The sequence below is a fragment of the Emys orbicularis genome, chromosome 8 (assembly GCF_028017835.1).
Source record: "Emys orbicularis isolate rEmyOrb1 chromosome 8, rEmyOrb1.hap1, whole genome shotgun sequence".
NCBI lineage: Eukaryota > Metazoa > Chordata > Testudines > Emydidae > Emys > Emys orbicularis.
In genome coordinates, this window is record NC_088690.1 from 109,727,001 (window position 1) to 109,843,064 (window position 116,064).

At 50.6% G+C, this 116,064-nt stretch overlaps 2 protein-coding genes and 1 long non-coding RNA gene across 3 annotated transcripts; 2 read left to right on the top strand and 1 right to left on the bottom strand.

Moving 5' to 3' along the window:
* Positions 1-21,247: 21,247 nt before the first annotated feature.
* LARP1 (La ribonucleoprotein 1, translational regulator) lies at positions 21,248-93,713 on the top strand. Its single transcript, XM_065408814.1, has 19 exons — positions 21,248-21,725; positions 67,785-67,846; positions 71,334-71,399; positions 74,618-74,789; positions 76,641-76,772; positions 77,341-77,493; positions 79,421-79,583; positions 80,506-80,650; positions 81,034-81,208; positions 81,780-81,949; positions 82,515-82,868; positions 86,345-86,468; positions 88,216-88,421; positions 88,589-88,695; positions 89,369-89,520; positions 90,297-90,441; positions 90,772-90,881; positions 91,660-91,787; positions 93,492-93,713. Exons 1-19 carry the CDS (start codon positions 21,248-21,250, stop codon positions 93,711-93,713), a joined length of 3,264 nt encoding a protein of 1,087 aa, XP_065264886.1.
* Positions 22,896-24,442, top strand: LOC135882057 (uncharacterized). Its single transcript, XR_010561588.1, has 2 exons — positions 22,896-23,145; positions 23,605-24,442. It is a non-coding gene; the product is annotated as an uncharacterized LOC135882057 (long non-coding RNA).
* Positions 93,714-100,949: 7,236 nt separating the features above from the next.
* FAXDC2 (fatty acid hydroxylase domain containing 2) lies at positions 100,950-112,090 on the bottom strand. Its single transcript, XM_065410026.1, has 9 exons — positions 112,051-112,090; positions 110,610-110,657; positions 108,236-108,327; positions 108,019-108,122; positions 107,262-107,383; positions 104,558-104,763; positions 103,603-103,708; positions 102,646-102,812; positions 100,950-101,106 (listed from the first exon to the last, which is right to left on the bottom strand). The coding sequence occupies exons 2-9, from the start codon at positions 110,655-110,657 to the stop codon at positions 100,950-100,952; spliced, it is 1,002 nt and encodes a 333-aa protein (XP_065266098.1). The 5' UTR covers positions 112,051-112,090.
* Between the last annotated feature and the right edge of the window lie 3,974 nt (positions 112,091-116,064).

Here is a 116,064-nt window from a genome sequence, read left to right on the forward strand (position 1 = left end):
CTGGTTTCGCTGTTCTCTGGTTTTGCTTATGTCACTTTGAAAGCGGTATAATTATTACAGCTGGGAGACAATTTTCAAATGGAACTTTTTGGGGGGGTGAAAATGGGGATTTGGGGCCACGGAAGCATTTTGTGACCACGTGTCAATTTTGTTGAATTGTTTCAGTTGAAGCTAAAATTAAAACAAAAAAGAATTCTGAAAAAATCCGAACGTTTTGTTTTGACACATCCCGAATGAAGCGTGTTTCAATTTTTCAATTTGAAATGAGGTTTTGTTTCAAAATTTCCTTTAGTTTTATTTTTAAGAAATTAAAATCATTAAAAAATGCTCGACATCTAAACAAAAGGTTTCATTTGGGGTTGAAATGAAACATTTTGTCTGACCTGAAGTTAATTTTTTTTTTAACTTTTCAATTTGCCAAAATGTTCAGAAAATTTCTTTCTGGTTCCATCTGAAACAATTTTATTTTTCATTTTTCAGACTTGCCAGAGAACCAAAAATCTCAGCTATTCACTCAGCTCTAATAATTAAAGTGGGAAAAGACACTTTTAATCTGGAATAAGAGCATCCATGTGGCAAGTTATGTCAGTATAACTGTAGTGGTCTAATTATACTGGTATAGTTCTGCCACTAACTTTCCCCATATAGACAAACTCTAAATCAGTGCTTCTCAAAGCCAGTCCGCTGCTTGTTCAGGGAAAGCCCCTGGCGGTCTGGGCCAGTTTGTTTACCTGCCGTGTCCACAGGTTCGGCCGATCGCGGCTCCCACTGGCCGCGGTTCGCTGCTCCGGGCCAATGGGGGCTGCGGGAAGCGGCGCAGGCCGAGGGATGTGCTGGCCACCACTTCCCGCAGTCCCCATTGGCCTGGAGTGGCGAACCGCGGCCAGTGGGAGCCACGATCGGCCGAACCTGCGGACACGGCAGATAAATAGACCAGCCCGGACCGCCAGGGGCTTTCCCTGAACAAGTGGCGGCCTGACTTTGAGAAGCACTGCGAGCTAAATGATTCAGGAGCACAAGATCCCTAGCTGTTCCTGGGACTGGTACTCCTGAGTCACATGAGCAGTTTTGCAAATTCTATCCTTAGGCCCACCAGCACTAAGGGAAAGTTCAATCATTGGGAAGAAGTGAAGACTGCTACCCATTTTTAAACCCTATTGGTGGCTGAAAACTGGTCATGGGAACAGGAATTCAGCCAGCCAGCTCAAAAACTCTGAACCTGCAATCTGGGAACCAAGGGAGAGGGCGAGTATTGACTATCCAGCCTTGAACAATCACTGAGCTAAACACTGGAACAATAGAGGCAAACAGTAAAGTGGGGAAGGATGAGTAATGAGGCTGGGTTCTGGTGGAGGAGGGGCGCCCGTGGAGTTACACCAGGGATGAATTTGGCCGGATGGGTTGTGTAGTGGGTGAGCCAGAGGAGTAACACCACGGGGCCTCTGAGCGGTGGAGGGAATCTCTGGCTAAAGCTTTTTGGGAAGCTGAATCCATGTTCTTTTGAAGACTAACCCAAAGAAGCTACCAGACACCACTTTGTCAGCCTGTGCGCCATTAGTGCGCTGGGAACCTCTGATATTATTGATGACAAGAATGTTTGTCGCCACATGCACAAAGGCGTCCGGGTGCCTCAACAAGGCCTAATAAACTAAATTATGAAATTAAAAGCGAAGGCAATAAAGCCCAGTGGATGACCAGGGCCGGAACACCAATCACACCACAGAGGACGATTTATGTATCCTCGGGGGAACTTGCCTAACAAAAGCCTTCAAACCCACTGCAATAAGAATCATAGACTCAGGGACTTTAAGGGGAGAAGGGACCATCCTGATCATCTAGTCTGACCTGCATGTCGCAGGCCCCAGAATGAGTTACTGAAGTCGTCAAATCATGAGTTAAAGACTTCAAGTTACAGAGAATCCACCAGAGACTTTAGGATCTACTGGGCTTGTGATGGTTATATATATATATATAGAGAGAGAGAGAGAGAGAGAGAGAGAGAGAGAGAGAGAGTGTGTGTGTGTGTGTGTGTGTGTGTGTGTGTGTGTGTGTGTGTGTGTGTGTGTGTGTGTGTGTGTGTGTGTGTGTGTGTGTGTGTGAGAGAGAGAGAGAGAGAGAGAGAGAGAGAGGGAGAGAGAGAAATTCTTCCCAGGAGAAAGGCTGTGCAGACGGTTAGCCATGCCAGGTGCAATATATGCTCTGGAGTGGACAGTGACCATAAGAGAAGCAGAAAAAAGCACAAGAAGAACTTTGCCATGTGATGCACATGCCTGGATGTGTTTGAAGTGAAGCAAGTGCTAGCACCGATGTATGATTCTTAGAGCATCTGTCTTCCATGCTTCCCAGCTATTGCAGCTGTTCAGAACAGCCCAATGAACGTAGCATGGTTTGACCGTGTAGGAGCCCTGGAGTGGTGTCGTGTATGCTGGGGGACTGGTAAGGGGGACTCCTGCTTTTACTATAATCAAAGAAAGGAGAAGGCGGTTTACCCTTCCCAGCTTTGGTGCACTGGTTGCGAGAGGACAGGATGATGCTGCTGCGAAGGAAGCACGGTGGTCTGGGGTCGGAGGCCAGTTTGATGACCCAGTGCAGACCAACAAGCTCCCTGGCCACAGCCAAGAAGGAATAGCCGCAGCGGGGCAAGCCAGCTGTGCTAGCCACTGTGTAAAAGTCACTACTCCAGGTTAATTTCACTTGGGGGGAAGTGTGAGGAGGCCCTGGAGAGTTCAGCCGTGTTACAGGTGACCCAGTGTTCCAATAACCACTTGCCTACCACACAAATAGCACTAGCCTTTAGCAGCTTTAATGATAACATGGCCCTTCTGTCGCCCCCTTCCCTCCAAGAGCCTCAATCCTATTACAAACCTTTGGCCTGTAGAGGTAGGAAAATCCTGGAATGACCTCTGTGCGTGCAGGACTGGATTAGGGCAACGCTGGGCCCTCGCCACACCACAACACTCCCCACCCCTGCTCCTTCACTTGGGTGGTTCCTCCCCTCCCCGGACTGACTCATGCATGGGATTGGCAATACTGCATCTCCCAGGGAGCCCATGGCTAAGGTGCTGAACGAGCCCAGAAGTCCCAGCCCAGCAGGCCAATTTTCCTCCATTTGTGCTCTGAGCCCAGGCTAATCTACAGATGCCCCCCTCCCCCATAAGTATAAAACACACACAGCACCTGTAGCAACCTGGCCAGCTGGGCTTTTAAATTAGAAGCCAGCTCACATGACTGGCACCTCACAGAGTCTTCTACTTCCTTAAGTTCAGACCAGTGGTTCTCAACCAGGGGTACGTGCAGGGCCGGTGCAAGGAAGATTCGCGCCCTAGGCGAAACTTCCACCTTGCACCACCCCCCCACCCAGCTAACGCTGCCCCCCTGCGGCAGCTAACCATGCCCGCTGCCCCCCCCCGCAGCAGCTACCCCCCCTGCAGCTAACCCTGCCCGGGGAGCCCCCCCTCCACGGCAGCTAATGCCCTCCCCCCACCCCCCCGCGGAAGCCACTCTAATTCTTCTCCCCTCCCAGGCTTGCGGCGCCGATTGGAGGAGAATTACAGTGGGGGCTGTGTGCTCAGCGGAGGAGGCAGAGTGGAGGTGATCTGGGGCGGGGAGCGGTTCCCCTGTGCGCCCCTCCCCCCCGTTACTGTGGGCGGCCCTCCCCGCCCCCCCCCCCCCGCCCCAGCTCACCTCCACTCCACCTCCTTGCCTGAGCGGGTTTTTAGGCGCCCTCAACCTCTAGGCGCCCTAGGCAGCCGCCTAGTTCGCCTAGTGGTTGCACTGGCCCTGGGTACGCGTACCCCTACCCCTGGCCCTGGGGTTCACAGACCTCTTCCAGGGGATACACCACCTCATCTAGATATCTGCCTAGTTTTACAACAGGCTACATAAAAAGCACTAGCGAAGTCAGTACAGACTAACATTCCATACAGACACTCACAGAGTTTATACACTTGTTTATACTGCTCTATAGACTATACACTGAAATGTAAGTACAGTATTTATATTCCAATTGATTTATTGTATAAGTGTATGGTAAAGATGAGAAAGGAAGCCATATTTCAGTAACGATGTGCTGCGACACTTTTGTATTTGTATGTCTGATTTTGTAAAGCAAGTAGTTTTTAAGTGAGGTGAAACTTGAGGGTGCACAGGACAAAACAGGCTCCTGAAGGGGGAATGGTCATCTGGAAAGGTTGAGAGCCACTGCTTCAGACGCTGTGTATTACAAAGGTGCGTAGCACTATGAACATTCACTGTCTACAGCACAGATTTCTGTCCGCCAGCTTTAAGTTAACGCCAGCTGTGCTCGGGTCTTCCCTCAAAAAGACTTTCCTTTCCCCTCCAGCTCTTTGGACTGGTTCATTTCAGTTCTCTGGGGCTTCCTTGCAGGGGGCATGGCTCTTCTGAGCTCCAAAGACACAGGGATGTTCTAGTGAGGTCAAGGCTTTGGTGCATGTGCAGGAGAGGGAAGAAAAAAGACAATAAACCCACACTTGGAAAACAGTGGCGCTTCCCACCTGTTCTTCTTTAAGAGCAAATATCTCAGGGGCTGTCACAAGACCTGCAGGCTTTGAGGAAAGTGGCCCCTTCCCCTCAGTCCATGGGAGTACACTTCATTTTTTGGTTTAATGTGTCATCGCTTTAGGACAGGGACTGTGTTTGGAAAGCCCCTACCATAGTCTGGTTGTTACTGTAATCTAAACAATCAATACTAATTGGCTGGCAGTACTGATACCCAGAGAAAGGGGCTCTTAGTGACAGCAGGAATTTAAAGGTAACCTACAAAGCCTGCGGGGAAATAGGTTTGTGCCTTTTTCTCCTTTTCTCTGATGCATAAGGAAGGATTGAAAGCTGCTGGGCTGTTCTGCTGGGTTTTATTTTGTGGCTTTGTCTGCCTTGGAACACTCTGGGGTCTGGTGCACTAGGGGGCTTATGACATCACAAGAAATGGGAAACTGAGGAACAGAGATTTTCATCGGACTGTATAGAACTTTGTGTTCGTTTCATTTTGATTTAACTTAAAAGTCTAAGCCAATTTGGAGGAAGGAGATCTTTATTAAAGAGACAGTCCCCGCTAGCGCTTCAATTAAAAGGTGAGATGTCCCAGTACATATCAGACCCCAAGAAGTCCTGCAGCAAAACCAGGGAAGAGCAGCCTTCAAATCATGAAATTTCTAAGGTTCAAAAGAAAGTAGAAAAACAAAGAAGCAAACAACCCCCAGCAGCTGGGGATGCGCAACCTACAGCCCATGGGCCGCGCACGGCCCACAAGAGCATTTCAAAACACCAATGACCTGTTTCAACACAATATACTAACAGCCAATTCATTAGTGTATTGTCATCATGTTTACATCGTTTTTGTTTACACAAGCATGTAAATAGTCAATACTGTACATAGAAACAACCTATCTAAATACATACGAAACAAGCTGAACTTAAAATATAAATCAATATAGGTGACTTTATTAAAATAGGTAGACTCTGTTTGGCCACCCAAGGTTGTGCTTAGGTTTACGTGGCCCTCCTCTGTAATAAGGCTGGGCTCCACTGACGTAAGCAATGCTGCTTCAGGCATCAAAATTGCACAAAATGTCCTTCACAAGTCCTCTTTAAGCTGCTTCTTTATATTGTGACATACAGTAAGTGTATATGATGCTCTACAGGAAAGTTGAAACACAAGATCTCTGCCCAAAGGGCCCCTGTTTTTTACAGCATCTATAGTCCTGTAGCAGGAGAGAGAGTGTCCCCAAGTAGAGAGGTGATGAAACATGGCCAGCGGAGAAGAGAATAAAAAGTCAGAGTCACATCTATCTAGCTCACAGGTAGGTCCCCACGTTTTCATTTTTCTTAATTTGATTCCTACCCTAATATAAAACCGATACTAGCAAAAGAAACAGCCAAAAATACCTTCCAGGGAAATATGTCTGCTGGAAAATAGTACATCTGCAGGGGCGGGGGTTGTGTATGTGTGGGAGGTGCTACCTCAACCTGAGTGGGAGAAGTGACTGCTTTCTAGTGGGCCTCTCTGTGGCTTTAAAGAGACAAGTAGAGATGGCTACAGGAGATGCTTAACTGCTCAATTTGCATTTGTCTATATCTCAGACAGGGAGATAAGGCTCAAGATTACACAAGATGGGTGTAGTCTGTTACCTAGGCACTGCTTTTTCAGATCTGACTGCACTGCATTATGGAAATCCTTGCGGTGGGGTTTTAGAGCTAGAGATGGGACAAGCCAGAACCTTCTGCCCTGGCTTTGATTATTCCAGCACCAAAATGCAGCTTTTCTGCCCAAGACTCTGGCAATAGCAGCGAAATGATTAAGTGAGCGATACCCTGGCAAGCAACCCATGTCCACATGCTGCAGCGGAAGAGGAAAACCCCTGAGATCACTGCCCATCCGAGCTGGGGGGAAATTCCTTCCTGACCACACATATGGCGACCAGTTAGACCCTGAGCATGTGAGCAAGAACCAGCAAGCCAAGCCCCTGAGAGAGAGAGACCATGCTCAGTGACCTGGCCCACCCTATCCATCGCTCATCTCTAGCCAGGCCCATCCCTGATCACACTGTGCGGCTTTATTCCAGGCGTCTTCAAGTTCCGAAGGATTATTACTGATCTGGTGCAGCCAAGTTAATCACAGGCAACCGCGTGACCGCCACCAGTCTGTGGCTGGGCAGCGAGTGATCCCTTCTGACCTCAAAGCCCAATCTGCAGGGCTTGATGTGTGGGGACTTTGACTCCAAGGCGGGCAACATGAGCGAAAAGGCCCAGCCGGCGGCGGTCGGTGAGGACTGCAATCCTCTCAAGGCCAGTTCTAAATGATATATCCCTGCTACTGATAAAGTCAAACCATCTTATACTTAGTAGTCAGAGCTGGCAACGCATCTGAAATGCCTCCAGCCACCTGATGTCTTGTCTAAGCAAAGTCCATGTTTCAGAGCCATATAAGAGGATCAGAAGTACACAGGTCTGATAAATTTGTATTCGCGTATATAGCTTCACCTTCTTTTGGCTCCTGACCCTATGAAGGTCCTTCATGGCTGAGGCTGCTAAACTGATTCTCCTTAGGATGTCTGGCAGGGTGCGTCCATTTGATGACCATTTACTTCCTAGGCAGATAAAGTCATCCACTACTTCCATGGTTTGTCCAGCAGCACAGATGTCTTGTATCACAACTTTTGCACTGACACTCTGGATGTTTGTTTTTGCCCAAGAAATCCATAGCCCCAGAGCCACAGCCTCCTGCTGGAAGCTCTCTAGTGCGCCTTTGAGATTGTTTGCATCCTGACTGCAGAGGATGACATCATCTGCATGATCCAGGTTGGTGACAGGAGTGGAACTGACCGTTATACCGATATTTGCGGAGATATTCAAGGAGCCAGTCCACTGCACAATGGAGCAGGGCTGAGGCCAGGACACATCCTGCTTCACCCTGGAACTAGCGTGAAACTTGACAGGCCTATAGGTGCCCCACTGAACCCATATCCCTGAGCCATTTTGTAGGTTTTGAATTGGCCTCAGGAGGATGTTGGAAACACTGGTGCCTCGTAGGGCCTTCCACAAGACAGCCCTGTTGACCGAATGGAAGGTTACCTTTACGTCTACGTGTGCTGGTGTCAAAGGCCAGTTGACTTCACGATGGATCTCAGATAACAGACAGAGAGCAAGTGTAGCCTCTATTGTAGATCATCCAGCAGTGAAGCCTGCTTGCTCTGGGCGAGGACATTTCACAAGGAAAGGGTGGAGTGGAGTGAGGACAAGAGTGAGGATTTTTCCAGGAACAGAGAGCAAGAGTTGTTGGCCTACAGCTATTGCACTCATTGTGTGAGCCTTTTCCCACACAGTGTGGGATAATGATCCTGTTCTCTTGCTCTACTAGAACCTTCCTAGTAGACGAAGCCCAAACAAACAAATGCTGCACTAATGGACTCCCTGGCCCACCTGGGCGTCATGCCTTCGGGTCCGGCAGCACAGTTTCAGAAGAAGGAGATTTAAAAAAAAAAAAGTGTGGGGAGGGGAGTATTGTGCTTTTGAAAGAAGACACCCATCTTGGGGGTGCGGTGATGGGTAACAGCACCTACCCCTTGCTTCATCTGTGGATCTCACAGCGCTTTACAAAGGAAGTCAGCATCATTGTTCCTATTTTACAAGGAAACAGAGGCTCAGAGAGGTGAAATGACTTGTCCAAGGAGAACAGGGGCTGAACCAGGAATAGAACCCAGGGCTTCAGAGTCCCCATCCAGCATTCTAGCCACTAGACCATCCTGCAGCGGGGTGGAGAGAGCCCCTTATTGTTTTATTTCATTTTACAATAGTGCCTGGGCGCTACAACCATGGAGCAGGATCCCATTGTGCTGAGCGTTGCACAAACACAACAGAAATAGTCCCTGCCCAAGGAGCTTGCAATGTGCCAGTAAGACAAGAGACAACAGGTGGCTACAGACAAACCGCCGGGGGAGTACAAGGAAACAGTGAGATCACACTGATCAGCATGGTAGGCAATGGGCTCAAGTTTGTCATTATTAGTTACCCCTACAGTGAACAAGCATCTGTAGCATTTTATCCCCGACCCCTTGTTTTCATCTCCCCCGGAATCTTTTCTAGTACTTCTCCATTACCATATGTATCAGCACCATCCCTAACTCCTTTAGCATCATACATGTGGCTCACCTCGTATTGTGCAGAAACTTTTTCTCAAACTACGGTTAGCCCGTGAGAAACTGAGAGTTAACGTTGGGTCCAAAACTGTGCTTTGTCGGGATGAAGTGTTCTCTGATGGGCTGGAGCACCCAAGCCCCAATCAGAATGCAGCTACTGAATAGTGGTACAGTGAGTAACTCACCGCTGCGGAGCTGACTGTGTCCATTATTTAACATGCATTACTAAAAATAAAGTGCTTGCACTAGGATACAGTCCCAGCATCGCTGTTTCCAGCATTGAAAATAACCTTCTCGGCCTTGCCTGGGTATTTAGTCAGCTGCTGGGGAATGCCATCCTGTGACCATGTTAATTTCCACTGACACAACTCTGAAACCGGAGGCAGTCCCCGCACTGGTTTATTCTCAAAGATGTGACCATTCCTCAGTTTGCTGTCAGTTCCCAGGGGTTGGGGAAGTGTGGAGGCAGAGGGGTGACAAAGTCGTCTTCAGTTGCATTAACCCTTGGTACATCTCCGATAATAATAACAACATAAATAAGGCCTCTGAATGCACAGAAAAGCCTTTTCCTTCACCATCCTGATGCCAGTTCTGGATGAAAGCTGAGTCAGAGTTGTATCCAGTGGGTTTGCCGCTGTATGCTGTTAGTGTGCTCTAAACTTGTTTGCCTCTTGAAGCTCTAGAAGTTTGCACACTACATTGAGTTGTTAATTACAAATACCCTGCTTTGTGCTTTTGTGGCTACTGTACTTGGTGTTTCTCTAATGCAGTGACAATTTCCTGATGGCTACAGCAGTGCTTAAAAGCCTTCACTAAATATTTGCTTCCCTCTGCCGAGACAGGCTGGATTCTGGAGCTCTCTAAGTATCCGTGTACAGCCAGGGCATTGCTTACGTTTTTTTCAGGTTCTGTGTCATTGTTCTAAACCCAGAGTCCATGGCTGGAATCTTCTTCTACTAAATGTTCATGCTGTGATAGACATGAACAATGGGACCCTGAAATTATGGAATGAATTTATATCACATTAGCTAACATGGCCTAAAATGGGATGAGCTAAACATTTCATAGGGGACACACACTGTTCAGTTGCATTCCTAGGAAGGGAGGCAGGTCCGGGTGTTAGGGTCTCTTTCCCCTTCTCCATTCCAGTTGTGTTATAGCTTTCAGCTGCCCAGCAGAGGTTGACTGGGCAGGGCTTGTCGTTGGAGCTATTCAGGCTCGTCACTCCTCAGCTGAAACAGAATCTGGTTCTTTTGCATGGCGATCCAGAGTGCTGCATTAGGCCGCCAAGCCAAGTCAGCAAAGCAAAACCTGCTACCTCTGTGCAGTTTATTAAAGGGGGCTGCCAGAGTGCAACTGAAGGTGGCAGAATTTGGTTTTGTACCTTTCTGAGACCAAGACCCCAGTTAAGCACATGGGGCCAAATTCTGCTCTGGTTGATCCCATGCAGCACCCCTGACTCCTTCAGAGGGGTTGCATGGGTGTTGGGCTGGGCAAAATCTGGCCTACTGGGGCTTATTCTTTGGAGAGGGAAGTTTTTGGTGCAGGGTGCACAAGTTGGCTTACACAGTACCTGTCTGCTGGCTTCCCCCTGGACGGATGCACCCCCTAATGATCCCCTGGGTTCTTTCCATCCCGCGGGGCAGTGGGTGGGGCTAAGATGGAGTTACTCGCTGTGTGCCAACCCACTCCGAGCTCGACTTTTATCACAGATGACTTCATTGGGGATAGTGCATCAACGCAAACCCTTTCCACTGCAATGTTTATGTATACAGGCACGCTGTTGACACAGATCTCTTAATCCCCGCTCTGTGTACCATAGCCTGTGCTTATACAATAGTGGCCCATGGCCTGTTGCTGGCACTGCACTTTACTTCATTACTGAAACCCTTTTACCTCTGATTCACTGACCAGTTGCTGACAGGGTGTTATTGCAAGGCTGGTGTTGTTTAGTTGGGCATGCCACAGTGTCATAAGGGTCAGAGGGGGGGACACCCCAGCTGGATTAAGTGACTCAGGGTGGAGGGTGTCCAGGAGAGGGAGTGGGGAAAGACCTGTGTGTTTTGCATCATGTCCTCTGCATTAGTTGGCTTTTAGCTTAGTGGATCTTCAACTTCAGGGCGGGCGGGGGGGGAGGGGCGCGTGGATCAGCTCATGCTTCAATGATCTGATGGCTTCGATGATGCAGGAGCTTAATGTTTGGGGAAGCAAATTAATTGCCTGTGAGGCTGAGGTAGCTCTTCTCCCACCCAAACCTCCCTGATCCCTCCAACCGAACCCACTGCAGGACCCTTCCATTTAGAGCCCAAAAAGCCATAGTGGCTTGGTGTGTTTGTAGAGCTGCGTCTGATCTCCTTTCCCCTGGTTTCTTACTGAAATATCCCTAACAGCTAAACAGGCAGCACAGAGATGCTGCATGTTCAGGCCGGAGAGAGTGACTGAGAGCGTGCAGCGATGACTCAGTGATATTTCAGTGAGGGGAAAGCTAGCTGAAGTGGGAGTGTCCCTTTCCCTTCTCCTCACGCGTCCTCCTCAGCTCAGCTCCTGGGTGTGTGGCCCCGGCCATCTGTGATAAGAAAAGCTGGAAAACTGAGCTCAGTGCAGCACCTCTGGAGCAGGGACGGGAGAATATCGGTGAATAAAAACCCCACCCACACATCAGCGCTCCAGGAGCTTTCTGAACTGCAACTTCCATCCCTATGACACTGAAAAGCCTACACTAAAAGAATGTTACGGTTGTAAAGCCAGCACTTCAGGCTGCCTGTGCCAGCTTAATTCAGCCCCCTTGGCATACACCTGATACCGTCTTTGATGACATGATCACGTGCTACTTTTCCCCCAAGTCCCCAGGCTCATCCAGTGCATCCTTCAGCTCCCCAGGTTTGGGGTAACCAGTTTGCACCCACCACCCCTAATCATTCAGGGCTCAGAGAGGGATATAGCATCATCTGGTGCCAAACTGATAAACTACACCTTTATTAAGGGTTTGCCCTGGCACAGCTACACTGGTGGCCAACATCCTAGTGTAAACCGATGTCACACTCTCCCCTCCCCCCGCTATATTGCCACCAGGCTGCCCCTGCAGTAACGACTACATTTACAAACTTCAAATTAGCCAGCCCAGTCCATATTGAGGCACACAGATACGTGGCCTGTTTTGCAAAGAGGCTGAGTCCCCACAGCCCCCACGGTGTCAGTTTCTGCAGCTGATGTTGGTAACTGGGAGTGGGGAAAACTTTCAAAGATTTCCCCTGGGTAGACAAGACGATATACTGGCTCTGTGTCGTTCCCACTCAAATAATGACTTGTGGGAGGGGGGGAAAGTCATATTGCCAATGGCATATTTTTAAATACAACAGGGTAGTTATTTATAATGGACTAACGAGAAGCATTTCTGCTCTAAGCTCAGGGCTCATGAGCTGGAAATGAGATGAGGAGGAGAAAGACCTGGGTATATCATTGATTATAGGATGACTGAGAACATGTCAGTTAAAAAAAGCAAATGCAATCCTTGGATGTATCAGGTGAAGTATTTTCAGTAGAGATCAGCAAGTATTATTGCCATTATACCAGGCATGGCTAAGACTCATCTGAAATATTGTGCACTATTCTGGCCACCCATGTTCAAGAAAGAGGAACTTAAACTGGAACAGGTGCAGAGAATAGCTGCTAAGAACTGAGCCTGTTTTATGAGAGGAAACTGAGGCTGTGTCTACACTGCGAGCTAGCAGTGTGATTCCCAGCCTGCACTAGCTTTCATCAAACGAGCATGCTAAAAATTCTAGTGTAGCCACGGTAGCAAGGGCAGTGGGAGCATGGGCTGGCCGCCCCAAGTACAAACCCACCTGAACCTTGTGGGTACATATTCAGGGTGGCTAGCCCATGTCACTGCTGCCCTTGCTACTGCGGTTACAATAGCTCAGATGAGAACTAGTGTGAGTAGGTGGACGGGAGCTGGAAATCACACCCCTAGCTCATAGTGCAGACATAGCCTGTGAGACCTGGCCTTGTTTTGCCTAGCAAAATGAACGCTGAGAGGGGAGATGATTGCTCTCAGTAAATATATCGGGGATAAACTCCAGGGAGGGGAAAGAAGCTTAAGGAGAAAGTTGGCGTGAGAACAAATGGGTATAAACTGGGCAGGAATACATTTAGACTGGAAATTGGAAGGTTTCTAACCAGTAGAGGAGGGAGGTTCTGGAACAGTATTTCCAATGGGAGTACTGGTGTGGGGGGTGGGGGAGGGGGCAACCAAACTAGTTTTAAGATGGAACTTGATAAATTTATTAACAGGATGATATTAGGGGGTTGCCTGCCATAGCAGGGGACTGGACTGGATGATCCAGGAGGGCCCTTCCAGTCCCTTGTTCTTCTAATCTGACAGATTTCCCCAATCCAGTTACAGCAAAATAATGGCAAAAATTGAATAGCAGCTTTCCAATACAGAATGCCTGGGATGCTCTCTGCCTGCTGTCCTGGTGACTCACTTTTAGTGGCAGGGAAAACATCTGCAAGCTGCAGTGAATCGTCCCAACTTGCTCTCCCTAGGATACGAGGTTGTTTACAACACTTGTTTCTAGCTGGGTGTAAATGGCCTGTTGAACTGTGGCCATGTGTGCACTTGTTGAGCGAGGGGAAGTGTGAGCGGGTCTGTTGAATAGTGAACATGCCACACATTTACATATTGGACTGGAAGATTCAGACTGTGAAGTTGAGACACTGGCCCATGGTGTCCCCCTCAGCAAAAGCCCTTCTATGGGAATACAGTAGGATTCATTTGCAGTGATCCTCTTATTCCATGGATCAAAAATTACTTTCCCAAAGCCATTTATTGGTCTGGATATGGTTGCCTTTCAAGCTGATCAGTGGGGTTTTGGGTTATAAGGATCTGCATGGAAGCAATGTTATTCATCTCATAGGGAAGAATTTTGCACCTTTCTGAGAATCACATGGCTGCAGGTAAAGAATTTTATGGGAGTGCCAGTTATAATCTGCCTGTCGTGCCTTGGTGTTAAAATGCAGACTAGAACTTGTGTGCATGCTTGGCTGCTGATTTTGCTTTTGTGCCTGGCTGCGTCTGGACTAGAGACATGAACTTTTGGGAAACTAACTGATGGGACTGCACAAATGAAAGTACAGTGCAGCAGTGGGGACATTAGCCATCCTGATTTCAGTGGCCACAGTGCGTTGCAGCCACACATGGCGCTTCCTGATAGCATTATGGGGCGTAGGGATCGTCGCACCTATTCCACAATGCCTGGCACAGCTCCCTGCAGCGTGGCACAGTGTCTGAGCTTGACCTCTACTTGCACTTGTATGTTTTAGAGCTGATAAAAAATTGGAATTTCTGTCCTACAGGAAATTCTGGTATTTTGGCATTGTGTCTTCATCCTGATTTGGGACACAAATTTGAAATATCGAAATGTTTTCTGGAACAAAATGCTGTGAAATTTTTCTATTTGGAGTTGGCAAAACCTTTCATTTTGGGCCAGTTCAATATTAATCTGCAGCTGAGCTGTGGCCTCACGTACCTATTCTCTCCTGCTAGACTACATCGCCCTGCGTCATTCCAGCCAGAGAAGAGACTGCAGTGCATCATAGGAGATGTAGTCCAGCCAGAGAGCCCGGCTCATAGGGAAGAATGAGGCATATGAGACAACTGAAATACATCTTCCATCATGCACCGTTGCAGCTTGGCAGATGAACATCAAACTAACTCAAAATGAAAGGTTCCGTGTGGTTCAACACTCAAAACGTTTTGATTTGGGTCTTCCTGAGCCAAAGGGAAATATTTTTTTTTAGATTTTCCTGAGAGAAAATTGAAAAATTTTGGCAAAATTTGGAGGGGGAAAAGACAAAATCACCAAACACATTGTTACTTTGTTCCCTAGTCTAGTCAAGGCCCTAAGGTTGACCATGACCAGCTGACAAGTGTTAAACACTGTCCACACAAGATGAGAACACTTTTAAAAACAACACTTGTGTTAATTAAAACTTGGTAGCCAAGTGGTGTTTTAAAAAGATGTTAGCCACTAATGTAGACAAGACAACATTTAACAGATGTCATGGTCAACCCTAGAATCTAGGTGTTGTCTAGACTCTGGACTAGGAAAAAACAGGGTTTGGGGGTTTTTTAAATGCAATTATCTAACAATTTAGAACACCAGATAGCACCTAGTGGAGACATCATTTAATTCCTTTAAAAAATCTGTGTTAATGGTCGACTCGGAGAGGAGAGGAGAGGGACTAGGCTAGGCTAGGCTACACCACCACCAACTAACATGATTGTAAAGGTGTTTAAATTGTCTCTACACTGGGCATCCAGGCGTGTTTCAAGTCATCTTAGCTAACTTGATTTAAAAAAAAATACCTTTTTTTTTTTACTCTAAACAAGGCCCAAGTGATAACATATTTTTAAATACTGTTTAATTAAAACATGTTAGCTGGGGCTTTAAGAAAAACACTGCATCTCATGAGACTCCCAATGAAATTGTGAGATGGCAACACAGCTCCCCCTAATGTAGCTGCAGCTTCATTTAGTAACTTACCAAAGTAAACTCCTATATGGACTAAGATATCTGGAGACAATGGAAACCACCATCCAAGGCAGTAGGCCACATGCAAGGCTGGCAGCTGATTGCAAATACAGTGGCTCAGCATTGGTCTCTGTGTGTCAGAGGCAGAAAGAGAGGCAAAAAGCCAGCAGACAGTGGGAGAAGCAGTTGTGAACGTGGCCCTGAGAGGGAGCACAGACAGGAGCTCCTTGGGGCATAGGAGTGGCTTGAAAATCGTGAGCAAGGAAACTGTCTCTCCTGTGCTCAGGGAAACAGGGCTTTGTGTGCATTCTTTGTAATGAAACAGGATTGTACCAAAGAAGTACCTGACTCATCGGAACATCACTTTCTCCTCTTATGGGAAACAACCTGACAAAGCCCCAAATATTGGCTGGCCGCTCAGGCCAAAGGAGTAGTAGTATTGTAGACATTCCATACACCTTGCCACAGTGCTGCTGAGGGGAGGCGGGCTCCTGGCATATGCCCCAGCCCTACTGGGTTTGCTAACGAACTGAGCCTAGTTAGGTTCCATTGTAGCACAGTCAGTGCGATACCTAGTAGTTCAACAAGTCTTCCCTGCTGGGTAGTGGGGGATGGAGGAGAGGAACTCAACTAGCATCTGAGAGCTGAGGAAGTAGAGATAGGGCTGGAGTATGGGCAGGTTGCTAGGAGTCTGTTTACACTAAACTTAGTCTTTGCCTGCTCTGAACACAGCTCACCTGCAGAGAGGTAGAAGGAACTCTCCTCAACCAATGGGCTCAGAACATTCCCCCCTTAAAGAACAATGATGCTTGAGAGAAGACCAGCAAAGCACAGTAATTGTACCAAGGCCATTTATCAACTTCGTAGGTATGTAAAAGTGGCTCCCAAGGAAGAATGTTGTTTCTCTCTCTCTCTGTCTCTCTCTCACTCTCTCTCTCTCACACACACACACATACCTGCTGAACTATATTGAGGTACATTTTCAAAGCATCACATGGAAGTTTAGCCAATTAAAATCAATAGGAATTGCATAGCATGCCAGACTAGGCTCTCAAGAATTCAGATGACCTGCACAGTAAAAATGAGAATTGTTTTCTTTTTAGCCAGAAGTGGGGCAAACCAAATCCCATATATGAACATCCTTGAACCTTGGGAGAAGCTCAGATTGGATACTCTAACATTTGCCTGGGCCTGTCTATCTAGTTGTAACTAACTTATATAAAATTCCTTTTTCCCTTTTGTGACTTACTTCCTGGTTTCTTAAAGCTATCCCAGAATGTGACACATACTACCAGAAGTCTCATGGCAATCCATGAGGCTGCATCATACTGTGACCTCGCAGATCTGGGAAACCCTCAGGGACTCAAGAAGGACCAAGAAAATCTCAGAGAGGGAAAAAGTGATTTAAAAAAATTAGATAAAACATGCCTGTGTGCTGAATGGCCCCCACAGCCTGGTTAATGGAGTCATTTAGTACTTAAATCTAGCCTTCATTTTTCATTGCTTTACAGTTCATCCTTAAGGCCAAATTCTGAAATATTGGTACCAAAATTGCATTAACTCACACATGATAACAGGTAACTGAGAGCACTATCACGGGTTCTGAATGTGCCACTTGAGCACCACTGTTTGCAAATTTGGCCCTAAGAATCTCAATGAAATTGGCAGATAAACTCTCTAAAGCAGTCAAGTATCAGAGGGGTAGCCGTGTTAGTCTGGATCTGTAAAAAGCAACAGAGGGTCCTGTGGCACCTTTAAGACTAACAGATGTATTGGAGCATAAGCTTTCGTGGGTGAATGCAGAGGCATCCGACGAAGTGGGCATTCACCCACGAAAGCTTATGCTCCAATACATCTGTTAGTCTTAAAGGTGCCACAGGACTCTCTGTTGCTTTTCTCTAAAGCAGGGCACTTCAGCGGGAAGGCTGCCATTCCGTGTGCATTCAGTGCTGAAATACAGCAAAGAAAGCCCAGCAGCTAGTTCTTCAAGCTTCACATTTCCACTCCACGTGGTGAGTCCAGTGCATTTCAGTGGTATTGATGGTACGTTCCCCATCTCAGTGATGGCTGTTGAGCATTACAATGTTAGCCCCTCTCTCTCCCGCCGCCATTCCATCCTGTTTGTTCTTACAAAGCCTCACCAACATTTACTTTAAATGTAAACAAACCTTATTTAAGTTTTTCTTGGAGCAGTCTCATAAAGCTGCTTTGCAGGGACTCAGAGGTGATCACTCGCAGAACCATGAAGACGAGAGCAGCTGTTTGGCTGGTCCATATGGGTTATAGCAATACAATTTATCATAGACCATCTCCTCCTATTAATGTAAGCACTAGAACAGGCAGGTAAAAGACCTAAATGCCAATAACTTAGACACAGACGGTGCTCTGCAAATAATATACTCTCTGTAAATAGACACAGGTTGTACAGGGCAAAACTTAGGCTAAATGTTTTCAGATTTTTATACTCTTACCATAGAAACTCCCAGACATTTCAGTCCAAATTAAAAAAAACTGCTGAATAACTAACCCGCTGAAAACCAAAGTTTGCAATGGAAATGACAGCTTAAAATATAGAGGTGCTGCTGGGGTGGTAACCTCCCATCTTCTGAACATCACACTAAAGGAGGAAGAGACTGAAATAAAATGTGTGCAAGTATCATGCATACTTGTGTGTGTGTGTGTGCATGACAATGTTGTGTGTTTCTGTATACTGTTTTTGTGCATAATGTATGTTTGAGTGTGTCTGTCCTATATTTATTATTTGTTATTACTGTAGTGCCTACAGCCCTAGTTATGGGCAAGGACCCCAGTATGTGTGTCTCCACGCTCCTTCTTTTCTGTGCCTGAAAGCATAATCATAAACACATCATCTTTTGGTATCCAGGCATTAGTTTTGCAGACTATATATAGAAACAGCTGTGCCCAAAAAACACTGACAGGTAAGTATTACATAAGCAGAAATGAGGCGGTGATAGCGGCAGCAGTATTCTCGTTCCTTTTAGCACACACAGAACAAGCTCCTGAGATACCTATCTATCACTTGCACCACGCCCTGGAAATAGTCACATCCGAATGGCACCCTTTCCCCTGAGGGTGGGTTTCTATGACTGTCCAGTGCAGAGCAGACAGATTGTTACAGTGACAAGCTTAGGTGTGGCATAGACATGACAAATGACTACGATGGGGCTGGAATTAAGGGAGGGTAAATAGGATCAGTTGCAGTGGCTATAGGTATTCCTTGCAATTTTGTAGCTATAATTTGACTGCCGCTTCTACCTGGACAGTCAAGTTTTTACATGTGAGCTATCTGTATGTGGGGTCAGCAGGAAGACGTCACTTGTCAGGTTCTTGAGGATGGTGGTGGGTAAGGATTCATTTCCCCTCTCCCCCAGCCCCAGTGGCTTTCTCATGTGGGACCCCATATGGTTGCATTTTGTCACCCCCTCCCGTTTATTGTTTGTTTGAAGCAGCTAGAGCAGACTGAGAAATTTTCAGTGCTGGTGACACTCACATCTGTGTCCTTTTCATCAGATCCAGACTTTGCAGTTTCCTTGCTTTTCCAGTGCCTGGCCAAGGACTTCAGTAAGAATGAACTGGCTGAGACTTCATCCACATAAGAGAGAGGTGATGATGATCGGGGTGGGGAGCACAAGTAGAGAAATTGACAGGGCCTTGTAATGACTCCATCTCTTGCTGGAGTTTGCCCGCTCTGTGCCAAAGATGCTCACAATCTTGGGGCACTTCTGTGCCTCTTGCTTGTCCAACCACCCGAGTGCTCTTGGATTCCTAGATGGCGACAGTGGTTGGTCCCACATTCTTTTCCTAGCTGGGAGGTTGCCACCTTTTCTTACTGATGTGGACCTCACCACAGTCATGCACAACTTTGGCACCGCTAGGTTGTACTGCTACAGTGAACTTTACTTAGGGCTGACCCTTAAGATAACTGGGAACCTTTAGCTAGCGGGGAAAATGCAGCAGATCCACATGAGCATGTTATCCCCGTTCCCCACACGCTGCATGGCTTCCGGTTTGGTTTTAGACACTATTGAAGTTGTTGGTTTTAATCTATAATGCCCTATTTGTCTTCGAGACCACAAACCAGACTCCCCTCTGGGTTCTGATTCTTTTGTGCCTCTTTGGCAGCACAGAGGGGTCAGAAATCATCTAGATTTGGCCAGCTGCGAATTCTCCCAGTGTGTGGGGGGGATTTATCAGCTGGCACAGAGCCAGCATAGCTGGGTCCCGCCCTATTTCCACATCAAGCCCTAGCATGGTGGAAGCACAGTGCACTCGGGCAATTGCACCCCTAGGACCCTTCTCTTGCCCTGTGGGCCACCATGCTATCTGAACGGCTCCTGACAACAGTACCTAGGTGTCTCTCTGTGCAGACACCACATGGAGAATTGAATTGGAGACCTCCAGAGCTGAAAGCACATGTTTCTACAGCTTGAGCTAAGAGCCAGGTTCTGAGCTGGAGGCTGTAATAGACTTGCATGCTCTGTGGATTGGGTGCAGAAGGGGACATAATGACCAATGGGTTACAAGTACTCTTGAGAGCCGGAGGCAAGACATTCTCAGTGGAGGGTTCTTGGCTATTTGAAAGTCCCACTGGGGGTCTGTTAGAACTTTAACCTCTATTGCCCTTCAAAATAAGGTGCAAAGTTCATCTCTTTGTCCAAGACTTTGTCTAATGTCTTTTCTTTCCTATTTTTGTTTCATTACTTTTCTTTCATTTTCCCCTTTCTTCCTAACAGCTAACTTTAAAATTCCTCTCTTCCCTTCTTTCCATGCACCACTACCTCTAAGCTAAATTGTTGCTGCAACTTGTCGTGCTTTCAATATTCCTAGGGGTGCCTTGACTCTCTGAGCGCAGCTCCTATGATACATTAAATACCAGTTCTTCTAGATGAAAGGTAGTGCTGTAGAGAAGTAAAGCATTGCCTTATCTATTAAATATAGAATATGGGATCACATGAGGCTTGTCGTGATTATAGGATGCCTTTACTGAGAATTACTGCGGTATTAGACAGGTCTTGTTGGCTGTGGCAGCCCCCCACACCATCCCATTTCTTATGGTTTTTTTTGTTTTAAGTCCTACTTCCCCTCCCCGTGAACTGCATTAAATCTGATGGAAACCATGTTAGTTTGGAAGGATCATGGTGACAACCACCAATAACAGTTAAATTATACAGTGGTTTGAAATGTCTGGTATGGAAAATACTGAAGATTAGTTGATAATTAGCATAACCTCTTAAAATGTATGTACCTGTATACAAGGGAGAATACTAAAGCAGGAGGACAAGCTATTCAAATCCTGAGCTGTCTTTCCCATTCCTGACCTTCTTCCTGCCCCTAAAAGTGTCCCCCGGTGCGATGCCAAGGGGCGTGCTGGGGAGAGGGAGACAGCTAGGGGTTGGGGAGTGCAGGGACCAGGAGCTTTGGGTGGCTGGGAGGGTGACCAGCAAAAATCGGGACAGGGACGGGGGGTAATAGGAGCCTATATAAGAAAAAGACCCCAAAATTGGGATTGTCCCTATAAAATTGGGACCTCTGGTCACCCAAGGGGGAGATCCCGGGAAGCAGCCAGGGGCTGCCCAGAGGGGAGCTGGGGTGCAGGAGGAGAGCAAGCACCCAGGCTGGAGCAGCCCAGGCCAGCAGCCAGGGTGTCCGGGCTCCTCCCCCTCCCGCAGGCGCTGCCCCTTTAAGGCGCTCCTCCAGCCGCCGCGAATTGCATCAGGCGCGTGCGCGCCGCCGGCCCGGGCCCTCCCCCTTTCGGCGTGCGCGCCCCCACCCGCCGAGGCGGAGCTGGCGCTGGAACGTGCGCGCGCGGCGGCAGGCAGGCAGCGAGGAAGGGGGGGGCGCGCGCTCCCGTACCAGTCGCGTGGTCTCCGTGCTTCTCCATATTGCTGCAGCTGGAGGGGTGCCGCGGGAGGGGGAGCTGGTGCAGGGAGCCCCCCCACTTGCTCCGGGCTGCGTGCGGCTGAGCAGGGCCCCGCCCGGCGGGGGGAGCGCCTGGAGCAGGAGCGGGGGGGACGCGGAGGCCGGCCGGGGGCGCAGATGGCGACCCAGGTGGAGGCTCTCCTGCCCGGCAACCCCCTACTGCCCGCCGAGGAGCACGGGCTGCTCATCAAGAAGCCCCAGGAAGGGGCCCGGGAGAAGGGCGAGCCCCTCATGCCCCACGGGGAGAAGGCCACCGCCGAGGAGGGCCGCGGGGGCGCCCCGGACAGCTGCCCCAAGGGGGGCGGCGGCGTGGCGGGGGAGCAGCCCCGGCGGAGCGCGGCGCCCAAGCCCCCCAGCATCAAGCAGCAGAAGGAGGAGAGCAACAACCAGGAGAAGGAGAACCTGCTGCAGCAGCGCGGAGGGGGCGAGAACCGGCTGCTGGGCGAGGCGGGGGGCAGCAGCGGCGGCGAGGAAGGCGGCGAGCAGGGAGGAGGCGGGCGCAAGGAATTCATCGAGGCCCCCCCGCCCAAGGTGAACCCTTGGACTAAAAACGCCCCGGTGGCCGTGGTCACCGTCAACGGACAGTCCCCCCCAGGTGGGTCCGGGGGTGAGGGTGGGGGTGACCCTGAGCTGGGGCGGGGTGCGGGATCTCTGGTCTGCAGTACGGTGACTCTGGGGTTTTTGTTCTCTTCCCCCCCCCCAACCCCACCCCACTCCAGTTGGCTCCGTCGCTGTTGGATCTACCCCCTGCCTCGGGGTCCTGTCCCCGCTCAGCCCCGGTGCACGAGCTGGGGGAGTAAGCCAGGGTGGGGTGCGTGGGGCTGGGGGCAGCCGGAGGGAAGCGTGATCGCAAGGCCTCGGTCTCACACGCGCTCGCCCAGGGCACACAGGAGTTGACTTTTTTTTATGAAAGGCCTTTCCCCCCCCCACCCAGGGACATAATAAAAATGCTGAGAAGGGGGCCCTCGTCTGTGTGTGTGTGTGTGTGTGTGTGTATGGAAGGGGGGAGAAGGTTTGTTCGGAATAGATCACTCCCCCCCCCCCCCCGATCAGCGTTGCCATATTTCCCATATTGTAAATGCTGAATGAGTCTATTTGGCCTGGACCAGAAAAAGAAAGAGCGCCCCCCCCCCATGCCCTCGCCAGCTGTCTGGATTCGAGTGCCAAAGTTTGCCAGGGTGCCAAGAATATGGGGACTCTTGCTGGCTGTAACCCGGCGTGGGGAGAACTAAACGTGTCATGTGGCCGCCACTCTCCGCCTTAATCCTAGCCGGACGCACGTTTAGAGGGGAAGCGGCGGGGGGGGGGGGTCATCTGGGGAACGTGGATTTAGGATTTCTGTAGCAGCCCTGGCTCTCTGGGAAAGGGGAGGCTTCTTGCAGCTTGTGGGAGCCATGAGGGCGGAGAGCATGTGTGCGCGGGGGAGGGGGAGCGGAGCCCAGCCCCGGCGGAGCGGCTCGGCCCGGCCATGCGGCTTTGGGGCGGGGGGGCTGCTTTCAGGCCGAAGGTTCCACGGCGCTGTTGCAACGTTCCAGGCCGCGGTGCGAACGTTCCACGGCGGAGGACTGAGCGTTCTATCTGGGCAGCGTGTGTGGGGCTGGGTGGCTGCGCTCGGCGCTTCCTCCCCTTCCCGGCATTCCACTGCAGCAGTAAAGACAACGTGGTTTCTTCTGCTGCGAGCATGTGATTCTCTCTCCCCCCCCCTTCCCCCGGCTCACCGCGGGGCCTTCTCCTTCTCCCCCTTTCCCGGTACGAATCGCCCCCTCTCCCGCCGATTTGTGCCCCAGCAAGAATCTGCAAAGCCTTAGAGGTTGACAGACAAGCTGTGCTGGAGAGGGCGCGAGGGGGGAAGGGATCTGCCAGCCCTGGCCCATCCCCCATTCCCTACCCTGCGTCTCATATGTCTGATCCAGTGCACCATTGATCGGAGCACGCTACACCTTTTTTTGGGGGGGGGATTCCCCTTAACCCCCACGTGTTCTCCGTGCTCACAGCGGCCTGCGTGTGTGCGAAAGGTAGTTCTCTCCCTCCTCCCCACGTGTGCGTATTCCTCTGTAGCTTAATGCGGCTGGGCCCTTGACTCCTGTCTCCCTTGCTTTGCTGGCACAGTGACATGTAGGCCTCAGTCCTTCATTTCTGTGCAGGTCCAGAGCTGGAAATAAACTGGAGTGTGTAACCCTCTCTTCCCAGCATTGAGTCTGTGTGGAGAATGGGAAAGGGAGGGTGAATATGCTGGACAAACAACTCCCCCCCCCCCCCCCCCCCGCCCCTTTTGGAATAAATCCTTGGCCCAAAGGAAATTCCGAGTAGCTTTCTGGTAATTGTGCATGTTGCAATGCTGATTCTGTGGTGTAACTTCAGCCCCTCTTTCCCCCAAAAGTTACTGGGGTGTGTGTGTGTGTGTGTGGTTCAGTTGTAGTTTAGTAACAACTGCCTTTTAAATTGTGCATTCTTCCTCCCACCATTCTTTTTAGGCCAAGATTGGAAATGCTGAACGCTTTGCATTTTCTTGCACGTTGTAATAGATATTACTTCCATCAGGAGAAATAAACTGTTTTAGCATGAAGGGAACCCATACCAGGAGAAAATACTGAGAATTTTAAATGGATATCTCATTTATGAGGGCTTTTTAATTTTTCAGCCTTCCCTTGCAAACTTTAAATTACATTCCCAGCTATGACATCTGGTTTCTCATCAGTGTGTGTGCCATCATTTTGCAAAAGTTGGTACCGTCTAACATGATGAATCATCATAGTTATTTATCTTTGGAAGATGGACAGCTCTGCAGTATCTGCTTGGAATACTTTTTTTTAGTGGGGAAAAGCATATAGGACATAACTTGATAGTGCACAACAGAAATCTCCATGGAGTCAAACTGCTTTAGTCTATGAAACCATGGGATGGTATAAGAATGACTTGTCTTAACAAAGTTCTGACTGTTTTGCTGCCTCAGTTTACTTCTTGTTGTATGACCTAAAGCTGATCTCCTTACACCTTCATGCGGAGGTGAGGATTCATAATGCTGCCTTGTTGGGCCATATTCGGTAATAGCCATCCTCTAGAGTTTAGCACTTGTCGCGTTTTCAATTTGCAGTACAAACATTTTGTGATTCAGAAGGCTGATCCAGTTGGTTGTGATGTAAGCAGAACATAAGACTTCATATATTAATTTCTGTGCATATCATGTATGTAGAGCTTTGTGAATTACACTATTTATCCTAAACTTTAAAGCTATATGACTGCATACAGTACTTCTGGTGAGAATGGCTTGAAAGTATACCCAAGATCTGCAATAAATGTCTTTTGACTTGCCTTCATCTCTTCTGCATTAATATTTCAGGTTTTAAAGGACAAAAGACAGCATGTTTTGGTATTGGTCCTGTTATCAGGCTGGGAAAACTATTTTTTCTTGGGGGGGAGGGGGGAGAACATGTGCTTCAAGAAAGGTACAACCAGTGTTAAGCACTTGAATTGCCACACTACCGGGTTTTTCTGGAGGGGGGGAAGAGAAACTCCACAACTTATTCTTGTGGGGAAAATTAGTTGTTGAAAGGAAATAATATTGTAACAACCTGAATTCTGTTCCACTCAGAATCAGAGTATTCCTTAAGGTGTTAAATGGTGAAATTGACTAGTGGGGCATTTTCTGGAGCTTGGCAGCCTTGCCTATAGTTCACACAATACAGGCCTTGTCAATATTATTCCGCTCTTTTGCTCTTGGGGTATTGTTTCTTTTGCTGCCTATTAACTAACTGTAAAATAAACACCTTTTTTCTCCTAACATGGTTGTCCTAAACTACCCAAATGGACAAATTCATGGCAGAGAGCTCCCTGATGGGCTTCATCTTGAATCTATTTCCTAGCATTTGTAGGTTTCAGTCACAGCTAGAAAAGTTCTTTAACAACTTGTGGTAGAGGGTTTCTTACACTCACCAAAAGCTCCTGGAACGTTACAAAGCTTGTATGCCCATTTCACAGATACATGTGGGTTAGGTAAAGTTTTTAGGTTGCATGTTAAAACAGCCTTTAAAGGTCTTCCAAGAAAATTGATTTTTTGCACATGTTTAATGGTGGCATTCTGAAGCTCAAATATTTGAAGCAGCTTTAAGTTATTTTTCAAAATACCCAGAATGACTAAGAACTTACTGTAAAACTGCTTTCAAAGCTGCATTTAAGTTCTAGGAGCATAAAGTATCCTAGACCCAATCCCTGCAAGCTAGTCTGCTTGGGTGAGCCCTTGTTAGGGTGACCAGATGTCCCGATTTTATAGGGATAGTCCTGATTTTTGGGTCTTTTTTTTATATAGGCTCCTATTACCACCCCCACCCCCTGTCCCAATTTTTCACATTTGCTGTCTGGTCACCATACCCCTTGTGGAGGCCTGTGGACATGGGCAGAGCTCTGCAGAGATACAAGGCTCCCTCCACATGAATTGCCTTTGCAGACTTTGGGGCCTTAAATAGTAAGAAAAATCATTTTAACTCCTTCATGCACATGCTATAAGACAGTATAACAGAATTAGGTGACTAAAGACGCTCTTTAGGCAAAGGCCTGTGCTCAGGATCCAAGCTTCTAGATACAGTTCTCTGCTGATGGTATTTTAATCCAGACTTGCAACACCCCTACAGTTCCAGTTCTGGGCATTTCCCACACACAGTTGCTTAATTGTCCCATGTTGTACAGTGGCTTTGAGGGGTACGTGTACTCGGGCTCTGGCGGGATACTGTAAAGCAGGATTTACAGCAGGATCTCCAAAGGTGAAGGGTTACTGCACCTGCTGAGATGGCTTTTTAGGGCATGTGCCATGCAGGAGTGAGTGCTGTGGCTGAATGATTAAATCTTTTTGGACTTCTAGGAAAGAGGTTAGATCAGAAAAACGTTGGTGTAAAAATGTTAGGGCATAGAAGAAGTGAATTTGCTCAGATTCTGTTAGTATTGTATGCTCAGAAAATCTCCTTGCCTACAATTTTGAGTAATTATTCATTTGGGGAGTGACTTAGAGGTATAAGGAAGCCAGGGGAAATATTTAGTTGGGCTCTTAAAGATTAGCACAATGGTAATGTTTGTCAAATGCAGTAAGACTTGTATCTGAATGGTCTCATAACTTACAGGGATTCTGGCAAGACTGGTGATGGTTTCTTTTCTTTTTCTCCTTATTGCGGTCTTGTAACAAGATCCAGGTAATTGTAGCCCCTTGGTACAGGACTTACTATGTATGCACTTTTATAGTCTAAATAAACAAAGTCAGTAGCTTTTATCTCGCATAGACAACCCTATAATAATAGCGTGTATACAGAAGAAAGGAAAAATACCTTGCTAAGGAAAAGGGTAGTGCTTTTGTGTTTCCAGAGGTGGCTATACACCAAACTTTATATATAAACTTCAAATATATCAAGATTTTCTTTATCTCTAGATAATTTTTTGGAGAAAAGGAGTATGACTGATGAGAAGCCTTTAACAAATCTCTTCCTAAAATATTTTGTGTAAATCTTCCCCCAATTGTGCAGCTGCATACAGTGTTAGCAATGACGTAAGCACTACTGTGGACAGGGTTCAAGTGTTTGTAGCACCCAGTTGTGAAAAACTGCTGCACTTGCTTAAAGAAACATTGTATCAAGGCACTTATTGCTCTTTAAGAACTACTGTACTTTATATTTTACAGCCTCTGTTGAAGCCAAGACCTGCAGGGTTTTCATGACAGTGCCAAAAATGTCTGAGTTCTGTCTACACTAGCTCTTACGCTATTACTTGCCCTGGTGCAAGCGCACTGTTGCTGGAAAACCTGTACAGCATTTTCTAGTGTAGATGTAGCCTGTAGTGGGGTTTTTTTGTTTGTTTCTTTTTTTAATGCTGTTACTAGCTCACTGCCTGGTGTATGCTCTCTTTCTAGCTGCTCTTGAAGGCCAAGTCAAGCTTTCCAAAAGACACCTCTTAGTTCCTTGTCACATGCATCAATGTCAACTGACTCTTGGAAAGGGCATAAAATAATGTGTGGGTAAGCACAGCTGAGGCTAACTTGCCGCATGAGAGGTGCGGGAAGAGGTAGCATAAACCTACACTGCAATTACACTCCCTTTCATCCCTCCCCGACTGTCCATGGGGATGCGTCCCACAAAGGTTTGGGGAGAAGCACTTGGAACCAGCCCCCGCCAGGGAGACGAGACACAAGTGAGAAAATTGCTTTGCCGTTGGCACGTTTTCATCTAGATAACTTTTCATTAGACACAAGAAAGTTAGTCACTGCTATTGTGCCGAGTAGCCAACGCTTGGTAATCCAGCACGTGCTGATCTCCAAAGTGTTGGGCAACTCTTATTCTGTCACGGCATGTAGCTGCGTAGCACTGTTGGCTTTGTTGAAACAAAGCCCTAACGTCACAGCAAGAGCTCTGTTCCCCTTGATTTCATTTCTTCTGAACTATCCTTTAGTCCTGATCCCACAACTCAGGTTTGAGCAACTTTTTGCGTAAGGGGACTGGAACTTCCTGCCCTGAAAGGTTAAAGGGCTTTTTCTCCTCCCCCGCACACCGATGCCCTTCAGCTTTATTCTGGACCTTTGCTCTGTTCTGCACTGTTTGTTTCAGGGAAGGTTGGGGAATGCAGTGTATTCAGTGAGAGCTGATTCGTAACCCCTTGTTGCTGGGAGTCGTGATCTCCCTGATATGACGCTAAGCTCTAGATTTCCAGTACGAAGGAATTAATTCAGGTGATTCTTATCAATCTTTGCTTTAAACCTTTCCAACTCTTTTTTTGGCATCACATCTGTGGTACATGCAGATTGTGAAACTGGTGATCATTAAGGCTGTGATTTGCATTGGACACCTAACTCACTTAGGCCCGTTTGAAAATCCTACCCATTAATATTTCTGATAGCCACACACACAAATGAATTGAGCACAGACATGTCCACAACACTAAATGGGCAACAAGGGTATTGGGTTGCAGGGTTCTGTCCCCCTTTCCCTACATAATCCTTTAGCATTCCAGTAAGTAATGTGACATTGTATTTGGGGCACACCAAATAACATCCTAGACAGGGGGCAGTTTCAGTGCTGAGTAGCTGAAATACAGGGCTGCCTTTATTCATAATTTTGGTTAAATGTTCCAAGTCTACCTCCCTTCTCCAGGTCCACTGGAACTTGTTATAAGGGCAGATCAGGTGTTTGCAGTTTACTGTAAAAAAATTTTAAAAGGCACAGCCACCATATTTCCAGGTGCAGATAATGCCCACATCTGTAAATAGGGTGACTTTAGAAAAATGTAAACCTTAGTGAAAAATTAAACCTAGTATTTGCCTAACTCCAGACACTAGAGGATTTTGGTATGCTTTACAAACACAAACTTAAGCCTCACAGTATTCCTGTGGGATAAGTATTACCCCTATTTTACTGTCAGGTAAACGGAGGCACGGATGTTTTCTTGCTGAGGCTCATGCATTTAACCTTTGGGAGAACTAGGAAGAGAACAAGGTCTCCCAATTCTGTGCCTCTTTTTTTTTTTTTTTTTTTTTAACCTCAAGACCTCAATGAATCAGGATACTTGGGTTCTAATCCATTCCCAGCTCTGGCATACACTTCCGTTGTGGCCATGGGGAACTCTCATTCTCCCCCCCTTCGTTTTAATATTGCAGGCTCTCATGCCCAAGTCTGTATGACCAGTTGCTGAGTGCTTAATAGTTGCCATGTTTGCTCATATATATATATATTGGTTTCACTGTCTGCAGATCTAATTCCTAGTTTGGTATGCAACTGAGGCTCTCTTGGGTATGGAAGGTGTGCTATAAAACCATATTCAGTGAATCCACTGGGCAGGCTGAGCAGTTACTATAGAGCTGAGATCTTCTGTAGTTGATGTGCTAGGACATCTCGTTGTTATGCTGGTAGCTTCAAGACTCCAACATCCCCAGACATCTCCTGTGCTGTTACCTGGCCTAAAGTAGAGGTGTGGCTGCCTCGTACAAATGTGTGCTCTTCCACTTCTTCATGTTTGCATCTGCTTTTGCTGTGTGCTTCACTTCAGATCAGTGTTTTGGTCCCAACTTTGTGTTCTCTAAATCCAAGGGTTTGTTAAAATTCTACTGAAAACCTATGCAGAGCTTTGTACCTGGTGAGCGTATTCGCAACAGTAAATCTGGGGAAGCTATTGAAGTAAAATCCGGTAGCCAATGATAGTCTCATGACCGCTTAGCAGGTAAGCGAGGAGGAGAGTGCAGATGAGAACAGTCTGTAACAAGTTAATGTGCCACAGCAAGAGCTTATTTAAAACAGCTGTTTGCGTGTTTGAACGTCTCCGGTCAGAACAAATGGGAGCTGAATGTGGCTGTTGAATAAGTCAGTTAGCAGGGTTCTTTGCAGAGGGAGTCTTGGCTCACGAAAGGTCGGTGTGTGTGTGTGTGTGTGTGTGTGTGTGTGTGTGTGTCAGAATGGCTGCTAGGCTGAAAAGCCATCCCAACCTAGAGTGAAAATTGGGATTAGCCTTTTGGAGAACTGGGTCTACTGGTGGCCGTACGGAAACTGTGCAGGGTGTATGGCTTCCTATGCCTGGCTTGGTAGGTATGGTTGTGGAGGCTGGTTTGTGGCCACATTCAGTATCAACATGTTTCTAAATACATGGCTCATCCTATAATGGCAAGTTTTCAGAAAATGTCACTGCCATGTTTTTCTGAACTCCTAGCTGGGCTGCAAAGAGCACATGGTTTGCACTGTGATGGGATGGCTTGTGGAGGACTAGTGTGGACAGATGCCTGCACGGGCCCCTTCCCAAGCTGGCGAATGTCTGCTCTGGGGGCTGGAAGGCTGCAGCATGCCAGTTCCAAGACAGCTCTGAGCTGTTGAGGGTTATAAGGTATCAAAACGAAAAGGGTCTGTGCTTCCCTACCCAGCACTTCATTGTGTTTTGATTAGTGTCTGTCACATGGGGTAAGAAGTCCTGCATGCTGTGCTAAAGCAATGCTTGCTGGGTTAGGGACCAAGTTCCCTATAAACTGTGCGGCCATGCTGCAGCCTATTAAGTGCTGCTCAGGCTGTGGCAGGGAGATGCCTCTCCTCGCCAGCCCCAGCCCAGCCCCGGACCCGCTGCGGCTGGGGGAGAGGCGACCCGGCTCGGACCTGCTGCGGCCAGGGGAGAGATGTCTAGCCTTCGGCCCCAGCCCCAGAGCGGCTGTGGTGGGGAGAGGGAGCGGGGGGGATCCTCTCTCTCCTTGCCATAGCCCCAGGGCAGCCTGCACCCCAAACCCCTCATCCCCAGCCAGAGCCTGCATCCAACCCTCTGTCCGAGCCCCTCATCCCCGGCCTCACCCCCCTGCACTCCAACCCTCTGCCCCAGCCCTGAGCTCCCTCCCACAGTCTGCACCCCTCAGCCCCACCCCCGCCACATGAATTTTATGTGCACCCATATGGAGGTGATGATACCACCTCCATATGGGTGTACATAACGAAATTCATTCCATACATGTGGGGGGGAAAAACTAGAGGGAACACTGTCTTGGGGTATTATGTTATGCAAGGGGAGAGAGGGTAGCTGAGAATTAATGACCTTGGTCTCAGATCTGTACCTTACCTTTACCAGATTAGTAGCTGATTAATACAGCTTTGTTCCAGAAGTTCATTGCAGCGGGAATTTCCCCAAAGCTTTCTTGCATTGGGGCGCTGGGCAACATGGTCGGCAGCTGAGTGTACTTAAAACTTAAAATGCAGATGATTTTCTGTCCTCTCTTTTCTGATCCTTTTTGATCTCCACTTGATGCGACTCAGCATTGGACACAATGAAGAGCAGCTATCACTGCAAGACCTCCCTATGGCTTTGGGCACTTTTGGACTGGGTGATCTAATCGGATCAAATCAGTTAGAAATGGAAAAGACCCTTTTAATGTAGTAGTTCTTGTGCACTGGGATTTACCATGGGGGGAGCATAAGCTGATGCTGGCAATGTCAGCAGTTGCGGTAGTTTGACTAATTCCATTGATTTAGAAACATAGGGTCTGTTTTTCTTTTTTCAGCCTTTGAGTAGGTACGCTTTATGTGTGTTGAATGCCAGTATTGCTAACTTTGCATGTGCTTTTGGGTCTGCACGGTCAAGTCCCTGATTTGCACATCTCTATAGTATCTGAATGAGGTGGATGGTGCAGTGTTTTAAAAAGATGTGGCTGGTGTGATTGCTCTCTCTAGCCATGTGTGCCTACTTACATTCCTAGCTTCCGGTCTTCCTGCTGTGGTGGAGTGCTGGTAATGCAGTAGAGGCGGGAGAAACTTGTGTGGGGAAACTTGGGTGACAGTCAGTTTCCTGCTCCCCTGAGGTGGAGGTCATGGAGGGGGAACGTTTGTTCTGTTGCTCAACAGTTACCCTTCCAGTCAAATACAGAAATTTGAACTCTAATGGCATCTGTAGAAAGTGCTGGGAAGAGGTTGACCCTCATGCCAATTGTAGACTGTCTTATCTGCTGCACTTTGGTTTGCCAGCCGGGTATCGTGGGGTTAAAGCGTCAGACTTAACTTTTGGGGGTTGGGGAAAGAGGCTTTGGAAGACGAGGTCTGGGTCAAGGGTACGTTTGGAGCACACTTTTTCCAGCTGAGCAGTGATGTGTGCAGCTCTCTTACAGAGTCACTTCACAGTCCTCGGTGCACTGGCAGAGGACCTGTGCAACGGAATAGTTTATTTGCTAATAAACAGTCACGGAACCCCTTCTCCTTCCCAAGTGGGTGAAAAGACCCAGCAGATTCTCTTCTGTCCTCCCCGCCCACCCCCTTCCCAGTAGTAGTAGAGTGTTTTGTGGACTCACTGTCTAGTACCTGTATGAACTTAACATGTTTTTAAATACTAGATGCATTAGGCTGTAATTTAATTCTGTTAATTAAAACTTGGAGCTATTCTAAAAGGTTAAAAGGCGAGTGTTGAGAACATCAGGGTTCTTACTGTGTCCATTAAGCATGTTAGGAGACAAGAAGGTTACAGAATTATCAAAAACCTACAGGAGAAGAGGAATGAGTCGGGTTGTTGGTGATAGGAGATGGCTACTAGGTGGAGTTGGCTGTGATAGGATGTTGGAGAAGGGGACTGGGGGAGTTGCATGCTGTAAGAGGGGCAAAGTTTGCTAGAACTAGAAGCTATGGGAAAATGGGTAGGACATACAACGATGTGATTCTATATAAAACTGGCTAGTTCACTATTGGTCCCCCCCGAAGTCTTCACAATGTTTGAATTCACCACATAGGGGTTTCTCATTCTAACTGTAGTAAACGTGAAACCTGCTGGTCAATATTGCAAAAGGGTGATTAGTGAGTACCAAACATAAATGACTACACTAATCTGACTCACTATGCCTAAAGGTGAAGAAGTGGAAACAAGCAAGTGATTCAGTGGAGTGAAGTAACGAAAATTGATTTATAGTTTTAAGTAAAATTCAAGGTGTTAAGTAATGAGGTGAAGGGATTCGTGCTCATCTCAAAGTGCAGAAAACTCAGCAGTTTCAGATTCTTCATGGTCAAATGGAACATTTGCTGTGTAATTGGAAGAACAGGAACATCAAATTTGTTCCTGCAAGCCAGACACTTTTTATACCACCATGCTAGAAAGGAAGCCATGATTGTATCTTCAAGTCCCTGTTCCAGGCCTTCCTTCTATGATAACATTGCCACTAGTGTAGCACAAGATGAAGTTTTAAGAAGTGGCTGAAGTACTTTGAACCTGTCTGGAGCAGTACATCCAGGGAAAATTCAAGTTGTGCACAAGTTACTGCAAGTGAAGAAATGGCAGAAAAATTAAAGCAAAGAACCGAAAGCATAAAGGATGACATTAATGGAAGATGGTTAGCTGAACATGAGAAATGTCCTAGTAGTGGCCACCATCGATACGGGGGAGAAACACATTCCTTCTTAAAGCTGTTCCTTTTATCTGACAAGGAAATAGCAGAATATTGTGCACAAGTTGCCTTCTCTGCTAGAAAGGCAGAGAAAAGTTAGATCAGGGATTTTTTTTGTCATTTGCTCAGACAACGAAAATAGAAAAATTTAACTTTTCACAGGTGCAGTCATTCTGAGCTGCTTAGGTGTGGATGCTCCGCATGCTGTCTAAACCTTGAGAGAGAAATAATACATAAAAGTTCTTAAACCACGTTCTGAAAGTTCAAAAATTCCACCATTGGCATCACGGATGGTTGTGTGAAAAGAGGATTGATGTGCCGGCTTCCCAACAGCCATTGCAGTCATGCTTGGGAAAATTGTGTGTCTTCATTTGCATCAAAATGCAATAGTTGTGTTTACATTTGCACTGATGGCGAGAAGGAACTTGATGCAAACGTGGCCCATATTTTAAGCAAGGGACTAAATTTACAAAAGCAATTTGAAGGAGGTTTCAGAGGGACTTGACAGATTATAGGCTGATAACGCTGCAGTTGAAGTCTCTGTGGAAATCTGACTTGATCTAATTAACAACAACAGAACTGGAACCATACAAGGACAAAATGGAGAAATAATTCAGAGAAACTATAGAACCAGAAATCACACGCAAGAGGGAAGATTATCTGAGGCCTTGTCTTGACCTGAAACTTAGGTCGACCTAGCTACATTGCTAGACACCGCTGAGCTGATCCAAGCCCTGTTATAGATACTTGCTAGGCCAACGGAAGATTTCGTGCCTCTCGGGGTGGTGGTGGGTGAAATTTACTATAGCAATGGAAAAGCGCCTTCTGTTGCTGTAGCAAGTGTCTATGATGCTACAGTGGCGCAACTGCAGTGATGTCGCACTTGGGGTATCAGTAAAAACTAGTAGTGGTTGAAGATCACAGATCAGCAACCTTTGGCAAGCGGCCCGCCAGGGCAAGCCCCCCGGTGGGCCGGGCCGGTTTACCTGCCGCGTCCGCAGGTTCGGCCGATCGCGGCTCCCACTGGCTGCGATTCGCCACTCCAGGCCAATGGGGGCTGCGGGAAGCAGCGTGGGCCAAGGGATGTGTTGGCCACTGCTTCCCGCAGCCCCCATTGGCCTGGAGCGGCGAATCGCGGCCAGTGGGAGCCGCGATCGGCCGAACCTGCGGACGCGGCAGGTAAACAAACTGGCCCGGCCCACCCGGGGTCTTACCCTGGCGGGCCGCGTGCCAAAGGTTGCCGATCCCTGTTGTAGATGAAGGTTACTTGAGTGCCTTGCCTGCTTGAAAGCCTCCTTCACCCATGGCTTTCCCGCCCTCACCCCTCTCACCCCCCCAGTTACGTTTTGAGAAGGTGGTCTTTTCACGGTAGTGAAATGAGCTCTGCCGGTTTCGGCTCCTGGGCAGGTCACTGGCAGAGTGCTAACGCTCTACTAGTGATGTTTGGAACCATGGTCCTAATGCAAGCAGTGCCAGTGCGTCACCAGACCGTCCTAGGCCATGAGATGAACATGGTACTTCGGTTTTGGGTAATTGGTTGTGCCTATGAACACATTTTAACTCTATTTGAATGCTGGAAATCTAGCCACAGGGGTTTGAGATTGGAATATTCCCTTCCACTGAGCCCCATTTTTTTTTCTCCCTCTAGCTTTCTAGCTATCTCCTTCTTGGCAAGCCTTCTTTTGGCATCAGAGGGTGGGATAAATCTCCAGAGTTTACCAGCCACTGATGCCCTGAAAACTGCTGGATTGATCCTAAATAGTCCCTTTTTATTGGGACTATCTGTGGAGGCATCTTAATTTTGTTTCCTTTTTAATATGCAGTAGTACAACCAAAGCAGCACTTTTTTTTTTTTTTTGGCAGTGTTTTTCCCCTTAGCCCCCCTCTCCCCAACTTCCATATAGGGACTACCTCCTGCTGACCACCTGGATGGCTGCATGTTTCCAACGGTATCGCTTCAGGCTTATGGGTGATTAAAGGACTGAGGCAGGGAGCCGTCCCACCAGCTGCTTCATGGAAATGATAATCAGACGTTGCTTTTCTCTTGCTCTTTCCTCTAAGCTGCCTTATACTTTCCCTGCAGCTTTTCAGCTCCTGTCTCGATAGAGGGGCACTCTGTCTTCGTGGCCGGGGCAGCAGGGTTTTACTGCTTATCCAATTTGCCAGGTCTTATCGGCCCTGGAGTGGGGGAGGGGTTAAGTCTGGGAACATCCAGTGTCGGTACTCTCCAGTACAAGAACTGATAAATGGCTGGGAGAAAAAACAGCCGTGACCATACCGTTACTTTCTCTTGGGCATGTGCTGGAATTACAGGGTTATCTGTTTGGAGACGCCTTTATTTTATCGGTCAGATGGAATCAACGCAGCCCCTAGACGGCCGTGGAAAAACCTTTTGTCTTTGCTTTGCCTTTTCCTCGTCAAGGCTTTTATAATTCACTTCTCCAAAGCTTGAGGTGCATAGTGCACTGTGGGTAAACACCATTTATACTGCTTGCCAGATACTGCTTGCCAGAATTGCAACTAGCCTCATTAACAAATGGTCCTAAGTAAACATCCACCCCTGCACAGTGGTTTCCCTCCTGGAGTGGCTTTGAAAAGATCACCAGCCGGGGCAGTAAGGGCTAGGGTGGCCAGACAGCAAGTGGGAAAAATCGGGACGGGGGTGGGAGGTAATAGAAGCCGATATAAGAAAAAGACCCAAAAACTGGGACTGTCCCTATAAAATCGGGACATCTGGTCACCCTAGTAAGGGCTTGTCTCCACTTAAAAGTTGACTCGGATTAAGGTGGAAGGTGAGTTTTTAAAGCACAATAGCTATTCTTGAGTCATTCCATATGTGGACTCTCATTCTGGAATCCCAATGGGTTAAGCTAAACAGGATTCTGGAAAAAAAGTATCCACAGGTAGAGTTGTTCCAGAATAGCTGTTCCTGAATAACTCCATGTGTAGATAACCCATCCGTTTCAGAAGTGAGACCTCCCCTGCCTAGGCATATACTCCTATTTAAATGTCTGACATTAGTTTGAGTGCCTCAACTGTTCTTGGCTCTCGGGAGGTGGACTCAAGGAAAGAGGTAGTTGCTGAGGAATGCAGGACTGACACCACAAAGTCCTTTCTAGATTAAAAACGTGTCCAATGGCTTTGATCCGTTTCTCTCCTACTCCTGCGTTGTCCATAGGAAATCGGTAACGGTCCCTGTGCGCTGGCATAGACTCTTCTAATGGCATGAATGACCACATTGGCTTTGAACGTGGGGCTGACAGCTTGAGAATTGGCATGTGTGAGAGTTAATCCTCCTTTCGAGGAGGTCAGGAAATAAGTGGGGGATCCAGCAGTTCCCTGCAAGTTCTGACAGACTGTGAGGAAGGAAAGGGGAGGGATTTGGGAGCAGCTGGGCGGTTTGTGTGGACTCTAGTGCGGACGCTGCCTTCACTGTTGCAGTCTTGGTGTCCAATCCAAGATGGCGGCCCTACCATGACTGAGCAGAGGGCTGAGGCTCTTTATTCAGGCTGCTTTTCACCTCAGGGCCATAATCTGAATTTCAACTGCCAGCTAAGGGTCAAATGTACTCTGTTTAACATCAGCTGAAAATTTTAAAATACTTTGTGAAGGTCCTTTCCCTCCCCCACGCCCGCATCCTGACTCCTCAAAATTAGGGATGAATTGGATGGAACCTTGCATTTCTGTACTTTAAATCAACCCTGCCCAAAGACTGCATGGCAGGCGAGTCACCGACATGAGGGAGGGAAGTGGGAAACTGACAGGGAATCCAAAGGGAAATGAGTTGGTCACGCTAACCTTTAGGGTCTGGGTTTCCTGCTTCGCCCCCTGTCAATTGGGCACTGTTCTGAAGATGTTTGTAACATGCAGGCACGGACTGCTGAAGTAATTAGGGATGTAAATGTAGTTTAAACAGGTACTTTTAAAAACAATTACAATTATATCCGTTAACTGTTTAATCGTTAACACGATGGGGGTCGGGGCTGCTGCCAATCTGTTTTAAACATTAACTGCAATATATTAAGTCAGATTAATACTTATCGGGTAACCATTTCATATTTTACATCCCTATCAGCAATGATCTTATCTGTTCCTGGCTCTCTAGGAGAAGTAAAGTGGTATGTATCCAAGCTGAGGTGGTACCCTGAAAAATACTCTGATGCTCCCTACCTGTTTGTAGAGGGGGGGTTTATTTGTAACTTGGAGCATCTCCGTAACAGCATTTTGAAGGTTGTCTTCACAGCCATAAGGAGTAGGAATGAATCAAATTTAAATGCAATCAATTCTGCAGAAAATAGTGGTGTGGGTCCCCACCTTTGCCAGGTGCTTACCACCACTCCATAGGATTTTACTTCCAAGTCCCTGTCCCAGTAAGGCAGTGCAGTCCAAGAGAGGTGCTTTTCTGTGTCTTCCTCTTTGCAAAATGTGGGTGGTGATTTAGTTACCAACTCCACAGGCATATAGCGAGGACAAATTAGCTGGTGTTTGTGTGGTGGTGTGAAGATGTAAAGTGTGTAAATGCGAAGTACTTAGCTGCCATAAGGATGAGAGTTTGACACTTGGAATGTGTGTGGGTCTCTGTCGCACTCTTGTGTGCTGCAGGGCCCTTATTGCTGTGCCACCTGCATGAGGTGTTGCTGTGCTGATGTTATGGCAGGCGCTTGTGCCTTCTAGCGGGGACACCCAGGTGAGATAAGGTGTGTTCAGATTTTCCGTCCTATGAGATGGAAAGGGGCCTATGTAGTGTACAGAACTAGTCTGTCTTTTCCCGTAGCTTAGTTTGTGGCAATGCTGACCAGGTTGACGGTTACAATCGTGGATTGCAGTAATAACGAGTCGGTGTGTTCCTCTTGCGTCAGGCCTAATGAGCTTCTCTTCAGCCACTCCCATCCCCCAGTTTCTTCTTCGGAGAAGTGGCATCTGTTTGAGAGAGTACATGCATTCCAGGCAGAAGGAAAGGAGGAGGACAGACACCAGGTGTTTCAGGCCCATTGTGCCTATTTTTTGCTATAGCTCTTACCTTTCTGCTAATGTGGATAGAAAGCAGACACGAAACAAGGGTGTCTGAATTTGGCACCAAGGTGCTGATGGAGGATAGTGACTGTTCTGAACAAGCCTGATGGGCAGCTTGCTTCTGCAGTAAGGAGGGGAGTAGCACATAGAATATGCCCTCCTTTTGTAACGCAGGTTTGCAAGTTGTGTCCTTCTGGACTTGTCAGCTTCTTCTGGAGGCCAGAGAGCAGCACTGGCAAAGGGCCTTTTTGACTCCATTTATTTTGTTTTTAAGGCCCTATTGCCCTAGGCTCTCCTACAAGCTCTTTCTATTTCCAAAACCTGCAGACAACAATTGGGAATCAGGGCCCTCCTCTCCCCCCACCACACACTAAAAAATGAAGATCTTCCTAGATTGCTTAAGTTTTATAGCACTCCCATCAGCCCCAGCCCTGGGTCTCTGGTGCCGGCCACTGGAGGTGTGGCCAGGTTTGGTGCTGTGTACAAACATTAACTGTTACAAGATGCATGTGTACATGCACGCCCACACATTTATACATCAGTCTTGCGAGTGATGTGTAGTGCCCTCCCTAAGCTCTTGGTAGTTACAGTGCTGGCTTCCCATCATTGATAACAAATCCCTAGTTTATGAACTATCCTACACTCCTGTCGTAGGGCCAAGCACATAGATAACTGCATTGATTGGTGCAGTATAAGACCCTGAATAGGGTGGGATATTCGTTTGTTTGGCATCTTTGAATGCCCACTTTGGCAAGGCTGTTGCTACTAAAAAGGCATCCTCGATGCCTGCAATGATGGAATTCTTCTTTTTGAAAGCCAGCACTTGGGCTCTTGTTTAGAGCTTCTGGTTTTGGACCCTAGCTGAAAAATCCAGTGCAGATGCAGAGGAAGGGGAAGGAAACGTGAGGCCGAAATTTCCTGGTGCTTCCTCACTTTGCAGGCGTTAGGATGTTGTCTACCCACTGCTTGCTGATTATTTGTCCTTGAATGATGTGGTGTGGCACAAGTGTGGGGATCGGGATTGCGGACATCTGATTGTATCCAGGAAAAAAAATGGTGGGCAGGGAGCCTGTCTGGGTCAAATATCTTGGTAAGGCCCTTGCAGTATCAGATTGATGTGAAAACCTGGAGTTGCCTCTGTATTTTTGTGCTTCGTGTTTTTAATCTGCCTTGCCTATGTTTGCAGGTGGGCTGGCAAGGGAAAGTCTGACTCTCCTGGAAACCTCCGTTTTTGGAAATCTGTTAAGCACGCTCCTCGGAGAGCAGCCCCTGTCTCTCTCTTTGACCTAGCAGCCATCTGCGTTTGTGCTTGCCTTCCCTTGTGGCAGGTGTGGAAAAGGAAAGTGTTGCCTGATTTAGACGACTCCTGGGTGCATGAGGTGCTGTTCCTAATTGGCAAGCTAATTTCTAATCTTGTCAGTTGTGCTTGAAGGGAGGAGCTGGGGAAGGTGCATCCCAGAGGGATATCCTGCCAGGCAGCCTTTGGCTTCCCATGCCTCAGGATTGCAGATGTCCTCGAAGCAGGTTGCTATTCAGCTTTGCAAATAAACAAGTGCAGTTTACTAATAGTTCTGTGGCTGTTCTCTGTGGACAGGAGGGAGATGCTGCCTATGTATTCAAAGTCTGGCTCTTATCTCTGGGAAGCTGAGTTTGAGTCTGCCTTTTAGTCACAGGTGAAATGAGTGTGGTGTTCTCAGCCTTCCTACACGTGAATGGCTGCAAATCAAGGGGTATTGAGAACTGGAAAAGGAGGAGGTGCTGCTGCACAGATGCCATTGCTTTGGCAAAGTTGTGCCAGGGCAAATGTGAGCGACATCTGCCTTTGGCCATTGCAAAGAGCCCTTATTTTGAAGGGGCATAAATTGTTGGGCGGTTCCTGCCACCCATCTGCTCAGCCAGCCATACAGCCGATAGGATTTAAAATCCAATGTCCTAAAGAGTGACCGATACGGCAGATTTCTAACAGAACCTTCTAACTTCCTTTCCAAGTGCAGAGGGAGGGCTATGGGGGGACATCGCTGCAAAATAAGCACAACTTTTCACATCCTCTGAACAGTGGTGACTCAGGCTGTGGATGGCAGTGGTGGCTTACCTAGTTTCTTGCTGGTTCCAGTCTGTTCAGTCCTCCAACATCTAGTTCAGGAATCAGATTTACAGGTAACTTAGGCGCTCAACTGTGCACCTCATAGGATTGCAAGTGTGAGTTGGGTAATTGGGCATATGCACCGTTCTGGTCCCTTTATACTCACAATTATCAGATTTGCATGAGCTTCCTCCACCTGGTCCCTGCACAGAGGAAGAGAAATTGCAAGTGTATTTTTCTCTTCCTGCTGTCTGCTGGTACAAAAAGCACTTGTCCCCACTATCTGTGCTTATAGAAGCCAGTTTAAAAAGTAAGAAATGACGAGGGTGTCCAGCCAGTACAGCTTGTGTGTTGTAAATGCCTTTGCTTAATCTCTCCCCCCCCCCCCCCCCAAAAAAAACCCTGAAACCCAACAACCCTGCTTTCATATGAAAAGTGATTGAACTGATGGAGGGTTCCAGCCAGTGACACACTGACATCAATTTCCACTTGGCAGTGCTAAGAAAGGACTTCCTCTGTTTTAGTTTTAAGAAAACCTAAATAAATCCCAAACCTTCTAAATATAATTCAAACCCCAGCTGTATCCTATATTCCTTTTCACAGGTACCTCTCCCAGCTGTAGCTCATTCTGGTGTGTATACACTAGACCAGCTGCACTGTTTTGGGGGGGAGGGGAACCAAAACACCCCAAAACTACACTTCTGAATGTTGATTACAGTTGTAGGCTGACTCAGCAAAAACATATAAACTTCCACTGCATCCGCATTTGTGGGTGGCTTATTAAAAAAGAGAAAAAGAAAAGCTCTAATTTCTGACACTCCCCTTTAATACACAATCTGTATATATTACTGACCCATTCAAACACCTCTGTATAATCATAATAAAGGCCAGGCTGCCCCCCTTGAAACCACCACAGCAGACATATTTTAGGATCCAGATTGAAAGAAGCTTTCCAATTTAAAAGTTTTGGGTGGTTTAAATTTTTGATTGAATATAATTCAACACATTACATTAAAGTTTAAACATAAAAATGGAGCTCAGAGAATGTTATACTATGCAATTATTTTCACTTGTCCTACACAAACTTTATTAGATATCTAGGTACATGAATCTGTATATTTGATCCCATAGCTCCTTAAAAAAAAGTGAAATTCCTTGTTGATTCAATTATTAAAGTTTTTAACTGATTGGAGATAGCAAGCTTACAAATCAATGTACATATATTAATAATGCCATGGGTATTTGCGTTGCTATGCACATGAAAGTCGAGCTCCCCTGGCCCCCAAAGAACATACACAGTATAACTAGGACAAACGTGACTGAGAGTGGCTCAGGTTAGAGAGTAAGGAGAGCAGTGTAGGCAGTCTTTGACAAGAAAGCAAGTTTGAGGGAGAGTGAGGGCACTTTCCACTTTTGGAAGTGAGAGGCTGTAATCATAAGGGCAAGCGAGAGTACCCCCCCCCCCCCTTTTTTTTTTTTTTTTAAGATCCGTTTTAATTCTTGCATCTTCACAATTGCTGGAGGCTTTTGCTCCATCGTGGTGTCTCTGGTGAGCAAAGATTGGTCTTCTGCTAGAAATACCGAATACAGCCACTGAAATCTGGATGTTGGCGAGAGGCTGACCTTAGGGTGGCCTTGTGGTTAGGACACAGGAGACCTGCGGTTAATTTCCACTTTTAGCCACCAAGTCCCTGTGTGACTTTGAGCTAGTCACTTAATCGGCTTAATCTATCCTATGCCTTTATTCTTCATCTGTAAAATGGGGATAATACTTCCCTATCTCACAGGGTGTGTGTGGATAAAATCCATTAATGATTGTGAGGTTCTCTGTTACAGTGATGAGGGCTATATAAGTACTGGGTAGACCCCAGTGTATTCTAAAAAAATGTGATTTTTAGTGAAATAACCCACTTTTTTTTTTCCCCCAAGGTCTGTATAACTAACATTTGGGGCAAATTTATTGTTGGCTTCATCAAAAGAAGAAAATGAGACGCTGTTTTTCTCTTGTGCAGTGTTCCAGCTAGGATAAGTTGCTGCAGGGTATAACAGATCCTGCTTATGTTTTACAAAAATTGGTCTCGGCACTGGGATGTAAACCTCGCCTTTGCAGGTTTTTTCCCAACCCATTTGTCTTTGCTTTCAGAATGTGCCGGAGAATGAGAATTTTGTAGACTGCACTGCTGGGGGTGGTATCCTGTTGTCTTGTGTGTTTGGCCCATTGGATCACAGGTCCAGATTTGGGATGTTGGGTGCTACAACTACGTAAGTAATAATGCATCTGACAACATTAGAAGGAAATGATTTCCATGGGATTCTCCTCTAGGGCATGATCAAGACTTTGGTTGATTTATTGGACTGGTGCTAGTGCAAATCATTGAGAGTGCACAGATTGGCAGAGCTGCTCTGCTAGACATTAAATTCTTTCTGTTCTAGGAGCCTGTAACATGCGGTATCAGAGACCCTATAGAGTATCTCTGGGGTGGGGCAAGCGTACATATTTGCGGTAAATGATAGTAATATGTGTTCTCAATACATGCAACTCATCCGACAAAGTAACGTTGCCTAAAATGCAACCTACGGTTAAGTTTTTTTTACAAGCACAGTATCACTTTTTAAAAACAGTAAATAGGGAAAAGGTTGATCTAAAACATTGCTACTTCTATGTATGGCCATGTCTGGGACCTACTACGCAAAGCCATCGTTCAGAGAGAGTCCTTGAAGGCAGCAGCTATACTTTCTCTGTGTGTTAAGCTTATCTTGAAACCCTGCTATCTTCAAACTCCCAGAACTGTAAATGCAGCAAGTTCAAAAGGAGAACCTCTGGCTGGGGGGAAAGGGTCTCCTTGGAACTTGCTTACTATGTACCAGCCTAATATTGGTGGAGTTCTTACTTTGTGTCGGGGGGGTGGTTGTTTCTGACTGTCCTGGTTAGTCTAACTTGCATTGCTGGGGTTGGTTCAGGGGATTAACTCCATAAAGGCCACTAGCCATGATACCATGGCACTAAATGTCTCTTTAAAATATATTGGTGCCCATCTTCAAGGATAATTCCCTGTCCAGGAGTTCCTCGCTATATGGGATTTGCAATCTGGTTTAGGCTGAGGAACCTGTCTGTTTTGGGTAGCAAGAATTCTGAACTCTTATAATCAAGACCCATAATCCACATGGGTTTGGAACTTGAGCCAAAATATTAAAATAGCCATTTTATAGGCACAGCAACCTACTATGTTCCAGGATGTGTGCTTGATAATATATGGGTTCTGGAGACGTTCTGCCCTGTACCTAGTGTCACAAGCACAATAGAGGTGGGTGGGTGGTGGTGCCCATATCCTGGTTGTTTAATAATAGTGCTTGGAAATAAAGCTGCTCTAAACTTCCAGAGAAAATGCTTCATGTGCTGGTGGAGTATTTTTTCTCCCACTTTATTCCATGTGGTGCCATATCTCTAGCTGCTTCTTCTGTGGATAGAGCCTCTCCCATAGCCCCTGGTGTCCGTGTCTGAGGTGGGTGGAATCCTTGAGTTGAAATGGCCCCTCCTGAAATGTAAACCTGGTAGGTTTGGGTTCAGTTTTTGGTACTCTACATTGCAATTTAAAAACGCTGTGGCACCAAGTCTGGGACCTCAGATCAGCTGACTCCGGGCTTGTGTGGCCACAAATAGCAATGTAGACATTCGGGCCCGAGCCCATGCTTTGAAACCCACCCCCCTTACAGGGTGTCAGAGCCCAGGCTCTGAGTCCAAACATCTACACTGCAACTTTACAGCCTCATGAGTCAGAGCCAGTTGACCTGGGCCAGCTGCGGCCGTGCCGCAGGTCTTTTGTAGCAATGTAGACCTACCCTAAGTGTGCTGTGTGGTACTTGAGCATTAGGTCTGTGGGCCCCAGACTGTGGGGCGCATCCCCATAGGTGAGTGCAGAGGAATGTTCAGGAGGGGCCCTTGCCAGCCCCCATGGGGGGTGGGGTGGGAGTACCCACTTCAGCCCCACTATGCCCTCATTCCGTCTCTGCCCCAGCCCAGTTCCAGCCCCAGCTCTGCCTTTAGCCCAAGCTCCGTTCTGAGGATGCCTTGGCTGTGCAGTGTGGGGGTGGGGGGGCACTGACAGATTTGGTTAATGGTGAGGCAGGGCATGACTGGGAAAGTTTGCGCACCACTGCATTACTCCACCAGAACAGGAGGGGTGAGATTTTCCCTTTACTAACACATTGATAATATCATTGCAATGAGTAACCCCTGTTAGCTTTGTGCTCTGGAGTTTGTGGAAGACGTTTCTGTGAGTGGACATGTGGGTGGTGGCCTTCTTGCAAGAAAGGATTAGTGTGTTCTTCTTCATGCTTTGTAAAGATCTGACTTTATTTAAACGAAGTCTGTTCTCCCCCTCTTTAAATGCCTGTAATTCTGGTAATGGCTTGTAGTGTGTGTTTGCAAGAGAGAGATAGGAAATGCACCTATATTCTTAGGGTTTGTTCTTATGAGGGGTTTGAGAGCATGCTTGATTACAGTAAGTCATGGCAGTGGAACCCAGGGGAGCACCTGCTGTGAGGGGATGTTGCTGTATTAGAATATTCTTTTCTTTTAAAAAATCCTTACATTTTACTGTCGCTGGCTTAGACTGCAAAAGGGTGCAACAACTCCCAGGTGCCACACTGGGTCTCTCACAAGATGTGTTGCTGTATTCACTAGCAGGAGACAGTCCCAGCGCTACCGGCCTAAAGTTGTGTTTTTAATCCCGTTTTGGGAAGAGCACTTGTTTACCCAGGTGGCCTAGTTCAGGGAGATGCACTAAACTTCCAGCAGGTTCTTTGTAGGTGAGTCAGACGTTAAGGCTTCCCCGTCCTTCCCTCTCTCGTGCTCACCCCAAATGCACTGAAACGCATGAGGTGTTGCTGACCCTGGGGCCAGTGGCTGGTGTTACTGTCGACCCCTCTGTGTCTCGAGGCAAATTCAGTAGCTTAACCTGCTACGGATAGGAGGAAACTTGTTCAGAGGCTGCATGCATAGAATAGCTGGCATTTCCTTTGCAGGAACAAAGAGAATTTGGGTAAGAGGAAGAAGAAGCCAGAGGATCTTAGCTGTCTTGTCTGGGAGGACTTGCATTTTAGGCAGGAAATGCAAAAGGGAATGAAGGTGGGATTTGGGTGCAGGACTACATACAGTGAAGTAAATTTTAACATGGTTTGGGTGACCTGAAGTGCAGTATAGATCCCTCCTACCTGCTGCATTGCTGGTCTATATCCTTTGTCCTGCTCACTATAACCATCTTGATCTTGCTAGTTCCACAAATCCTGAACCATCTTTTCCCGAGTGCAAGCTGCATTGGAAAACAAGCACTTCCTTTGCCACTAAGGTCACTAGCATGGCTGTAACTTAGCTACAGGTGTCAGTGGCCTCTGAATTCTTGCTGCAAGGTAAATAGGGTTGAAAAAGGTTAGATTTTTAGGGATAAGTGTCAGTAAAAATCAATTCCACCGTACACACAGAGAGCAACAGAAAAACATTTCATCGATGCTAATCAAAGTAAGAAAAAGCTCCTTAATGTGTATAAAACAAGTTGTAATGCAGGGGTAGGCATCCTATGACACGCGTGCCAAAGGCGGTGCATGAGCTGATTTTCAGTGGCACTCACACGGCCCGGGTCCTGGCCACCGGTCCGGGGGGCTCTGCATTTTAATTTAATTTTAAATGAAGCTTCTTAAACATTTTAAAAACCTTATTTACTTTACATACAACAATAGTTTAGTTCTATATTATAGACTTACAGAAAGAGACCTTCTAAAAACATTAAAATGTATTACTGGCACGCGAAACCTTAAATGAGAGTGAATAAATGAAGACTCGGCACAGCACTTCTGAAAGGTTGCCGAGCCCTGTTGTAATGAGTGCAGCATAACGCCCATATTTACAGCTCTGCTAAAACAGCTGGCTCCAGCATTCACGAACCTGGAGCTGCAGATGATGATGCAGCTTTCAGAAAGCTTTAACTTTTTGAATCTCAGTGTCTTCTGTCGTTGTTAATAACTGTCTGACCCCCTATAATTTCCCACAGCAGTGAAAGTTTAAATTGACGATGCTAATGTTTATTCTGAAACTCTTTCTATCAGTGGAAGTTATTTAAAAAAGAAAAAAATCGAGTTCTGCCAAGTCTATGAGCTGCCTCCGCAGCATGCAGTGATTAAGGAATCCAGACCAATTTTGGGGTTGGGGGTGGTTCTTAGCAGTGATAATAAAAACCTGGGACAGTTTTTGAAAGCTTTTTCTTTTAAAAAGACTCGTAAAGTAGCTTCTCCATTTCAGCTGCCAACAGGCAATAGGCTATTGCTACGTTCTCTCTAAAGCAACCTGAGAGATGAGTAGTGGGCACCTTCAAACCATGGACGTTTAAAAGGCCTGTTAGATTACATAATCTCTCTCCCTGTCATTGCAGGATTGTGCCTTATGGCACATTGATTAATAATCCATTTGTTCCCTTCCCTCCCACCAGCTCTTTAATAAGAATATTTATTTGTATCTTTACAATATCTTACAAATCCTCCTCCCCCCCGCCCCATCATCTCTGTGGTCCTTGTCTGCATGCCTGTCGGTGCCCCAGCTCGGAGCTGTACTTATTCCACTTCCTTGCTGGAAAGCGACTGATGACTTTCTGCAGGAAGGGCTAAGTGGCAAATAGCTGTTGGTTGTACAGCACATCCTTTCCTGCATGCGAGTTAACACATTGTGTAGTAACTTGGGATTTCCCATGCTCCTCCCTCTCTTCCCCCTCAAGCCGCTTCTGTCCCCAAACAGGATTTTCAAGAAGCTGGAAAACCAAAGCTGCCAGTCGGTTGGAGAGACTGCAGAGAAAATGTTCCAGATATATTTTTAGGGTGTCTGGTAATGCCTGTGTCAGAAAATTCTGCTCCCCAGAGCCAGGAAGTTGCACAACAATGTCCCAATAGATTAACGGCTGAAGAACAAATAACTGAAGATCCTGCCCCTATGGGGGATCTAGACTCGCTTCAGCAGCGATACACACCGCCTTGAATGATAGTGTGTTGTTGCATGTTGATGCCATTGTGCTCCATGAAACTGATTTGATGCGTCCCATCGTCCAGTGACCTATCATGAGGCAGCCAGGACTTCAGTTCATGTCACAGCCTGTACAGAAATTTCATTAGGACTCTTCCATAATCTTAAAGAGGATTTTTAATTGCACTGGAGTGCCAAGGAAGCGAGTAGAACAGATATAGAATATTAATGACGTATGACTATAGTTACACAAGTTAGTTCATGAGCTTACATAGGCCTGTCTTCACTCAGGAGTTAGCACCAGTTTAACTAAATGGGTGTAGCGTAGCTATGCAGCTTTCGTGAAAGTGGTGAAAAGGGCCTGTGTGAACGCTGTTAAACCAGGTTTATATCTGTTTGAGAGTTTGTGCAGGAGTCTCCACTGGTTTAATTAAACCTATTTTTAAATGATTTTTGGTGCATGTTTTTTGTGTGACAAGCTCATAAGTCACTCTTGGAGTAAACCCCCCCCCCCCAAAAAAAAATAACAGAGGGGACAAAAGACATGGCAGGTTCTCCAGCAATTATTCTGTCTAGATGGGGGGAGGTGGGTAGATAGTTCTTTCCCACTTCAATTTAAACATTACTTTTCATGAGTAACATGAATTACTTCATGCACCCTAGTTAGAAATCAGTGCTTTGGGATCCACCTTAAAAAGGGCAGGAGTTAAGGGGGGGGGCAATCACATGTTCATAGCTTGGCTGGTTAATGGTCTTGGACCTTTTTTAAATGATCACTGGCCGGCCCCTTGGTCTAGCTATATTTATTTCTGGACAAGAGTCAAGGCCTGGGTCTTGGATGGGTGTAAAATTATTCAGTCCCAGATATGAGAGCATGCGCTATTTTTGTGTAAGTATATGCTTACCGCACAATCCAGTTTTGTCTTAAATTAGTGAAACAAATATATCTACTAGTAACCTGTGATTGTGCAGCTGAGTCCTGAATGTAGAAGATCTAGGGCATGACTTTCAGAAAGTGGCCTCCTTTTTGTGATTGCATAGGTATTGGGGCTGGAAAGGTAGGGGCACATATTGAAGGAGGCAGAGTTGAAGCCCTTCCTTAGAAATGCCTTTTCTGGGGAGAATCCCACTTCTTTATACCTTTTGCTTTTTCTTCTTCTTCTGACTGGTGACGGAATAAATGTCAAAATCGCACCGTCTAATTCAGCAAAGTCTAGCGCTGCAGAATTGAAGGTTCCAAGAGCAACTTGAATTGGCGGTGCTGCTCGCATGGGGCGCGTTCTATTTCTGTCCGAAATGCGTTGGTTGTTAAATACCTAACAGTAAAAGGTAGGATGCTTCAGAACAAGGTTTTGGCGGATTGCAAGTCCCCTGTTGCAGCGGCAGAGGAGGTCTGACGGCCATTAAAGGGATTGAATTTGTGTAGCGCTCCGGGCTTGGCTGTGATATGTTGACACGTAGCTTCTGGGCACCGATGGCTGTGGTGTGTCCCATCAGCTGCAGTGGAATGCGGGCTGAGAATACCCATCTTGTGGCGTCAAGAGATTAATAATATCCGGGTGTGAGTCTTTATTTCTTTGAAGCATGCTCCTAGGGGGGAAAATTATGATAGTCCCTTTGGTAGCAGCAGAACTAGCTTTTATTGTTACGCACCTTGGGCATCTTTTAGGTAATTCTATAGTGCACAAATACCTCTGCACAGCTCCCTGGACTTGCCCTCCTTTCTCAGAGCTGCCACCTCTCTAGACTAGGGTCTGCTCTGAGTGGGTGCAAGATTGGCAAATGCCCACCCAAAGCGAGGAATCTGAGCCAGGTGGTGGGAACAGCCTGGCCTCTGGCAGGAAGGAATTCCCCAGTACGGAGTGCTTTGTCACTGCAAGCCCCCTGCATGCTGGGGTCCAGGAACCAAAGCATCTGTGAACACAGCTGCTGCACCAGATCACAGAGGGGAGAGTAGGTCACGGTAGCCGAGGCCCAGGACCTTGGCTCAGAATTTAAGTGCCACCTGTTGTGCCCATTAGTCTCTCCTGCTTAGAAGGTGACCTGGTGCATGATTCCTCGCCACAACCCACTTTCAGTCTCACTTTCTATTCCAAAGTGCTGGGCAATGGAATGGCTTAGCCTTTTGTAGCAGAAACCCCACCCGGGCTCTTGTCAGTCAAGTGACAAGTCTGCCATTCTCAGCACCTAACTCAGCTCGGCTCGGACTGATGAACTTTGCACATGGAGTGGCAGGATCTTGATGAGGCGGTAGCTTGGCTCCCTTCGCTCGGGGGTGGTCCTGTCAGGTCATCGTTTTTTAGAACTAAATATAGTTGACATAAGGCAAGGATTTTCGAGTCACGTGACTGTTTATCCTCTCCTGGGCGTCAGTCAGCGCTGGGATCGGGTATCTGAATGGGTAATAATTAACTGTTAACTAGCTTTGCATTAGAGTTTGGCAGACGCCAGCGGTGTGGACTTCTGCAGAGGTAGGCAAGAGTGAAGGAGACTGTCTCCCCTCGCCCCCCGCCCCCGCCCCCCCCCCGAATGTGGAGGCTGAGGCTGTTGGGTCATATCCTCCTCCACCCCTCGGTTTTAATTAAAAAAACGAAACCAAAAAAACGTTGTAAATTGGGTGTTCTCCATGTGGCAGGGAGGCCTGGAGTAGCGTGGTCTTGTGCGCATGTCCTGCCCTGGCTCGTGCGGCTCACTTGGGTTGTGAACTGTCAGCTAGAAGGAAGATTTGACCCTTAGACTTTCCAGTGACTTTGCCCTCTGTACAGCCTCTCTCTCTGAGCTCCCTCCCATGAGCCGTGCTGAGGGGAGAACACCTCCAGGGTGGGGGCTGACCCTTTTCTGGGTAGGATCATCTCCTGGAATTCCCCCCCTCCTCCCCCACGCAATCCCTGTCTTGAGCTGTGCTGTGACTGCGTCCTCACGGTTCCTCACCTCCCTGAGTGACAGCTGAAAAAACACTTGGCTTTTCCCAGGAGCTGTCCTGCAGCCCCAGCACACCTCCTGATAGATGGCCACAGGTGGGAGGGCTAATGTGGCATTCAGCTGGGAGCACGGTTCTCTTCCAGGGGCAACAAGAACCATCCAGCTTCTGCCCCCCCATCACCTTCATTAACTCTACATTCGGCAGGAGAGCTTTTCCAGGTACTTTCCGAGGCATTAGGCTGCGGGCGTTGGCGTGTCTCGATCCCTTGCCTGTCATGGCAGCAGAGGAACCTGCTGGCTGTACAACTTGCTGACCAGAGACTCGTCTGCGTTTGTGACGTCCAGGTCGCCATTGACTGCGGCTGGACAATCTGTCCTTTGCATGCTCGAATTGCCCACTCACTCGTCCCACAAGAGCCACCCCGTCCCCTTCCAAAAGCAGTTACTGTGGTGTGGCAGTTCAGAGTACTGGGGTGCAACGTGGCTTCCCAGTTCTGATATAGCCTGTGCTGAACCATCGACTTCCTGGGTAACTGTGGGAAAGTTAGCGACAGCGTTGTCTTTTCAGTCAAACCCAGCGGGAAGCTTGCTGAGGACCAGACACTGCAGCTGATGTGAACTTTCCTGGAAAAACATTTATTTATTTATTTATTTATTTATTTATTTATTTATTTATTTATTTAAATGGGGGAGGGGGGAACCAAATTTCTTCCAGGAGCCTGGAGTTTCTCTGACGCATCTCACCCCGGGTGACAGCAGAGATTGGTGCAGGAGGGACATGAGTGGGCACGTGCTGTGTGCACCTTTATGAATAAAGATTCATAGAAATCCTCGTTGGTGAAGAGCTTAGTTGTAGAATGGGGTGGTAGAGGAAGGGGGAATTTAAGTTTTTTCCAGATTGCTGCATTGAAAAAATAATTGTAGTCCCCTTCCCCCTCCTACATGTGCACAGACTAATTCTTAGCAGCACTTTTGGTAGCACTGCAGCTACGGGAGCCTGTCAGCATGTCTTATTCTTAGCCCACATATTTAGGGTTTATAATGTGCCTGTAACGTCATAGGATTCTGTCCTGAGTTGGAGATAACTTTTATTTTTTTAAATGCATCTTCAGTACAATTGAGGTCGTCTTCCCTGCTCCTCCGCTCCCCACCAGAAAGCAGAAAAAATAGAAATTACGCACTGCCTCGCAAGGCATTTGTTTCTTAATGGCATTTGGACTGTTTTTTGGTTCGTAATGTGAGATCAGGCCTGTGCGTGTGTGTAAAGTTGTGCTTCAGTAGTTGTTACTTGCATTTTAAAAACTCTGCACGTAGCTCTTTGAGGCAGGCACGATGTTAATGCAGGTGTTGTACAATGCCAGTGCCTAGCACAATGGGCCCCCAGTCCTGACTGCGGTGTGGGGGTACTACTAGGTAACACATGAGCATATTGTGTGTGCTTGTGACTCTTCTTTGTGCCCTCCTTTTCCCCTGTCATTTCCCACTACCACCAAAATGCATTTTGAAATCTTGTCCATATGATCCTTGTGAATTATCCATAGGATAAATAGGTAGGGGGTTCTCTTTACTAGTGTGTTTAACCGTGTATATCCCCTGCTCTGAGAGAGGCACCAGGTATGTGTGCAGAGGTGGGAATGAACAAGGAGTCTTAATCAAGGAGAAATCTGCAGTCAGAGGAGCTAAGGACAGTGAGGAGGTGTTTTTAAAATATATTTAGAACAAAAAGAATCCTAATGTTGGTATTGGTCCATTACTGGATGGAAATGGTAGAATTATCAATAATGCAGAAAAGGCAGAAGTGTTCAATAAATATTTCTGTTCTGTGTTTTGGGGGATTATGTAGTTTTTAAATCAGCAAGTCCTGATAACTCGCATCCAAGAGTTTTAAAAGACCTGGCCTAGGAACTTGCTAGACCATCAATGTTAATTTTCAATAAGTCTTGTAATACTGGGGAAGTTCCAGAAGACTGGAAGACATCTAATGTTGTTGTGCCAATATTTAAAAAGGGTAGCTGGGATGACCTGGGTAATTATAGGCCTGTCAGTCTGACTTCGATCCTGGGCAAGATAATGGAGCAGCTGATAGGGGACTCAACAAAGAATTAAAGGAGGGTAATGTAATTAATGCCAATCAACATGGGTTTATGGAAAATAGATTCTGTCAAATTAATTTGACAGGATCTTTTTTTGTTGCTATTACAAGATTGGTTGATGAAGGTAATAGTGTTGATGTAATATACTTAGATTTCTGTAAGGCATTTGACTTGGTACTGCATGACATTTTGATTAAAAAAAAAATGTAGAAAGATATAAAATTAACATGACACATGTTAAATGGATTAAAAATTGGCTTACTGTTAGGTCTCAAAATGTAATTTATAAACAGAGAATCACCCATTCAACGGGTATGTTTTGAGTGAGGTCCTGCAAGGATTGATTCTTGGCCCTATGCCTATTTAACTTTTTTTTTTTTTTTTTTTAATTTAATGGTTTGGAAGAAAATGTAAAATCATAGTTTGCAGATGAGACACAAATCGGGGGAATCATAAATAATGAAGTGGACAGATCATGGACACGGCAATCTGGATCACTTAGTAACCTGGACTGAAGCAAACAATATGCATTTTAATATGGCTAAATGTAAATGTATCCATCTAGGAACAAGGAATGTAGGCCATGCTTTCAGGATGAGGGACTCAGTCATGGGAAGCAGTGACTCTGAAAAAGATTTGGGGCTTGTGGTGGATAATCAGCTGACTACAAGCTCCCAGTGTGATGCTGTGGCCGAAAGGGCTAATACAATCCTTGGATGCATAAACGGGAATCTCAGGTAGGAGTAGAGCGGTGATTTTATCTGTGTATTTGACACTGGTGTGGATGCTGCTAACATACAGTGTCCAGTAGTCCTGGTGTCCACAACTCAAGAAGAATGTTGATAAATTTGGAGAGGGTTCAGAGCAGAACCATGTGAAGGATTAGAAAACCTTCCTTATACAGACGCTCCCCGACTTACGCAAGCGTTCCATTCTGGAACGCCTTGCGTAACTTAAATTTTGCGTAAGTCGGAAATGTATACCCGACCATTACGTGCAAAAAACCAACCTCCTATTTCTAGCTTAGGGAACTTTTTCTGTAAGTGCGGATTTGCGGAAGATAGGCTTGCGTAACCCGGGGGGCATCTGTAATGATGGACTCAAGAAGCTCAATCTATTTAGCTAAACAAAGAGATAGTTAAGGGGCCACTTGATTACAGGAAAAACAAATGTTTAATAATTGGACTCTTCAGTCTAGCAGAGAGACATAACTTGATCCAATGGCTGGAAGTTGAAGCTAGACAAATTCAGACTGGAAGTAAGGCATACATTTTCAACAGCAAGGGTAATTAACCATTGAACAATTTATGGGGGGTCGTGGTGGATTCTCGGTCACTGACCATTTTTACATCAAGATTGGATATTTATCGAAAATATCTGCTCTAGGATTTATTGTGGGGAAGTTCTCTGGCTTTTGCTATACAGGAGGTTACATTAGCTGGTCTGGGCCTGGGAATCTATGGATCTGAACAGACTCTCCCCGTGGGGTCATAAAGAGGGGAAGGCAGCTGGCTGGAGTGAGAGCGTATCCATCGGGACAGGGCGCACAGTAGCTGGGTCTCTGAGCTCTGCCCAGTCAGCCATTTTGCTTTTAGAAGTGGCATTGATCCCGTTTCTGGGGAAGGGCGTTGGTTCCTGGTGGTGGCTGGAGAGATACAGGAGCGCCTTCCAGGTCTCCTTGCCCTCTCCCATCATTAGGGGGCAGAGCAGAGCTGTCCCTTGGGTACGGTGAATCGGAGCGAGTGCCCCGGGCCCTGCGCTTCTGGAGGTGAGGTGGGCGGGCGAGCGGGGTGAGGAAGCGAACAGGGAGGCGGGCGGTGGGGAGGGGCAAGGAGGAAGCCCCAGTACCAGAACCTCACCCCCCCCCCCCCCCAGCGCCTCCTGCCCGCCAGCGGGCCCTGCCGATCAACGCTTCCCCCTCCCTTTCAGCGCCTGCCACGGATCAGATGTTTCACGCCATCAGGAGGTGCTGCGGGAGAGGGTGCAGCGCGCTCGGGGGAGTGGGTGGGGAAGGGGTAGGGAAGAGGTGGGGTGGGGCCTTGGGGGAAGGGGTGGAGTGGGGGCGGGGCCTGGGCAAAGTTAGGGGGAGCCCCCGCCCCCATTAGATTAGAAACTCTGTACCTATGTCCCAGGCCCTGCTCCCCCCTAGGGCTGGCCCTGTTGGGGGTATGGAGTTGCCAGTGCTGTCCTGGGTTCTCCTTGCTTTAGGGTGCAGGGGTGTGGCTACTTCTTCCTTAGAGCCGCTGTGCAAGCGGGCCTGAGCAGGTTTGGGGGTGAGGCCTTTCTTTGCAGAAGACAGCTGCTGGAGGGGCTCCTAAATCTCCAGGCTCAACTCACCCATGTTTATATTTAGGGGGTGGTGATTGACCACTGAGGCCCACCTTCACGTAAAATTTAGGTGGAAGTTGCTACGTCACTCAGGGGTGTGAAAAAAAGTGACACCCTGGAGCGCTGTAGCCATGCCAACCAACCCCCTGGTGTAGGCACGGCGAGGTCGATGGAAGGATGCTTCTGTCGACTTAGCCGCTGAGGGAGATGGGTTACCTACATTGTGGGAAGCATTTACGCCAGGGGGTGGTCAAACTTTTACTGACCCTCCAAGCCGCATATGATAATCTTCAGAAGTTGGAAAGCTGTGCCCCCGGCAGGCATACCCCTCGGGGCTGGAGCCCTGAGACCTCCCCTCCCTGCTGGGCAGAACCCGAGGTGATGGGCCGGGGAGGGGGGTGCATGTAGGGTCACCTGGGAGCTGCTGAGGGCAAGCGAGAGGCATGCCTAGGGGGGCATGACTCAAGCTGTTGGGAGGGCTGAACTTTTAAATTGTGCCCTCCACTCTCAGCAGGCACCAGTCATGTCTGGCAGAAGCCCCTAGCCCCACCACCCTGCCGTAGGGCAGAAGCCCCAAGCTCCCTCCCAGTCTGGTAGGCGGAGAATGAGGGCCTGGGGGGCTCTGTGAGCTGCATTTTAACTGCAAGCCACGGTTTGGCCCCCCTTGCTCTACGCGATGGCGCTACAGTGGTAGTGTAGGCAAACCCTCACTGAGCCTGCCCAGCAAGAAAGGGGTGCAGTCATGCATTAAAGTGCCTTCCCCAAGACCATGCAGAGAATCTGTTGCGGAGCTGAGGATAGAACTGTGATGGCCTGCTCCCAGCCCCCGGCTCTGATCATTGCACTGAATTCGTGACTTTAATTCCACTGTGTTGTCATGGAGCTTGAGATCTCTGAGCTCCAGGGCACTGAGATAGGAGACCTCCCATATGCTCCCTGCCTGTCTGTCAGATACCCTTTCTGAAGTTATTTTTAGAAGGTGATCCTTGCAGCAGTTGCATAATTTAAATTGTACATTGTAGAGAGCTGCAGGCAGCTTCTGGCTTATTTTGCTGTTACAGTAGGACTTGCAAGAGGGATCTGTCTACCCTCGGAGTTGCGGCAAATTGGTTTTAATGCTTTGAGTTTCCAGTGCCTGCAGCATGTCTTGCTGCTGCTGAACAGGTGTTTACAATCCTTGGTTGTGCTGTTCAGCTCTGATGCTTAGGACAAGGCATTTTACTTGGATCTGACTTAAGCAGCGCTACCCACAGCGGTTTGTGTGTAGCATGTACAGGAAGCCACAAGCATTGCAGATGCCGCCGGATTGCATCCCACAATGTGGCGCTTAACCTTTGGAAATTGGCCCAAGTGATCGGCTTCCCACAGGAGCATTGAGCACTGAGAGACAGGTGCTTTTGGGGTTCAAAAAGCTCTTGTATAATCGGGGGGGGGGCAATCCGTGCTCGCAGCAGCTCTCCTGCTAATGTCCCTGCGACGTTACATAGCAGTTGCCAGACTGGCTCAGACCAGGTGTGCATCGCGTCCAGTATCCTGTCCCTGACAAGGGCCGCCTCCTGATGCTTCAGAGGGTGGTGCAAGAAATTCTGTAAGGGATTGTTCTGGAAAAACCTGCCCGTAGGGAAGGGAGCCTGTGTCCACTGTTGATGTATGCTCTGAACTGGAGGGCTGTATACGCCATGCATGCACCCTCCACACTCGCAAAGGTGTTAACTTGCAAACCTTGGCTGAGGCCCTGAGCGCTATTGAGAGCAGGCAGCCGGGAAGCAAAGCCTGGTGGGAGCTGGCACTTGTCTTTCTGCCTCTCTCCCTCCTCCTCCTCCCCCCCCCCCCGCCTCCCCCATCCACTTCCTCAGCACAGAGCCAGACTTCCAGCCAAGTCACAGGCTGGTGAGAATGAGGTTCTCTCCAGCCCATTAGGCTTACCAGACTTTCTACAGCCAGGTGTGAGCATTAGCCACCTCTGTGTCTGGCGCTAATGAGCCACCAAGCTGGCTGGTGGTCACAAAAGAGGCCAAACCCTGACTGGGGAGGGTGACAGGTCCCTCCCCTCTGGAGGTGGGTGGTAGGGCAGCCTGCAGCACCATTGCATGTGCATAAGAACAGCCATAGTGGGTCATCTAGCTCAGTAGCCTGTCTTCTGACTTCGGCCGGTGCCAGGTGCTTCAGGGGGAACAAACAGAACAGGGCAACTGCAAGTGATCCATCCCCTGTCCAGTCCCAGCGTCTGGCAGTCAGGTTTAGGGACACCCAGAGCATGGGGTTGTGTCTGACTGTTTTGGCTAATAGCCATTGATGGGCCTATCCTCCTCCATGAACTTATCTAGTTCTTTTTCAAACCCCCAGTTATACTTTTGGCCTTCACAACATCCCCCGGCCATGAGTTCCACAGGTTGACTGTGTGTTGTGTGAAGATATGCTTCTTTTTGTTTGTTTTAAACCTGCTGACTATTAATGTCATTGAGTGACCCCAGGTTCTTGTGTTATGTGAAGGGGTAAATAATACTGCCTTATGCGCTTTCTCCACACCAGTCATGATTTTCTAGACCTCCATCATATCCTCCTTTAGTCACTTCTTTAAAAAGTCTTGGGATTGTTCAGCTTAGAAATCTCTTCTCATGTTCCATACCTCTAATCATTTTTGTTGCCCTTCTCTGTATTACTTCCAATTCCCATATCTTTTTTGAGATGGGGTGACCAGAACTGCGTGCAGTATTCAAGGTATGGGTGTACCATGGATTTATATAGAGGCAATATGATATTTTCTGTTTTGTCTATCTGTTTCCTCATGATTCCTAACAGTGTTATCTTTTTTTGACTGCTGCTGCACATTGAGCAGATGTTTTCAGAGAACTATCCTGTAACACCAAGATCTTTTTCTTGAGTGGTAACAGCTAATTTATTTCCCATCATTTTGTAGGTATAGTTGGGATTATGTTTTCCAGTGTGCATTACTTTGTGTACATCAGCATTGAATTCCATTTGCCGTCTTGTTGCCCAGTCACCCAGTTTTGTGAGATCCCTTTGTAATTTTTCCACAGTCATCTTTGGTCTTAATTACCTTGAGGTTTTTTGTATCATCTGCAAACTTTGCCACCTCACTGTTTACCCCTTTTCCAGATCATTTCTGAGTATGTTGAAAAGCACTGGTCCCAGTGCTGATCCTTGGGAGACCCCACTATTTACCCCTCTCCCCATTCTGAAAACTGACCATTGATTCCAACTCTTTGGTTCCCATCTTTTAACCGGTTACTAATCCATGAGAGGACCTTCCCTCTTACTCCATGGCTGTCCACTTTGCTTAAGAGCCGTTGGTGAATGACCTTGTCAAAGGCTTTCTGAAACTCCAAGTACACTGTATCTGCTGGCTCACCCTTGTCCACATGTTTTTGACCCCCCTGAAAGAATTCTAATAGCTTGGTGAGGCATGATTTCCCTTTACAAAAACCATGTTGGCTTTCCCCCCGACAAATCGTGTTTGTCTGTGTGTCTGATAATTCTGTTCTTTACTATAGTTTCAACCAATTTGCCTGATACTGAAGTCAGGCTTACCGCCCTGTAATTGCCAGGATCACCTCTGGAGCCTTTTTAAAAAATTGGCATTACGTTGCCTATCCTCCAGTCATCTGACACAGAGGCTGATTTAGACGATCGTTAGCTAGTTCTGTAGCTGTGCAATATCTGTTGTGTGAATGACTAGGCCGCTTCATTCTCTGGGACAGTCGCACCTCATTTACTGGGGATTTCTGACAGAGCAGCTGCACTGGTGCAGTCTGCTAGTGTAGATGGGCCAAGCCACAGTTTGTGTCAGGGCAGTTTGCCGTTCCCATGAAATTAAGCTACGTTGCACTGGGGCAAATAACTGCAGCTTTGCCTATCTGTACTAAGGGTTTGCACTGATGGCTGTAACTGGGGCAAATTGGCAGTTTAAAGTAGGTTTCAATTCTGCCTTTATGTGCTTTAAAGAATTTTTAAACCTTGGGGCTCTGACTACATTTTGTCTGTTTTAGAATGTATAAAGCTGACATAAAAAGACTCTGAAAAAAATATTTGTTACTTATCTTTTAGAAATATCCCACGTGTGGAATCGGTTCTTCCTTGCAAGTGCAGGAGTCTTGCTGGCATCACCTTCATTGCAGAGATGGAGGGTGGGAGGGAAGTGTCTCTTAACTTTTAACAAAGACATCCTTTCTCCAAAGTGTTCCTTGGTTATTGAAGTAAAGTAGATAGTGCCACAAACAAAACCACCAGTATTAAACAGGCTGATTCTTAATACACCTTAAAAAGCGCCCCCTCCCCCAAAAGGTGCAAGCTCTACGCCCCGCACACTCCATCAAGCGTTGGTGCTTGCATCTGCTGTATGAATTGCCTGGCAAGGGTGGGTGTTGAGTCAGTGCAAAGCCCAGTACTTGTCTAACTGGAATATCCAGTGTTGCCTCTAGTCCGCTGTCCTGAATCTGGTAGCTGCTTTCAGGGATTCTTGCATCTTCCTCTGAATAGACAGTTAAGGAATAAGCTATCTATAGAGAGAGTCTCCTCTCTTCTTCTCTCCGCCCCCCCCCCCCCCCCATTGGTGGCTTTTTAACGCCCTGACACATGAGGATTTATGTATTGTATTGTATTATAGGGGAGGGCTGATCTGACCTAGGTTTAGGTTGTCTAACACTTTCCATTATCAAGGATTCTTCAAGAAGCGCTTTCATTTCCACTGTTTGCAGCAGGCCTGCGGTATTCACTGGGGGAGGGGGGAGTCTCCTTGGGCTAGAGAAGTGCCTCCTCTTTCTCCAATTAAATTCCGCTCAGATTTGGCTGAGATGGACTGTTGAAAATCACCATTTCCTTCCTTAGGACAGCCTTGGCAGACAGCCAGAATCCCTGACCTCCTCTGGCTGGGCTAACCTTGCTGCTGCAGCGGCACGTTACTGTGCTGGGAACGCCAGGGAGAGTTGCCAGGGCAGCCGGGCTTTTTGGGGGAGGGAGCTGAGCCCCGTAGCCCCCCAGACTCCGCACCAGTGGCTCATGTACACATGAGTGCACCCGCCCTGGGGGTACTCTGTGGAGTAAGCGCTCTGGGCAGTCGTGGTGATGGGATGGTCTCTCTGTCCATTTAAATGTCTGGATTTTAGAAATCTTGTTAAGCATCTGGAAGTCTAAAGTGCTGGTCTTTTCAAAGGAGCCTAAGGGAGTTAGGTGCGCAAGGCGCCCAACTGCTGTTGGAATTCAGTGGGCTAAGAGCACCTAGGCTCCTTTTGAAATGCCCAGTCCCGGCAGATACCTTGGTGGTGGTAGCCCTTTTCCTCACTGTAGGAATAGTTTGCAAGGACCTGCGTGGCAATGTGCTGTTACCTAGTTGCATGGCCTGCGCTGCGGTACCAGGGGTGCCTCGTGGATTGCTTCGATCCCTTAGAAAGCCATTGTGAGCTGCTTGTAGAAGGAGAAGGCAGGCTGGCTAAAGCTCTGGTTTTGATTTCCCCAAGCAGGTAATAAGTAAACATGTCTCCTAGCCTGAGCGTAACACTTCACCATTCCATAGCGCGATTCATCTTCAAAGCGTGTTGCAAACGCTAATGAGCTGGAGTTGAGCTGTGTTGCTGCGTTGTCCTTGGTACCTGTTTCAGTGGCTGTCTTAGTGCATACGGTTGACAGGCGTTCATTAACCTGAAAGCCTGGCTGGACTTCCCCACTTGTGGTGTCTGCCTGTGACAATGCTACTTTCTCCTCAAACCATTCAGGGAAGCCAAACCAGTTTTGTGTCATTCTCACCCACCCAGCCCACTGAAATGACCAGCTAGCAAAATAGCAAGACCCAGAAATGGTGGGGCTGTACTGTGATCTGAAATTCCCCAGGAGCGAGACAGCGTGGGGGAGTAGATAACTCAGGCCTCAAGCCGCAGCCCACAGTGCTCTGTTCCTCGCTCTGCCACTGACTTGTTTTGTGGCCTTGGGCAAAATCTCTGGCTCTTAGCTTCCCTTCCCATCCTTTGTCTTGTCTATTTAAACTGTAAACTCTTCCGGGTGGGGACTCTCTCAAGTAAGTGTTTCGTACAGCGCCTCGCACTATGGGGCCCTAGGTCACTCTGGCCTCTAGTTCTGGGAACACCAGTAATAAATACTAAGCAGGCACATGGTAATCCAAGCAGGCATTGCCCACGTACACTTGGAAGGGAATTGTGGCTTTGAGGTCACATGCAATAATTGAGTCTAGTGTGGCTTGAGCCAAATCCATTTGGTGCATATGATAGCGCTCATGGAAAGCTGCATGTCTGCTCCACCCTCGCCAGGGAGCTGTTGTCTTTCTGCCAGAAGTCTCCTGACTTCTTAAATCAGGTTTGCCGTCGCATTACTTTGGTTCCTCACCGTCCCCCAGTACCTGTCCCCAGTCCAGCTGCGAGGCAGTTGGTGCGGGCTTCTATCTGAGGTGTCCTCCTCCATAAAGATCTCATGCTCCACCCTCTCCTCAGTGTGCGAGCTGCTCTATCAATGCCTGCAGTGTACCAGGTTTGGGCTGGGTAGGTTTCTGCAGGGCCGGCTTGGGTGGGGTCTGCTGTCCTCTGGCATTTTTGCTGTGCTGGTTTTCTCTTTCTCCCTGTGCACGCTGTAGCGTAATGGAGCTGGACAAAGTACAGTGCCGCGAATGTTCCTGGGGGGTTCTAGCGTCCCCTGGGCGTACGATAAATGCGCAGAAAGGGCCATGTGAAAGGGAGTGATTCAGACCTGGGTTTAATTTGGAATTCACGAGTGGCTTTGTTAGCAGGCCCTTTATACCATTTGCAAAATAAGGAGCTGCTTACCGGTGGTGCAGGGACTGCATAGACAAGTGTAGCAGCCTTTGTGCCCAGGTATAAGCTGGGGATGTTCACTGAGTCAGTGCCGAGAGAGGGACGCTGGAGCGTGGACTACACTAGGCTTAGGTGACCTGGTGCTAAAACGCTGGTGCTCCCTGGAGCCCTATGTACACCAGCACCCCCACCCAGAACAACCGGGTGGGCAAAGTACCAAAAAAAGCTTAGCTTAGTGCAGACGCATCCAGGCTGGTGGTATCTGTCAGGCATGTGCCGTGGGCTCTTTACCATGCGTGGGTGTGGGCAGGAAGGGCCTCACTGGAATGTCTCCTTCACAAAGCTTTATGGTATATAATTCTCCATGAGCACTGGTTTAAAAAAAAAAAAAAAAGAGGATTCATTTCGGCTGAAGCCTTTGCGATAAGCTGAGCAACCCGGGCACGACAAGCGACTGAGTGAAATATCCCGCACCAACGCCCTTTGCTGGTGGCACATAGGATCCGCCAGGCTGCACACATCCACCACCGAGCAGAGGATGGTGGTGTGTGCAGCTGCTTGTACTCCAGCAGTCGCTTATCCCTTTAGTGGCACTGCAGGCTTCCCGGCTGCTCTGTGTGTGTGTGTGTGTGGATAATCATGATATGCAACAGTTGGCTGGGTCACGCTCCCTCTGTGTTCTCGTTTGTCGGAAGGGGCTCTGTGCGATCCAGTCAGCTCGAGCCCTTTGTCCGTAGGTAGCAATTTACCCCCGTCTCTCTCTCGCTGTCCTGTGTAGTCTCTCCACATCTTGGTGGAACAGAGTGCTCAAAATGCTCCTGGCAAGACCATGCTTGGCACATTCCGTTTTTAAAGCGCCCCACAAACCTTGTTCCTCCCAGCTCCTCCGTACGATAAGGGAGTAGTATTCCCATCTTGCAGATGAGGACAGGTTTAAATGATGGCTCTTAGGGCAGCCAGAATAGCCGAGTTCCTGGCTCACGGTGCTGTGTTCGTTCCTTTCGACCATGTCTCCCTCTCCTGTTAGTTGGGGAAGAGGGCCTCTCCTAGCGGTGCTGCTGGGCATCCCGGAGGACATTCCTATGAAACAGATTTGTCTTGGGGTGTCTCACTGAGTTCTAGGCGCAGGATTGCAGCCTGGGGGAGAGCTGAAGCCCAGCGGAAGGCTGGAGGGATTATATCTGGTACAGTGGCAGCAGGGAGGGGATGGGGGGGAGGGGGTCCCCCTCTTCCCCCAGACACGCCCGCTAATGGTGTAAATTGAAGACGCTGTGCTGTATAGTTAATTCGATGTATTAGCGGCTTGATTTTTCAGAGGGGCTGAACGTTCGCCGCTACTGTTGAAGTCCGCGAGAGCTCCAGATGCTGTTGGAAAGCAGGCCCGGGGTTTCTGTTGTATCTCTAGGAGCTTTTTGCAGCTATATTTAGCTGGTGACCTCTGTGGGCGTGGAGTGGAGAATTCAGGGGCTGTTTGGAAAGAGTTCTGCTGCCTGCACTAAGGAAAGTAAAAGCCTAATGGTGAGCATGGCTCCACCGAGCGGGCGCTTGTGCTGCAGGCTCGGCTTCCTTGCATCGCCGTCTGTGGGAGGACAAGGACGGTGGATGAGTGCCAGCTAGCAAGGAGGATTCCAGAACCAGGGAGCTGGTGTCTGTGAAATCCCACTCGGGACCCCTTTGAAGGGGGAATTGACAAGGGAAACTCTGCTTTGCCACTTCTTATTCTGGCTCATTGGCGCTTCAGTGTGCACAGCTCGGCGCCCTGGCCCCACTCCTGGGCGCTAAGGCCTGAAAAGGGACTGTTTTGACCGCCTAGTCTGAGCACCTGTGTAACGCAGGCTGGCTCCGAGAAGCAGTGAGCTTCCAGGGGTAACCAGCCGTGGCGTTCTGTGGCGCAGCGCGGCTCCCAGCCACTTCTAATCTGCCGTCGCCCGGGGCTGCTAATGGGATGTTCATGCTCCTCCTCCAGCCCCCTTTCTTCCTGCCCTTCCCCCTGGTGGAATAAAGCCACCGAGCCAGTGTTGCAGGGGTACCAGTGCCCGTCGTTCCATCCCTGCAGAACCCTGGGCTTGTCTCCGGAATGGGGGGTGCTGAGTGCATGGTACCTTTCCCTTTCCCCTCACTCAGCAGAGGATGGGTCCTGGGGATTGGGGTGGGGGGGGGGTCTGCTGGCTGTCTCATGGATGTGCAGGGTTGCTATTTGCAGAGCTGGCTCTTTCGTGTGTGTGTGTGTGTGTGTGTGTGCTTGCTTGCGAGGCTGCTATGTAGCATGCAGGGTGGTAAAATGGAATTAAGGTGTTACCTTCATTTTCATCCCTGGCTGGCTGCAGTGCCTTGTTCTGCCTGTGGTAGCAGGAGCGTGCGGCGGAGGGCTGGGGAGAAGTATTGGCAGGGAGAGGGGTGCCTAGCGTTGAAGTGCGTCTGTAGTCAAGCGCACACACGTGCTGCGTATGAGCCATCCCACAGCACGTGTTTAGCAACCTGTTAAAACAGCATCAGTTGGGAGCAGGCTATGGGGAAAAAATAATCCCCCTAAGGGAAACCAGCTTCAGAATTTCAGGAGTTAAGCTATCCTTTTAAAAAAAAAAAAAAAAAAAAAAAAAAAAAAAAAGAATTGGGTTTAGAGACACTATCAATGTACGGTATAACATGGTTGTGAGCATGTGTGAAGTCCCGTATGTGACCCGCCCTGCTTTTAAAGCCACCTTCTCTGAACCAGCTGCATCAAACCTTGTAAAACAATTTCACAACTGAAATTCCAGCCAGATGTTACAACGGCGGCGTTGTGCTCCCTTTGGCCCAGGCTTTACGCAGAGATGTTTTCAAACCATTTAAAAAACATTCTTCGAGTACTGGGTCACTAGCCTTCCTCTGGGCAGGACAGCTAGTGCCCGGGAGGGAGCGCAGATACAGTTCTGTGGACTTAGCGGATGAAAATCATCTAGGGGTGAAATATTGGGCCCAGCACCCCTTAAAGGTGAGGTGCAGAACTGAAGTGGAGCTGGAGTTAAGCCCAGGTATATTTTCGGGGTGGCTGCAGTAAACCTGCCTCGGGGTCAGTGGCACAGAGAAGCTGGAGCTGAAAAACCTCACCCCAGTGCTGTTCTCCGACCATCTAGCAGGCATAAAAATGCAGGGCATTCCAGGGCATCTTCTGGATGTTGGAGGGGGACAGGGTTTTCTCTCTGCGGGGTGTGGGGGGGTGGGAGAGGGATGCCAAGTGTAGGTGAGAGGAAAAGCATTTAATTCCCCCCTACAGTCTCGTCCACCTCCCACGCTCCTGTGCAGCTATTTGTCATCATTATGCTAGTGCCCGGAGGTGCCAGGCTCGCATAGTGCTGCGCGACAGTCCCTGCCCCAAAGAGTTTGCTGTCAAAATAGACAAAGGGTGGGAGAAAGGAAGTTGTTTTGGAGGCCCCACTTGCTACGCCAAAATAAACAATCCGGGACCCCCATTGTGCTAGGCGCTGTACGTACGTGCGCGCACACACACGTTGTATTATCACCGTTTTCCAGCTGGTGATTGATGTCCGATGGGGAACTGAGGCACAGAGAAATTGCGACTTGCCCAAGGTCGGACAGGCAGGCTGTGGCAGCCCCAGGCAAGTGCCCTATCCACAAGCCCGTCCTTCCTCCCCTGTGCAGCGGGTCATGGATGCTGCTCTGTCCTTCTGTGGCCTTTTACTGACTGGAGACCATAGTTATTATACTGGCACCCTGCAATTAATGGTGGCAGCCGTGACACATGGCAGTGCTCACCCGGCCTGCCTTGAGAGGGGCCACGGCTGAACCTCTCCCTTTCCAGGCCAGCCCCGAAAGAGTCCCGTGATTGTAAAACTGAGGCTTCTGTGTGCAGCGGATGCATCTGCGCCCTCGCATGCTGGTCTTTGCATGGATGCTCCTGTGCAGGGCATGCGCCGGGGGCCCATGCATGCAGTGTGGAAGGGGGTATTACCAGCGTCCATGGAGCCACTCAAACAGGAATACCCCACCGAGCCGTGCTGCAATCCTGCCCAGTTTGAAACAGTGCAATCCCGATCCAAACTGTCATGGCCAGTTCAGGGCAGCTGATTCCCTCTGCCCACCTGCTAGGGGAGGGGACGGAAGCAAAGAGGAGGGCCGGTGGAGACAGCAGTTTGTTTGGCAGGTGGAGGAGCAGCTTCAGCTGCTGCCTTCCCGTGGAGCTGTGTGTCTCCAGTTGCTGCCTGGCAGAGGGCGCTCGCACAGCTGCTGCCTTTTGCTGGGACCGTGCCGAGATCAGAGCAGTTGCGAGGAGCCGGGTGCACATACGACACGCCGGGCAGCAAGGGCCACGTGTCCCTCATTAAAATCGCTCCACCACCCTCTCGGGAAAAGCCAAGCTCATCAAGGCATTTTGGTGCCCAGCTGCTCGAGGGCTCGCTTGTTCTGCTGCTTATGCAGCAGATTTAAGTTTGCGTGGTGCTTTACAGAACAAGCAGAACTTCACTGCCCCTCCTCCCAAGAGCCGCGTTCGAGTTGAGCAAGCTGGCAGTCATGCTGAGTGTGGGAGGGGCTGTGTGTGGAGGACAAGTCTCCGGGCTGGTCTCCATCCCAGAAACAGTCCTGCTGCAGAAGCTAGTTGCAGCAGGAGAATTCCCCCTGCCTGCAACACGGCCAGTGGTGTGCCGTCCTGCAGCGTAGATCAGATCAAACCACCATGTGGTCATGTCCGCTAACCATGCGAACAAGCCTAGGCTGTGATGGGGTTTGCAGACGGATGACAGAACCTGGCTGAATCCTGTTTGTACTGTAAAATAAACCATATGCAGGGATGTGCTAGAGTCTTAACAGGGTCGCCTAGCTTCATTGTTCAGGTGGGCTTTTGTGTGGATGCTTCAAACTCTGCAGATTGGAAGCTAAGGCCAGGTCTACACCACAGACTTCTGCTGGCATAGCTGTGTGGTCAGGGGTGCGATCTGTGACCAGCAGAGACGAGACAGGCAAACCTCTCTAGCGTGGATACAGCTATACTGACAAACGGTGCACCCGTACCGGTATCATTTGTTTCATCTGGGAGGTGAGGCAGGTTTATTGCACCGGTACAAAGGCAGTGTCGCTGCGTCCACACTAGGAGCGCTTTGGTGGTACTATAAAGCCCTCCTAATTGAGTCGCCATTGTTCCTTCGCTCCCTGGTCGTCGTCCCTGTCAGCCCTGCCATGCTGGGTGTTGTCGGCCCTGGCATTTACTCCCTCAGTAATAGCCATTGCAGGCCTGTCCGTATTTACTAGCCGTGGTGGGGGTTGGGCATTTGTCCCTCCATGTTAACGTGAAGGGCCCTGACTGACCCCCGTGCAGTAATGTCGCTGTCTGTGTGCTCACACTTCCTAGATGTCTGTGTTAAATTCCCAGCTGTCCCGTTCTGCTTGTGAATTCAGGGGAGACACCAGGCTGCAGGCGGCCAAGGGCTAGTGTCCCTGGTTCCTTGCCCACCTCTCGCTTGGGCTGAGCAGGCTGGGGCGGGACTGGCCAGCCCCTTAGTGAGCAAAGCACCACCCGTGAGACTGACCCCGACTCGTGCATTGCAGGGAGAGATCCCTTGATGTAAATGGGGTGTGCAGCGTAGAGGTGGAGAACAGGAAACGCTGGCTGTCAGTCGGAGTGTAACTCTCCCTGCCTGGGGGACTGGGTGATGAGTTGATTGGGGAAGGGTGGTGCTGGGAATTGGACCAAGGTCTGCAGCCTCCGTGATCATGGTTGTGGCAGGTGACCTTTCAAGTCTTTGTGGCCCAGCATCTGTAGAGGTTTGGGACTGTTTCTGCCGTGCGCCCAGAGGTGAAATGGGGACTCTCCGTTGGAGTGATTTGGGTTGTTGATTTTGGGTCGTAGCGGAGAAGGTTGGACTCCGGCGCGAATAGTTGAGAGACGTTGCACGCCGCCAATCCAGCAGAGATCAGGCGAGCTCCTTTCAGAATCACAAGGTCTAGCCTGTCCCATTCATTACACTTCCTCCTGGGATCTCCGCCTCCTCCCCCCATGAGAGGGGTTGGGTGCTTCCAGATGTGGCCACGTAGGGGATATCTGTGCTGCGTGCGAAGCCCAGGACACTGGGATCTGGGCGTGTTTCCAAGGCTGTGATTGAGTGTCTGTCTGCACTGCATTGGTAACCTGGGTTTACAGTGGCTGGATCTGGTCTCACAGCTGCGCTAACGTGTCCAGGCTGCACTGTGTAGACTCCAACTCGGGTCTGCAGCTGGCCCTGCTTCCACATTGCAAAATGCCAGGGCTTCGACCTGAATCGCAACAGCTCTGACCCACCCTTAAGACCCAGTGCTTGCTGACCTGAGTCGGGTTGATTGGTGTGTGCATGGAATTGGGGCTTGGGCCCAGTGTGGACATACCCTTCCCCTCCTCCTTTCTAAGGGCTGGATGCGTGACTCACCTTGGTGCACTGTGGGGAAGAGAAGGGTCATTGGGAAGATCTAAGAGGGACTTTGGCCCAGGTAGGGAGAGGACTCAGCCAGTGCCAGCACGTGGCCTTCTCTCTCCACTGTCCATTGAGGTTAACGCTCTAGCAACGCTTGGTGTTGTGTATTAACGCCTCTGTTTTACTTTCACAGAACATACAACTCCAGCCAAAGTGGTGAGGGCTGCAAACCCCAGGCAGCGGAAAGGAAGCAAGGTACGTCTGCCTCTGCCTTTTCCCGTTTCTGGTGGTGTATTACCTGGCGCTCGCTGCTTGTCTTCTGCATTGCAGCAGCACCTAGAGGCCCAGCCGCGATTGGACCCAGTGTGCTGGGTGCTGTACGTACACGTAGGGAGACGGAGTCCCTGCCCCCAAGAGCGCTTAGCCTCACAGACAAGACAGGCAAAGCATTGGAGTGGAAGTGACTTGCCCCAGGTCAGTGACAGAGCTGGGACTAGACCCCAGGTCTCCTGGACTCCCAGGTCACTGCTCTGGCCACTAGACCACGCTGCCTCCCATGCCACTTAGGGCAGTATTTTTGTTACGTCGCCGGGGAGCAAGCTCTCTGAATAGTGCATGCATTTCCACTCCCTAGCAGCCAGGGGTGGCTCTTCACCCACACACCCTGCAGCTCTGCACAGCCGCCGGAAACCTTGGCATGACTCCAGCAGCGTGTGGTGCTTCCATGGCAGTGCCCAGCTCTGGGCCATGGCAGTGCTGCAGAGGGCACCTTTCTCCCAGCTGCTGCGTTTACAAGAGCTTGCCACTCCGGGTTGTCAGTCCTGCCAGGCTCTTGCCTAGCATCTGTCATCAAAGCATCTGCTAGGGCTCTACCACAGCGGAGCTTCTCAGCACCCTCAGAGGCAGGGGTTGTGCCTAGATGCCACGGTGACGGGCACAACTTAAGTTGGTGCCCTCTGCCCACCTGTATGTTGGGTGCAATGCCTGCCCGCCTCCCGGGGGCGGGTGTGCGCCCATGTGCCTGCGCGGATGGATCGATGTCGGTGAAGCGGATGGACGATGCACAGCGCCATGTGGGTGCCTAGAACGACGATCATTCCCCACCCGCTTGGACCTGCTCCATGCTGTCCCTCGGAGGCTGTTGTTTCTTCTTCGAGTGCTTGCTCATGTCCATTCCATATTAGGTGTGTGCTCACCGCATGCACCAGTGCCGGAAGTTTTTCCCTTAGCAGTATCCGTAGGGGACAGGCTCTGGCGCCCCCTGGAGTGGCACCCATATGGCACAATATAAGGGGTGCCGCTGACTCCCCCCACCCTCAGTTCCTTCTTGCTGCCAGTGATGGTGCGGGAACTTCGGCTAGCTTTCGCCTAGTTCAGTGTGTCTCTTTGTTGTGTATAGTTCAGTATTTACCCTTAGTATTCATTCTATTTAGCTGGTCCCGGATGGGACTCAGCCTAGGGATGGGGCATGCCCTGGGGATCCTCAGGCTTTAAACCATGTGATCGTTGTAAGTGCCCCATGCCCACAGCGACCCACACGTTAGCCATTTAAGGTGTCTAGAAGAAGGACACATAAGCGACAAGTGTCGCATCTGTAAGTCGTTCAAACCCAGAATGAAAAAGGAGAGAGACGTCCGTCTCAGGACACTCCTGATGGAGTCGGCACTGACCCCAGCACCAGAGCAGAGGTCCGACTCGACCCGGAGCGCCCTGAGCTGGCACCGATCCCCCTCCCTGGCCAAGAAGCCCAAGAGGTCTGCAATGGGAAGATCTCCTACTTCCCATAAGGGAAAGGAGAGGGCCGGAGGAGAGCCAAGACCTGTGCTGGGCGGCTCAACCCCTCCGTCAGGAAGTCGGGCCCCAGCTCACGTTGAGCAGTCGAGCCCCTCCCATACTGTGCCTGCCACACCGGACAGTCACGAGGGCCTCCGTCAACTCGAAGTCCTATCGACACCCGAGACCCTGTAGGAGAGCCTGATGCTGACGCCCACCTGTGAGCTAAGGTTTTTCTCCTTCCGCTCCTCTGTGGCACAGCCCTTGGGTAGCATGTTTGAAATCCCCACCTGCCTGGGAGCGGGCTGTGATCTGCTGAATGCAGGAATGGGCTGTTGTTGAAGTGAATGGTGTGGTGGCAGAGGAGCTGGATCATGCCTCTCCTTTTAGACTCTCATTTTAAACCGACCAACCAATACAAATCTTCTGCTGGGGGAGAATTGCCCTGCAAGCAAAATAGCGTAACGTCTTGTGTGACTCTCCCCCTGAGAACTCCGGGGGTCCTGCACTCGTCACTGGCTGCCCTTCTTCAAAGGGCTGCTGGGCTTTCCCCAGAACACGATCTTCTGGGCCTCTTTCTTGAGAGTTAACGTTCCTCCCCTGCTTGGTTGGGAAGCGACAGCCACGCCCTGCCTCTTTCCCCCTGCAAACACCTCTCGTTCTCAAAGAATCAGGTTTGAAAACTAGATCGAGTGGAGACCCCAGTAAACGGTATAACTGCCCTGCAAACCAAACCGCTTCGCTGGCAAGCTCCAGCCCCACAGGGGAAGGCGCATGAATGGTGTGTTGTGAGTGGCCTTGGAGGCTGCTCGGGGTGGATTGAATTGAAACCAGATGCCTGTTCTTGCCGTCAATTGAGCACAGAGCTCTGCTGCTCTGTGCTGCTGCTGGCTCGTGTAATTGGCAGCACTTGATTGCAATTGTGCTGTTTAATGTGCGTGAGCCCTGCAGTCATCTGCCGCCAGGTGGCACGAGCTTTTAGAATGAACTTTAAAGTGAATTCAGTATCCCAGCTGGATTACTCCTCTTTAAGGGAAACAGGGCTGGGCTGAAACCCCGCCGAGCCTTGCAGTTGTGGTCTGACCCCACCAGGCGGCACCAGGATGATGTTAGAGTTCAGCTCCAGACATCTGAGTGCAGAAATAGAGGGGATTTAGAGACTGACAACAAAATTGCCTAGGGGGCTAGAGAGAGCAGGTTGGCCTAGGGAAGAGATGATCCTTCCACGCAGTAGTGAGGCGTATAAAGAGGGTGTCAGCAGCTGCTATTTCTGATTTTATTACACCGCTCATCTGGGTGAGCTGTTGGCCACGGGGCTTGAACCTGACCCTTGTGGCTCTGAACATGTGACCGTCTTCTGTCTGAGCTAAAAGCAGGGTCATCCAGCTCTGTGGCCAGCTAGCAGTAGGAAGGTACAGCGAAGCGCCCAGAGTGGGTCTGCGGTGCACTCATCCATCATTCAAGAATAGGGGGATGTTCAACCAACTCCAAGGCAGCACATTTAAAACCACCGGACAATAATATTTTATGCCATCTATAACTAGCCGGTGAAACTTGTTGCCCATGAGGTCACTGAGATCAAGTGCTTAACAGGATTTTAAAGAGGGTGACACTTTATGTGGATAATAATTATTCACGCTTCTTAGACAGGATTTTAAGGGTTATACACCCTGAGGCTTCAGGGCATAAACCAACCTCAGATCCCCCTGGGGTAGGCAGCAACGTCCCCTTTGGGCATGTTATTCCATGGCTGTCCATGAGGATGTTTCTTGTCTCTTTCTCTGAAGCATCTGGTACTGGACGCTGCTGGATGGGGTCAGGGGCTGTTGGTCCGATCCTCTAGCCCAGGCCCTGTGCTCTGGAAGGGGGAGGAGGGATATTGGCCTATTGAATGCGAGGAAGCAGCCCGTCAGAACCAGCGCTTGAGATTACTGTACTAACGAGATCTCTCTCTGTTTTTTGAATAAAGGTCGGTGACTTTGGTGATGCCACGAACTGGCCGACCCCTGGAGAAATAGCCCACAAGAGCATCCAGGTAAGAAGCACGACCCTGCGAACAAAACTCTCTACTGTACGGCAACATCCGAGCTTTCCCTGGCGAATGAGTGATGTCCCCTCTTCTCTCTGAAGGCAGAGAGCTCTAGAAAAGTTGACTGCTCAAGACCAAGATGTCCTGTGGGCTTTTCCTCTGGAAGCAAGGTCTCCTGAGGGCTTCTCTGTCCCTAAAACAGCTGAAATAGACACAGTCAGCTGAAATCTTCCTTTATCACATTTCAATGCCTATTTTACCAATAACACCACAGATTATTGTAGCAGGGTTCGGAAAAGTTACCCGAGACCTGCTAGTTGATGGACTAGTCCTGCTAGCCACAGTGGAAAGCGCTAGGCTGCTGCTCCCTGGAATGCAAGGAATAAACAGCTGTGTATTGTTTGTGTATTTCTCTGGGCAGATTCTAATGCCTTTACAATGTAAGTTTGTGTGAGTTGCTTTCTTTGTTCCCTTCGCTTTTCTTTTTCTCATAACAGGCCAGCGTATATTTCCCTGTGCTGTTTTCAGTGTCTGTTTTCCTCTTTGCTTTCTAGCTCTCTGGCTCTTCTTCATACTAGTCTCACCTTTAATGGGTCCCCTCTGTCTCCCTTATACACCCTCTGGTTCTTGACACATTCAGCAGCCTCCCACTAACCAGAGAACTAAACGTACTAAAAGGCCCAGCTGCCCTCAGGCAGCACTCGAGCCCAGCCAGCTTTCCTTAGCTTCCTACCCAGGTGATGCCTCTGGCCCCTGCTCGGGGCATGGTTTATCATTTGTAGTCTCCTGCTAGTGGGTTCCTGAGCTTGAAGCCCCCTTTTGTTACTAGAAAGGAGCAGCGGTTGTGTCTGCTAAATGTAGCCACCTTTCTTATAAAGACTTACCCAGTGAAGAGCACCAGTGCATGTCTCAGCTGCTCACTGCTTTTCCCAGCAGCAACATGAAACTGGCCCTGTTATTGTCAGTTTCCTTGTAACCCACAGGGTTCTGAATTGTTGTCATGAAATTGACCCAAGCACTTATTAATTTCAGGCTGCTGCTGTTGAGCAAAGCTCTGAGCAGCAGCGGAGGTGCCGAGGCTGCGGGCAGCCTCGGCAAGATGGCATTCCATCAGCTTTATGCTAGAGTGATGTTTAAAGGTGATCCCTGCAACCATAAGAGCTAGAATCTCCTCTATCTATTTTTAAAATCGTAGATCCTGCAGGTCTTGTTTCACTTCCATTCCTAGGTGGTTTTGCGTTCCAGTTCTGGAGGCTACGATGTTTGGGTTGGAAGGGCAGGGGAATGGATATTTTAAACATCTGTTTGTCAGAATTGCAAACAAAACACAAGCCTGGGTGTGTTGCTTAGGTTGGGTAAAAGATTGCTTTTACACGGTTCAGATTGGAGACTGGACTTGGATTGTCCCTTTAATAATAATAAAAAAAGCGAAAGGAGCAGTTTGAGCCGTCAGTGAGGAACATTCTGTGCCAAGCTTCCACTTGCTTGTGTGAGTTGGAAGCACTTTCATCTACCCACTGAGAAGACACTTGGCTGTTCACAATACCCAAAATCCGCACAATGACAGTGCCCTGTGTGCCTGGGGGGATGAATGCCGCTTTCTAAACACGACCTCCCTGTGGCTCAGAACGTACCAGGCTCCTGCAGCCTTCTCAAGCCGAGGGAGAAATGAAGCCAGATGCCCTCAGCTTGTGCGGCTGTTCTGAAGTTGGTATCACAACATGCTGCTTCCTGAAGTGGAGGTGAGATGGCATCTCTCCTCCAGCCCAGCGCCCAGCTCCTCTTTCAGCCTGGAGTTCCTCCCCTTCCCTGACCCCCCAATTCTGCACTGTTGTCCTCTAGAATTAACCCTTGAGGTGAAACTGTTTTTTCTTCCTATGTTCCCCTGCCCACTAATCTCAGAAACAGATAGAGTTTGGGACCTTTGCAGGCCAGAAGGAAGTGGTCCGGTTGTGAAGCCGGTGACCCCATGCTGGTTAAAACTGCACTTTCATGACTGCCTTAGCCAGCCCCGTCTGCGGTGTGTCAGCACAGATGACCCTCCTGCTGGGAGAAGGGCCTGTGTGCCAGGAAGGCTCGCGCCCTCCAGGCTGCTCCCTTGTCACTTCCATACATGAGCAGCCCCCAGCTGGCTGTAATCCACGTATGTTCTCCGTGTGTTAGCACATGTTGGATGGTAGGTTACATGGGAGAGCCCCTCTGTGCACTGCTCATCTCGGAGGCAGGAGGCCCCAGGGGAATCTCAGCCAAGAGCGTTCATTGGTGTTGTTTTCTAGGGGGGGGGGGGGGGTCAGAGCTGGAGTTCAGGGCATGGCCCTGTGGGCACTGCCTCTCTCCTGCTGTAGCGCTGGTCACTCCAGCTGAGCGACTCTTCGGGGTGCTGGGCATCGGCTCAGGAGGTAGCCAGGAATAGCTTGCTGTGGTCCCGGGTACAGAGGATTTCCTTTTAGGGATTCCCTGCACGTTGGGCTCCCTCGCTCAGCGGTGCTATTCTGGGCCAGGGATCCTGGATCCTGTTCTGAACCCCGGGCACAGCGAGTTGGGCAGGGAAGTGCAGTAAGCCGGCTCTCTGGTGACAGGGGTCGAGTTACCCAGGTGAAAGCAGAGCAGCAGAACAGCCCGTGGCTTGGTGCCCGCTAACACTGGCACTCATGAGGGGCATGGCCCCGCGCTGCTGCAGCCAAGATGCTAGAGCTGTCAAAGTCCTTCTATTTTTGGGCACCTTTCTTTCAGCATTCGTTTCCTGGCCATGCAATAGCTGCTGTCTCTCCGTGCCCCGTTGCTACCCAGCCTCTCCCCCCCTGTGGTGAGAATCTTCATCAGATCCAGCATCTCAATGCAACAGGCAGCTCTGAGCATCCCTTATGTCCCCTCCCTGTATTTAGGAATCCTCTCCCCACTGTTGTTCCCCCTCGTGGGGGTGGGGGGGCAACTCTTGTCGGTACCGGCCCGAGTGTGCACTGGGGGTGAGGATGGCGCATGCAAAGCTCGCTCCAACTTGTCTTCAAGCCCTTGCTAGCTAAGCTGCTCTTTACCAGGACCTGATGTCTCCCCAAGGTGAGATGCTGGGATCCCGTCCCCAGACTAGTGACTGTCCTTCCCGCTTCCCCTCTGCGGGGCTAGATGGGCGTGACCCTGGCAGGTGGATCTGACCAGCTCTGCGGAGTCTGTCCTGAGCCAGCTCCCACCACCCTTTGCCTCACCTGCCTGGCTCTTGTCTCCAGCAGCCACCCAAACCCCAGCCCCTCCGGAAGCTGCCCATCAAGAAAGACATGAAAGAACAGGAGAAAGGGGACGGGAGCGATGGCAAAGAGAACCTGAAAACCAAATCGGACGAGTCCGGGGAGGAGAAGAACGGGGACGACGACAACCAGAAGTTGGCCCAGAAGAAGAAAGGTGAGGATGGGGGCAGGGTGGGCGAGATTCCAGGGGGCTGCCGGAAGATTGGGGATTTGGTTCTGGCCGAGCCAGCTTCCATGACATGGTGACCTTTGATGTCCTGCTGCCCTGGCTATCGTAGTTCTCTGGCCACATCCAGATGGGCGATTGTAACCTGCGTCCCTCGGGGCTGCATCTGAAATCCATTCACAAGCTGGTGCAGAAGCAAGGCATGGCGCCTGCTAAGCAGAGAGTCCTGCTGTTTCGCCATCCGCCCTGGCTGCCTTTTGGGTTGCTGGATAGAATTACTGGTGATTTTGCTTTTGGCCTATGAAGCCCTGAATGGCCTGGCACCTACCAACCTGAGACTCCCCAACCCTCCCTTTCCTTCTCTCTCTCTCTTTCCCTCCCCCCCCTCCCCCCCCACCCCAGTGCAGCCACAGCTATTGAGTGGGGTGCTAGACCTGTATCAGTTGTTTGCAGGGTGTTTCCCATGAGTGTCCCTCTGCTCTGGGATTCGCTCCCCTACTCTGCTTGATCCAAACTAGTCCAGCTCTGTTCAGCTCCAGGGGAAGTTTCTCTTTTCTACAGCCTCTGGGGAGAGGGCATTAGCTAATCTCTGCTGGTTGGGGTCAGCTGGCGAGAGGGGGTCTATTGCTGGACGATGTTAGAGGCACGTGGAACCTGGGCTTAGGCTCCATTGTAGCTGCTTGTAAACAAGAGATAATGGATAGGCGTGGAAGGGAGTGAGGCTTTGTCCCTGGATCTGAGGGGGCAGCCGGTGCCGGGCCTGGAATCTGTGCATCGGCCACCTCTGCCCTCCAGGAGTCTTGGCGTCGCTCCTGTTCCCTCTCAGAGTAGCTGGGGTAGCAAAGAGTCAGGGGACGTCTACACTTACACTGCTACAGCGGCCCAGCTGCAGCACTCCGTGTAGACACGCCCAGTGCCAACAGGCGGGGTTCTCCCATTGACGTAGTTAACGCACCTCCCCGAGAGAATTCGTCCGTCAACCTAGCACTGTCTGCATGGGGATTTTTCACAGCCCTGCGAGATGTAACTATGCCCATGTCAGTTCCCAGTGTAGACCAGCCCTCAGCCGGCTGCTGCTGCAGGGACAGTCCCCACGAGACTGCAGAGAGAGAGGCAAACGCGTCGGAAAGAAGCAGCTTGCAAAAATCAGCAGAACTAGAAAATCAGGAGCGTGACAGTGCCGCCCCTCATCTCATGGGTACAGGGACCTTTCTGTAGACCTTGATCAGTTCTGGGAAGACCATAGCCTGCCTCGGATGGATGGGCCCCATTCATCATCTTTCCTGGGGCAGTGGCTGGCTGTGCATTGGGAGATGTCAGTTGCACTTGACCCGAAGAGGTGGCTTTCCAGGGGGAAGCCTGGTTCGATCCCAGGGCACAACGGGCAGTCCAGCACTGAGCGAGGTGCACGCAGTGGCAAGAACAGTCTTGGTCTCCTCTTGGTGCTTTGAAGTTCACCAGGTCAGGTCCGAGGTCCCTGTGTGACTCTGGGGCCATGTGCAAGTGCCAAATACATGAGGCAGAAAGCTTTGAAGTCCAGTGGTTCTACCAGCAGCACCATGGCCCTGAGCTCCCCAGAGCGGCAGAGACTGGGGGTAAGGGAGCAGCACCCAGCCCTCCTGTGCTGTGGTTCGCAGTCTCTCTGAGTCTGTTTTCAGGGCACTGGTCCAGCAGGAGCCTCACAGAGGGATCTGTGTGAGAGGCCCAAGCGCCTTCTGGCCTGGAATTGGCTGCATCCTAGATTCTGTCCCTGCTTGAACATGCAGGGAGCCAGGGGAGGGTGGGGGTGGAAGCAAATATTTGTTCTTCCTTTTAAAGCTGTGTCACGCCCTCATTCAGGCAACAAGCACAAGTGGGTCCCTCTGCAAATAGACATGAAGGCGGAGGCGCCCAGGGACAAAACGGCCTCTCGGAACAACCGGCAGAACGAGCAGCACAGGCACCTCTCCAACAACCGCAGTGAATTGAAAGGTGGGTGGGCTGGGCTGGGGCGGGGTCAGACGGTAGCTCCCCCGTCTCGGCACCTGGGGGCGCTGCTGCTGCAGCATTCCCAGCCTGCCTGTGGCATTTCCACAGCCATCACCGGAGCTGGAGACTTGCAAGGGCAGGGAGCAGCTCCTGGATGCTGCGGTCAGGGGCACGCTACGAACGATATCCAAAGGGAAGCTCTGGGAGTGGTGTCGGTCGTGGTACGCGAATGCCAGGTGGGCCCTTTCCCAGCCACGCTTCTCCAACGCAGGAGAGGGTCGGGGAAAGCCCGGGCTCTGCAGCATTTGCCCCCGAGGTAGAGAGCTCATCTGGGCACAGAGCAGAGAAGGGCTTTAGCCTTGTCACGTGTTCAGGGAGCATTGCACAGGGGATGGAATTGTTTTAGATGCTAGACTCCTTCCAGAGCACTCTGGTCCCTGCCAAAGGACAAGGGGGAAGCGTCCCTCGGCCGGGGTACAATCCCCAGGCCTAATTGCACATCAGAGCTAGCAGAGGGCGCTTTGACCTCACCTCTCGCGTCCCTCCTGTGCCCGCCCTTGCTCCTCCGCAGGCTGGCACCCGGATAACAAGCATGAGCGGAACTGGCCTGATCACGACGAAACCTCCAGCGTCAAGAGCGAGGGAGGAGCGGTGCGAGGAGCCTTCCGGGGCAGGGGCCGCGGCCGAGGCCGGGGCAGGAGTCGAGGAAGAGGAGGCACTCGCTGTACGTATAGCCTCGTTCTGGGTGTCTGTAACTGGGCATGATGCAGTCAGCAATGGGCTGCACCCCGTCCTCGGAGTCCCTTTTGTAAGGGGACAGTGACTGACTGCTGCTGCTGGAGTGATGGGGGCTTGGAGCTGGTTTGTTCTTCAGGAAGGTGGGAAAGGATTTGGGGGTGATGGTGTTTGAGTGCACATGGGAACAGTCAGGCCTGTCTCATTCCTCACAGCCCTGTGTCTTCAGGTCACCTGGGGTGCGAGCATTCACCGCAGGCCAAAACCCACCAAGCTAGAAAATACCGTAACTCACCACGTGGAACGGTAGCCGTGGAGCTGATAAACAGCCCTAGTTTGGTACAGGTCAGCTGCAGAAATGGATCCTGCACAGACGGAGAAAAGTATCGTCCGTGCTCTGGGTACCTCGGCGTTTCGCCAGACAGACTTCGGTCCTGGCAATTCAGGGACTGTCGGTTAGCGCAGCATGGGGGCGGGATCACGAGTAACTCTCCCCCTCGGACGCGGCCTTGGATGTGGAGGGCACGTTGGCCAGGATACCCGGGCTGCCTGGTGGTTTGAGAAGTGTCGTGGGATCCATAAGTCATGTGTGGATGAGCATCCCGAGTGAGGGTTAAGGACCGGCTTTTCTGAAGTGTTTATATGGTCCCCATTGCGGTCCTCCTCTGTAAATGGGGAGCTGAGGCCCAGGGAGACTGTGACCTACCCAAAGTCACCCAGGAAGCCTGGCAGATAGGGACTTGAACCCGGTACCGGCAAAACCCGGGTCAGCACTGGATCACCTGTCTCCTCTCAGTAGGCGGCTAGCTCCTCCCATCAGCGCATGGCTGGATCTGCTTTGAGTATGAGCCTAAGCACTAGTTGGGTTAAATTTTCCCCCCATCGTCCTCAGGTCCTGAGATAGAATGTACCCGCGGTGGCGCCGGGCCCTCCCAGTGCAGCGCTGTGAACTTGCGTTTCTGGCTGCCGGAGCCCTGCCCCACTCAGAGAAATGCAAGTTCCCCACCAGCCCCTGGCTGGGTGCCGGTCTGTGCCGTGAGCATGACAGAATAGCTGCTCCCAGTGAGGGGTCTCTGGGGGGGAGACAGCTGCTCCGGGGAAGCCGGCCATGCCCATTCCAGCAAGGGGCTCCAAAGCCCCGGCTGGGCCAGGGAGTGCAGAAGACAGAGCGTGAAAGGAAAACGTGGCGAGGTGCCCCTAATTACAGAGCTACCGTGAGTTGCAGTGTGCTGTTGAGAGCTTCAGCCCAGAGCTGCAGCTTCTCTTCTCAGTCCTCTTCCTCGTGTTCGTCTTGGGGGGAGAGAACGAATGAGGAGAGAGGACTCCTGGATGATGGACAGCTCCCAGGGGATGGGGCTGCGTGAGCCCGCTAGTTCATGTGGTGGTGATTTGTCATTTGCTGGGGCCATGAAAATCCAGCTGACTTTGCTGTGACAATGGCCAGGGCTTTGTTCACCCAAAAGGCTCCGCCTTCCAGCTCTCCTGATGGCTAAAGCAGGGCGGGCGGCGGGGTTTTCAAGCTCCTGCCGCTGTCTGGGTCCCTGTCCTTGCTCTTTAAGGAGACGGCTGGTAGCAGCAGGGGCTTTGCAAAGCTGGAGGGGTCTCTGCTGGAATTGCTGCAGTGTCTGGACACCTACCCCCAGCCCTTGTTCTGTTTGCCCGTGGTATTTACAGATTTCGGGAATTGCCTTGGGGCAGGACTCTGTATTGGAATGGCTCCCTTCGGCGTTCCTGTGCAGTTCTCCCTTGTGACTGGCCAGAGTGCTGCTGGGTTCTGGGCCCTTACTGGGATTGTTGGTGCTGGTGGTAATGCCTGGGTTGTATCACAATGCCACACCCTCAGGAAGATCATGAAGCCCCGGGGACAATAGATGTCACGTGCCCCTCTGAAAATCCTGCCTTTGTTCCTCTCTCAGCGCACTTTGACTACCAGTACGGCTACCGGAAATTCGACAGCTCGGACGGCTCGCGCACCCAGAAGTACGCCAGTAACATCACCTACTACTTCGATAACGTCAGCAGCACAGAGCTGTACAGCGTGGATCAGGAGCTGCTCAAGGACTACATCAAGCGGCAGATGTAAGTGCTTCCCCTGGGGGCTGGGGGCGTCCCTAGCCAGCAGAGCCAGGGACTGGGATTTGTCCTCTCTTGCCGTGGTGTAACGTGGGGCAGAGAAGCTCTGTGAGCCCACACGGGGGCTGAAATCGGCTCAAAACGTGGTACCCGACTTACCTGAGATACTCAATAGACGCTGCCTCAGGAGGGAACGCAGCCACGTTCTTGCCACAGGCTGGCAGTCGATGCTTCTGTCTGCCATGGAGTTACCGAAACCAGAAGGGTGTGGCTTGTGGCTAGGGCATGGGACTGACTCCAGACCTGGGCTCAGTTCCCTGCTCTGCCAGAGACTCCCTTGAACAAGGCTCTTGACTCTCAGTCCCTCAATTCCCCACCTGTAAACTGGGTCTCTTGCCCACCCATGATCTTCGTTTAGACAATAAACTCTGTGGGGCAGGGACTCTGTGCACAGAACCTAGTCTGACGGGACCCCTGGCTGAGTTGGGGCCTTCAGGTACCCTGGGATACAAGCAAGAGCGAACAGTCTGGCTGTGAGCAGGCCGGGTTGCAGGTGCAGGACTCGGGCTGTCGAGGCGAGGGGGCAGCGAAGTACAGGGGTGATGCCTTTCCTCGGGTCCAGCCCTCTTTTGGGGAGATGCATGAACGGATACGCCCCTCGGAGCTGAGCCACTACTGGAGAGTCACGTAACTTCCCTGGCAGGGATTGCGCTTGAGCTCTGCTTTGCCCAGCGCCGCTAACGAGCCGCTCCTCATGCGGCTGGCGGTCACACAGGGCAGCTTCCAGCATCTCACTGCGGTCCCAGGGCGCCTGCTGTCACAGGAAAGGCTGGAGCTCCCAGTGGGAGGGGGCTCGTGGGGTCTGCGGTGCCTGAACAAGGCGGTGATAGTCTGCATCTCCCTCCTTTGCTGCTGGTGCTCCGTGCAGAGAGTACTACTTCAGCGTGGACAACCTGGAGCGGGACTTCTTCCTGCGGCGCAAGATGGACACGGAAGGCTTCCTCCCCATCACCTTGATCGCCAGCTTCCACCGGGTGCAGGCCCTGACCACGGACGTCGGCCTCATCGTCAAGGTGAGAGCTCCTGACGGGGTCGCCTCTGGGAACGGGCTGGTCCGAGCGGCTCCCGGGCAAAGCTCAGCTCCGCCCACTCCCCTCCTGTCCGGTCCCCAATTCTCTCAAACCCAGCTTTCCCGCTGACCTCCGGGAAGATGCTGAGGCAGTTGGGGGACTTGCCCAAGGTGAGGCCAAGCAAGTCGGACTTCCTGCCTTGCCCCACTGGGTGGAACCTCAGGGTACATGAGCCAGTGGGAGCACGTTGCTCCCTCCCCGGCGCAGACGCCGGGGTTCTGTCTCCATCTCCCTGCAAAGGCAGCCTTAGCCTCCAGGCTGGGGTACATGGGTGCCCCTCGAGGGGCGTCTCTGAATTAACACCGCTCGGGGGGCTTGGTCTCCAGGCTCTGAAGGACAGCAAGGTGGTGGAGATTGTGGACCAGAAGATCAGGAGAAAGGAGCAGCCAGAAAAATGGCCTCTCCCTGGCCCCCCCATGGCAGACTACACGCAGACTGACTTCTCTCAGCTCATCAACTGCCCCGAGTTCGTCCCCCGGCAGAGCTTCCAAAAGGAAACAGGTTAGAGGGGCGTGTCGGGGTGCGTGTGTAACTGGGGGGGGGGAAGCTATCTAGTGCCATCACCAATTCATGGCATTAATAGCGGGTGGACGGGTTTTTTTTGGTAATTTGTCCCGTTGAGACCCTGACTCTCCCGGGAAGGGTCCTACTGAAGATGGAGGAGGGGCCAAGCACCTGATACCCTTTGGGCTGAGACTTCTCAGGGCTGTCTAAACTCAATGGAGAATGAATGTCCAGATTCCCTGAGTGGCTTTTCAAATCTCCGGCCTTTCCATCTAGACATGACAAACTATGGAGAATACGACATACGGAGCAATCCTGCATTGGCAAGAGGGTTCCCTTTAGCAGGCCTTTCCTTGCTACAAGGCCTTTCCCTTCTCTGGACTTGGTGTTTGCTGCTGCGGCAGCTTTCTCTGGGACTTTCCTTCCAGGTTTTTTAAGAATAAGACCCTTGAAGGCGCGCAAGCTCATGCTACTTGCCTTGGGGCCGTCCTTTCCTGCGTGGATGGGTGGACGCACAAACACTTACATACCATGTATAAAACCCTTGTCTGTCCCGAAACTTATCTAGAATCTGCGCCCGGCTCTCCCCGCTCTGCCAGCCCTGTGGCGACTAAGACGGAGGAGGTCAGCAACCTGAAGACGATGCCCAAAGGCCTGTCTGCCAGCTTACCGGACTTGGATTCAGAGACGTGGATTGAAGTGAAGAAGAGGCCTCGGCCTTCCCCAGCCAGACCCAAGGTACTTTGTGGCCTGTGTGGCTCTCCCCCCGTAGCAGGCTGAACTGCGAAACGCCACCGGGTGGGAACGGAGCTGGGCAGTGTCTGGGAACTGGCTGGGTTTTGCTGGCAGTTGTCTGGCCAGCTCTCGCAATGAGTCAGGTGCAGGTTTAGTACTGGACTGGCTTCTGGGGCATGACTCCCATGGGTGGCTTCCCTGTTCTCTCTTGCCCCCATCCCGTTCAGCCTTGAGGGCATGGAGTCACTGCCTGATGTGAGCCGTTCCTGGCTGAACGTGGGCCGTCAGCTTCGTGTGGCCTAGAGGAAAAAGCAGTGAGCTGAAGGTGGGCCTGTTCTTTCAGCGGCACAGAGCCTGCTGCCTTTAGGACAGCCAGGTCACTCCATGTGCTGTGCTGAGTCAGCACCAGGGTCTTGCTGGACCAGTGTTCACTATCAAGGGCAGAAATGTGCAGTTCTCCCTGGCTCCTGACCTGAAAACCCAGCGGGTCTCGCGGGGTCTGTTCTCCCAGAGTCCTAGCTGCATCCCCCAGGGCCTCCAGCTCCTCCTCTCCTCCGTTTGCCTTTAGAAAGTGGAGGAATCGAAGGCACCACAGAAACAGAAGGACCAAGACGAGCCTGAGGAGCTGGACTTCCTGTTTGACGAGGAAATGGAGCAGATAGACGGCCGTAAGAACACCTTCACCGACTGGTCGGACGAGGACTCCGACTACGAGATCGACGACAGGGACGTGAACAAGATCCTGATTGTGACGCAGACGCCCCCTTACCTGCGCCGGCACCCCGGGGGGGATCGCACAGGCAATCACACCTCCAGGGCGAAAATGAGCTCTGAGCTAGCCAAGGTCATCAATGATGGGCTGTATTACTACGAGCAGGACCTGTGGACGGAGCAGTTTGAGCCTGAATACTCGCAGATCAAGGTGAGAGCTAGAACCTGTGTCCCAGTGTGCGTCTGGGTGACCCTACTCCTGGCTTAGTTAATCCAGTGCGAACCGAACGTGGGACACGCTCTCACTTCAGTTTGGGTAGCTGGCTTCTTTCACTTGGACTTAAACCTCTTCCTAACCAGCTTATGCTAAACGAAATAAACCTGGTTCAGACGGAAACAGGCTCGACCGTGCTGTCTCTTGCACTGGTTGAAAATCAGTGCGGCTCTGCACAGATGAGCCCTGAGACAGGAGCGGGCGAGGGCATCGCATGGTGCTCATGAAAGGCGTCCAGCCGACAGTGCTGGATCTGGGACTCCTACCCGCCAAACAGGGTCACAGGGAGCGGCATGGCTAGCTTCGGCCCCGAGCATGCTCCGGAGAGCCCGCTCCGGCTCCTTTTCATCCCGCAGTAGCATGACACCTGGGAGGGAAAATGGCTTTAGTTAGAGTGATGGGTGCAGTTGGCCAGGAGCCAGCCAGCCACACCAGTTCCTCGTCCCTTCCTGCCACTTGGACCATATCTCCCCCTTCCTTTCTCGACCTGCAGCAGATCTGTGCTCCTCGCCATCTCCCCCAAAACTGCCTCATTTCCTCCCCGCTTCACCTCTGTTCTCATCGTGTCCCATCCTCGCTCCTTTGGGCTGCTCCCACTGTCTGCTCATGCAGCCTCCTGTACTTGAAAGTCCCTGACCTTATCGGCCAATCGCTCCATAAAACAATCTTTCCCATCCCCTGTTCTGTCTTCCTCCTCGTGCGCCAGTGGCCTGCACCTTGGAGTCTGTTTCAGGCTTTGTAGAGCATCATATAATCTCTGGCAGTGTGTAAGCCTTTCTAGGGCTTGCCCTCCAGGCGTGCTAGGGGCCTGGCAGCCAGGAACTCTGGGCCGTGGAAACGAGATTGGAAGCCGCCGTGACAGTACCACCTGCAAGCTGCAGCTGGTAAAGTCAGGGTGACATTGCTGAAGGAGAGGCAGCTAGACGCTGGGAAGGGAGGGACTGAGGAGAGCAAGCTGCAAAGTGCTTCTGCGTCTCTGTGAAGTTTGAGGAGATGACGCCTCCCTGCAGGGGAGCAGGGGCAGTACTGTTAGCTGTCCGAGACGCCCCACACTCGTCTCTCCATGCACGCGGGAGCCAGGTTAGGATCATTCCACCCCAAAAAATTCCTGCGTGGAGGCTGCGCTGCTCAGAAGTCAGGAGGTGCCAGTTTAAAGCGGCCCCTTATGCCTATGCGTTGTGGTCGCATTTTTAATTTCAGGATCATACCGCGTCTCTGGTAATACAATACTGGTTACAGTGCTTTTCAATGACCTCCCCCCCCCACACACACACACACACACGTAGCCCCTGCTCTGTTGCTGGGTCCTTGCACTGTTTCCATTGCCACGACGACCTGTCGCATCTCCAGAGACTCAGGCTTTTTATAGGTGGTCTCTGTTCTCTCTGAAGTGCCACGTCCTGGGCAGCCGATTCCAAGACTTTCTCTTGAGCACAACCGTTCAGGGAGCGAAAGCTAGCTGGGCTGCGAAGGCGGGTAGCCACTACACGAAGGGGGTCTGTTTCTCACTCGGGTTAGCTAACTGGGATTAAAATAGCAGGGAAGACCCTGGAACTTGGCTTTTGACTCAAGTCAGGCCTGGTCTATGCTACAAAATTAAGTTGCCTTAAGTTAGGTCGCCGTACGGCCGCCTCAGTAATGACTGCGGTGGTTCATGTCCACATTACACCCCCTCTGGTGGTGCTGCGCATTCTCCCCATTAGCACTTCCACCAACTTAACTGTGTGGGGCACTGACCGCTGGAGCCTCCTTGCCCCGGGGCTCCAGCTGTGATCCCCACGCGGGCTGACAGCCAACAGGCGATGTAAGCAACGCAGTGTCTACACGGACGCTGCCTCGCCCAAACGACATCACCCTTAGCAGGACCCCTCTCGCGGAGGTGGAGTTACCAGGTCAGTGTAGTGAGCGACTTACATCGGCGGGAGCAACACCGTAGTGTAGTCACTGATAGAGGTGGGTTGGTGTAAGCTGCTTTATGTCGACCTGACTGTAGTGTAGACCAGGCCGTAGCAATTCAAGTTCAACCCAGGCTCCCCTGTGGGCTTGACTTGGAGTTAAAAGCCAAGGTATCGTGTCTTCGCTGCTGTTTTGACCCAAGTTACCTCACTCGGGATAAGAACACGCTCTCCCCAACCCCCGAGAAGGCCTTAGACTGCAGTGTGTTGTAGAAGAACAGTTTTACTGAGTGCCGTGGACGTCTGTGATGGTTCCCCAGGCATACGCGGAGCCGTGCTTGGTACTACACCGTGACGGGGAAATACAGCTGTCCCGTGGGGGGCAAATTGAAGCTGAGAATGAGGAGGCGGAAGTGGGCGGGGGTGAGGAGGAGAGGGCCTGAGGGAGGTGCTGTTTGGGAAGCCATAGGCAGATTCACATAGTAAGTGGGCAGCGAGTGGTGCGTGGAGGGGGACACCTGGGTGTCTGCTTGGGAGCACTCGGAGCCTGTGTAAGTACCTCAAGAGAGGAGAGGGGCTGGGGGGGTGAAGAAGGCGCTGGAGGCCTGGGGGAGGCTGGTCCCTGAACGACCTTGGAGCCCAAGGGAGCTGTAAGACATTCTAGAGGTGACAGAAGTAGGTGAGTGTGAAAGGAGCAGGAAGGGGGTGGTGATGCCGGTGTCTTCTAGCACTTTCATGTATTTATCCTCACATCACCCCCAAGAGGGTAGGGAAGCGTTGGTATGGTCCCCATTGCACTGAGGCACAGAGAGACTTAAGTGCCTTGCTCAAGGTCACCAGGAAGTGTCCGGAGCTGGGAATCAAATCTTGGGTCTCCCACGGCCTAGGCTTGTGCCCTGGCACCAGGCCGTTGTTCCTAGAGATGAGCATGGTGCTGTTCTGGAAGAGCTCCAGGTTGGATTGAGAGTTGGGCTGGCTAAGAGCAATGAGACAGTGACGGCCCCATCCCTGCAGGACATTGTCACGGGAGGGTTTCCCTTTCCCGTCTCCAGAAAAACATAACTGGGACAGCAGACGTGCCGGAGATGCCAGGGAGCTGCGCTAGCCGAGGGTGAGGGGTGCACGGGGCAGCACAAATCGCTCGTGTAGGGAGAGAATGGAAGGGTTCACTCGTCCTGTCCATGGCGCAGAGGGGTGAGCCGTGCCCCTCGGTGCTGGGAGCTGCCACTAGCACGAAGGGGTGGGGCCCCCTTTAAAAGCAGGTCATGGACTGAGTCTGATTCCCTTTCCCGGTCTAAATGGGCAGGTGCTGCAGTAGTTACCCACAGGGAGAGGGCATGTCCAGGCTGTGCTGGCAGTGGGAGGGAACAGCTTGATTTGAGGTGAGCCACAGATGAAGTGTCTGCTCAGGGCCAGCGTGGAACCCCAGAGGAGGCTCTCGGCTGAAGCGGGATGAACCGTCCTGTCGCGGGCAGGGCAGTTGGGCTGGCTACTCATCCTCTTTATCTCTAAATGCAGCAAGAAGTTGAGAACTTCAAGAAGGTGAATATGATCAGCCGGGAGCAGTTCGATACTCTGACCCCGGAGCCCCCTGTCGATCCAAACCAGGAAGTCCCCCCTGGACCCCCCAGATTCCAGCAAGGTAAGAGACGCGGTATTAAGGACGTATTTGTGTCGCTTACTTCTGGCCCTGGAGAATAAAGCTGGCTGTTCCTGCTCCAGGGCCTGAAATCTGGAGAGATGGGGCCGGCAGGGCCGGTTTTAGGAACTGCGGGGCCCGATTCGAATACCCGGCGGCGGTCTGGGTCTTCGGCGCGGGGTCCTTCACTCGCTCCGGGTCTTCCGCGGCACTGAAGGACCCCCCGCCGCCGAAATGCTGCCGAAGACCCAGACCGCCGCCGGGCGAGTAAAAAAAATGAAAAAGGCGCTCAAGGCGTGGGGCCCGATTCCAGGGAATTGGGGGAATTGGCCTAAAGCCGGCCCTGGGTGCCGGTGGCATTGTGCTGCCGTTAGCACGTTTGCCGAATGTGCCTTATCTGATGTCCCTAAGTGATGGGAAGTGTTCCCATAGCTCGAGCCTGATCTGCCTGGGGAGAGCCGGGTGTCTTTGACCTGGCAGCTGTCCCTGGGGGGAGCTCCTGGAGTGACTCTGCTGAGCAGGGAAGGGAGGCAGGGTGTCTTGGTGCTGTGGGTAATGAGCTGGGACCCATCCCCTGCCGGCCGAGCAGCTGGAGCACCTGGAACGGTGGCCTCGGTCATGCTGTGGCTGGCATGCTGCCAAGCCGGGGATCGGGATAAGGGTGTAGCGTAGTGCTCTAGTGACCCCACCAGGGGGAGGTGTGTGTGTGGGGGGGGTGCTCGCCAACCGTCCTGCTCGGGGCCCTCTGAACCAGAGGGGCCACTGCCCCATCATCCCGCCCATCACGTCTGCAGCACAAGGCGCTGAAATCGGGAGTGTGCTAGATCACCTCCCAGCAAGCTGCTGCGACCCGGCGTGGAGCTCCGTGCCCCGGGTCCCTCCATGGTTTCCAGCCGCCCAACTCTTCAGGCTGGAGCAGCTCGGGCACTGCTGCTCCCTCAACCAGGAGCAATGTGTCCCCTCCCCTCCGGCTCCCCCTCCCGGCTCCATTGGGACAGAGGCGGCGCATGCTGCCGAGAATCCCTGCAGGAGTCTACCCGTAGAGGCGTGGTCTAGTGCGCCTCCTCCCATCTAGCCCCGCAGCTCGCCCAGAGCGGAGCAGCTCGGGGTCCCGGGAGATGGGGGAGCTCAAACTCAGGGGTCTCCCAGGCGATGTAGGAGACTCTAACAGGTCTCGCCTGTGGGTCATGCTGCCAGGTGACATCTCTTGCTCCAAGGGAGGTGATTTGCGCAGTCAGACCTACTGGCTGTATCTTATGAATGAAATGAAGGAATCTGCGTGTGGGACCAGGTTGGTGGTGCAGCTGGTCCAGTGTCCTGGCCGGGGAAGTGGTACATGGGGTCTCCTCTTTTTCCGTGTGTATGTATGTGTGGGGACAGGGTGCTCCCTGGTCCCAGCTGGCAGACTGGCAGAACCATAGAGCCCTAGTCCCATAACTGCGGGTGCTCTTCTTAGCCCCACGTGGTGCTTTCCACCCGAGGCAGCTGCAGCTTGGTCGTAGCAGCCTCGTCCCTGGCGCTTGGTGTTGTCTTTCTGGAGGCGTTCGGTGAAAGGTCAGAACTGCAGGTTGCTCCTCCAGGCGCAGGGGACAGCAGCTTGCGTGTCTGGTCCATCTCCTGAACAGGCTTCGGAGGGAGAGATCTCTGCTACGCGGTTCCAAGTACAACCCGTGGGGCCCCTTCCCCTCAGCCAGAGCTCGGTGTGAGCTGGTTTCTGGGGGTTGTTCCCATCCCCCTCTCCTTCCTGCAGTTCCTACCGACGCTTTGGCCAATAAGCTATTCGGAGTCCCGGAGCCTTCAACCATCGCCCGATCTCTGCCAACCACTGTGCCAGAATCGCCCAACTATCGCAACGCCAGGACGCCCCGGACCCCTCGCACGCCTCAGCTGAAAGACCCAACGCAGACGCCCCGGTTCTACCCAGTGGTGAAGGAGGGCAGGACGATAGATGCCAAGGTGAGATGTCCTGGGGGGCTCAGGCTGCGTGTGTGGGTGACGGTGCTTTCAGCTACCCAGGAGGGGTTTGGGACTCCTGCTTCCTGTCTGGGGTGGCCGCAGGAGTGGGGGGGAGGGAGAAGGGGTCAACCCAGGAGAAAAGACACTTACGCCGCTGTCTCTTGCAGACCCCCCGGAAGAGGAAGACACGGCACAGTTCGAACCCCCCAATGGAATGCCACGTGGGCTGGGTGATGGATTCCCGGGAGCATAGGCCTCGCACTGCCTCCATCAGGTATTCAGAAGGGCAGAGGAGGATGGGAAGGGGGCAGAGGAGGATGGGAAGGGGCCAGAGACAGACCCGTAGAGCTGACGACCAAGGAGCCGTCTGCCCCTCGTGCAGCCCCCCAGCGCCCTCTGGCCCGAGAAGCACGGCGGTCAGCCGGGTTAGAGGGCTCTTCCCTCTGTAGCCCGCTCGTCCAGCGGAGCTGCCTGTGCAGGAGGGTTGGTGACGGGGTTGGGGCTCCATTTAAAGGGAAGGAAGAGAACTGTCCCCTGTCTGTGTGACACAGACAGCAGAGCAGCTAAACGCACGTGGGAAGCTAAACCAACGTGCGCTCGTGTCAGAGGGGCCCGTTCATGTGGCCCATGACTCTGCAGCTCTGAATCGTGTCTGATTTCTGTAGTGTTCTGGGTGTGCACGAAGACCGGGAGGGCCCTGGCCTGAGGAGTTCGTGCACCAGCCCCTCCCCAGGCCATCCCCTGTATGATCAGGTAGCAGGATGCTGCAGGCCTGTGCAAACCACACGAATCTTGCTTTCCTCTTGCCGTGCTGTCCTGCCCTGGGGGTGCGTTCCCTCTCGCTCGGCTGCAGCCCCTCATCCCACGAGTGATGCTGTGGCTCGGGCTTGCACCTGGTGGTGCCCAAAGGAAGGAAAGGGGGTTTGATTGGTGTGTCTTGTGCTCAGCTCCAGCCCCTCGGAAGGAACCCCTGCTGTCGGGAGCTACGGCTGCACCCCTCAGTCGCTGCCCAAGTTCCAGCATCCTTCCCACGAGCTGCTCAAGGAGAACGGCTTCACGCAACATGTGTATCACAAGTACCGTCGGCGCTGCCTTAATGGTGGGTTGGGGGAAGCCCCGCGGAGCTCGCACCAGGGCTGCCGGAGCTCTCGCTCTGTCTAGCAGAGGGTGGAGGCACCCCCTCTGCAGCCACACACCTTAGCTACGTGGGTCACGGGTGAGCATATCGTCCTGCTGCTGTGCTCTCTGCACTGGTACAATAGACTCCGCTGCTGCCTAAGCCAGGGCAGGGACATGGAATGGACAAGCCAAACATAACCCTCCTTGACCCTGCATTGTAAACTAAGGGGGGCTCTGGGTTACCGGTAGCTAGCATCCCGTCTCCATGCACGCAGAGAGAACTGACTTTGTGGAACTTACCCAACTGGCAGCACAGTCAACCTGTGGAACTCCTTGCCAGGGGATATTGTGAAGGCCAAAACTATAACCGGGTTCAAAAAAGAACTAGATAAATTCATGGAGGATAGGTCCATCAATGGCTATTAGCCAGGATGGGCAGGGATGGTTTGCCAGAAGCTGGGAATGGGTGACGGGATGGATCACTTGATTACTTGTTCTGTTCATTCCCTCTGGGGCACCTGTCATTGGCCACTGTCGGAAGACAGGATACTGGGCTAAATGGTCCGTTGGTCTGACCCAGTATGTCCATTCTTAAGTGGGGGATTACATTTAGGGCTGGATGCCCTTGTAAGCTTATCCAGGGCATCTTACCACCTCATCCATATGCCCCTGCTCCTGAACACGCTCTCCAAGGCAGGGGTATTCTACCCGTTAGTCTGGAACCCAAAGTAATTGCCTTCCTTCTCCCCCAAACAGAGCGGAAACGACTGGGCATCGGTCAGTCCCAGGAGATGAACACGCTCTTCCGGTTCTGGTCGTTTTTCCTCCGAGATCACTTTAACAAGAAAATGTACGAGGAATTCAAGCAGCTGGCACTGGAAGATGGGAAGGAGGGATACAGGTAGGGCAGTGGCTGATGTGGGTATGGGCACCTGTGCTGTGAGTTGGGATGGGTGGCTGCATTCACTTTAAGGGGTGAGAGAGCATGAGTGGGGTGGGCCCATCCTGGGGCTGGGCTGGTCTTAGAGCAGAGAGAGCGGGTGTGACCTTGGGGAAGGAACGGGGGAGACGCTCACGCGCCGCCTCACACAGAAGCAGGGTATTAGCTGTGGTGTGTCCCTCGGGAGTGTTCCCAGCCCTGAGAGATGGCGTCATTCCCTGTTGACACGGGGCTGGGTCCAGGAGCCCTGCTCTGACTTAGGCTTCTCACACGAGCTGCTGTGTTCTGCAGGTATGGCCTGGAGTGCCTTTTCAGATACTACAGCTACGGGCTGGAGAAGAAATTCCGGCCGGACATATTTAAGGATTTCCAAGAAGAAACCATCAAGGATTATGAAGCTGGTAGGTGGTTCCCTCAGCAGCTCCTTGAATCTCATCATCCAGCCCTGCTCTCTGTGACTGGCTGTCCAGGGGCTTCCTCTGGGAAGTCCGGCCATGCGGTTTACTGTGGTAATGGCGACGGCTATGACCGTCCAAGAGCTGTGTGGAGTAGAGCACATTGGGCCCGGAGTCACTGAGGGTTCTGGCTGTTCAGGACACAGAGGTGGCTGAGGGGCCTGGCGCTGGGAAGGTTGATGGAAATAGGCCATAGTAGATGTTCTCCAGATTCACTCTTCTTGTGGGACCAGGTCCTCCAGGGTTTCTCTTGAGGGCTTGCAGTGGCCCAACCCACCGACTGAACAGGACACCCTGCACCCAGAGCTAGTCACCCAGTAGTGAGAGGGATCCTCTCCTCTCCCATGGTTCAGCCGTGCCGGCTTTGCTGTGCTCACAGCCCCTGCTGGCCTAGGGAGTGACAGGCCAAGGTGGCCTCCGTGTGTGGGAAGCAGGCAGCCCCTCCTCTGCGACTTCATGTCAAGATACACTCTTGGTGCCACGCGGTTGCCGTGCCAGGCCCAAAGGGTCTATTGAGGAGTCTCCGCACCCGATGGGGTGGTGCCACGTGGTTACAGGCAATCCCCTGCGTGTCCTTGGCGGAAGTCCAGGGTATCCGTGAGCCTCTGAGAGGCCCGTTCGCATGGTGTCCGTGTTCGACCGGGGCGGGTGGAGAGTGCTCGTTAGGCTCTGGGGGGCCCTTCGTGGACAGCTCTGACGTCTGTAGCTTTGTGTCTCGTAACAGGGCAGCTCTATGGGCTGGAAAAGTTTTGGGCCTACTTAAAATATTCCAAAGCCAAAAATCTGGACATCGAACGCAAGCTGCAAGAATACCTCAGCAAGTTCAGGCGCCTCGAGGACTTCCGAGTGGACGTGAGTAGGCGCTGCGGCTGATCACTCTTCCCTCCTGCCCCCCCCAGCTCTCTGCTCTTCATCGCTCTTCCCTCCCCCCTCCTCCCCCAGTCCCAATCCGTGACCACTTCTCCCAGAGCAGGGGCGGTGGGTGGAAATTCAGTCAGAAGCGGGGCCAGGTGTAGCTCAGCAGTGACCCCTACTGTCGTGTTCAGGCCATTGCAGCTGGGTGGGGGAATACATTCCCCTTGGTTTCTGTGTCGAAGGGCCCCCTGAATACAGGGCTGTTCCTTGGCTACTCGGTCTCCATGGGAATAATATTCAACTTTGTTTTGCTTCCCCGGCTCTGAACAGCTGTGAAGTGCTTCCCTGCTGGAGAGAAGCATGGGCCTTGCTTTGATCCCATGTGCTCTTTTGTAGCTGGGCTGCGTGGGGGAGGCCGGGGGACGCTCCCCCACACACTGTGAATGGGTTAAGGTGAGGTGGCATTTTCACCCTAGATCTCTGACAATGAGTCAGTGACTTTAGGAGCAGCTGAGCTTGAGCACAGTCTGATACAGCTCGACAGTCTAGGGCTGGCAGCACAGGCGTGTGAAGCGTCCCGGGCAGGAGATAGGAGAGAGAATTTCAGATGAACTTTGAAATAAAGGGGGGGCTGGGCAGGAGGCTGCCGCACAGATAGTGTGTGGGTGTTAGAGGCGGGGCAGGACAGAAGAACAGCCAGCCTTAGATAAGGAGAGAGAGGGGCCTGCCTGGTATGGTGGAGCCAGGAAAGCCAACCCTGCCCCGCTGGCACGTTACTCGGCTCTCGGGGGTTAGCACAGGCCTCTCCGATAGGAGATCAGTTATCCTTCTGTACCTGCCAGCCCGTTCCCCCTGCCCAGTGCTCCTGAGGGTTCCAGCTCCGAGAAACAAGGTACCACTAGGTTTGCATATTGGGAGCCAGGTTAAGCCCGTTTGTACAAACATTTACTCTATTAACCCCCCTGTCCCCAGGGAGACAGGTAAGTATTTTTCCTCCCCATTGTGTCCATGATTAAAACACAGCACCAAGTTAGCTGGCTTGCTTGGTGGAGCCAGGTTTGGTAGTCAGAGCTGGTTCCCTGGCCTGCACCGGACCGCTGAACTGTACTCTGCTGAGAGAGGCTGGGCAGAGAGGGGGAACCTTCGCTGGAGGCCCCTATGCCTTCCCTGCATGCGCTTAGGGGATGAATCTGGGCGGTGGTGGGTTGGAACCGTCAGCGTATGTAGAGCAGGCCGCATCCCAGTGGGACCCCGTGTCGGGAAGCGCGAATGATTTGCTCGCTGTCATGACTCAGCGGGAAGCAAAAGCAGCTTGAGCGGCTGCCTCCTGGGGAGAGGAATCAGGATTATAACAAGAAGGGGAGACCGAAAACTTCCCCCCGGCCAAGGATCCGCCTGGGCCTGAAGCCAGTTTGCCCCACAAGAATTCTTCCCTCTGGCTCCCTAATGCAGCCGGAGTGCAGCCCTCCCCCTGAGCACCTGCATGAGTGGATGGGGAGGCTGGGCTAAGGTTAGCCTCTCCACCCCCCTTGTTCCCTGGGATCCAGGGAGGGCTCTTGCAACCATCGATGGGGCTTCCCAGGTGACGACAGGTGCAGAACACGGATGCGAGGGGGCGGTGGAGGCAAGACCGTGGCCGTGTGCATGGGGGTGACTTGCTTTGAGATGGCTGCTCTGATGCCAGGGACGTTTCTCTTTCAGCCACCCATGGGAGAGGAAGGTGGTCACAAGCGATTCCCGTCAACGTCAGGAGGAGATGGAAGGAAGCGCTACCCCTCCCAGTCTTCCAGCAAGCCGGTCAGCCAGTCCCCATCCAGCCAAGCCCATGCCTCGTCCAGCCAGCCTGCGAGAGAGGATGCCAAAAACCTGAGCCACCATGCCCTTGCCACAGCGGCTGTGGAATCTCAAACACTGGGGAAGTAGAGAAGCTGGAGCTTCTGCTTCCTATTGGGGAAGGGGTGGGTTGGTGGGGAATTTGACTGGGGGAGGGGAGAAGTGCGGTGGGGAGGGACAGAAGGGGAGTCGGATCGTGGGTGTCCAAGAATAGGCTGCTGGGGGAAACTTCAACGCACACGACCTCTCTTGTGGCGGGAAAACAAGACGATCGTAATCCAAAAAGGATCCTTTGCTTGCTGACTGGAGCTGGACCCCCTCCGCCCCCACTTTCATGTCTTAGCTTCTTTCTGGGTGGGTTGGGAAGGGGGAGATATTTTTTTTATTATATATATATCAAGTTTTAAATTATTGATAGAAGTTCGTCTGGATTTACCAAAATCACTCTGCGCTACGCAGCCCCCCCCCCCCCCCCCCCCTCGGACACGCACCCCTTCAGATCAGCTATGCAGCCAGCTCGGAAAGCTACGAGGTTCCGTGTCGAGTCGGCCTGTGGCACCCCAACGTCCCTGACCCGGCTGACTTCACCCATTCCGAATACAAGGATGCGTTTTAAAAACACAAACCCAACCGATACAGAAAGACTTGATTGTATTTGCCCCTCCTCCTGCCAGCTCCATTTCCCTCCACCCAACTCACCCTTCCATCATGGACAATTGGAAGTCAACCAAAGGACCTTGACCAGGCATCGTGATGGGCTCATTCAACCTTTCTGTGCGAGGACAGCGAGGATGGGATCTGCAGGCTTGTGCAGGAACGCTGACCGCTCTAGAAGGAGCTTTCTCTTCCTCTCCCTTTTGAAAAACCACAAAAAAAAAAACAACCACCCTCTACACAGACTGCTCTCCCTTGGCTTTCTTCCTTGAAAATAATTGTTTAAAAAAAAAAAAAAAAAATGTTGCCTTATTGTGGAGTGGGAGTTCTGTGACCCGCCTGACTTCCTCACGTGGCCTCGGGGCGTGGCGTCTGCGTGGGACGAGAGCCCTCGGCCAAGCAGCGGGAGCCCCTCCGTAACCGCCTTCCTTTGGGAGACTCCTGCGGGGAACGGCTGGCGATCTCCCAGGCGACCCGGTTGCATTGACACAGACACCGGAGCTGCTTTCTGCAGCCGAGAGGGACGTTGTACAAACTACGCCGGACGATCCCCCCCCCCCCTTCCCTTGGAGGTGGGCTGTAGGGCCCACTCCGGAGAGGAAGCGGTGCTGACGCAGCTTAATCTAAGACTTAATAGCCGAAGTAGTTGAAGCCGATGTAATGTATATACTGTTGTAGTGTCCTTCCTGCTACAGCAACTGTCCGTGCTATTGCCTCACTCAGACTTACAGGTGCACTGTCATTTTCTCTCCTCTTCCACCAGTCCAACAAGCAGGGGCAGCACTGGTGGGGTTATCGGTCTGCTGGGAGGGTAGGAGCCTAGCAGGGAAGGGGACAGCCCCAGTGGCCGGATTTCTCACTGCTAAGGGGGTGTGTGGAGCCGAGAGAAACGTGAATGTCCTGGAGCACGTTAATGCTACGGCCCAGCAGCTGAGGAAAGTGGATACCAAGAAACCCATCTTGGACCAGCGCTGACCCAGAGGGCTGGCTGGGTGGGGATGGTCTCAATTCAGACGGCTGCCTGTGAAATGTGGTCACAGTGCGGGTTTCCCTGTTACAGATGGGTGCATTCAGTCCTCCTCTTTCCCCCCGGTAGGGTGCATGGCAGGCACCACACTGCAGCGGTCGCGGAGCCCTGGGTTTTGCTTGCCCGACCACAGCACCACTCGGCGGTGCAGCATGAGACGGCTTTGGGGAGGATGTGCGTTCGGACTCTCCAGAACACAAGCCGCGCCTGGTGGGATTTGGCCGGGGTGGGGAGCAGACGGGGCAGAGATGGCGCGGAAGGAAGTTGTAGCTCACAAGGCAACCTGTGTCCCGGCAACGAGGCAGTGCGGAATTCAGGCTGGAAGACGGAGGTGAATTCCCTGGGAGGGGAAGGGGTACTTCCCTTGCTGGTAATATGCTCTGCCTCCATGTGCTCACGCATGTGCTTTGCTGGGTTCTGGGCTGTATTTCCTGTGTGTGTTGGCCTTGCAAGCCAGGGAAGGCCTTGCTTGACGGGTATCGAAAAGAATGTCTGCAGATGCTGCTACCTTGGCCCGCTGCTGTCTGGGCAGCGTAGGACACCCCCCCCCCCCGGCTCATTGCTGCCTCATCAGCTTTTAGTGCAATGGCATGTCACCTCTGAGCATCCCACTGATTTAGGGCTGCCTCATGTACTAGGCACCGCTCCTGGCAAGGGGGGTGTCTCTAGGGCTTGCATGCTGCTTAGTAGCTGGGAACCCTGCCCTGTACCGACAGGAGGCCCAGCAGTGCTGCGGGGTTGGAGCGCAGCAGTTCAGAGCAAAGCTGGGTGGGTCAGCCAGAGTTTGTCGCCGTTGGGTATCGGCATTGCCAGAGGTGGGTAGCGAGAGGTCCATGTGCTGCTAATGTGCCCTGTCCAGTGAAAGCAATCAGCTTCTCAGAGGTACAGTGCATAAAACAGGCTGCTGGGGCGGGGCAGAGATGCTGGTTGTTCCAGAGCAGCTTTGGGTGACCCTACAGCCGAGCTGCTGCCAGTAGCTTAGAGCCCAGACAAGGGAACTGAGTGGCTGGTACTTGGTGTTCCCTCAGATCAAGATCCTGATATATTCTGCAGCTAAAGCCCGCTAATGATTTAAGCACACAGGCCTGCCCCGAGTCCTTGCCTTATTCTGCTGTGTCTGGGATCGCACAGAGTGCCCGGTTGGCCACGAGAGCCCCAACACGCAGGTGCAGCGCGATCACGTGTCAGCCCTGATTTTCAGCCTTGACTTTGAATTTCCCTAGTCTTGTGAGCTGGAGCCAGACCCTCCCTCTGGCAGGCGTGTTGGGATTTAGATGGGGGTGGTAGGGAAGAGCCGGGAGGGTATTGAGCAGTGACTGCGGAGACACCGCTGTCTGTTATTGGGGGGCATGGTCTCTTTGTTACCCATTGTTTGCATCTGAACAACTCAAACCAGAAATTAGGAAAAGTGGGCTCGCCTTGAGTAGTAGTTGCTTGTGAAATCAACAGGCTAAAGGAGCCTTTGGATGGCAGAAGTGCCCAGGAACGTTCCAGAGAGCTTCAGAGATCCAAACTGATTTGCTGTTCCGTCTTTTTGTTTGTGCGACACCCTCTCCAATTTCAGCCCAGAGCAGTTTGTTTCCCATTTTAGTCAGTGGTTTGTCATTTGTCGTCCGTGTGACCAGGGCCTGTCTAGAAAGTCTTCTCTGCAGGAGAAGCTTGCCCAGAAGAGAGATCCCAGCAGTTGTGCCACAGCCCAGGATTGACATGCCGTTGAATTGTAGCAGATTACAATAGGGTCAAGTGGGAGCTGTGTTGGCATGTTGCTGTGTGAGGCAGGCCCAGATACCTGGGGGAGGGAGAGGAGACGTGGAAATGAACCCGAGAGAGGCAGCTGCGTTGCATCCTGCATATGGTCCTGCAACAAGGTTCTGTTTCACCCTCTGCTCTAGAGGGAGAGGAGACTTTTGCTGTTTGCTGCCTGCAGTGTACGATGTAGGCCACGTTCCAAAGAGGGGAGGACAATCTAGCGTTGGGTGGCACCAGGAGTACGAGTCTCCAGCACCATTGCTCAGACGAGGGCTGACCCCATAGGGTTCTAGCCTGTCTTCACAGGCACAGAGCCCCACAGCCTGCTTAGTGGGTACCAGGGCTGAGGGGTGACTGAATGCTAGGATTGACCTCAGAGAGGTCTGCCATGCCTCATGGTGCACACGGGACGAGTCTCCGGACGCACCTTCCCAAAGCTAAGTGAGACCCACCTCTGCTACATAGAATATATAGCAAGAGGATTGCATGTGGCCGAACACGCCTCCAAGGCGGGGAGGTGGCTGTTGAAATACTTTTCCCTTCTAGAGAAGAGCAGATGGTCTGACATTTGCATTGGCCTGATTTCCTTCCCTCACCACCACTTTCCCGGGAGGAACTTGATCTCCGTTCTAGTCAGGGATGGTCCATCTTGGCCATCCCACCTCCTTTTTAAAAAAAAAAAAAAAAAAAAAAAGTTTTCCCATGTGCTGATCGGTTCTGCTGCGGAGGGAGTCAGAGGCAGCTGTTAATGCAGAGCCAAGTCTGCCCCACGACCCCCAAGTGGGGGTGCAGTTGGCCTTGCCATTTCAGGTGGAAGAAGTGTCTGTTAAATCATGTGCATCTCCTCTCTCGGGCCCTGCACGTCGGATGTCCATCTTGCATACAGGTAGCTGTGGCAGGATCCAAAACACTGTGGTTCAGGGTTTGCACAGAGGTGGGGTTGGTTTGGGGGTTTTTAAAGGAAAACATGTCTAGGTGCTGCTGCTTTGTCTGCTCCTCGTGGCTTGTTTCCCCCTCCCGGTGGTTATCTGTAATTGTTGGATTCTGTCCAGGTTCTGTATTCACTCACTCTGCTTCTGATTGGTTGACTGTACTGTAACAAATGACATATTAACCTCAATACTCTGCCATACTTCTGTACACGTACAATACGACAATGCGGAGGGGAGCCTTTTAGCTGGTAATGCCTTTCTGATCTCTCTTGTTTTATCAAGCAAAAACACACACACAAATCTGTCAATGTAGCAAATTGTTTGCAATGCTCTGTATCCTGTGTGTGTCTCTTCTCCGAGACTTTGGGTCGTCCGCTCACTTTCTTTTGGAATCAACGTTAGGCTCTTACTAAGGAGAGGGTTGCTACACTTGATGTTAAATGCCTCACTGACTTTTTAGTTTTAATTTCCAATTCCTATAATAATTGAGGAGAGTGTTTGTTTTTTTGGAAAACAGTTTCATCTCTGATGTGGATTGGGTGGAGTGACTTTAAAAAAAAAATTCTAGGGGTAACGTTTCAAAGAATCGTTTACATCTTCACTTTCTGAAGACACTTGAACATAGGACCGATGTATCTGTGACGAGCACACCCTATTGTTGGAAGCTCTCTGAGCGGGAAAGGGCATGGGCTTAAACCTATCCAGTTTGGTTTTTATAGACACTTTCATGTCAAAAGTCAGATGTATTTCAACTAACACCCCAACCCCTCCTCTTTATTCCTCAGTGGTACATTCCCGCTTCTCATCACCTCCAGAATATCAGTCGTGTACAATAGGTTGGCTTGTACCAATGATATCCCTGGGAGAGGTGGGCTTGGTATCATTTCATCCATTGGAGTCTTCCTGGCATAGTGTTGTGTGCCTGTGGGAAAGGATGGCCGAACTCTCCTCCCTTTCCAGCCCCAGCCTGGGTTGGTCCCTGCAGCACATACTTTCACTGACTCGGAAATTGACACTGAGCTTTAACTGGAAGTGGTTGGAGCAGGGAGGGTTTTCCAGTGTCTGGTCTCACTCTGAACTGCTCAAAGCTGTGTGGATAACCTGCTTTTCAATAAAGAGCCAGTGTTTTTGTCTAGATGCCCAATTACTCAGCCAGAACAAAGGGGGATATTAGTTTGATCTGGCTGCCTGTCCCAACCTCATCCCCTCTACTCCCAAAAACAAAAGAGAAAAAGTGTTTTGCAACCTTCTTCAGCTACGTTTTATTGTAGAGACAAATTTAAAATGACTTATCAGACCACTCATCACGGGGGAGGAAAATCTTGTTAATACGACCCACTCTGTGATCCATCTTCTGTTGATAGTACATAATGACTTGTGTGCTAGGATCATCATCCCATTTAAAAGGAAAAGAAAAACAACCACAACAACAAAAAATGTAAAATACTTGAACGAGAGCTTGTATTATAACATTAATATTATTCAGAGTATCTGCTTTCTAGGCTGATGTGATTCATTATTCTAGTAATGCTTTAGTCCTTTGTAATTTGTGGTAATTATGCTTTTTCCTTTTTAATACAAAAAAATGTATAAAAATAAAAACCTCAAAAGACAGTGTGGTATGGACTCTCCTGTCCCTGCAACCTTCCTTACTCTCTTCTCAGTCGTGCTCTGGGGTCTAAGGGTCTGAGCGACAGATGAGACACGTCTCATGTGGAATCAATACTCGTGAAGGTGAGAGACTGATGGCACCTGATCAGTACACTGCAGCTAGGCACTATACAAGCTCTCAGCAGAAGAGCTCTTGTAGGACTGCTTAGTCTCAATCCAGTGCACTCTTCCCTTGCTCGTTCCAGCCCCAGGCCCCCATACTGCTCTGCTAACACACCTCAGTCCTGACTTTCAGCACTCGCAGCTCTCGGTGCGCCATGTGATACTTTCAGTTGTGTCTAATTGTGTAGTGGTTTTCTGACTGGGAGACCATTTTCTTTAAGGGTTTTGCAGCACTCCCTACTAAACAGCTCAGGAGAACAGTGGTGGTGGGGAGCTCTTCCATTGCGTATAACTTTATGCAATCCTAGGGGTTTCCCTCTGTCTGCTTTGCTGTGTTGGAAGTGAGGTGAGTCTCGGTGGGATGGAGCGGTCTGCTCATACTGGCTGTGCTAATGAGACTTCAGCTCCAGAGCCTCCCTCCTGGAAAGATCCCTTAGTGACTTGCATTTTGGTTTCACCTGCCGTATTAATTGTTAAAACAATAAAACCTACTCAGTGCTCCCAGTAATGTAGCACAGTACCGTGTGGGGGTAGCTTCTGCCTGACCCTCACTGGTGATCAGTGATGGTTTACAGCTTGAAGCCCTTATGTCATAGGTATGGGGAATAATTGTACTGTGGGAAGTTGAGCTCTCAGGGCTGATGGTGCTGGCAAAGTGGTTACGAAGGGCCACGTTGCCTCAACAAGCATGTTTCCATGGGGTGTTCAGGTTGATTCTCCCAGGCCCAGAGTGCTGGGATGAGATTGGGCCAGGCTGAATGGAGCGCAGTGCTCTTGAATTCCCCTGCGACTCCCCATGCAGTGCAGGTGAGATGTCCTGGGCCCCAATGCCTCCAGCAGGAAATGGAGATCTAAACAGCAGCCAATTCTGTGGGGCTGGAAGGGAACCTGTGTGGGGCAGTCTGTGGGCAGCTTGATCCAGGGGCCCAAGAAAACCCTACGCTCACTTCAGGAGGCCCCCCAGCTGTAGGGCTGCTGCCAGGAGTTCAGCTTTGCACTCCGGGCTGGTGGGGGCCAAAGGGAAGCGAGTGCAAATCTCCCCGGCAACGGGTTACAGTTCCACTTTGTCTTTGATACTTAGGATGAACAATAACCTGCTTCTCATTAGAAAATTATTTGGCATAATCATTGTTCCAAGCTCTCGTGAGTCCCCCTGTTGTGAGCGTGCCGCAAGCCGCGGAGGAGGCGGGTTCACTTGGCTTTCTTGGGCGAGTCGGGAATGGTCTCCGTGAGAGGGGTGAGGCTCAGCAGGATGACGTGCCTCTCGTAGGCCTTGGTTTGCTTGAAGAGCGTGTCTGTTCCGTGCAGGCGGTCCAGCACCCCCAGGACTCCGTAGCACTGATTGAACCTGGCAGCCAAGCAGAAAGGGACCACACAGGGTACTGGGGGTTACAGGTGAGAAACAAGGTAGGCCATGCAGATCGCTTCCCTCTCACCCCCTCTCATAGCCTGTGTCCCTATCCGAGCCCTGCCAATCCTGCTTTACTTTTGTCTCTCCCAGCCTTTTCTTTGCAGCCTGCGCAGGACTGGATGGGGTTTAGCCCAGAACCTGCCCGTTTTGCTACATAGTCATCCAGGAGAGGGGTTGAGCCAGGGGTGTTCTCCATCCCCAGGCACTGCGGGCTGCCTTTGCAGCCATCACCAGCCAGGGAGCAGGAGAGTGGGACTCTACGCCAGACAGCCACAACTCCAAGGCACATGAGCTCCTGAGGCCGCAGGAAGACCAGACGGGCTGTACACACGCCTATGGCCAAGGAAGCTATGAGCTAGCCCTACAGCATTGCTCAACGCCATAGGTTCTGATGTCCCTGGTGATCTGTGCTCCTGGCATACAGCATGATCAGTGTCATGGAGAGGTGGGGGGTGATACGCACTCGCTGATACATCAGGTATCACCCTGTCCTTAGGCCGGAACTGAACTGTCGTCCCCGTTCCTGCAGGAAAGGGGAAGCGATGCTAGCCAGGGAGCATGGTCAGGGAACAGAGCACCAGGACCTCCCTCGGAACTCTACCTGCAGGCCTGACACTGCTTTGCTGTGCGACCTCTGTAAAAAGGTGCTAGTGCTTCACCTCCGCTGGGGGGGTTTAACGATCACGTGTGCGCACAGCACTTTGACTAGGCGAAGCCTGGTTCCTGCTGTATCAGGCTTTTCAGCTGTGGGAATGTCTGGTTTTTCCATTGCTGTCTTTGGACAGAGAAGGAATTAAGTAGCCAGAAAGATGCTCCACAAAGCATTGTCCTTGATGCCCTAGCCCAGGGGTTGGCAACCTTTCAGAAGTGGTGTGCCGAGTCTTCATTTATTCACTCTAATTGAAGGTTTCACGTGCCAGTCATACATTTTAACATTTTTAGAAGCTCGCTCTCTATAAGTCTATAATGTATAACTAAACTAATGTTGTATGTAAAGTAAATAAGGTTTTTAAAATGTTTAAGAAGCTTCATTTAAAATGAAATTAAAATGCAGAGCCCCCCGGACCGGTGGCCAGGACCCGGGCACTGTGAGTGCCACTGCAAATCAGCTCGTGTGCCACCTTCGGTGCCATAGGTTGCCTACCCCTGCCCTAGATCACTGCTAGGAAAGCCCAGGCTATGCCTGCTTCTCTGGAACCGACACATTATTTCCTCTGTCTAATCCACCCAAGAAACCTGAGCTCAGATTCAGCCTTTGGTTTTCTGCTTTGTAGCCGGTTTTCTAGCTCAGCTGACCGCGAAACAGAAAGGAAAAGGTCAGTCATTTGTCTGAGGGTTGCATGGTACGTCAGTGGCTGCCTGAGGCCTGGTCCTCTGCTCTGACCTCTCTGTGCTTCCTGTTCACTGAGGGTGAGGATGCTGGACACAGAGCAGGAGGGGAGGGGCAGCTGTACGGATAGTGTCCAATGACCTTACTTGAGGTGGTGGAAGTCGTGGAATTCCGGCGAGGGGAGGAAAGGCAGGTGGTAGCCGCAGTGCGAGATGGATGTAGCCAGAATAGCAAGGCAGAGCCACACCATGATGGAGGCAACATGGGATCCCAGGATTATCGGACCCACCAGCAAAGGCAACATGTTGGAAAACTGGAATTCAGACACAAGCCCTGTCTCATTAGCATGCACACCCAAACCTTCTGTTCAAAAGGCCGCAACTGGCGTCTCCTCTTGTTGCTTGTATTACGGGAGCCCCTAGAACCCAGTGCTGCTGATGCTGAACGTGGCACTTGGTTGAAGTGGAATAGTGGGAGTCGAGCATCTCATGGAGGTGTGATATCAAGTTAGCTAGTGCTGCCGTGGGAGACTCATCGCAGAGTCACTGGGAGTGTTCTGCCAATGCACCGAAGAGACTGGGATAAAGGAGGTGACCGAGGCCAACTCCCACTGTAACTCACGTTGCTTTAACATCTCAACTCCCTCTCTCAGGTTTCACTGCTTACCGCCTGGCATGTGTGTCTGGCTGGGACAGTTCATGATGAAGCAGCCCAGCATTGGTCACCTGGACCTTTCCTAGGCTATGCAGCAAGATCTTCCACCAGATCTGCCACCTCAAGGAGGCCCCATTCCATCATGCTCAAACCTGCTGGAGGCCCCGGCTCCCAAAAGGTATGTCTGACAGTAGATTGACCCTGTCTTACCTGGTTCTACCCTACGAGTTTGCAGTCCCAGTGCAAAGAGCCACCAGACACTTCTACTACAGCAGCTTTTTGGAGACGCCACAAACTCCAGCTTCATCTCCCACCAGGAAGGGTCTGAAGTGTAGCTACTCTCTTCCCTACCCACAAATCGTCACCCAGTGGAAATGCAAAGCCCACAGCCATGGGTTGGGTTTACTTGATAGGCTGCTGGGCAGCGACCCCCAAGAGTGCCCGCTTACCACGTGCTCGACCGGATGAGCATAGAGGGAGACCACACCAACGGGGGCTGTCCATTCATGGTGCTTCTTGTGTATGCGCTTGTACAGAAGCGGATGATGAACAAGCCTGCATGGAGAGAACCAGAATGAAGTCTTCAAGTCCAGTCAACCCTGAGACCAATGTCAGTCTGGGTGCATCCTCAATACTTTTCTAATGTATCGATTTCTAGAGCAGCCAAGAGGCCTAGTGAATTAAAGACCGGGGCTAGCCGTCAGGACTCATGAGTCAAGGCAGAACCAGAAATAGAACCCAGGTGTCCTTGGGCAATTCACCTGGCCTGTGTGTATTCCCACAATTGCTTTGTTTGCTGTTAAACTGCCCCTCTCTCTCTTTATGAGGTGGGTTGTTTGTTTGTTTTTTTCTTTGACTTTACTCTGCATCTGTTTTGGGGTTTTTTTGTGTAGTGGTAGCGCTCAGGAGGTCTGGAGAGTCGGTAGCGGGGCCCCATTGTGCCAGGCGCTGTACATGTGTATAGGAGGTCATGGTCCTTGACCAGGGAGCTCACAATCTTTTTGGTCTACATATACACAATACACTCTCTCTGTAGATTTTCTTTGGCTGGTGTATAGCTCCTCCTATAAGCAATAGTTACAGCCTCCTCCCCCAGCTCGGGTGAAGTGCTTTAGATTATAGCTTGCATATAAAATCAACTTGTCTTTTCCCTCCCTTAGCCTGTGGGCCAGTCCATGTCAATCCTCTCACTTTCATAATCTCTGGTTAAACGTGGCCCCTGGTAGCATTATACCACCAAGAGCTCCCAAAGGAAAGGCAGGTGCCACTGACTGGCCAAGGTCAGTGGAGCTGTTTTGGTTGAGGGCACAATCGTAATTCAGGACAGAGCGGTTCACATTTCTTAGGGAGCTTAAAGGAGGAAGAAGCAGCTGCAGGACAGACTAGTTCTCTTGCCCAGCTCACCGGTGTGAATAGTAGAAGAGAATTTCCTCCACCAGGATAAAGATGGACAGCTCCAGGAGGAACCAGTGAAAGGTGGGTAGTTCCTTGCTGCAGGGCTGTCCCCGCCACTTCATGATGGGGAGCATGAGCATCATCATTGGGAGAGAGATGAAAAGCTGATTAAGCATCACTGTGTGAACAGCCTGCCGCAGCTTCGCTGGGTCCACCTGCAAGAGAGGAGACTCCGCTAAGGCTAACCATGGAGCCATGCAGCTCTGGGGAGAGGGAACCTATTTTTGGACCTAGTTTCACAGGTAGGCAAATAAACGAGAAGCTGATCTGCCTACAGTTCAGCGCTCTCATTCTTTGTGTCACTGGCCGCCTAGTGCCTGGCTCTGCTGTGGGCAAAGCACAGAACTGGAGGTTGGGGGGCGAGAGGTAGGATTGACGGAAACACACTTTCGGTACCAAGCAGCGGATCAGCCTTTGCTGTCTGAGCAGGATACTTCCCCTGGCAGCCTGAGCAGCTCCAAGGCTGGAGTTAAAAGTGAGCACATCTCCTGTGCTTGTGGCTTGTGGCTCAGCATGGCCACGCTGATGTCAGGCTTTGTCTTCACTGCAAAAAAGGTGGGTGTGTTCGAGCGAGTCGGCAATCTCTCTGTAAAGACACCGTTCGGCAGTGGCAGATACTGACTCTTGTCAGCCCCCGGGTGCGCTGCTCCACCTTGCTTCAAGGAAGAGCAATAAAAAAGCCCGGTGCCCTTGTGAATCCCCAATTGAATTGTCTCCCTCCAGCTTTCCCCGTGACTTCCTGCTCTGCTTGCTCCCCTGGGACAAACAGCTGAAGGGCTGTGGCTGAAATTTTCCTTTCTATAATCTTCATCTTTAATCAAGACCTGAGTGTACAATTTGATGTCATTTGCCAGGGCCAGGAGTCTGAATCTGGTGCTACAGGAATACGTCTCCGCTTGCCTGCACGTTCTTTAACCTGCAGCCCCGTGGCTCTAGGAAAGGGGTAGAACCCTTTCCTGCCTCTGGTGGTGGTTTCTCTGATGACTTAGGCCCCGTGCCCTGTTGATCACTGTGGCCAGGGCGTGTGCACAGTGCGGTTATGCAGCCGTGGGACTGTGAATTGCTTTAAAGTGCTGCCTAACTACACTCCAGCAATTGAAATGCCATGGAAAGAACTCTTTAGCCCACACAGTTATGAAGAAACCTTCCAAATGTGATACGAATAGCAGCCAGCTGCTGTCTGCCTGGACCTGGCAGTGACCCGAGGTATGAAATGTGTCCCATTTACCAAACTGGGGTGTTAACACTGAAGTCTGTCAGCATAAGCTTATTAACTGCTGTTTGGTTTAGCAATCAACTCCCGCTGATGTATGTGTTTGCCTTTTTTGCATGTAGTGAAGAATACTGGGCCATTGGTGCAACTGATTGCTGTCAAAGGTAGGGGGGAAGGAGGAGTTAGTTAGCCATGGTCTATGCTTAAAATTTATACCACAACTGTGTAGGTTAAAGGGGGGGGGGGGGGGGCAGGACAAAACCCCTAGTGTAGACTTAGCTTCTGGTGCCTTAGCTCATGGTTTTGGACGAGATAGTGCAGGCTGCGTCTACGCTGGGGGGGGGGTAGGCCAACAGAGCTATGCTGCCGTGGGCTCTGTAGTGTAGACGTAGGTTTAGGCCGTCTACATTCTATGGAGACTATACCAGCGTAGCAACACCAGCATAACTCCGTCGTGTAGCTGTAGGCTGTGCTGATGGGAAGGGGTGTTTCTAATGGGGTAGGAACACAGCCTTGCCAAGCGACTTTGTCCATATGGACAGAAGCATTCTTCTGTTACCCCAGCTATGTTGACAGTGGGGACTAGGTCACCCTAGTGACGTCTGTCAGGGGGTGGGTTTTTCACACCCCTGACTGCAGCTATGTTGACTTAGCTACAGTACTCAGGGATGTGAAGTTATGTGGCCCCAACCCCCACTGTCCATGCAGCTAGGTTGAGGGAAGAGTGTTTCTGTCTACCTAGGTACTGCTCCTCAGGGAGGTGGGTTACCTACATCAACAGAAAAACCCCTCCCATCGCTGGAGGAAGCATATCTGCTACAGTTCATGCTTCCAAATGCCTCTTGGAGCACATGCAGGCGTGTGGCTATAGCCTGAGGTTCAAGCACTTGCAGGGGAGTTGGGAGACCCAGGATCCAGTCCCGCTGTTCCAATGACTTTTGTTGTTTAGCCAGAGTGCAACAGCAGGCACCGTGGGGCTTAGCCCCACATTCCTCTTGCTGGCATGTCCCATTGGCTAGCTTAGGCAGCCCCCCCTTCTCCCACCCCCAGCTAGCCTTTGTGGATTACAGTCTAAGGTGCCTCTCTTCCCCAGGACGTTAAGTGCCTAACTCAGGCTTGGGGAATCATGGTGATTTTTCTCCGCATGTAGCTAGTGCTTGGGGGCACTGAGGCCTAAAGGATTTGCCCAAGGGTGTCTGAACTGGGAACTGACCGCAGATGGCCTGTGTCCCAAGCCTTGCCCTAACCACAGAACCATCTGTCCCCTTTACATTTTCATGCCCTGTAGAATTCTTGCCTTGATTTTACTTTGTCAGCCCCCAGTATGGAAGAGCAGGAGGTTGCGGGGGGAAGGAGACTGACAGTTCCCCCTCCCCTCTTACTCTAAGAAAATGCAGGCGGTATTTGTTCAGCTCGGCAGGCACAGTAAAAAATACCTACAGGGTCGTTTTTGCCCAACTGAATGCGGTAACGGGTGATGAAAGTTGGCTTTCCGGTCACATCTGCCACCATCAGGAGTCCGTTGAAGCCCCAGTAAACAAGGCTCGGAACTAAGGCTGTGCCTGTGGTAGAGGGGGAGAGAGGTGGGCAGAGACTGCTGAAGCAAGGGGGAGCCTTTGTCCATCAGAAATGATTGATATTGCAGTGGTGCCTGGGCCCTGCTGGGCTAGGCCCTGTACAGAAATGAGAGTCTCCGAGCATAAGGGTTTCAGAGCAAAGACACCGCTCCTGAATGGGATGAAAGGGCAGGAGAGGAGTGGGGATGAGATTACAATAATACAGGCATGCTCTCAGGCACCTTGCCCCTGCCACCAAGTCATTATCACCAGGCTGTGTTCTGTAGACATTACCCCAGGAGGAAACCTGGCTGCAATACAGGTACCACTACTGCTAGAATATGATTAAGGTGTGTAGCCTTATCTTCTGTCCTTTTGGCAAGAACAACTCCGATGAGACCTGGGGTGTAATTTCACTTTAGCCCAACGAGGGAGGTGGGAACCTTGCATAGGCCCTGGATGGTTTGGTGGTTACAAATACTGGCAGTGGAAAGGGTGGTCCCAAAATGTTGGCTGGACCCTGACCATGGGAGAGGCATGGCAGGGATTTGGAGGCAATGCACCCTTTTGGTACACAGAGCTCTGGGAGAGCTGGAATCCGGCTTTCCCGCAGCCGAGCTTTGGCATTCAAAACAACTCACCTAGAAAGAAAATTGCCCATTCGTTTCCTCCAAGCAGGTGGAGCACTTTCTCCCATTGGGCCTGCCAGAAATCGCCCGAAGCCCCCCAGAACTTCTGCAAGTGCCTGGGGAGAAGGGCCCAAGAATTACATCCAGGGTTTAGCTTTTCATTGCAAAAATCACGTCAGTCTCATCTCCCCACCCACTGAAATGTTGCTTCTCAAACTATCGGTCTTACCAGGTGACAGAGTTCCTGAAGGCAGCAAACAGCAGCAGGCTAGTGCCCAGTATGAAGCCAGTTGTCTTCATGGAGTCCCAGAGCTTCCCCTCCTGAGAGCAGGAAACAAGCGATTACACCTAGGTCATGGAGTAGCCTGTGTTTTAAATCACAGGCGATCAAGGGACAATCCAGTCCTAGGATCCCTTGTTTTCTGTTGCCAGCACTCTACAGAACAGAGTGGAGCGAAGTTGTTCTCCACCTGTCAACAGATGCTAGGAGTGTGGGGATGAGACTCTGAATATATGTTACCGTGTGTATCGGTGTGGTAAAAGAAATACACGTTTAAACTGGATCCAGATAGCAATCGGTCTGTGATTTCCTCCCTTCTCTTGTGTAACAGGTCATTATGATGAACAGATAAAAGAGCTCAAAACAGCAACGCATTCATTAGGCTTGCATAATTAAATAACATTAGTTGCCCTACTTGTCTCATCTCTTAGCAATGCTACAGGACAGGCAACAACAAGAGAAGTTTAATCCCTTACAACAGGCTGAATGGGTGGTGTAAGGCAACAGCCCTGAGTCCCCCTTCCCCAGCAGCCTTCAGTGCTATGCCCTTGGCTATCTCTCCAATGCTCCTTTTCCAGGATGCTTAGGAAATGATTATCTGGAATGGGAAAGGATTTAGGTCATTTGCCCTGAAGACTCGCTAGTGAAGTGGTGTTTGCCCTTTTCAGTCCAAGGGGCTAGTTGAAGTGTGAGGCATTGTAGGTGGTTGCGGCTGGGAAAACGTGATTGCACCTGGTATTTTCTTTGACACAATCTTGTTTATTCGCCAGGAATCTACAGCGTCCTGCTGCTGCGAACGGAGGAGGAACCAAGAACAACAGGAGCAGTTTCTTTGCCTACAGGCCTAAGCTTCTCTACACCCCTGAGCCTTTCTCTAGGCTACGGGCAGGGCTACACTTTATGCTTGGCTTTCTTGCAGTCTGCCTTGCTCTGAGTCTCTGGTGCTTCTCTGCACCCTATTTTTTTTCCCCACTCACCCACCGGAACCCTCCATTCGTAGGGTGCTAATTTCTGGGCAGACTCCATTATGCCTTGGTTTAGGTGTGGCCCTTAACTCTCCTTATGCTGTATCTTAAAATGAAGGGAGCAGTCACACCCATCAATTTCAATGAGGTTTTAACTAATCCATATCAAGGTTTAACTCAGCTCATAACTGTCTCAAACTATACCAATCAGCCTGTTCTTGGGGGCTTAGGAGAAGACCCTTTAAAGAAGTCCTGCTGTGAGTTTTCCAAATTTCAGAACCCTACGATCTTGTATCAAAAATCAATGCACGTGGCTCTCAGCACTAACACTCCATTGTCCTTAACTATAGCAAAGTAGAGGTTGGTGGAACAGGCACTGTTGGATCTGGATTAGGTTTACTCGAGGTTGTGGGTTTGAGGCAACGGGGTCAGATTTTGAGCTCTCAGCATGTTTGTTTAGTAACTCTATTAATTCCAGTGGTGCATCACCCTGCATACACATGTGTGAGAGCAGTTGGTGAGGGCTACATTCTGCAGCATCACCCCCATCCTAGTTCACACTACACCTGCTTTAGAAGATGGTTACGATACCCAGTGCACATTTAGAGCATTCTAACATGACGATAATCTAGTCTCATTTTAGACAAAAGATGGGATTGATATAACAGCTGGCTGAAAAACTCTGCTGCAGCCAACTGCCTCTGGGGAGCTGAATCCAGGGCAGTGCAAGCTTGGAGGTAGACAGAACAATATTTCAGTCTTCCCATGTGCCTTCCAGCTACTGATCTTAAAAAGTTCCCTAGGCTAATGTATAGAACCTCACAACACTCCCTAAAATAATTGTCCATTTTAAAGCTGAGACACAGAAAGTGTAAGTGATTTGCTAAGGTTATGCTGCAAGCCCGGGACTAAGCCACACACGTAACCTTTCTTGCACCACTCCCACCCCTGGGCTTCAATCACAGACATTCAGCAATTTGTATATTTGTATTAAGAGGCTCTTTGATCTGCATAATAAAGGGGCAGCAATTGAACAAGGCAGTTTCTAGTCAAAGGAGACAGCAATTAAATTTAACAGAACCATTCCCCGGTATGAGCATAGAGCGGCGTCAGCTACGGAATCTGTGAAGCTGCCATGGTGGGAAAGATTTCTTTGTTCATCTAATCCATCTCAGCACCAGGTTATTCCTTCCGCTAAGTTCTCTAGGGCTTTGCCCTGTCCAGTGGTAAGTGATTGAATCCACAGGGCATCTGCCAGGGAGGAGACTGTTCACTTAGCATCACCAAGCTCCATAGCACCCAGCCTGCATCAGCTACCATATAACATTTCAGTTGAGACATCAGCTTTGAGTCTTTACCTGTTTCTGCCGTGAGCCCCCAGTGGAATATGCAGCGTCTCCCTTCATCTAAAATAATAAATGATGCGAGTGAGTGAATGGGGAGCTGTAAAGAAAAGGGAGGGGGAGGAAAAGAGGGTAGGAAAGCAGCCCTAAAGGAAGTTTTCACATGTTATGATACAGCTCTCGCCCGGGGGCCTGACTGGTCTGGAATGTGCTGTGTTCAGGGGCTGGCCCAGGCCTTCGGGACAAAAAAATCTGGTACAGCAGAGTAAATCACTGGGGTGAGGGATTACAATTATAGATCACCCTGTGCCCTTAAATCACAGCCCCTAGGGGCTTATGCACCAAACACTGGGAACATGATCAGGGAACTTTTCACCCTTAGGTCACTGCTTCAGATCCAGCCCAGGGGAAATGACTGAAAATCGTTACCATCTGCTGGCTCTTCATATACCAGCAGGGCAGGTGTCAGCATCATAACCAGCCTGGCCCATGGCTCTAACCAGCCCAATGCTGACAGGCTCAGCAGAGAGGCCAAGGATTGAATAGAGAAAGAAAGTCTGAACTACCTTGTGTTCCTAGAGGTCAGGTTCTGGCGTGAGGAACCTTGTACTTCTGGTCCATGTGCAGTGTCTACTGCAGGGTTAACCTGGGGAGTTTTCATTTCCTGGATGGCCAACCTTTCCCAGCAACAAATTTGCTTACACAAAATATTCCTTACAATTGATCTCACCTCAGCTTCACTGAGTCTTCATCAATGTTCAAATAAAAGACAATCTAACGCTCAATACATAGAAGCCATGAGCCAGATTCTGCCCTTGGTTAAACCCTGCCCCCCGGGGATATTAATGGGATTGCATGGCTGGAACAACGGGCAGAATTTGACTCCTGGTCCTTTCAGAACTAAGCAATGTAGCCAAGAAAAAGGCCTTATTTTTTACTAGGTCTTCTGGTGGACCTTCCATTCTTTACTGTGGCAGAACCCCACTGCAGTCAAGTTCATGGGAGTTTTGCTGGACCTGCAAGATTAGGGTCTGAGTGCACAGTAAACCCTGTAAACGGCATTCTCCAGAATACCAACACAAGCCACTAACAAAGAACGAAGCGGCATAGCTTTCTTTGTTTACGAGGCAAGAACGGCCAGTGCCTCAGTAGAAGATGCAACACAACGGTTAGTCTGTGTTCAGGGCCCAGCCAAAGTCACTGGCTTAGTACAGAGGGTTCTGTAGAGCCCCTCAGCTCAGTGCCTTCGTTCCTAGATCTGGCCAGCCAAATCCCATTAGCATAAGCAAGAGCAATGCCCACCCCCCGAGATCCGCAGGGAGAGCTCTTAAGAGGGGAGCTCAGCTGGAATGGTCTGTCACACGCTGACTCCTTTCCGGTAGGAGCAAACAGGCTATATTACATAGAGCACAGAATACTGACAAAATAAATAATTCACATGGTGGTGGTGCATTACCTTTATGATGCTAATATTCCCTCTGGTGGGAGCTGCTTTCGTAGAGTTTCCGGGTAAAGGACCACACTGCCAACAAGCACAAAAATCAACCCGTTAGCTTGGTGACAACATGTCAGCTTTGAAATTGTAAATCTTTAATGCCTTTTTTTTTTTTTTTTTTGCCTCCTTAAAGCTTGTTAGTATTTCAGCTCGGAGGGTTTATAGTCCAAAATCAGATGCTTCTCTCTCTGGGGTGTTATTTACCGACAGGTTAAAAAGGGAAGGGCTGATTCTCACAGCTGCTGCGTGCCCACAGCTCCCAATGGCTTCAGTGGGAGCTACAGGCGCCCAGCAGCACTGAAATCCAGCCCTAAATGACTTGCCCAGTGACTGTGGTGGGGGTGGGACCAGAATCCAGCAATTCTAATCTTCGCTGGAGCACAAGGGCAGGTGCTAGCTGTGCGCAACATTAACAAACGTGGGGAACCAGCCGTTTTAAAACTCAGAATTGCAAACGGATTGAGCTAGCTCTGACGTGCTGACCCAAAAGAGCTATTGAAAGACGCGTCATAAGAGGAAGCTGTTTAGATTTTAAACTAGTGTCTTCATCCCGTTTGCTAGCCTCTTCCTCCTGAACTCAAACTCCCCACTCCCTCCTGAGCCATGGGGCGCTATTCTTTCCAATCTGCAAAATCTTCAACACGCTGTTTGTTTCCAACCTGGCAGCCTAGTTTGCTAGCTAGGGTTCTTCTGAAAAAAGAAAATAACTTTTGATTCTAATGGTTCTGATAAACACACTAAATGGTTGGTATCTCAGTCTACCAAACAGAAGGATCCTGCTGTCTTGAGAATAACAAGTGTAAATATCTTTGTTGCAGGATCCAATTATCTTATTTTGCAAAAGGCCCTTTGCCCTCTGTAATGTACTTATCAAGCCACATTGCGCTGTTATGCTTCATCCAAATATAACCCCATTATCTCTGCGATGTTATCTATCTGCACAGCTGCACGCACTGGCCTTAGTGAAACAGATTGTACAATAAATAGCTTATGCTTAAAAAGGCAATTTCTTTTTGAGACTTCACCACTGTGCCATTTATACAAGAATCACAGAATATCAGGGTTGGAAGGGACCTCAGGAGGTCATCTAGTCCAACCCCCTGCTCAAAGCAGTGCTAATCCCCAGACAGATTTTTGCCCCAGATCCCTAAACGGCCCCCTCAAGGATTGAACTCACAACCCTGGGGTTAACAGGCCAATGCTCAAACCACTGAGCTATCCCTCCCCTCTGTGAAAAACATATTAACTGAAACTGTTCTACTAGGACAGTATAGTAGTAGCCCAATGGCCTTTGGTGACTGAGTATTGCTCAGATGTTACAGGGATGGGCAATATTATAAGGTCCTAGGTATATAAACAGGAGAGCCTCGCTGCTCTGACCTGATGCACAACAGCCTGCTAGATAGCTGGTGCTTGAGAACGCGTCTTCTATATTGATCCAGTGACTCAAATCCCCTTGGAACTGTGTCTCCAACAAGTCAGAAGGCTGGAACGATTGCAAGTTGGCTTTGAGTCCTTAGGAGGAGGCAGCAGGATTGCCCAACGCCATCTCATCTCTTGAGCTTTTGGGGAACTGTTAAAATAACCATTGGTATGCCTCACGGCCGGGTCCCTTCCTGCCCTGCAATCAAATTACAGCATTCCTCTTTGACTTAAGGGTACTATGAGATCTAGTATTACATTTAAAGGCAAAAGCCAAATTTAGCTAGATCTGCTCCCAGCACCACACTACACAGCATTTTTGCTGAGATGGCCCAGGATGCACCCACTAAGCCACTAAGCAGTGACATATGTCACGGAGCTGGAGCTATTCCACTAAACAAAGAACTAATGAAGCCACCGGACCCTGAATTTCCACTGGCATATAAACCAGGCAGAAGTCAATCAAACAAACATTAGCCCTCTCAGCTGGCTGGAGTCATAGCAGAGTCTGACATGAAATGAGACGCCTGGAACTGATGCTGGTTTATTTTTTTTAATCCGCCTTTTAAAGTAATTTTTACAAAGCGGTCGAAACTGTTATTAAAACCAAGCCAATCCCAGCCAGGAGCACCAAGGCCTCAACCCCTGCAGTAAAATCCTGGCACAGCCGGGGCTTAAATTCCGCTAGAGCTATGCGGAGCAGAGCGCCAGTAAATATTTTCAAACATGCAGGGCAGAAGCCCTGGTGTCCCCCCGCCCCTCCCCCTCCGCATGGGGTTAAAGCCCAAGACCCCCCCTCCCTGCAGCAGATGCCCCTAGCCCCACCATCCTGCCGCAGGGCAGAAGCCCTGAGCTCCCGCCCACACAGGCTTTGGGGCATGGAGTGGGGGGGGGGTGTCTCTGGGAAATATACTATGAGAATTTAAGCCATGGGCATAGGCAAGTCTAATGATCACATGTCAAACTTAAAACAGAACAGTCTACAAAACATTCAATAATCTGAATACTTATTCCTGCAAAGTGGATCTGGCTTTCTACAACAGCCATTTATGGACCAACAAGTCCATATTCACAGAATTTACCATTCCAGCCATTGGAAGAGGCCCATGCAGCCAGTCTGGGTATTACAAGTGATACAGTATTACAGTGTTACAAACTAGGAGGGTGCGATTCTTTGCAGGCACATGGACACCCAGGAGAATTTCCTGGCCTGGTATTGCAGCAGGTGTTTTGGCAGCAGAAGGACGTGCTTGGCTTTGCCTTCTAGTCTGTGCTTTTTAGGTTCTCATACTGCAGCACCTCTGGGGCATCGGAGCACCTGCTTGACCACAGCAGCCCCTGAGTCTCTGCTCACAACCAGCTCGCTTCCACTCCTCTTGCGCTGGCTGTGGAAGGAAGCAGCCAGAGAGAAAAGTGGGTCCCTCTCAGTGGGGCGGGGGGATGAGAAGGAACAGCTTCCCCCCCCTCCCCCCAAAAAGTCCTCTAAGGGTCAGCCAGACTCAGATTTGCAGTTCAAGGGCCCAGGCCTGATCAGCAGCTTCCCTTCATTTTGCAAGGCCTTGCAAAGAGCACCACAGAAGGCAAAGGGCAGCTGCTATCAGTCATCTGAGCTCAGCAGATACTGCAGCATTGGTTAGCCAAATCCAAACCCACTGCAGTGAAACCCACAGTAAACTCAAGCCAAGACTTAAATACACTGAACATTTCCTGAGCTCACCAGAGTGCACAGAGACGGCCCCTCCAGAGCTGGCTAGCTTTCTTCTCACACCTTACACACAATATTGATCCACTCTTCATATGCCACTGGCCGGCACTGCCACAGCAAAAAGCATCTCCTAACCCCTAAGTCCCATGAAGCTGGATTTGCGACACCAATACAATCAGAGCAAAGAAAAGTGAGTGCACATCAGATTGTCAAGACAGTGGGACCAGTCTGTTGGGTGGAAAGAGAAGCAGAGAGGCATAGGGCCTAGCAAAACAGGATCATCTCTGTGTCCAACTTACATCCATCAGATGGCAGGGTAGGGGGGCTGGGGAAACGGAGAAGTCAGTGCTTGGAGGGGCTGAGGGAGCTAGTGTGCATAAGGCATCAGTTATGGTCAACGGGGCACGTGTTGTTCACCAAACATATCCTGCCCCCCGCCCCTTGTTGCATCTGAGCCTCATTCCCTCCCGGGGAACAGCCCCCCCCCGTGTCATGTCTGCGCAGCATAAGGAAAAAGCTGGGGACTGGTCTCGCAGCGCTGCAGCCACTCCTGCAGCTGGAGGCGGCCATGGCGGAGAAGAGGGGATGGGGGGGGGCCCATCCCTCATTTGGACTGTCTATCAGTCCGATGCACAGGTGCCAGCCCAGGGAAGGGGCAGCTCCCAGGGAGCACAAGACAGAATGGATCATCCTTATTTAATTTAGCTGAAGCTTTGCAGAGCCCAGGTGGCAGCACACGGAGGGAGGCCTGGGGAGTGCCTTGATGTGGAAAGTCAAAGCTGTGCATTTAATACTCTAACATGCTGGGCTAAAGAATCAGAATCCTCTCCCAGCCAGTGACACTGATG

Bases quoted from the DNA above. Each gene is read 5' to 3' on its own strand.
- LARP1 (XM_065408814.1), top strand. From the start codon at position 21,248: ATGGCGACCCAGGTGGAGGCTCTCCTGCCCGGCAACCCCCTACTGCCC. The intron at 81,950-82,514 runs GTACTTTGTGGC...GTTTGCCTTTAG, and splicing joins CTTCCCCAGCCAGACCCAAG to AAAGTGGAGGAATCGAAGGC. The intron at 82,869-86,344 runs GTGAGAGCTAGA...CTCTAAATGCAG, and splicing joins CTGAATACTCGCAGATCAAG to CAAGAAGTTGAGAACTTCAA.
- FAXDC2 (XM_065410026.1), bottom strand. From the start codon at position 110,657: ATGAAGGGAGACGCTGCATATTCCACTGGGGGCTCACGGCAGAAACAG. The intron at 108,123-108,235 runs GTAAGACCGATA...CCTTCTCCCCAG, and splicing joins TTCAGGAACTCTGTCACCTG to GCACTTGCAGAAGTTCTGGG. The intron at 102,813-103,602 runs GTAAGCGGGCAC...TCTGAATTCCAG, and splicing joins CTCATCCGGTCGAGCACGTG to TTTTCCAACATGTTGCCTTT.